The sequence below is a fragment of the Coregonus lavaretus genome (assembly GCF_964263955.1).
Source record: "Coregonus lavaretus genome assembly, chromosome: 3".
Lineage (NCBI taxonomy): Eukaryota > Metazoa > Chordata > Actinopteri > Salmoniformes > Salmonidae > Coregonus > Coregonus lavaretus.
Window position 1 is genome coordinate 33,665,631 of NC_139990.1, and position 144,179 is coordinate 33,809,809.

A 144,179-nucleotide genomic window follows, 5' to 3' on the forward strand; every position below is an offset into this window, starting at 1 on the left:
ACATTGCAGGAATCCCAAAAGAAACATTGATTGTAGTGTGGAAGAGACTGCAATAGGTATGTAACCAAACGGAAAGGGCCCAATCATAAACCGTTTGGCTGCAGGCAGACAAGATGTCGAGTGTGATTGGCTGGCGGACGTTGGTGCATTGGAGACCCTTGAGGAAAAGGGAGAGTTGCAGGTGAGAGGAGGAACATGGGGACCCAGTAAGCAACTTGAGAAAGAAGCCGATGCATCTGGAAGCATCTCCAGGACGTCCAGTAAGAAGGCTGGGTACTTGGTGCAACAGCTAATAGGATGCAGTGGTGTGACTGGGAGATGAGGAGAAGGAGTGGATAGTGGTTGGTAGGGGTTCTGCATATGGGGCCAAGCACCTGAATCTCTGAAATTGGAGACGGGACAAAGAATCTGAATCAGGTTAGTTCCAACTGGGGTTGGAGCAAAAACCTACAGGAGGGTAGCTCTCCAGGAACATCGTTGGAGAGCCCTGATATAGCACCTCACAATCATCACACGAAACATATTTCCCAAACATTAGGATACTGTTCTTGCTCTCCCTTCTCTTTATTTTGAACTCTCCGGGCTCTATTTTAGGAAGCGCAAGTGTCAAATGCACCAATTTCATTATGTAAAAATTGGTGCACTGGCATTTTCCAGCCCTAACGCCAGGTACGGCAATTTACCTGTCTAACATCAGCTCACTTGTGCTGAGATGGGAGGGGTGGCAATATTTGAGGTGTGTCCTTAAAAACATGCGCAAAAGTGATAGTTTCATGCAGCGCTAATGAGAAGTTTTAAGACCGACAAAAAGCTGGTCTTAACAGTAGTTGCAGTGGCATGTATTTATAGTTGCCAAGGGAAGCCAGGCTTCCCAAAATAATTGACCAATAAAAAAATGAACAAAATAATGTATCTTTCATCTGTCTGTGTTTCATAATTTTCCTTCAATTCGCAAGAGGCTGAATGTATCTCAACGGAGAAAGCATGTGAGCGAGCGAAACATTATGTGTAGCCCATCTATCTGATGCTGTCTGGTCAAAAAGAGTATTACATTGTTGCCGCTCGTAGCATTGAATGCAAGGGAAGCCAGCGAGTATTTGGCCTCCCTTGATTAAAAAAAAGTCAGAATAGCCAATCAGCGTTGAGCTAAACTGAGTGAGCTTAACTGTGAATGGTCCCGGCGCACCAAAAAAAAAGTGTCAAGGGAAGCCAGTTTGGATTTGGCTTCACACCAATCACATCACATCAAAAGCAAAACTTAATTGAAAGAAAAAACTTGAATTGTTGCATCTCGTTGTGTCATTGTCCTCTGGTGGCTAGCTAGCTAGCTAACATTGGCCCTTTCCTAAATTAGTCATGGATGGAGATAGGGATTTGGACTTGTGGTTTTACTTAATTCTCCATACTGGCCAATGATTATAACAGCGATTCCGATCCAACCATAAATTCATACATTGTGCCCCTGGCCTGAGAGGATGGAAGTTCAATATGTAGCTAGATGTAGTAGGCTAATGTTAACTAGCTGCCTCATCGTTGCCCATGAAAGGAAGTTAGGCTAGCGAGGAAGCATTTTAAAAGTGTGTACTGTATGACAGTCATAGACCATTTTGTCAACATGAAAGAGAGGAGGATGGCATTGGCATTTCTCTATAAGTAGGGTGAGTCAGTATGTTTTTTCTACTTCCACGAACACGCACGCACACACAAAGAGAGACAAATCTGAACCATGGACAGCCACATCATATTTAGCTTACGTTGATTGGACTAAATAGTTTTTGGTATCTTTCAGTTGTCACTGTATTATACTAAGCATAGGTGATTTTATGATGTTGAAATGGTGCTAGAATAGTGGAGGCAGCTCCTGTTTTCTTTGTGACTTGCGGTAACTCTCCTTGGTTCTAAATCAATAGTTGTTTAGTAGCCCAAAAATGTTGAAAACATTAACTTGCTTGACCATGCTGTAGGTCATGTAACTGTTTGTTACCTGCAATATGCTTTGTGGACTTCACCTGACAGAGGTTGCTCTCCGGTTTTGTGGTGAAACAATGGTCTGGTTGAATTTATTCTGCCACTGTTTCTTCTTATTGTCTCGGCCTTAGGCCTATATATCACGGTGGCAAGGCATATGAATTAACAGGTTATAGAGCAAACACATAGGTTGGAATAAGGCGTTTCTTCTGGCTTGACTTCCCAAGTCATTTTCCAACACACCGCTACTGCGTAGTTGATAATGGCATGGATTTTGAGAGCGGAAGTGCAGCCTATCCAGCCATGATGAGGGGTGCCCATGGAAGAGAGATGTGCATTTTGTGGCGTTGAATCTCGTATTTAGAAACATAAAAAACTATTAGTTTCCCCCCCCCCATTTTGTTTAATTTAATTAAAAACCAAGCATAGTCTACCCTCCACTTGATCAAGGCTGGTTTAGCAGCATCACATAGACGGGTTGGTTGTTTAGCAACAAAAACGACATGCACGCAACCCTGGGGCAAAACGGATGAGGTTGGCTTAGATTGTTGACAACATGTAAGCTATATTTAATCTCCAATGTTTATTGAAAACATACATTAATTTGCACAATGACCACTTGTCTCCCAAATACATAATTGTATGGTTAGCTAGCTAGAGAATTTTTGCCATATTAACATTGACATGAAATGAGTCAAAACACCACAAAAGAAGACATGGTATCAATAACAAGATGAAACAAGCTGAAACAAGCCACTTCCCCACATGGCAGTTTCTTGTCATTCTTACTAGCAATGTGGCCATCCAGAACCACAACAACAGGCTGACTTCTGCGTAGTGCATATTTTTTCCCCTACCATTAACCAACTAGCCTTTGAATGTTTGAAATGGTCTACTGAGAGGGCTTCGAAATAGTTTGAAGTTTTTTGCCCTCAACCTTTTACATTATTCACAAGTCAAATATAGTACCAGTCAAAAGTTTGGACACACCTACTAATTCAAGGGTTTTACTTTCTTTTTTACTATTTTCTACATTGTAGAATAATAGTGAAGACATCAAAACTATGAAATAACACATATGGAATCATGTAGTAACCAAAAATGTGTTAAACAAATCAAAATATATTTTATATTTGAGATTCTTCAAATAGCCACCCTTTGCCTTGATGACAGCTTTGCACACTCTTACAGTTAGTCATTTTATAATTTGATTATACTGTATTTAGAAAGCATATAAGTCATTTCAAGCCTTATTCATACAGTTTTGTTGAATAGGAAACACGTCATAAAATGTTTCATATTTTCATATTTTTATCATATTTGTACTGTGTACTTCAGCTTCTGTCCTCAAAAGTGAAAGGGGGAATGTCCTCAAAAGTGATAACAACTCAGCAATTGTTTTAACATTTTTACCAGAAAGGTGAGATTTGTTGGAGTATGCAGCATTACTAGTTATTGTTAATGGCCCGCTCATGATAAATAATTACTTTTGGGGATTACATAGATTAAGTTTTCAATTACATTTATATAGTTCAATTTAACTGGTTAAAACAAGTTGTTGTTTAATTTTTATTAAAATTTTGATTTGAATTATACACTGTCTTTTTAGGCCTTATCAATAGCCTAGTGGATTTAATCTTGTTTGTTAACTACGTTTGGCATGTCCATGTCCAGGCTGCAATTTACAGTAAGCCTCTATATCAGTGTGAATGCTATAGTTAAGCAATAAGGCCCAAGGGTGTGTGGTATATGGCCAATATACAACAGCTAAGGGCTGTTCTTATGCACGACGCAACGCCTGGACACAGCCCTTAGCCGTGGTATATTGGCCATATATTACAAACCCGAGGTGCCTTATTGCTATTATAAACTGATTACCAGTGTAATTAGAGCAGTAAAAAGAGCAGTAAAAATAAATGTTTTGTCATACCCGTGGTATATGGTCTGATACAGTGCATTCTGAAAGGATTCAGACCCCTTGACTTTTTCCACATTTTGTTACTTATTCTAAAATTGATTAAATTGTTTTTTTTCTTCATCAATCTACACACAATACCCCACAATGACAAAGCAAAAACAGGTTTAGAAATGTTTGCTAATTTATTAAATATATAAACGGAAATATCACATTTACATAAGTACTCAGACCCTTTACTCAGTACTTTGTTGAAGCACCTTTGGCAGCAATTACAGCCTTGAGTCTTTTGGGGTATAACGCTACAAGCTTGGCACACCTGTATTTGTGGAGTTGCTCCCATTCTTCTCTGCAGATCCTCTCAAGCTCTGTCAGGTTGGACGGGGAGCGTCGCTGCACAGCTATTTTCAGGTCTCTCCAGAGATGTTCGATCGGGTTCAAGTCCGGGCTCTGGTTGGGCCACTCAAGGACATTCAGCGACTTGTCCCGAAGCCACTCCTGCGTTGTCTTGGCTGTGTGCTTAGGGTCGATGTCCTGTTGGAAGGTGATCCATTGCCCCAGTCTGAGGTCCTGAGCACTCTGGAGCAGGTTTTCTACAAGGATCTCTCTGTACTTTGTTCCGTTCATCTTTCCCTCGATCCTGACTAGTCTCCCAGTCCCTGCTGCTGAAAAACATCCCCACAGCATGATGCTGCTACCACCATGCTTCACCGTAGGGATGGTGCCAGGTTTCATCCAGACGTGACGCTTGGCATTCAGGCCAAACAGTTCAATCTTGGTTTCATCAGACCAGATAATCTTGTTTCTCATGGTCTGAGAGTCTTTAGGTGCCTTTTGGAAAACTCCAAGTGGGCTGTCATGTGCCTTTTACTGAGGAGTGGCTTCCGTCTGGCCACTCAACCATAAAGACCTGATTGGTGGAGTGCTGCAGAGATGGTTGTCCACAGAGGAACTCTAGAGCTCTGTCAGAGTGACCATCGGGTTCTTGGTCACCTCCCTGACCAAGGCCCTTCCCCCCCTGATTGCTCAGTTTGGCCGGGCGGCCAGCTCTAGGAAGAGTGTTGGTGGTTCCAAACTTCTTCCATTTAAGAATGATTGAGGCCACTGTGTTCTTGGGGACCTTCAATGCTGCTGAAATGTTTTGGTACCCTTCCCCAGATCTGTGCCTCGACACAATCCTGTCTCAGAGCTCTACGGACATTTCCTTCAACCTTATGGCTTGGTTTTTGATCTGATATGCACTGTCAACTGTGGGACCTTATATAGACCCCCAGGTGGTAAGGGTAGGTAACAACACATCTACCACACTGATCCTCAACACGGGGGCCCCTCAGGGGTGCGTGCTCAGTCCCCTCCTGTACTCTCTGTTCACCCATGACTGCATGGCCAGGCACGACTCCAACACCATCATTAAGTTTGCCGACGACACAACAGTGGTAGGCCTGATCACCGACAACGATGAGACAGCCTATAGGGAGGATGTCAGAGACCTGGCCGTGTGGTGCCAGGATAACAACCTCTCCCTCAACGTGACCAAGACAAAGGAGATGATTGTGGACTACAGGAAAAAAAAGAGGACTGAGCACGCCCCCATTCTCATCGACGGGGCTGTAGTGGAACAGGTTGAGAGCTTCAAGTTCCTTGGTGTCCATATCACCAACGAACTATCATGGTCCAAACACACCAAGACAGTTGTGAAGAGGGCACGACAAAGCCTATTCCCCCTCAGGAGACTGAAAAGATTTGGCATGGGTCCTCAGATCCTCAAAAAATTATACAGCTGCACCATCGAGAGCATCCTGACTGGTTGCATCACCGCCTGGTATGGCAACTGCTTGGCCTCCGACCGCAAGGCACTACAGAGGGTAGTGCGTACGGCCCAGTACATCACTGGGGCCAAGCTTCCTGCCATCCAGGACCTCTACACCAGGCGGTGTCAGAGGAAGGCCCTCAAAATTGTCAAAGACTCCAGCCACCCTAGTCATAGACTGTTCTCTCTGCTACCGCACGGCAAGCGGTACCGGAGTGCCAAGTCTAGGTCCAAAAGACTTCTCAACAGCTTCTACCCCCAAGCCATAAGACTCCTGAACAGCTAATCATGGCTACCCGGACCATTTGCACTGCCCCACCACCCCATCTTTTTACGCTGCTGCTACTCTGTTAATTATTTATGCATAGTCACTTTAACTCTACCCACATGTACATATTACTTCAACTACCTCAACTAGCCGGTGCCCCCGCACATTGACTCTGCACCGGTACCCCCCTGTATATATAGCCTCCCTACTGTTATTTTATTTTACTTCTGCTCTTTTTTTCTCAACACTTTTTTGTTGTTGTTTTATTTTACTTTTTTATTAAAAATAAATGCACTGTTGGTTAAGGGCTGTAAGTAAGCATTCGGCGCATGTGGCCAATACAATTTGATTTGATTTGATTTGATTAGACAGGTGTATGCCAAATCATGTCCAATCAATTGAATTTACCACAGGTGGACTCCAATCAAGTTGAAGAAACATCTCAAGGATGATCAATGGAAACAGGTTGCACCTGAGCTCAATTTCGAGTCTCATAGCAAATGGTCTGAATACTTATGTAAATAAGGTATTTCTGTTTTGTTTTTTTGATACATTTGTGAAAATGTCTAAAAACCTGTTTTCACTTTGTCATGATGGGGTATTGTGTGTAGATTGATGAGGACTTTTTTTATTTAATCCATTTTAGAATAAGGCTGTAACGTAACAAAATTTGGAAAAAGGGAAGGGGTCTGAATACTTTCCGAGTGCACTGTATACCACGGCTATCAGCCAATCAGCATTCAGTGCTCGAACCACCCAGCACCGTAGATCAGCACAGCCGTGCTAAAATGTAGTTTTGCACAACCTTGAGTGTACAATTGCTTTTCTACAACGGCTTACCAATTAAATAAAAAACGTTATTTTGATAAATGTATTCATAGGCTAGTATTTAATCCCACAACGAAAATATAGGCCTAGTCCTGACACATCTATGGTTGCTAGGCTTGCCGTTCATTCTATCGGTTAGGTTGCCAGAGATTAAGTTGCCAGTCATGAAGTCTTTTTGTTATATATCTATGGACGCGACCCAGTCGTTCGTTCTAAATGTTCCGTTGCCATGCTGGCTGGAAACGCTCTTATCCCTTGCTTGCAAGCTAGCTAACTACTGCTAACACAGTCACATCAAACTGTGCAGCTAGAATAACAGCAAAGTAGCTGCATTTCATTTAGTTTGACTTGTTTTTCTATTGACATTTCTTTGTATATATCCATAACAATTATGCTGATTCATGACTTCGACTGGCTGAGAAAAGATGTCCGTCTCGTCCTGACACTTTAATTCTCAATAAGACCGTGGAGATCGAATTTCAACATACAATGTTGTAAATGTCGAGAGACAGACAGCAATGTTTATACCCCCGTTGTTGCAAACCAAATGTTAGTCTAGAAGCAAGGGGAGATAATGTCTAGATGCTTTATACAGTGGAGATCAAGTTAATGAATTGGCTGGCTGGGCTGATGGGACACTGGATGGGCAGGGATTTCTCAGATGGAACAGAAAACAAGACGCCCGTTTTTGGGTTATAGGCTTACCCATGCTAATCAGGTTTTTTTGTATGGCTTAGAACGCATCTCAACCAATCACTATGCTTGTTTTGACCAACCCGTTGTAGAACCTATGTTTAACAATGTATTTCCACATTGAAGCAAAGCAATTAGAACAATGTGGACTGCAAACATGTTCAACATACTGTAAATGGCACGTAGCATTATCTGGATATGTGTGGAACAAAAGTTGAACGTTCACCTTTTGCTACTATTTCTGTCATGTCATCTACGCATACAATTTCATGCATACAGTACCTTTAGAAAGTATTCACACCCCTTGACTTTTTCCACATTTTGTTGTGTTACAGCCTGAGATTTTGTGCCACTAGCCTACACACAATATCCCATAATGTCAAAGTGGAATTATGTTTTTAGAATTCTTTAGAAATGTATTAAAAATGAAAAGCTGAAATGTCTTGAGTTAATAAGTATTCAACCCCTTTGTTATGGCAAGACTAAATAAGTTCACAAGTAAAACAATGGCTTAACAAGTCACATAACAAGTTGCATTGACTCACTCTGTGTGCAACAACAGTATTTAACATAATTTTCTAAGGACTACCTCATCTCCCCCACACATACAATTATCTGTAATGTCCCTCAGTCGAGCAGTGAATTTCCAACACAGATTCAACCACAAAGACCAGGGAGGTTTTCCAATGCCTCGCAAAGAAGGGCATCTATTGGTAGATGGGTTAAAAAAAGAAAAAAACAGACATTGAATATCCCTTTGAGCATGGTGAAGTTATTAATTACTCTTTGGATGATGTATCAATACACACAGTCACTACAAAGATACAGGCATCCTTCCTAACTCAGTTGCCGGAGAGGAAGGAAACTGCTCAGGGATTTCACCATGAGGCCAATGGTGACTTTAAAACTGTTACAAAGTTTAATGGCTGTGATAGGAGAAAACTGAGGATTGATCAACTTTTTACATTTTAGTCATTTAGCAGACAGTCTTATCCAGAGCGACTTACAGTTAGTGAGCGCATAAAACATTTTTCATTATTTTTTTCATACTGGCCCCCCGTGGGAAACGAACCCACAACCCTGGCGTTGCAAACGCCATGCTCTACTAACTGAGATACACGGGGCCCCGTGTAGTTAATCCACAATACTAACCTAAATGTGTAAGGTTCTGTATTTATTTTCTTAATTCACCTTGTGTTCTTTAACGTAGCCCTGTTTCTTTGTGTTCTTGAACGTAGCCCTGTCTTTCATTTTTGTTAATTGATTTCACCTGTGTTAGTTACTCACCTGGTCTTATCAGCTCCTTATTTAGTTCAGTTCTTTCTGTTTGTGCCTTGTGAGGTATTGTTCGTTTTGACTCTACTAAGCCTTTTCCTAGCTCGTTTGTGAGAACCAGTTTTAGCCTTCAGTCCTAGTTTTGTTTCACCTGCCTTTTTGCCTACCTGTGTATGACCATTGGCTGCCTGTGACCACGAATCCTGCCTTCTGCGAAGGCGTAATGAACACCTGCCGCGCTCTGCGTGTGAATCTACAAATTTTTCTCCCTGAGTATACATTACAAAATGACAGAGTGAAAAGAAGGAAGCCTGTACAGAAAAACAATATACCAAAACATACTAAAGTGAAACTGCAAAAAATGTGTCAAAGAACTGAACTTTATGTCCTGAATACGTAGCGTTACGTTTGGGGCAAATCCAACACAGCACATTGCTGAGTACCACTCTTTTAATTTTAGCCTAAATCAAATACACACTGGAATTGCTTGTCAAGACTACATTGAATGTTCCTGAGTGGCCTAGTTACAGTTTTGACTTAAATCGGCTTTAAAACCTATGGCAAGACTTGAAAATGGCTGTCTGGCAATGATCAACAACCAACTTGACAGAGCTTGAATAATTAAAAAATATTATGTGCAAATATTGTACAATCCAGGTGTTCAAAGCTCTTAGAGACCCAGAAAGACTCACAACTGGCATCGCTGCCAAAGGTGAGTCTAATATGTATTGACTCAGGGGTGTGAATACTTATGTAAATTAGATATTTCTGTACTTCATTTTCAATACATTTGCAAACATTCCTAAAAATATGTTTTCACTTTGTCATTATGGGGCATTGTGTGTAGATGGGTGAGAAAAAAATATATTGAATCCATTTTGAATTCAGGCTGTAACACAACTAAATGTGGAATAAGTCAAGGGGTATGAATACTTTCTGAAGGCACTGTACGTTGGATAAATCCAACGTACGCACTACACAGAACGCAATGCTGCAAGGCAAATGCAGAGTTCCATTGGAAATTAATGTAGAGCTTCCTTCTGGTGTACCAAAACGCAATGGCGTTCTAGGTGTGACCGAGGCGAGTTTAGGCTTAGGTACTAACAACAGATAAAAATAATGAAAGAAAAACCTCTGTGTATGGGTGGTCCTCTGTAGCTCAGCTGGTAGAGCACGGCGCTTGTAACGCCAAGGTAGTGGGTTCGATCCCCAGGACCACCCATACACAAAAAATTTATGCACGCATGACTGTAAGTCGCTTTGGATAAAAGCGTCTGCTAAATGGCATATTATTATTATTATTATAAAAACCTCAATGTATAGATATGAATTGCACAAGAATTATACATTCATGGATTTTTAATGCATTGTTTTCTCTTTATTCAACCCGCCCGCCACCCACCCGTCCTTCATCCACACAATATTTCATGACCCTAAACCGGGCCCGCGCGGGTCATTATAGTGTGCATGTGTGCGTGCGTGTGGAGTGGGGATTCACGCAGAGTAAACTGCTCCAGCAACACATCCTGCCAACTATAAGTCCTACTCGAACAGATATACTGTAAGTTGACCCAGATGTTTGACTTGGACCTGCGGCGGATAAACTGCCTCAGAAGATTGTGTGTGTGTGTGAGATAATAAAAAGGTATAAACGTAGGTGTGCAAACTTCAGTGAACTATATTGTCTGGACATCTATAGTATAATTATATAATTGGCTAATGGATGCGTTCATACTATAGGCTACATCTAAACTACAATCAATGTCTCCCTCTATGCCTCATTGGCTTTCATAGCTGTCCGTAAATCTGATGTATGCGAAAGGAACGGTGTGCACTGAGCACAGGTTTTGATCACAGAGACACAGACCCTCCCCTTCCTGCTTGAGTATCTCAATCTCATTCCACTTGGTCACAGGAGTGTTCAGAGGTCTTTAGTGATTGGATGATTCAAATAGCCTCAAAGGTATGATATCACTATAGGTGAAGCGTAGCAGTACACTCAAATGCAGGCTCTGGAGAATGTAGCATCAAGTCATTGTCTGTTAGATGAGGATGGACACTTACATAACACAGAATTTACAGATTTACTTTGATCATAATATACCTTAGTCAACCACTTTGATGTCAGGAGACACTGTAATTGGGTATAGGACACATATTTCTTAATCTACAAGTGATAAGTTGAGTAATATCGTAAAACGTCAATTAAACGCTGAGTCTAAATAGCCGCCTGTCCCTTTTAATAGCTTGGCATCGGCACACAGTTTAACAAAGAAATGCTTGTTTCAAATAAACGCTGGGTCTAAATGAATTGTTTATGAGTGAACTTCAGGGAGTACGGTAAAGATTGCGCAAAAGAAGATACAGATCACTGGGCACAGACGTCAATTCAACGTCAATTTCACGTTGGTTCAACGTAATTTCATTGAGATGACGTGGAAACAACGTTGATTCAACCAGTGTGTGCCCAGTGAGAGGAGAGCAACATCATTGCCATGGATGAGACAGCAGTGTGGTTTGACATGGTCAACGCAACTACGGTGGATACAAGAAGCGCAACGAGTGAGAGAATGGTACTGAAGCGAGAAATCGGGGGTGTATGATAGGCATCTAGTCATTGCAAGTCTGATCTGTGATGGATGTTTATACTGGTCATCCTGGTCACAATAAACAGTGTGGTAGTCTTTTCACAATGTTATTGGGCAAAAGCTGTGTGCATTAAGGAAATGGAATCCTGGCTCAAATAGAAGCCTGTCTCTAATAAACGCCGGTTGTGTTCAGTGATTGAAGCAAATAAACACCTGGGCTATTAATTTAAGTTTTACGGTACATCTCTTGGACACACAGAGCGATTGCCTAGCTATTTACAAACCGAAACAACTGAACCAGCTCCTCATACAAAATACTTGTATCAAATACACATTTGACCTTGGCCAGGACCTTTCACTCAGCATTTATGAGACACCCATGGCTGGGCCAGCAAGGGTAAGGTAAGGAGAAGTGGGACACAGAGCCTGGTCGTGTCACTGGGGAAGCAGACAGCACAGGCAGATAAGGAGGACAGGGACACTTCGGTTACCCGCGGGCCAGGTCAAGCGACAACAAGATGACAAACTGGCCCGTCCATCAGAGTCACAGTCAGACGGTCCTGTCTGTCACGCAAGCCTGAGGAGCCGGAGGGGCTGAGATAGCATGAGGGAAAGACGGTATCAAACACAAAGAAAATAGATATTCTGTATCCTGTATATTCATCCAACTGTAGCCCAACAACCGCTCTAGACTAAGACCACGTCCTACTGTATATCTAGTGCTTATCTTATTGTATCACTCAAGTAGAGTTTAAAAAGGCATACCTTGATGACGTGTAAGTAGTCCATCTTGATAAAACACGATGATGTCTCTTAAGGCCTCTTGAGTTGTGCACTGTCATGGTTACCAAAGGACTCAATGACCACGACAATTTAGGACCATAACTGCTGTATTGATTTATTTTATTTTAAGTGCTTCGGTTGCCTTACCTTCTTTTTGAGGTTAACCTGAACTAGCTAGATGTATGATTTTCTAAGATGTGGTCCTCTGTAGTTCAGTTGGTAGAGCATGGCTCTTGCAACGCCAGGATAGTGGGTTCGATTCCTGGGACCACCCATATGTCAAAAATGTATGCACGCATAACTGTCAGTTGCTTTGGGTCAAAGTGTCTGCTAAATTGCATATATTATATTATTATTAGAATGCTGACAATTGAGGTAACAGACAACTGAGGTACAACTACTGTAAGTGTATAGAAAAACATTGTGCTTAGTCTGTGTTTCTTTCAGGAATAGTGCACCTAACCTCAGGTCCCAGGACTTGCATTCACAAGCAGACTTGAAACTCTAACCATCTCAATGTTCACGTTAACCTGACTCAGGACCAACACATATGGAATGTCCTCTCAATAAGACAAGGTGTTCCTGTTGATAGATTATCAGATATCACAGTGATTGAGTGATAAAGGTAAGGGAGAGGGGGAGTTAAGTATCTCTGATACCACTGGGTGTAAGGATGTCTACGCAAGTGGCCTGGGTGCCCCTGCTCTTAACGTCTACCTTAACTGTTTGCCCCAGGCCCAACCCTACACCAGATCCTCACTCTGCTGAGTCCATGCTACACCCAATCTATCCCCAGACTTTTTCCCTTTACACTCTGAACTACACATTTAAATATGGCAATAGAAGCTGCTTGAAAGCTGACCGATTTAATGCACTCTGCAGCCCACCTGATACTGACAAAGTTATACATTTTTCAACGACATAGACAGCAGCAGTGATTGGGCAAGGGTATACAAAGGCCTACAGAGAGTTGGTGTGGGAAATACAGTAAGTGGGCAACATCTAAATAGCTCTATTCATTAAATTATGCAGATTATATTACAATATGCCTATGATCTTTTAAACGTTTACAGACAAAACTTTAGACACTAATAAACTGTGTACATTTGGTTCGAAATGTCTAGAGTTGCCTGTACTGTCCTAGAGAATCCCGTAGCACGCCTCCTTGTGGCCGCATACATTACTACCACAACATCTTGATGCCATACAGCAGGGTTCTTCAATTCCGGTCCTGGAGGGCCGAAACACTTCTGTTTTTTATTTCTACCTGGTAGTTAATTGCACTCACCTGGTGTCCCAGGTCTGAATTAGCCCCTGATTAGAAGGAGAGGATGAAAAACAGAGGTGTTTCGGCCCTCCATGACCGGAATTGAAGAACCCTGCCATACAGCATGACTTTCTTCACATCTTATCTGCTTTTAAAGCAGTAAAATCCAAACGCAGACCACTTAATCCAAAAACATTCGTTACCTCAGGACACTTCAACGGGTGACTATCCAGGGAAATAAAGAAAAAGGAGCACTCTGTTTCTGCATAGATCTGATTGATTTATTAACGGGACAAACAAACAGGCATTTGTTTCGGCGTAGTTCACCTTCATCAGAGCCTTGAGTAGGAAAAGGTGGGCGGAACATATACAACCCCACAGGGGAATGTTTCACTAGCAATGTCAATTAAACATGTCAATCAGAGCTGTCAATAATAGCAACTAGACGTTGGCTATTTAACCAAGTGTATAATAATCATTTGAGATTCCTACATGTACGTTCCACGAATAATAACAAAAGAAAGAGAGACTACTAATGTCCTCAGTATATAGGTAAACAACCATGGACTATCTAAGGACATTTTATTTAAATCAGTAACATCAACTAATTCTTGCTTCAATAGCAGGTCTCTACATACACACCAAAAGAAAAAGTAGGATTGACAATGGTATCAGCATATCTTTTCATAACGAGTACACACAAGTCATTATCTAGGGTTACATAGTATCTAACCTCGTCCCCAGGCTCGAATTGCAGAGAGCCGGCTGGTGAGCGAGATAACGTTTTTATTTTTATTTGGTTGGTCCATTTGTTAGCACCAGGGGGTGCAATGTGACAAGTAAACCACAGATCAAACATCAGATTATTTTTCACCAAATATCTCACCAATTTACATTAGAAATTAACATGGGGTCTGTTGACACATTTTCAGTCATATTCCATAGCGCTGTGCATCTAAATCAAGTCTTTTGTTTCTTGGTTTGTTTCAGTCAGTAGTTTACACATAGAAAAACTCCATCAGCTTTCCAACAACATCTTAACTTGTTGTTGATGCTCAGTCCTACTGTCACTGACTGTAGGCAAATTGGCCATGGTCAGGGTTTTACAGTGACAGACCACAAAAATCTAACCAGTCATATCAGTGGTCAATCAACAATTATATTAATGATGCAGAGATCATATGAGGTGAAAACCAGCATACACGTGGGTACTTGAAGACCAGGATTGGGAGCCTGTGGTTTAATGTAATAATCAAGGGATATTGAATCCCATAGGGAGACGCTAGCCTAACCCATTGCACATTGCATTAGGGTGAATCACTCAATGGTTCACAGTGCAGGTGGTACACATAGTCACACAACTGTCACTGTTCACTGTACAGTAGATAAGACGAGGAAAATTGGGTTACGGGAGGATATCTCTTCTTTATATAAAAAAGAAGGCTAAGAGCATAACTTAAATGTTTGCTGTGAGCGTAGACGTGAAGTAGTCTTTGTACAGTGTTGTATAGCGTTGGGCCAGTAACCGAAAGGTTGCTGGATCGAATCCCCAAGATGACAAGGTAAAAATATGTCGTTCTGCCCCTGAGCAAGGCAGTTAACCCACTGCTCCCTGGGCACCGATGATGTGGATGTCGATTAAGGCAGCCCCCACCCACCGCATATCTCTGATTCAGAGGGGTTGGGTTAAATGAAGAAGACACATTTCAGTTGAATGCATTCAGTTGTAAAACTGACTAGGTATCCCCCTTTTCCTTATAATAGTCTTTGTCCTATACAGCAGTTGTGGTTCTCCACAGAGTTGTGTACAGTTGACTAGCTGTATCCCTTTGCAGCTTAAACCATTTAATGACAAATTATGATTAATGATACTGTATTCTGACTAGATTCTAACTGGCATGGCTCTGACTAATTTGATCATTCATTTCTGCCCCGTTTGTACAATCAAGGCATGGGTTGAGGTTCTCCCAAGTTCACATGCAAAACAGTAGCCTGGGCGTTTTGCATTAGCTGCATATGAAAGGTGAGGGAATGATTGTACAGCAAGAGCAATATCTCCTGGACCCAGGTCTCTCAGCATGTCTGTCTTTTGTTTATCCAGGAGAAAATAAGACTGAAAAAAAATCCTAATGATATCGACTAAAATAATATGAAAGAGAAAGGGACTGAAGAGTGAATGACGATAGATAAAGAGATATACGTATTGAGGCTGTTGGGGGCCGGCATTAGATTGGAGATATTCGTTGAGGATGATTTCATGCAGATGCAGAGGCATGGAGTTGTCGGGGTACACCTGAGTGTGGTGGGGGTGGAGTCAGTAAGGGCGTGGCACGGGGTGCAGTAGGGTCATGTGCTCGGCCCCGTTGAAAGGCAGCCGCTGAGTGCCGTAGTGGTGCACCACCTCTGGAATGCTGGGAAACACACAGCTACTCTGGTCCAGTGTGTAGCCATTCTCCTTAGTCTGGGCAACAATGATGTGAACACAGCCCTGGCTTGTCCTGAGAGAGAGGGAATAAACAAAGGTAGAGAGGTAAAAAGGATCGATTACTTTAATTGAAATCTCAAATTCAAACACTGGCTTGTTATTCCACACAATTCATATTATGTAGCCTTAAATTAGCATAAAAGGATCCAATGCATCAACGGCAAGGCAATGTACAATTTGTGATGATTTTTTGACTCATTAAGTATGGTATCAGCTCTGAAGAGAATGAACAGATGTACTAGTGACTAGTATACTCACTTGAGAGCAATGGAGTATTTGCTGGTTCCTGATTCGCTGTTCCTCACCAGGAAACTGGCCTCTTTGCAGGACTGGAGCTGAGACTCTGCCTCCTGGCGTGTTACACAGCCATGGTACCAGCTAGAGCAACCGAGGGACAGAGGGAAGGGAAGGCACAGGGGTCAGAAATGAGAGGAGCTGGAGGAAAGTCTCCTGAGCACATGGAGCTAACAAAGTACAAAGGCCTTACAAAATAGTAGATGAATCCTGTATTGAAGTGGTTCACTAATATCAACAATAGAATATCTGAACAACATAAGGTAACTCTGCAAGGTATTGGGGAGAGTGGGGTAGGTTGAGCTAAAGGGTTAGTTTACTGTATAAAGTGGTTATCCCACTGGCTATAAGGTGAATGCACCTATTTGTAAGTCGCTCTGGAGAAGAGCGTCTGCTAAATGACGTAAATGTAAATGTAGATGTAAATGTATATATGAATGGACAAAGCCATCACGTGACACCATTCATTCCTATGTGAAGACTCAATAGTGCATTGATGCCAAATGAATTTGGTTAAAATGGCGTCTCATGGAAAGATAACATGCACAGTTTGACCTACTCCAGGAAGTGCCGTTGCAGGCTAGCTCAGTGCTGCCTCTTCTAATTGAGTAACTCTAGTTGAAGGCCAACTGGGGTACTGCAGGCTGAAATTACCAACTAAACTTATTCTGTGTGCAATTTTAAAATAGTCGGTTCAATTACATACATCTGGTGTATTAGAATAAATTATTGGTACCATGATTGTCTTCAAAAACATTTTTTATTTACACGAAGATTGCCATTTTTCCATTCACTATGTCATCAAGACAAAGGAGGTGATTGTGGACTACAGGATAAAAAAGCGGACTGAGCAAACCCCCATTCTCATCGACGGGGCTGTAGTGGAACAGGTTGAGAGCTTCAAGTTCCTTGGTTTCCACATCACCAACAAACTATCATGATCCAAACACACCAAGACAGTCGTGAAGAGGGCACGACAAAGCCTATTCCCCCTCAGGAGACTGAAAAGATTTGGCATGGGTCCTCAGATCCTAAAAAATTAAACGGCTGCACAATCAAGAGCATCCTGACTGGTTGCATCACCGCCTGGTATGGCAACTGCTCAGCCTCCGACCGCAAGGCACTACAGAGGGTAGTGCGCACGGCCCAGTACATCACTGGGGCCTAGCTTCCTGCCATCCAGGACCTATAATAATAATAATAATATGCCATTTAGCAGACGCTTTTATCCAAAGCGACTTACAGTCATGCGTGCATACATTTTTGTGTATGGGTGGTCCCGGGGATCGAACCCACTACCTTGGCGTTACAAGCGCCGTGCTCTATCAGCTGAGCTACAGAGGACCACATGTAAGGAGGCTATATTACCTAGACCTCTATACCAGGCGGTGTCAGAGGAAAGCCCTAAAAATTGTCAAAGACTCCAGCCACCCTAGGCAAGTGGTACCGGAGCGCCAAGTCTAGGTCCAATAGGCTTCTTAATAGCTTCTACCCTCAAGCCATAAGACTCCTGAACAGCTAATCATGGCTACCCTGACTATTTGCATTGCAGCCCCCACCCCACCCCACCCCACCCCAACCCCCTCTTTTACGCTGCTGCTACTCTGTTTATTATTTATGCATAGTCACTTTAATTCTACCCACATGTACATATTACCTAGACTAACCGATTCCCCCACACATTGACTCTGTACCGGTACCCCCTGTATATAGCCTCCTTACTGTTATTTGTATTTTACTGCTGCTCTTTAATTATTTGCTATTTTTACTTATCTATTTTTTACTTAACATTATTAATTTTTTTACTTAAAAACTGCATTGTTGGTTAAGGGCTTGTAAGTAAGCATTTCACTGTAAGGTCTACACACCTGTTGTATTCGGCGCATGTGGCAAATAACATTTGATTTGATTTCTTTGAAGAATCTCAAATATAAAATATATTTAGATTTGTTTAACACTTTTTGGGTTACTACATGATTCCATATGTGTTATTTCATAGTTTTGATGTCTTCACTATTATTCTACAATGTAGAAAATAGTAAAAAAAAATAAGAAAAACCCTTGAATGAGTAGGTGTGTCCAAACTTTTGACTGGTACTGTATATGTAGATATCTTTGTTAGAAAGAACACTATATTTCTCTTGATATAGTGATGTTGAATGTAAAAATGACTCAACTTACCCCACTCTCCCCTACCAGTACATGGAGAGAGTGACAGGTACATATCTACATATTTAATATATTGTTATGTGCTGCAGAAAAAACTAAAGATAAGTGTTTTTTAAAGCAACAATCTATTGCATCTGTCCCTGCCGTTGACCTATAAACCCTGTCTCCCCCACCTCACCTCTGTTTCTCCAGGGGCACGGTGGGGTCCACCCGGCACACCTCAGCCTCAGGGCCGATGCTGGGCGGGGAGGAGAGGGAGGGCAAGAAGGTGGGAGAGGACTTCAGGATCTTCTGACTCCAGCTCTTTTGTCGCAGATGCTGCTGCTGCTGTTGGTGCTGCTGCTGGGGCTGCCGTGTGAGGGTGAGGGTGGGGGGGTCCTCTTTGGTTGGGGAGGGGCGCTCAGGGCTGTCGAACTGGGCTGGGGACGAGGAGGGGTCAGAGCAGAGGGAGAAAATATATGAAGGGGGTGGTCAACTTCTGTGTAGCAAATACTGTATATTGATATTGATTGATCTGTTGTGGCGTGTGTACTGGTTTAGAATGTCTAATTACGTTATAGACCTTAGAGCTTGAGGGGTCAGGCACTTAATCGATGCATCATTGCATCAGTAGATAGTTGTGATAGGGGTTGCATAGCTGTATAGCCAGTGGTAGTGTGCTAGAATTGTGTATGATTGTGCAGTAGGTCTTGTCTCTTCTCTAGACTATAGTACCGGGCAGAGCCTTGACAATCTGTTCCTTCTTCCGCTCCCAGGGCAGCTGGTACTCAGCTGGGGGCCGGGGGTCTAACTCTGGCCTGGTGACCGGGGTCTTCCCGCTCCCTCCATCGCCCTCCACACCACCCTCATAGGTCATGTCGTAGATCTGGGGGGGCACGGGTCGCCCCTCATCCACCTCCCCCTCAACCCCCTCCAGCAGGACACACATCTTCAGCAGGTCCTTGGAACCCCTCCGTCTGATCTCTGTTAAAAAAAGCAGTGACTCTTGTTAGAGAGGAAACACACCAGAGTGCCTCTGACAAGAATATTGGCCGCCATTTTTTGTTCATTTTCAGATGATTCTACATGTTGAATCAGTGCAAAGAGCCACCGTTCACCGGCACCCAGCTTTTAGCCATTCGTCATCACGGTGTGTCCGACCCAACATTTCAGGCAACAGCTATAGCTACCATTCCCAGACAACTGATCCTAGGCAAGTATTTTTGCCTCACACATCCATATCAGTATCTGATAAATGGCGGTTAACTGATCCTAGAACAGAACTACCAATTATGGTCAGTGCAACAATGAGGAATAGAGAAAACATGATGTGTTTATACAATGTAATAAATAATAATGTAATAAGTGTAAATGAGCTTTGAACTATGTTGAGCAATTGAGTTATGAGTGATGTCAGTTGTTGTATACTGTCAATGCCAAAACATTATGTGCTGAGCTTGGACTGTCCCAAAATACTTAAACACTGTATAATACTGTATGTCACAACGCACTGGTGACATCTGTTCCTGCACCACTTCAATATGAGAATGTACTTAAGTATGACACGCTACTAAAATTGAGTTATCTGCGGTCGGCCATATCCCCCAGGGCACTATAAACGGGCTTTCCCAACTTAGCCAGGTAGTAAGATATATATTAGTAAAGCCTTGATGATTAGTGTGTAACAGGTCATTTTCAGTGTCACAGCAGGGTATTGTACCATTATGGGTAAAACAATGAAGTGACGGAATCAAAGGTGGTCAAGAGAACAAGTGATTGGTTGACTGACCAGTTGTCTTCCTGGATGCTGGGAGGTTTTGAGAAATGGTCAGAGCCTGCCCATATAGGGGGCCATGCAGGGGCTCTGAGGGGAGGGCGGGGGGGGGGGGGAGTACCAGGAAAGTACCAGGAAACAGAGACAGGAAAAAGGAAGCAGAGACAGGAAACTGCACCCATTGTCCTAGCACAACACAGTTGCCGTAGCAACCTCCATGGGGTACAGTGCTAGGCGATTGAGTTCACGTACTTCAACATTTCTAATCGCTCTTTTCTGGCTAGACTGAAAATGGCAGTCCAAACACACATACATAGAATTCAGCCAATGAGGCCTGGCACATGCCTGCACAAACAAACACCAGACTAAGAAGTTTATCACACATAGGCCTAAGACAAAAAACATGCATACGAACAACAATAGAAAAAACAGGCACAAACTTTCCTGGCCACTGATATCAGATCAGATTACCACATCCTCAAAGCTGGGACCTGATCCAAAATCTATGCTTGTTATCCAAATTTGAGTAGGCTAAAATAATGAATAGTGTGTCTCACCAGTGATCATCTGCTGCGCGTCGTAAGGCTCCATGTATCCATCATTCTCCCCCTCTCTCTCCGCATCCCTCTCCTCCCGAGTCTTGTGGGCGTCAAAGGGATCTGCATAGTCCTCAAGAATGATCACCTGAAGCAAAGGAGCACAGCAAAATGAATACGCATGATAATTACTAAAGGACTCTGGGCTGGTTTCCCAGACACATATTAAGTCTAGTCCTAGATTTAAAAAACTATTTCAATGGAGATTATCCATTGAGCGTGCTTTTTAGTCCAAGACTAGTCTTAATCTGTGCCCACAAAGTAGAAGTATGATTCACTAGAGGGAAAGAAAAAGGTGAGATAACAACAAAGAGACGTCATGGGTTTTTTGTTTTTTTGCCCTGCTTCCCAAAGAGATCAAAAATAGATATATCATCAGTGATACAAAGCAGTACCCAATCAGGCCCATCTATTGTCAATGTTCAAAAAAAGTACAGCGGTATCATTGTTGCATGTTCTTTGTCCCAGATCCATTATCCTAACAACAACACCTACAGTATCTGTTAAATAGCACCATTGCAAAAGAAATTAATTCACACTTGACTGCTCTGCTCTGTCTTTTTATTAGGGTCAAGGCCTTTCAAGTTTATCTCACTGCCAGATACTAGATACCAGGTCAGTGTCTGTACAGGGGGTCGTTTTGGTGTAATAAATGTTATTGTTCAGTCATCTCTAACCTCACCCCCAGGCTCAATTGATACTGCATATAGTGGCTGGTGAACAAGATAAAGTAATCTCTAGTTATGTTCCCTTACAAGCAGGATGATGGTAAATGACAATGACTGGGTCTTAATTTGAGCCAGTTTTCTACAGCAGGAAAATAATCCTGTAGCAACAGGAAATGTGAATTATTATGTGGATTATAATTAATGGAAATCATTAGTAGGGAATGAAACATTTTATGTTAGGGCAAATCAAGTCTGAAATGTTAAAGTGGAAATAACAAACTTTAGAAGCCTTTTAAAAACTTGAATACACTACAAATTTGCATTTCCTCCTGTGCAAGGAAAATTCTCATCAACAAAAGAGTGATCAAATTAAGATCCTACATCTTTAGACCCCAATTCGTCCACTCATCCTTCTACCAGGATCTAATAGCACAGAGTATGCCAAATCTGATTCAACTGGTGATGGCTTTAGCACTTTTAGGGACAACTCCAACAAACAACACACGCAGACACAATCTCTGTCGCTCTCTCGCTCACACACGCACACGCTTTAGCACTTCCTGTGACCTGACCACAATATGGTGTGTAGGATAAGCAAAATTATATATAGGCTACAGCTGATCAGGCCCTGAGTTCCTCAGTCAGCCCCATGTCAGGTTAGGTCTTTTTGGGGCCATAGTAGATATTTTGGGGACCTCATAAGTGGAAACACAAAAGTCTGTCTTTATGCCAAACACTGGGATAAAGTCTTATAATGGAAATGCTGCAAAAATGTAGCTTCCTCTGAGGCCCCTGAGAGATATTCCCCTTTTCATAAGCCAAACAAAGACAGTCAGATTGACAACAGAATGACAACCCCAGCGACTGGGGCAAACAGGCGAGGGAAGGGATTTACCCCTCAAAACTCTCTATTTCTCCTCCCTCTTTTATCTCTTTTTTTCACACCATCTCGCTACATCGTTTTCTCTCGCTTTTATTTTTTCAAAGCCTAGCCAGAGGGGACCTGGATTAGCACACAATGCTTTTTACAACATGATAGCCTTCACCTGGGGCTTGAAAGAGAGAAAAGAGAAGGATGAGGTGGAGGCAGAGGGGTGAGAGAGGGGGAACACTGCGCCAGGAACAGAGGGGATGGGAGGGGTAACTTTCAATAGGGGTGAGAATATGACCTTTGAAATGTCTCTATTCCTTTAGAACTTTTGTGAGTGTAATGTTTACCGTTCATTTTGTATTGTTTATTTCACTTTGGTTTATTATCTATTTCACTTGTAAACATATGTTTCCCATGCCAATAAAGCCCTTTGAATTTAATTTAATTTAATTGAATTGAGAGGGAGATGGAAAGGAAGGGAAAGAGAGGCAGACAAGGAAGAGTGGATACAATGAGATTCAGAGACAAAGGGGAGGGAGGAAAACTGAAACAATGATATCAACTTTCACAGCTTCGACCGTTCCTTTGCTTTTCAGTGTCAACAGTATTATTTTTGAGTAGGATTCCTGTTGCAGCCTACTATTAAATCATGGCTTATAATAATCATGGCTTATAATAATCATGGCTGTTAATATAATATAATAGTTATGCTTCATTCATTGATTGATAGTCATTCAAATGAAGTTCAAGTTTATACTTTGAATTTGTAGTCATTATACACCCCGGCCCTCATACAATTACTGCTATATAGGCCTATACCCCCATAATAAAACGTATTGCAAGCTAAACAAACAAACAAATAAAGACTAATTATCAAATGTATTATTAGCATTTATCATTAGCATCATTCTGGGTCCGAGCTCCCTGCCATCCAGGACCTCTATACCAGGCGGTGTCAGAGGAAGGCCCTAAAAATTGTCAAAGACTCCAGCCACCCAAGTCGTAGACTGTTCTCTCTCCTACTGCACCAAGTCAGGAACCAACACGACCCTGAATAGCTTCTACCCCCAAGAAATGAGACTGCTAAATAGTTAGTTATAATAGCCACCCGGACTATCTGCATTGACCCTTTTTGCACTAACTATTTTGACTCATCACATACGCTGCTGTTTATTATCTATCCTGTTGCCTAGTCACTTTATCCCTACCTATATGTACATATCTACCTCAATTACCTCGTACCCCTGCACATCAACTCGGTAATAGTACCCTGTGTATATAGCCAAGTTATCGTTACTCATTGTGTATTTATTCATTGTGTTATTATTTTTCTATTATTTCTATTTTTTTCTCTCTGCATTGTTGGGAAGGGCCCCTTAAGTAAGCATTTCACTGTTAGTCTACACCTGTTGTTTATGAAGCATGTGACAAATAATATTTGATTTGATTTGATTACCTCTATAAATCCAGCCTGGCCTCATAGACTAGGCGTAACATAGTAAATGTAAATCCGGGACAGTCTAATTAGTATGATATGCTAAGTTTGGTATGGCTACATAAGACAGAAGGTTACTTAAGGCAAAAACGAAAGGAGGGTGGTTGGTAGGGGTGGATGGGTGACCATATAACACAAATGTCTAGCAACCCAAAGGTTGTATGTTCAAATCTCATCACGGACAACTTTAGCATTTTATCTACTTTATAACTACTTAGCATGTTAGCTAACCCTCCCTTAACCCTGACCTTAACCCATTAACCTAACTCCTAATCTTAACCGTAACTGTCACACCCTGGTTCTGGGACTCATTATTGTTGAGCCAGGGTGTGTGCAGTCTATGTGTTTATGTTCTATGTTGGGTGTCTAGGTTGTTGTTTTCTATGTTTGGTCAATGACTCCCAATCGGAGGTAACGAGTGTCAGCTGTCGGCTCGTTATCTCTGATTGGGAGCCATATTTATACTGTGTGTTTTCACCTTGGGGTTGTGGGTTTTTGTTCCGTTTCTGTCAGTTTAGCAGAGGACTTCACGAATCGTCATTTGTTGTTTTTCGTGGTTGCTTTATTAAATAAAAGTCATCATGTTCACTCCACGCGCTGCGTATTGGTCCGCTTCTTCAGACGATCGTGACAGAAAAACCCACCATCAAAGGACCAAGCAGCGTGTCAAGCGGCAACAGGACCCAGCTCCAAAGGCTTCCTGGACATGGGAGGAGATTTTGGACGGAAAGGGGTCCTGGACTTGGGAGGAGATCCTGGATGGGATGGATCGCCGTCCATGGAGCGAAACGGTGGAGAGACGACGGCGAGAGGAGCAACGGCGTCAGCAGGGCCATCATCGTTGGAAGGACGAGAGGCAACCCCAAAAAGTTTTTTGGGGGGGGCACATGGCTTGGACGACGGGGCTAACGGAGGCAGAGAAGGGGCGAATTCAAGAGGCAACCAGGTTACGGGGGTCACTGGCCAAAGTAGGGAAAGGAGATGTAGAGGCACGGCGTGAGAGACTGAGGTGTGTATCCAGTCCGGTCCGGCCCGTTCCAGTTCCCGGGGTAGAGCCAGTGGTGTGTGCCTCCAGTACGGTCCGGCCTGTTACGACCCCTCGCACCAAGGATACGGTGCGCTTCGCCAGCCCGGCCCGGCCTGTTCCGGCCACTCGCACCAGGGATACGGTGCGCTTCGCCAGCCCGGCCCGGCCTGTTCCGGCCACTCGCACCAGGGATACGGTGCGCTTCGCCAGCCCAGCCCGGCCTGTTCCGGCCACTCGCACCAGGGATACGGTGCGCTTCGCCAGCCCAGCCCGGCCTGTTCCGGCCACTCGCACCAGGGATACGGTGCGCTTCGCCAGCCCAGCCCGGCCTGTTCCGGCCACTCGCACCAGGGATACGGTGCGCTTCGCCAGCCCGGTCCGGCCTGTTCCTGCCACTCGCACCAGGGATACGGTGCGCGTCGCCAGCCCTTTCCCACCAGTGCCTACACCACGCCCCAAGCCTCCTGTGTGTCTCCCGAGTCCTGTGCGTCCTGTTGCTGCTCTCCGCACTAGGCTTAATGTGAGTCCCCAGGGTCCAGCAGGCCCTGTTCCGGCTCTCCGCACTAGCCCTTATGTGCGTTCCCAGGGTCCAGCATGCCCTGTTGCTTCTCCCCGCACTAGCCCTGAGATGCGTGTCCTCAGCCCGGTACCTCCAGTTCCGGCACCACGCATCAGGCCTACGGTGCGTCCCCAGGGTCCAGCATGCCCTGTTGCTTCTCCCCGCACTAGCCCTGAGATGCGTGTCCTCAGCCCGGTACCTCCTGTTCCGGCACCACGCACCAGGCCTACGATGCGCCTCAGACGGCCAGAGTCTGCCGTCTGCCCAACGGGGTCTGAACTGTCCGTCTGCCCAACGCCGTCTGAACTGCCCGTCTGCCCAACGGGGCCTGAACTGCCCGTCTGCCCAACGCCGTCTGAACTGCCCGTCTGCCCAACGCCGTCTGAACTGTCCGTCTGCCAAGCGCCGCAGGAACTGCCCGTCTGTACTGAGCCTGCAAAGCCGCCCGTCTGCCATGAGCCTTCAGAGCCGTCCGCCAGACCGGAGCCGCTAGAGCTCTCCGCCAGACAGGAGCAGCCAGAGCCTTCTGCCAGACAGGATCAGCCAGAGCCTTCCGCCAGACAGGAGCAGCCAGAGCCTTCCGCCAGACAGGATCAGCCAGAGCCTTCCGCCAGACAGGATCAGCCAGAGCCTTCCGCCAGACAGGATCAGCCAGAGCCTTCCGCCAGCCAGGATCCGCCAGAGCCGTCCAGCCAGGATCCGCCAGAGCCGTCCAGCCAGGATCCGCCAGAGCCAGCCAGCCAGGATCCGCCATTCAGTCCGGTGCTGCCCCTTAGTCAGGTACTGTCCCTTAGTCCGGTGCTGCCCCTTAGTCCGGTGCTGCCCCTTAGTCCGGTGCTGCCCCTTAGTCCGGTGCTGCCCCTTAGTCCGGTGCTGCCCCTTAGTCCGGTGCTGCCCCTTAATCTAGTGGGGCTAAGGTGGAGGGTGGTCATTTGGAGGAACCTACGTAAGCGGGTAGTGACTATGGTGGGGTGGTGGTCTAGGCCGGAGCCAGAACCGCCACCGAGGAGGTATGCCCGCCCAGCCCTCCCCTGTTTGGGGGTTTTGAGGCGCGGTCGCAGTCCGCGCCTTTAGGGGGGGGTACTGTCACACCCTGGTTCTGGGACTCATTATTGTTGAGCCAGGGTGTGTGCAGTCTATGTGTTTATGTTCTATGTTGGGTGTCTAGGTTGTTGTTTTCTATGTTTGGTCAATGACTCCCAATCGGAGGTAACGAGTGTCAGCTGTCGGCTCGTTATCTCTGATTGGGAGCCATATTTATACTGTGTGTTTTCACCTTGGGGTTGTGGGTTTTTGTTCCGTTTCTGTCAGTTTAGCAGAGGACTTCACGAATCGTCATTTGTTGTTTTTCGTGGTTGCTTTATTAAATAAAAGTCATCATGTTCACTCCACGCGCTGCGTATTGGTCCGCTTCTTCAGACGATCGTGACAGTAACCCTAACCTTAACCCCTAACCCTAACCACCTAGCTAACATTAGCCACAACAAATTGGAATTCGCAACATATCATATGTTTTGCCAATTCGTAACATATTGTACAAATTGCAATTAGTTATATGTCATGCAAAATGGATGATGGACATCCACAAATTAATACAGTGCCTTCAGAAAGTATTTATACCTCTTGACTTATTCCACATTTTGTTGTGTTACAGCCTGAATTCAAAATGGATTAAATATTTTTTTTCTCACCCATCTACACACAATACCCCACAATGACAAAGTCAAAACATGTTTTTAGAATTTTGGGCCAATTTATTGAAAATGAAATACAGAAATATCTAATTTACATAAGTATTCAAACCCCTGAGTCAATACTTTGTAGAAGCACCTTTGGCGGCGATTACAGCTGTGAGTCTTTTTGCGTAAGTCCCTAAGAGCTTTGCATTATGTATTGTACAATATTTGCCCATTATTCCTTTTAACCAGATTTTCCTCTTCCGTTTATTTTTATCCCAAAAAAAACTCCCTAGTCCTTGCCGATGACAAGCATACCCATAACATGATGCAGCCACAACCATGCTTGAAAATATGAAGAGTGGTACTCAGTGATGTGTTGGATTGGATTTTCCCCAAACATAAAGCTTGGTATTCAGGACAAAAAGTGATTTACCAATTTCTTTTTGCAGTATTACTTTAGTGCCTTATTGCAAACTTGATGCATGTTTTGGAATATTTGTATTCTGTACAGGGTTCCTTCTTTTCACTTTGTCATGTACAGTGCCTTGCAAAAGTATTCATCCCCCTTGGTGTTTTTCCTATTTTGTTGCATTACAACCTGTAATTTAAATGGATCTTTATTTGTATTTCATGTAAAATACTCCAAATTGGTGAAGAGAAATTTTTAAAAATAACTTGTTTCAACAAAAAAAAATCTATAAATAACGGAAAAGTGGTGCGTTCATATGTATTCACCCCCTTTGCTATGAAGCCCCTAAATAAGGTCTGGTGCAACCAATTACCTTCAGAAGTCACATAATTAGTTCAATAAAGTCCACCTGTGTGCAATCTAAGTGTCACATGATTTGTCACATGATCTCAGAATATATACACCTGTTCTGAAAGGCCCCAGAGTCTGCAACACCACTAAGCAAGGGGCACCACCAAGCAAGCGGCACCATGAAGACCAAGGAGCTCTTCAAACAGGTCAGGGACAAAGTTGTGGAGAAGTACAGATCAGGGTTGGGTTATAAAAAAATATCAGAAACTTTGAACATCCCATGGAGCACCATTAAATCCATTATTAAAAAATGGAAAGAATATGGCACCACAACAAACCTGCCAAGAGAGGGCCGCCCACCATAACTCACGGACCTGGCAAGGAGGGCATTAATCAGAGAGGCAACAAAGAAACCAAAGATAACCCTGAAGGAGCTACAAAGCTCCACAGCGGAGATTGGAGTATCTGTCCATAGGACCACTTTCAGCCATACACTCCACAGAGTGGGCTTTATGGAAGAGTGGCCAGAAAAAAGCCATTGCTTAAAGAAAAAAATAAGGAAACACGTTGAGCCTGGGACGGAGGTTCACCTTCCAGCAGGACAATGACCCTAAGCATACTGCTAAAGCAACACTCGAGTAGTTTAAGGGGAAACATTTAAATGTCTTGGAATGGCCTAGTCAAAGCCCAGACCTCAATCCAATTGAGAATCTGTGGTATGACTTAAAGATTGCTGTACACCAGCGGAACCCATCCAACTTGAAGGAGCTGGAGCAGTTTTGCCTTGAAGAATGGGCAAAATCCCAGTGGCTAGATGTGCCAAGCTTATAGAGACATACCGCAAGACTTACAGCTGTAATTGGTGCAAAAGGTGGCTCTACAGAGTATTGACTTTGGTGGGGGGTGAATAGTTATGCACGCTCAAGTTTTACCTGTTTTTTTGTCTTATTTCTTGTTTGTTTCACCCCAAAAAATATTTTGCATCTTCAAAGTGGTAGGCATGTTGTGTAAATCAAATGATACAACCCCCCAAAAAAATCTATTTTAATTCCAGGTTGTAAGGCAACAAAATAGGAAAAATGTCAAGGGGGGTGAATACTTTCGCAAGCCACTCTAGGTTAGTATTGTGGAGTATCTACAATGTTGTTGATCCATCCTCAGTTTTCTCATATCACAACCACTCATTAAACTTTGTAACTGTTTTAAAATCACCATTGGCCTTATGGTGAAATCCCTGAGCAGTTTCCTTCCTCTCCTGCAACTGAGTTAGGAAGGACGCCTGTATCTTAGTAGTGGCTGGGTGTATTAATACACCATCCAAATCCTAATTAATAACTTCACCATGCTCAAGGGGATATTCAGCATCTGCTTTTTTTTTTTACCAAGCGGTGCCCTTCTTTGCGAGGCATTAAAAAACCTCCCTGGTCTTTGTGATTGAATCTTTGCTTGAAATTGACTATACTACTCGATTGAGGGACCTTACAGATTATTATATGTGTGGAGTACAGAGATGGGGTAGTTATTCAAAAATCAAGTTAACCACTATTATTGAACACGGAATAAGTCCATGCAACTTATTATGCGATTTGTTAAGCACATTTTTACTCCCGAATTTAGTTAGGCTTGCCATAACAAATGGGTTGAATACTTATTGACTCAAGACATTTCAGCTTTTCATTTTTTTATTAATTTCTAAAATGTTCTACAAACTAAATTCCACTTTGACTCTATGGGGTATTGTGTGTAAATCGGTGACACAAAATCTCAATTTAATAAATTTTAAATTCAGGCTGTAACACAACAAAATGTGGAAAAGGTAAAGGGTGAATACTTTCTGAAGGCATTGTACACACCATACGAAACGCAACATATCATACTAAATGGAGGGAGACAGATTTACATTTACAATGTTAGGTCTACCCCTGAGTCCAGCATCACATCCTGTTTATAATAGAAATAGTCTACAATTTCTAAAGTGCTTCAACATTACTTACCGTCTCTGTTTTGCACAGTGGCTGTGATTTCTCTGTTTCGAGTACCACTTGGCTGCTGCTGAAGTTCTGGCTCTTGTCCTGCTTATCCACTTTGATCAGACGACTGATGTAGGCATTCGCAGAACTGGAACTTTTCAGTGGCCGGTGCTCATCAAACACTGGCGACTCTGCTTTGGAATTTTTGCGACTTTTACCTATAAGGCTGTCCCAAACTTTTCCATCCTTTATCGAACTTGTGCCATTCCTTCCCAATTCGATGGCAGAATTTTTCCTATTTCTTCCTGACAGTAGAGCACCAACGACTCCACCACCGCCACTACTATCCATTCCCGAGTTTTTGCGCGGACTCCCTTTGGAGCTGGTTGCTTTGGTGCCAATGCCAGCTACCAGTCCAATTTTACCCCTGGATTGGGAGCCTGATTCTGAAGCGGAGCGGATCCTATCAGTACCGTTCTTCAAATTGATGGGGAATTCTCTGAACCACTTTGCCATGGTCTCTGTATAAAGCCAATACTCTCTTTGGTCCAACACCTTTATGCGCCATGCACTGTGCCAGCCCCAAAGACGCACCTTTAGAAATCACAGTAGGCTATTCTGACACAAAATACTTCCGTTGCTTTAACACAAGGCTGTTTATTGAGATTTTCTGCATGTAGTCCAAAGCCTTCACTGGCTTATCTTTTACTTTTTAAATTCCAAATGAAATAGAATATGACTTTTCATTTGATAATCCGATAAAACATTGATTAGGCTAACGTAATAGGCATGTTAAATTTCGTTTTCTAATAAAGGCCACAAGGTAAAAACGAAATGAAATAAATAACAAATAGCCTACATGTGATAGCCTATAACAAAATAATGGCCTGCTGTAGCCTGTATTGGAAGATTTCTCCCTACTTTATCCCATTTGTGATTTTCTTTAAGTCATTCCTCTTCCATTCAGCTGCATGTTGAGTTATTCTCTTTGGATGAAGAGAAGTCTTTGGAGTGGGAAAACTCGAAAGAATCGAAAGTTTTTCTTGGTTCTTATTAGTGATCCCATTCCCAGAGTGTCCAATCTTGTGGCTGTCTATTCTTACAATGTAGCCCACTGACTGTGGCCAGAAGTTGAGAGGGGTGGGAAAGAGGGGTGGGGGAACACAGCAGGAACACAGACTAGCCTACAGTGGGAGGTGATTCTTTCTAGTGGGGTCTACTATCCTGGCTGCCTATGTCATGGATGCAAGATGGGAAAACTATTTTTATTTTTCTTGTCCATGATGTTTATAGCCTGGACCAAAGGATAGGCTACTTCATCCTCCACAACAAACTTGTTTTGCAATGTTATGTCTTCACTAGGGCAACCTGGACTCAGGGGTAGACGTAACATAGTAAATGTACTCCAGGACACTACAATGACATAGCATGGTATGTTTTAATTTGTGGATGTCCATCATCCATTTTGTATGATATGTTAGGAATTACAATTTGTATGATATGTTACAAATTGCAATTCATACAATATGTTACAAATTTGCTAAACATATGATATGTTACGAATTTCAAATTTGTTGTGGCTAGGTGGCTAACATTAACGTTAGCTAGGTGGCTAACGTTAGCTAGGCTAGGGGTTAGGGTTTGGGGTTAAGGTTGGAGTTATGTTAAATTGTTAAGGTTAGGGTTAGGGGAAGGGTTAGCTAACATGCTATGTAGTTGCAAAGTAGCTAAAAAGTAGTAAGTAGTTGCAAAGTTGCTATTTAGCTAAAATGCTAAAGTTGTCCGTGATGAGATCCGAACACAAAACCTTTAATTGCGTTGCTAGACGTTCGCGTGATAGCCTATAACAAAATAAAGGCCTGCTGTAGCCTATATTGGAAGATTTCTCCCTACTTTATCCCAACCTTCACCTGAACCCTAACCTTGACGTACAAAATATATACGCCCACCCATCAACCCTAAAGTAACCTTCTGACTTATGTAACCATACCAAATGTCACATTACATTTACATTTTTACATTTTAGTCATTTAGCAGACGCTCTTATCCAGAGCGACTTACAGTTAGTGAGTGCATACATTTTTCATACTGGCCCCCCTGTGGGAATCGAACCCACAACCCTGGCGTTGCAAGCGCCATGCTCTACCAACTGAGCTACTAATTTGAGTGTCCCAGATTGACCTTTACTATGTTACATCTAGTCTATGAGACCAGGCTAACTAGGGCCTATAATCCTCAGTGAAAAACAGACTCAGTCAGTTATCATGAATAGGCCTATATACAGTGAGGGAAAAAAGTATTTGATCCCCTGCTGATTTTGTACGTTTGCCCACTGACAAAGGCATGATCAGTCTATACATTTAATGGTCGGTTTATTTGAACAGTGAGAGACAGAATAACAACAACAAAATCCAGAAAAATTCATGTAAAAAATGTTAGAAATTGATTTGCATTTTAATGAGGGAAATAAGTATTTGACCCCTCTGCAAAACATGACTTAGTACTTGGTGCAAAACCCTTGTTGGCAATCACAGAGGTCAGACGTTTCTTGTAGTTGGCCACCAGGTTTGCACACATCTCAGGAGGGATTTTGTCCCACTCCTCTTTGCAGATCTTCTCCAAGTCATTAAGGTTTCGAGGCTGACGTTTGGCAACTCGAACCTTCAGCTCCCTCCACAGATTTTCTATGGGATTAAGGTCTGGAGACTGGCTAGGCCACTCCAGGACCTTAATGTGCTTCTTCTTGAGCCACTCCTTTGTTGCCTTGGCCGTGTGTTTTGGGTCATTGTCATGCTGGAATACCCATCCACGACCCATTTTCAATGCCCTGGCTGAGGGAAGGAGGTTCTCACCCAAGATTTGACGGTACATGGCCCCGTCCATTGTCCCTTTGATGCCGTGAAGTTGTCCTGTCCCCTTAGCAGAAAAACACCCCCAAAGCATAATGTTTCCACCTCCATGTTTGACGGTGGGGATGGTGTTCTTGGGGTCATAGGCAGCATTCCTCCTCCAAACACGGCGAGTTGAGTTGATGCCAAAGAGCTCGATTTTGGTCTCATCTGACCACAACACTTTCACCCAGTTCTCCTCTGAATCATTCAGATGTTCATTGGCAAACTTCAGACGGGCCTGTATATGTGCTTTCTTGAGCAAGGGGACCTTGCGGGCGATGCAGGATTTCAGTCCTTCACGGTGTGTTACCAATTGTTTTCTTGGTGACTATGGTCCCAGCTGCCTTGAAATCATTGACAAGATCCTCCCGTGTAGTTCTGGGCTGATTCCAACTCCACGAGGTGAGATCTTGCATGGAGCCCCAGGCCAAGGGAGATTGACAGTTATTTTGTGTTTCTTCCATTTGCGAATAATCGCACCAACTGCTGTCACCTTCTCACCAAGCTGCTTGGCGATGGTCTTGTAGCTCATTCCAGCCTTGTGTAGGTCTACAATCTTGTCCCTGACATCCTTGGAGAGCTCTTTGGTCTTGTCCATGGTGGAGAGTTTGGAATCTGATTAATTGATTGCTTCTGTGGACAGGTGTCTTTTATACAGGTAACAAACTGAGATTAGGAGCACTCCCTTTAAGAGTGTGCTCCTAATCTCAGCTCGTTACCTGTATAAAAGACACCTGGGAGCCAGAAATCTTTCTGATTGAGAGGGGGTCAAATACTTATTTCCCTCATTAAAATGCAAATCAATTTATAACATTTCTGACATGCATTTTTCTGGATTTTTTTGTTGTTATTCTGTCTCTCACTGTTCAAATAAACCTACCATTAAAATTATAGACTGATCATGTCTTTGTCAGTGGGCAAACGTACAAAATCAGCAGGGGATCAAATACTTTTTTCCCTCACTGTATGACATTCTTATGCAGTTTTATGATTTATACACAGTAGCTTATGAAAAAAGCTACATAGCAGCATTGCATGACATAGGTGCCAGGTGGCACAGCTTTTCTGCAAAATTCGAACCCAAATTTTAACCAAATTTTAACCACAAAAAAAGAGAATTTATCAAAACAGAGAAATAATTATGAACACTTAAAATGGTGTGAACAACATATATATATATATATATATATATATATATATATATATATATATATATGTGTGTGTGTGTTTAATTCAATGTATGGACAGTAGAGTAGACTAAGTTTAACCATTTGACATTTCAACTTCAATATCCAATTGGCTCCTGCAATTTAAGGTTACGGTAATAGTTACGGTTAAGGTTAAGGTTAGCGTTAGGGTTTAGGGTAGGGACGTCCGAAGGATTCTGGATAGCACTGTAAAACGTAATGTCTATGTGTGTCCATCCCTACTTCAGCGTTGAATGTGGTCCGTTCTAGACTGCTCCATAACCTAAAATTAAAGGGGTGCTAATCAAGAGATTAACAAATTCATTATATCATATGTGCTATTTATTACATAAAAGAAAGCAGTAAACCTACACCTAAAATTGGTAAGAAGTGTGATAACGTCTATTGTTAACCTAGATGCAGAAAGTGACTTTAATTAAGAAATCTCGTTTTAGGTCAACCCTACTTTCCCTCTGAGTTGTAATGTTCCCGGATGCGCGTCTCTCCTGCCTGGCACTCTTTGTCCGGCGGCGACAGTAGGCCGTGATTAATATGGCAAAATGTGCGTGTTTGTATGAATTATTATTTTAAACTGTACCACAACAGAAACCATATACCGTGCGAGGACTGGTATATCGGCAATGACACACTGGAGAGGTTCATATTAACGACTACAGAGCAAGCAACGGAGAAAGGGTATAGTTTGCGTCCCAATAATGCTAACAGGCTAGCTAGCTAACGTTAATCAACATTTTATTAACTAGAGACCAGTTATTTTGTGCCGCTTGCTATGACAGAAGCGACATTTGTAAATTAACCTAATTGAATGTAGATTATTCATTGTTATAAATCATAATCTACATGTAATCTATAAAAAACATAGCTAGCTAACGACTGTTACCCAAATGTGATAGCTAACTTTGCTATCCAGCTAGCTAGCTTAATTGCTAACGTTACACATCTGTAAGTGATCATTTTTAGAGGGAGGAGGGGGAGTGTTCAGTTTCATTCAGCCCGGCTCTTCATCTTGTGCAAGCTGGCTGCTGAAATTAACCCTGGCTAGCCACAGTTTTTGAGCAAGTGTGCTGGCCAGCAAACCCCGTGACAGTCAAAGCGTGGGGAACAAGATATCCAGCTGTAATTGCAAGGGAAGACACACATTACTTATCTATCGATAGAAACTGTCCTCAAGTCCAAAGACTGTTTATGACTCCACTTGCTATTATTGATCTGGTCCAAATTCTCAAGACTATTCTTCATTTTACATTTTTCTTACATGATATGAACGGTGACATTGCACTGCACGGACAGTCATATTAATGGCTGCCGAATCGGGGAGACTCCTGGCGGGACAAGGCCAAGGAAAGCGAGGCAAAGGTAGGCATATGATCATTTATCCATTCATCCATCCCGTCAGTCTCAGATCAGAACTAACCATTAGTTACCACCTCTACAAATGCAAGTGTCTACAGGACTGTAGTCAGTTGTTCTGTCACATAGTTTATGTCCTGTTACTCGCATGTCTTGCGTTCTGGTAAATGGCCTGGTGTTAACTTAATTTCTACGTTCTCATGATGTGTCCATTATTTTCCTCTCTGTGTCTCATAATCAACCAAACCTGCCATTGCCTCTCTCTCTCTGCTTGGTTATTCAACACTGAAATCAAATAAAAGTTTATTGGTCGCGGGTGACGCGAAATGCTTATGTTTCTAGCAATCTATACATATTTACACTGGATGGATTTACACAAGAGATACTAAGAATGGTATGTACAGCAGTATATACTGTATATTAGAATGAGCTATGTCAATAATCCAGTATATAAATAAATATGAGGTCGGTATAAACAGTGTAACTAAAATGCAATGTACAGTAGTAGAAGTATTAGAATGAACTATGTTGAGAATCCAGTATTTAAATACACAGTGTGAAACAGAAAGTGTCAAGTGGTTTTATTTATTTTTATTTTATTGAACCTTTAACTAGGCAAGTCAGTTAAGAACAAATTCTTATTAACAATGATGGCCTACCAAAATGCCGCCTGCGGGGACGGGGGCTGGGATTAAAAATATAGGACAAAACACACAACACCACAAGAGACACCACAACACTGCATAAAGAGAGACCTAAGACAACAACATAGCATGGCAGCAACACATGACAACACAGCATGGTAGCAACACCATATGACAACAACATGTCTCTATAACATGGGACAGCAGCGTTGGCTGTGTGTGTTTGTGAGTATGAGGTGTGAGTGTGCATCACCTGGTAGATGGCTAGTGATGGCTGTTCAACAGTCTGATGGCCTGGTAATAGAAGCTGTTTTTATTCTCTCTGTCTTTGCTCTGATGCACCTGTACTGACTCCGTCTGTCCGAAGGTAGCCGAGTGAACAGTCTGTGGCTTGGGTGACTGTGGTCAGGAATGTTGTCTCTGTCCACTCCTTGTTTCTGGACTTTGATTTGTAGATCTGGGTTCTGTCTTACAATGCAAGACTGTACATGTGTATCTATTGCAGTGTCAACATGGTTAATCTTCACACTACTTACTCCAAACCCACCCTCACAAAAAGCATTTCTTAGGGAATGAGGATTAGATGTTGGTAGAAAAATAGACAATGTGTATGTTCATCTGTAAACCGGAAAGATACTGCTAGAATGTCCCTCTTATCTCTCCTGTTCTCCTTCCACGCTTTAGGTGGACAGATGAAGAGCCCAGAGAAGAAGAAGAGGAAATCCAATGCTCAGGTAACGACTGCCTTGGCGATTCTGATCTGAAGACATTCCTCCATAATGTAAACATGTTCACCGTCTTTGACTGGTGGCCTCGTCTGGGAAGGTTTTACTCGTTGTGTTCATTTTTTCTTGTGCTGGTCTTGTTATGATGGTTACACATTTAAACATGATCCAAACTCATCAAGTTAACATTTTAGTGGTAACATAGTTGACGACTTGTTACATCGATCAGTGGTTTCACTAGTTTACTATTCAACCATTCTATACTACCTGTAGCTTCTCTGCTCTTACCAAACTCACCTCATTCAATCTCAATAATCCATTATCTCTTGCCTCTACTCATCGTGTGTTTCAGGGCCCTGGTGGCGCGTTCTCCCACCTCTCTGAGTTTGCACCCCCTCCCACCCCCATGGTGGACCACCTGGTTGCCTCCAACCCTTTTGACGATGACTTTGGCCCCCCATCACTGCCGTCCCGACCCGGTGGGGCTGGAGGTCCAGGAGGGGGTCCCTTCATCCCCAGCCCCGGGGCAGGTGGAGGAGGAGTGCCGTATGGGGGTGGAGGCAGGATGGGCCCCGGGGGCATGGGCTTCATGGGGGGTCCCGGAGGACCCGTTGGAGGTCCAGGACGGAGACCGCCCTTTGGCCCAGGACCACCCAACGCAGGTCCGCACCACCAGCTGGGCTTTGGGGGGATGCCTGGCTTTGGGGGTGGAGGTGGCGGAGGAGGTTTCCCGGGACCTGGAGGTCCGTCGCAATTTAACATGCCCCCCAATTTCAGTCCGCCCATGCACCCTGGACCGGCGTTCAACCCCATGCTGTCCCCTGGTGGTATGGGGGGTCCTGGAGGAGGGGGGCCACCGCACCCTCGGTTTGGGATACCCCCGCAGCAACAGCACGGACAGGGTGGGCACCCCTTCAACAGCCCCCCTTTGACCGGTGGCGGAGGCCCCAGGGGACCCCTCCATGGCCCCATGAACCCCATGGGGGGCATGCCTGGAGGGATGAACATGATGGGGGGCATGGGAGGTGGCCCAGGAGGAAACATGGGAGGGATGCCAGGTCTACCCCCTCAAGGACAGTTCCCTCCTTCACAAGATGGGCCCTACCCAGGCCCCAGCCCCCCGGGCCCAGGAAACGAGGAGGGGAAGAACTTTGGCGGCGGTGGGCCCCAGTCTGGGCCTCCTCAGCAGCAGCAGCAGCCTAACTTAAACTCCTCTGGTCCCCCGGGTCCCAACAACACTCCCCCCGGGCCTCCCAACTCTGGCCCTCCCCAGCCTGGAGGAGGCTTCCCTGGCCACCCTGACCAGCATCCCAACCCCAACACACCCGGACAGCCCCCCTCAGCACCGCCCCAGCCCAACCCTAACTCCTCCCCCACCGGCCCCCTCAACGGATCCCAGCCTCAGCAGCTGCTGCCCAATCAGCTGCAGGGGCCCAATTCTGCCAACACCCCCTCTTCCAATAACCCGTCCCAGCAGCAGTCTACTCTGCCCAATTCTGCCCCCGGCTCCACCCCTTACAACCAGCAGAACAACGCTCCTGGTGGAGGCCCCATGCCCAATGCTCCCTCCAATTCTGCCCAGAACAACATGACCAACAACAGTGGGGGCAACACACCCGGCAGCAACCCTAACCCCCCTTCCAACTCCACCCCCAACACCCAGTCTCCACTGCCCCCCGGCCCGGCCAACACCTCCACGGGCCCAGGCGCCGGTCCAGGAAAGCTGGGGGGCCCAGGCATGGTGTTCCCCTGCGGTTTCTGCCTGTCGGAGGTGCACGACGACCAGGATGCCATCTTGTGCGAGGCTTCGTGTCAGCGCTGGTTCCACCGTGACTGCACGGGTCTGACTGAGCCGGCCTACGGGCTGCTGACCCGGGAGAGCTCTGCCGTCTGGGCCTGCGACTTCTGCCTCAAAACCAAGGAGATCCAGGCTGTGTACGTCCGCCAGGGCCTGGGCCAGCTGGTGGCTGCCAACGAAGGCTGAGGAATGGGAGGCGGAGGAGGAGAGACTGGGAGGGGTGCAGGGGAAGAGACATTGACTGCTCTGATCTCTCTCACTCAAACTTATCTGATAAGCCGTTTACAATGCCCAAATCTCTCTTTTACATACATAAACACACTTACACTCACTGGCCAGTTTATTAGGTATTAGGCCCCTTTCACGAAAATGGATCGCTTCTACAGACAGTGAGTCACATGGCCGTGGCTTGCTATGTAAAGCAGTCAGACAGGCATCGAGGCATTCAGTTACTGTTCGATTGAACGTTAGAATAGGCAAGCGACTTTGAGCGCGGTATGATCGTCGGTGCCAGGCGCGCCGGATCCAGTATCTCAGAAACAGACGCCCTCCTGGGCTTTTCACGCACAACAGTGTGTAAGGTTTACAGAGAATGGTGCGACAAACAAAAAACCATCCAGAATTGTGCAAGCTATCAGGCGGGCCACAAACAGACAAATAACGGCGCAGTACAACAGTGAAGTGCAGAACGGCATCTCGGAACGCAAAACTCACCGAACCTTGTCAAGGATGGGCTATTGCAGCAGATGACCACACCAGGTTCCACTCCTATCAGCTAAAAACAAAAAGAAGCAGCTTCAGTGGGCACGCGATCACCAACACTGGACAATTGAGGAGTGGAAAAACATTGCATGGAACATTCAGGCTGTTCTGGAAGCAAAGTTGTGTCCGACCCGGTACTAGATGTGTGTACCTAATAAACTGGCCAGTGAGTACATGAAGCACTTTTAGTGACTCTTTTGGACTGAACAACTGATTTCTCCCTACATGACGAATGTCCACTCCACATTAACCCCCCAGACATCCGGCCTGCCGACAAGCAAAGCACTGACACCAACACACTACCTCATACTTTGTGACTGACCAACACAGACCCCTCACACTGACTGACTGACCCCTGGTGGGAGTGTGGTCACCTTACACACACACACACACATACCTGGTTCTGACCCAGAGCAGATGAATCCAAAGGAGACCCAGGCCACTCCTCCTCAATGTACTAGACTCTCCTCCCACCCACACCTCCAGAGTGAGAATGAATGGCGCCACAGAAAAATGTGTAGATATACAGCCTGAACATTTGCCCAAAACACGCCTCTGTCCATCTTGGAATGCAGGAGAATCAACCAATGAACAATTTTTTTTAATTATGTTATGTCAATGGACTTTTTGTTTTTATACATTGAATCAACCATTTTTATATTTCTTCTTCACTGGACACAGAAGTTGTGATATCAGTGGTGTTGGCATATCTACAAGTAGTGACATCATGGTCATATCCGATGTGTGTACTAGTCTTTTGGGATTGCATGTGAACAAATGCATTAACTTGTCCAATCTGTTTTTATTTGTAATTTGGTCTCTGCTAGAGGCCTCGAAGTAGACCAAAAAACAGAGCGAAAAATATCAATTTTCATATTATTGTCATGTCAGGTGTTTGTAATTTTCCTTCTTAAAAAAAACAAAAACATTCTGTCCAAGTTGCCTTTTTCTCACCCATTCACGTTTTTTGTACGGATATCTGTGCTGTGTAATAATGTGCTCTACTCAGGCGTCCTCTGGTGGGAACCTGAGGGACTGACCAGCAGCCCACAGAGTGGGGAAGGTACTGAACTCTGAAGAAGTAAAGAGAATTGTTTTTGTACTCGCCCTTGTCAAATCTTTTTATTTGTGGCTTTTGTTGTATTAAACATGGGGATACGCTAAACCTGCTAAAACAGATATGTTGCTACCCTAGTTACTTCAAATTGTCTAACGCCAGTACCATGGTTGAGTCATTTCCTTTTCAAATTAGTCAATTCAGGAAGTAAACTGAAATTCCAATTTTCCTTGATTTATCTGTGTGAGAGAAAGTTGGAATTTCAGTTTATTTCCTAAATTGAGTAGTCTCCCTTGGCCAGGGATCATCAACTAGATTCAGCTACAGCCTGAACATTTTTTATTGAGCGGATGGATGGTCAGGGGGCCGGAACATAATTACAAATAATTAGTAGACTGCAAATTGACCGAAAGAAGCCCAAACCGATGTAATATTTGACTAAAACATAATCATTTCAAACCTTACTTACATTTGTATACGATCAAATATCTCTCTCATATGCGTGGGAATACTTTGGAACAGATTTCCTAAATTAAAAAATTAATGTTTTCCTTACAGTCTTATGTCCAACAATAAAAAATTAAAAATGTTTTCTGCAAATAAAATGTCCAGGACGGGAACCCAGCCCTAGGCAGACGGGTTGCCTCCCACAATGTTCTGACATACAGTACACATAGTGCTGCTGCCCTCGGTCTGGGATTTCCGAGAGTGATTTGAGTGTTTTTTTTTTTTTTTTTACCCAAACCCTGAACGGTGCTGACCAACCCTCACATGACCATTGATAACCATTATGCTATTTCCATCCTTCAGTGTCTATCATGGGGATTATATCAATCTAAATGCACTCTTGATGTCTGAGAAACAGAATTTTGTTCTGCTCTGTGGAAATGTATTGTTGAGTTCATCAAGACTTTCCAGTGATACATAACAATCCAACAGAACTTGTTTTTGGTAATAGGCGAGCAGCGAGCTATGAAGAAATGTAATGTTAAAGATAAAAAGTAGTCTGTCTATGGGCCAGGAGAAACTGCACTCCATCCTACTATATGACCAAAAACTAAATGGATCCTTAGTTGCATTAATGAAAAAATCACCTCAATCCATTAGTCAAACAATATGATACATTTCCCAGGAAAGTAGGTCTGCAAATCCATATTTTATATGGTCACGGGAACTGCGACCTTATATAATTTTGTAGTGTAAACATGCATGTTAGGCTACTGCCAGATTTCTCCTGTAGTACTCAACTGTGATAATATTTAATTACAATATTCATTGTGCTCAATAAATGATCATTTATATCTAGACTATTTGAGAATAGCCTTAAACGGTACTTTAGTCTAATACAAATAAACCGGATTAATGTACTCATGTAGCCTATAGCAAATGGAGCCATGGAGCGCAAATAGGCTTTAAATAATCGTAATAGATAGACCCTTGATTGGCAGCACTGTCCCGCCAATATCAAAAAGACCGTACATTCAATAGGTGCCGCCTTCCCCGGTATACTGCGCCAATCGGATTGTTTCGAGGGCGGGACGATAGTTATCTGACGTAGCCTACTGGCAACAGGTTGCTTTAGTAGTGGTGGTAGTATTAGTACTAGCAGCAGAAATTTGTCTATGTCTATAGTGAAACATCATATACTAGGCTACAACACCGCGAGTGAGCACACGCGTCTCTCCATAATCAAAAGGGTACTTGAGACGGAGATTCTGATATCTCGCCTGGACCTTCCTCCATTCTAGCAGGTAGGGTATAACAACGCGACTGCATACAGCTAAGCTACTTATTTTCCCCAGTATCTGCGTTAGAGACGTCAACGATAGGCCACACGTCATAGCCATCTCTAACGCACAGATACTGGGGTAGCCTACTTATTATTTGCTTAGGCTGCTGTCTATTTGTTATTGGCGTCGGTCGGGGTCAGTAAAGGAACGCCAAAGGGAATTGTTGAATCGTTCGTATTAAATAGCATCTCTGCATTTCGCTGATCAGCGTTTTGGAGAGCGAGCGTTCATTTGGGATAAGCACTGATAGGGGACACCTGTGGCGTTGTGGTGCGTTGGCAGCAGTCTTGTCCTCCGCTGTAATTGTGTGGATATTGACATGAAGCCTATAAGCCGCATATAGGAGTCGATAGGCTAAAGCAGCCTACCCTGAGCATTTTGTAGATGGAATAGTGAACACAGAATATCTCATAGTGTAGGTTTATAGATAGAGTAGGTCGCGAGTGTTTTCATGCGTTACGTGATACAGGCTGATATATCTGGACATATTCGAGTCTCTTCCCGCTTCTCGTGGTCATCGTGCCACTGTGCCACACAAATATCCCTAGTTTCGTTCACACCGATACTGGCTGGCTGGGTGGGTGTGACGCCATTAATTCGATGAGGTCAGGTGACAGTTGCACTGTTTTTTTTAGGCCCTCAATACTGCTTATTTTATTTGTCATAGGCATATAATACAAACCTTCTTTTTTTTTTTTTAAATATCGAAAAACAACTGTCTGCTAAATAAAAGGCTACGCGTTGAAGTTGTCAGGAAATTTCAAAAATGATTTCCGTTTCCCTAGTTAGCGTATTTTGCATGTGGTTATTCCTGTCACCGTTATATGTTGTTTTCAATTACTCCTCTGAAGTTGACCTTTTGGTGTAGCCTACATTATGATAATATAGTTTCCCTGTAAACATTCACACCACTTCACTATCACCTGGGCATGATGATACCTGTGTCCTCTACGAATCTTCATGTCGAATATCTTCCAATCTGATAAGAGAATACGTGCCTAGGGTAAAGTATTGCTACCAGTAGGTTTAACAAATTCTAAACAAACTTGGTTAATACAACATAACTTGACCTAAAACCAGTGCTTAAGGGCTCACATATTCATAGCTCATTAGAAAGTGAATGGTTAAAAAGATACGTAGAGCTACAATGAAAAACTTTCACTGCAATGTTGTTTTACAAAAAACCCAGCCTGTCCATCCCACTTTGCCCAAACCCGTTCTCTCCCAATACTGAAGTAGCGTAAACAGTATTGATTGGCTGAGGATTGACAGTATGGTTGTCATGGTTGAAGAACACTGCTATATCAAAAGAGGCAAACGTTACTTTTTCGAAATGGTCAATCGCGCTAAAGTGGTCTGGAATCCCAAAGTAAAACCAAAAGGCATATTTGGAGGACATCTGAAAATAAGAAGTTTGGTCCCAAAGAGTGATGGGATTAGATCATTGCTTGTTGGGTCAAGTATAGATGTTTTAATGTCTTACAGAAACCTAGCTTCATAGTAACATTTTAATGAATATGATTGATGTTCCTGGATACAAATGTTTTAAAGAGGGAGAACCACTGGGAGAGGAGGGGGCGTTTTGATATACATCAAGGACTCCATTAAGTGCAAAGAAGTACATCTGGGAAGTGAGCCACCTATGGAATGTCTAGGTGTAAATGTGTTCTTGTCATCACAAATGCATTTTTATATTCTAGTTGTGCATAATCCCCCTGCATGTGATGTACAATATTATGCGAAATTAGAAGAACTACTTAAGTCTTTTAAATCCAAGTCTGAATGGCTGGTTTTTGGTGACTTCAATATCCACTGGATGGACAACCCTGGCAAAAAGAGGCTTAAAGCAGTCACCATGACAAAACAAGATTTCTGTCAAATGGTTCATGGGCCCACCAGAATAACCAGAAATAGCCAGGCAAAGATTGATCTGATATTCAAACAGAGAGGATGGAATTACAAAAACACAGGGGCACAACTTTCACTGGGGACGTTCTGAAATTGCATTTTTGTCCCCCCCCAGTTTTATAATTGGAATGTGATACATAACGTGGCTACGGTGTGCTTTAGGACCATGCGGACGCCTCCGAGCGGGCGGTAGGATGTTTCCCGTGTTTATCCGACTGGATTTAGGACTGCGCGGACACCACAGAGCGGGCTGACAGGCTGTGTGAAGGCAAAGATTCTGGAAGGATGGCTGGACCAGCACGGGAGAGTTGAGCATATTTTTTTTATTTTTTTATTTCACCTTTATTTAACCAGGTAAGCCAGTTGAGAACAAGTTCTCATTTACAACTGCTACCTGGCCAAGATAAAGCAAAGCATTGCAATTAAAAACAACAACAACACAGAGTTACATATGGAATAAACAAAACGTACAGTCAATAACACAATAGAAAATCTACATACAGTGTGTGCAAATGTAGTAAATTATGGAGGTAAGGCAATAAATAGGCCATAGTGCAAAATAATTACAATTTAGTATTAACACTGGAGTGATAGATGTGCAGAAGATGATGTACAAATAGAGATACTGGGGTGCCAATGAGCAAATTGAATAACAATGTAAATAACAATATGGGGATGAGGTAGTTGGGTGGGCTAATTGCAGATGGACTGTGTACAGGTGCAGTGATCGGTAAGCTGCTCTGACAACTGATGCTTAAAGTTAGTGAGGGAGATAAGTGTCTCCAGCTTCAGAGATTTTTGCAGTTCAATCCAGTCATTTGCAGCAGAGAACTGGAAGGAATGGCGACCAAAGGAGGTGTTGGCTTTGGGGATGACCAGTGAGATATACCTGCTGGAACGCATACTACGGGTGGGTGTTGCTATGGTGACTAATGATCTAAGATAAGGCGGGGATATGCCTAGAAGTGATTTATAGATGACCTGGAGCAAGTGGGTTTGGTGACGAATATGTAGTGAGGGCCAGCCAACGAGAGCATACAGGTCACAATGGTGGGTAGTATATGGGGCTTTGGTGACAAAACGGATGGCACTGTGATAGACTACATCCAATTTGCTGAGTAGAGTGTTGAAAGCTATTTTGTAAATGACATCGCCGAAGTCAAGGATCGGTAGGATAGTCAGTTTTACGAGGGCATGTTTAGCAGCATGAGTGAAGGAGGCTTTGTTGCGAAATAGGAAGCCGATTCTAGATTTAACTTTGGATTGGAGATGCTTAATGTGAGTCTGGAAGGAGAGTTTACGGTCTAACCAGGCACCTAGGTATTTGTAGTTGTCCACATATTCTAAGTCAGACCCGCCGAGAGTAGTGATTCTAGGCGGGCGGGCGGGTGCAAGCAGCGTTCGATTGAAGAGCATGCATTTAGTTTTACTAGCGTTTAAGAGCAGTTGGAGGCCACGGAAGGAGTGTTGTATGGCATTGAAGCTCGTTTGGAGGTTTGTTAACAGTGTCCAATGAAGGGCCAGATGTATACAAAATGGTGTCGTCTGCGTAGAGGTGGATCTGAGAGTCACCAGCAGCAAGAGCGACATCATTGATATACACAGAGAATAGAGTCGGCCCGAGAATTGAACCCTGTGGCACCCCCATAGAGACTGCCAGAGGTCCAGACAACAGGCCCTCCGATTTGACAATTTGAACTCGATCTGAGAAGTAGTTGGTGAACCAGGCGAGGCAGTCATTTGAGAAACCAAGGCAATTTAGTCTGCCAATAAAAATGCGGTGATTGACAGAGTCAAAAGTCTTTGCCAGGTCGATGAAGACTGCTGCACAGTACTGTCTTTTATCGAACGTGGTTATTATATCGTTTAGGACCTTGAGCATGGCTGAGGTGCACCCATGACCAGCTCGGAAATCAGATTGCATAGCGGAGAAGGTAGTTCAGTCAGTGTACGTGTTGCACTCTTTCACTAAGTTGTAAAAGGAAGCAGAACAGAAAATGGCTACTCTTTAGTTGACTGATGTAGCTGGCAAGGTAACTGCTGTTTAACTTAACATATTATTTTTTAAACTAGTGTTTAATAGCAGTGCTGAGCTAGTCTTGTAACTGACATGTAACGTCAGCTAATGTTTCATCCCCTCTCGACTGAGGTGAATGAATAAGCTATGCTAGTGAGTAGCTACCACAGCCAGGTCAGCTCTAGCCTCTAGTTATCTGTCAGATAGCGATTTGAGGTGGCTATTATTACTAACAGCAGTTAGTAGTTGTTTGTAAACTTTGTTTTGTCCCGTTTCAGAAGTAAATGAACTTGGCAAGCGAGAGAGAGCTGGCCAAAAGTTGGCTTACATTAGCTATTCTTTTTGCCTCAATCAAACTAGACCTGAATCAAACAATGAAACAAATTTGACAAACTATTGAAGATTGTTATTCTGATGTTTTCTCAGTGCAATGTGAGTTTTATTAGTCAGTATGGCAATGTAACGTTATTGATCTGTCAGTTTCCCTATCTAATTCCCAACTTTTCACACTGATACAGTAATAAACAGCTCTAACGTTACAGGCTTCACTGTCATGGTGCACAGTAGAGGTCTGCGCGGGACCGATTTCTTCATCCTGCTCCTGCCCACACCCGCTGGCTTTCTATCCGACTCCCACCTGCTACCGCAAGAACTGGTCCCAAACACAACCGCAGTCCTGCAATGTTATTTTAGGCGTATCTGACGCAGCTCACTTGCCAGTCATGGTCCCAGCAATTTTGCGCCCTATAGGCAATATCAAATGCGCAAAAATAACTTAAGAAATAGGTTAATTTACCAGAGATTTAGCCAATATGCTAGATGCAGTTTGAAGAGAGCAGAGTTGGAGAGACTTGCACTTTCTCTTGAGCTATTTTTATAGCCTACCTTTTAGGAGTGGGAAGATTTTCAGAGAAATATGGGTGATCAATATTTATGCCTATTTGTAGGCAATGTAGTAAACTATAGCCTAATCATAGGTCTATTTAGGAAGTACATTTCCTTGGAAAGATAACTGTCCCGTGCTTCTCCGCCCATGTATACATAGGCTATAGCCTACTCTATTTAACTGAGACCACATGCGCACCTGATCTCGCAGGTATGGCTACTGAACTGGAAGCAGCAAGAATTATGACAGTGACACTTGCTACGTTTTGCATGGTCTTATATGTCATGGTCTACCTTTTTTAGGACAACGATTTGCAGGCAGAGACAAATAAATGGGTAATCCGTACTTATTGAAAATTAAAAGGCGCAATGCTCGCTCACCATAGTAGCCTAACCTATGTATGTGTTGTGCCTTTTCCTTTTCAATTATGATTACATTTTTTGATTGCACTTCGACTCACGTTGGTTGAGCGCCCTCCACTTTTTTCATTATCAATATTTATTTACAGACACGTCTAATCATATTTAAGTTAATTTCATATTCAAGTTAACTGCCACGTGATTCTCCGCCCATGTAGGCAGCCTACTCTATTTCGATGAGACCACACATACTAGGCACACTTGAACTCTCACGCCTAACTAGGAGAGGTAGGCTGCTGAAGTTGAAGCAGCGAATTCTGAGTGTGTGAATAATGCAAAAAATATGTGCTTTTACAATAGGTAGGGTAGCTCATATAAAGCAGAAAAGAGGACCGTTTCAAAATAATCTGTGGGACAACAACAAATATTTTCATCCCAAAGTAACTGTCTGACCGCCCGCTCCCGCCTGCAGCATGAAAAATGCCGACTGCGCCATAGTGATTTCTGTCGGGACCCGGAGGTCCCACAGGCATCCCGCGGGAATGCAGCCCTCTAGTGCAGTCAGTACACAACACTATGATCATCATGTTTTAGCAGGATCAGATGGTGACAGGGGTCCCAGCAGGGTCAGACAGCCAGGGAAGACCAGTCTACGGAGCTCAGGGGAATTTTGCAGTATATTCAGTGAATAATACAAAGTTCCATCATAAATTGATGGGTAGACCTTCAGCAGCTTAAGCTTAAAGCTACTGTCTGGGATCTGGGAATAATGGTAATTTCAATTATTGAACCATTGATTCTGTTCTTGGATAATATAATGTATACCAAGGTAATTCTTTATAATGCCTCATTTTAGGAGGATCAGATGCTGACAGGGGTCTCAGCAGGGTCAGGCAGCCAGGGAAGACCAGTCTGTGACAGAGGTGAGGTGAATTTTTACAGATACAACACTTTATTCTCTCTGCCCAGCAAACACTGGACAAACCAGATGCTATTTTAAGGCAGTCTGACAAACCTCTAAAGTTGATTTCCAAACTGTATTAAGGGTTGATAGGCTTTGAGGCTTTTCCCGATGACACAAAACATGCAAAGCAAAAATGTGAGGAAGACCTGGGAGACGCTGTAGCTCAGCTGGTAGAGCACGGCGCTTGTAACGCCAGAGTAGTGGGTTCGATCCCCGGGACCACCCATACACAAAAATGTATGCACGCATGACTGTAAGTCGCTTTGGATAAAAGCGTCTGCTAAATGGGATATTATATTATTATTATTATGATGATGATGATGAATGGATACAGATATGTTAGAATGCCCTGTCATGTTCATATAATCTCAGACATAAATTACTGCAGTTTAAGACCATCCATAGAATGTACTATATGCCAGTGAAATTAAATATCATGCACTCTGAAATTGTATTATTCTGCTGAAGGTGTAAAGCACAAAAGGGGACATATGTTGTGGTCTTGTGAAGGCTGGCTGATTTTGGCAAAGAGTATGTTCTTTTATCTCAGCATGTCTGCAGATTCTCCCTTCTCCCTGTTTTTGTTTGCTTGGAAATGTTGATACTGGAGACTTATTAGAAGGGACTGTGTAACCTAGCATTTATATTGGCTAATAAATGCATTGCCATTAATTGGAAGGTTGGTTATCCTCCCACAATGTATGAAATAAATATAAAGTTATGTGTACAGTATCACTAGATTTGTTTTAAGATTAAGGGTATACTGTGCAACTTTCATAAGGTCTGGATGCCTTATATGGAATACTGTACGACAAAAGGAGTCTGTATTGAAAACATGCCCAGGTCAGTGGAGGTACCTATTTACGCAATCCCTAGCTGCTGGGCTGCTCAGTCCTGGCCCTGGGGGTCTGCTGTACTGTTATCACTCTGGCCTTGGCCTAACACACCTGAAACCAATAATGAATGCTTCACTAAGATCCTAAAGCTGAGTGGAGTTTGTTGGGTTGGGGCGCTACAGGGCCGTGGACCGCTATGGGCAGGACGGGGCGTCCCAGCTATAACCTGTGCAAGTAAAAAGAACTCTACAGTACTATTAGGCCTATGATATTAAGTATATGGAGGGTGTACTGTTTCTGTGTGTTAATGTGAATGTGTGTTTTCATTCAACTTTTGTTTTCCAAACCTTTACCATGAGACATAATTATAATTTTTTTAAATGGGAAGGAAGTTGTGTTGGGAAGAAAGTTGAGTTATTGACTAGATGACTGGTGGGGGTTGGGCGTGTAGGCGGCTTGGGTTGGCTGGGCGGTCTGGCTGAAATTTGATCTAGAGGATGTCTGAAAGACAATCAAAAGTTGTCTTTGTACTTTATTTGAAGAGTTGTTAATTTGTTAGGCTATTGGTTAAAGGTGCAACACAATATTGATTATTAAATTATCATGGATCTAGTTCAGTCTTATCGATCACGTAAACATATTTAATCATCTCTGACCTAGCTTCATGACTGTGGGCATTTTTGCTTACTTTTTGTTGTTCTAAATAGAGATGGCTAGAAGGGCCATGGGTCATATTACATTGTGTAGAAATGCAGGAAATGTGCTTTAGATGCCCCCAAAAATGGGAGGATCCCCTGCCAAGTTACAGTTGAAGTCGGAAGTTTACATACACTTAGGTTGGAGTCATTAAAACTTGTTTTTCAACCACTCCACACATTTCTTGGTAACATAGTTTTGGCAAGTCAGTTAGGACATCTACTTTGTGCATGACACAAGTCATTTTTCCAACAATTGTTTACAGACAGATTATTTCACTTAAAATTCACTGTATCACAATTCCAGTGGGTCAAATGTTTACATACACTAAGTTGACTGTGCCTTTAAACAGCTTGGAGAATTCCAGAAAATGATGTCATGGCATTAGACGCTTCTGATAGGCTAATTGACATCATTTGAGTCAATTGGAGGTGTACCTGTGGATGTATTTCAAGGCCTACCTTCAAACTCAGTGCCTCTTTGCTTGACATAATGGGACAAGACCTCAGAAAACAAATTGTAGACCTCCACAAATCTGGTTCATCCTTGGGAACAATTTCCAAATGCCTGAAGGTACCACGTTCATCTGTACAAACAATAGTACGCAAGTATAAACACCATGGGACCACACAGCCGTCATACCGCTCATGAAGGAGACGCGTTCGGTCTCCTAGAGATGAACGTACTTTGGTGCGAAAAGTGCAAATCAATCCCAGAACAACAGCAAAGGACCTTGTGAAGATGCTGGAGGAAACAGGTACAAAAGTATCTATATCCACAGTAAAACGAGTCCTATATCGACATAACCTGAAAGGCCGCTCAGCAAGGAAGAAGCCACTGCTCCAAAACCGCCATAAAAAAGCCAGACTACGGTTTGCAACTGAACATGGGGACAAAGATCGTACTTCTTGGAGAAATGTCCTCTGGTCTGATGAAACAATTATAGAACTGTTTGGCCATAATGACCATTGTTATGATTGGTGGAAAAAGGGGGATGCTTGCAAGCCGAAGAACACCATCCCAACCGTGAAGCATGGGGGTGGCAGCATCATGCTGTGGGGGTGCTTTGCTGCGGAGGGACTGGTGCACTTCACAAAATAGATGGCGTTATGTGGATATATTGAAGCAACATCTCAAGTCATCAGTCAGGAAGTTAAAGCTTGGTCGCAAATGGGTCTTCCAAATGGACAATGACCCCAAGCATACTTCCAAAGTTGTGGCAAAATGGCTTAAGGACAACAAAGTCAAGGTATTGGAGTGGCCATCACAAATTCCTGACCTCTATCCTATAGAACATTTGTGGGCAGAACTGAAAAAGTGTGTGCGAGCAAGGAGGCCTACAAACCTGACTCAGTTACACCAGCTCTGTCAGGAGGAATGGGCCAAAATTCACCCAACTTATTGTGGGAAGCTTGTGGAAGGCTACCCGACGGGTTTGACCCAAGTTAAACAATTTAAAGGCAATGCTACCAAATACTAATTGAGTGTATGTAAACTTCTGACCCACTGGGAATGTGATGAAAGAAATAAAAGCTGAAAGAAATAATTCTCTACTATTATTCTGACATTTCACATTTTAAAATAAAGTGGTGATCCTAACTGACCTAAAACAGGGAATTTTTACTAGGATTAAATGTCAGGAATTGGGAAAAACTGAGTTTAAATGTATTTGGCTAAGGTTTATGGAAACTTCCGAATTCAACTGTATGTCCCCCTCTGCAAATAGCACTGTTGGGTGATTTTAAAAAGTCATAGTCAATCGATCAATAATATAATAATACTCTTAGCATAAATGTTTATTTTTAATATACAATATTTAGAATCTATGAGAATAGAAAGGTTCAGAACTTTTGTGAAACATCACAGCACAGTTGTGTCCGTAAAATTGATATAGTATGTATAAGATGGAAGTAGAAGCCGAAATGTTGTTGTCCATTAGTTTACTCCAATTAGGGGAGGGATGGTAGGGTTAGGGGAAAATATATTAAATATATTTACAAAAAAATATATGGGGGATTGGAAATGATGCAGACAATTACATTGATGGAAGCCACAATATATCTGCAATATTAAAGCAAATGTACCCCCTAAAAATATATATTTAAAAAAAATATATTCAATTGTGTGTCCCCCACTTCTAAAACCAAAGTTGCGCCCCTGCAAAAACATACAATCTAGTGACAGGACTATCTGATCATAATATTAACTTAGTTTATGTGCAATTATCTAAGAAACGACTTCCTGGTTATTCTTGTGGAAATCAAAAGAAAATTAAGTGTTATATTCCAAAGAAAGATTTGCCACAGTTTGAGAGGGAATTTAAAACTGCCAATTGGGATATTGTACCATTTTAAATGAACATATCAATTCATGTTGTAATGAAATTATGACTTCTATAGGACAAATTATCAAGTATCAAAAAAGTGGCATTCTTAAGTTTGCTAATCTTGCCAATGAAAAAGTCATTAAAGTAGTTGGCATCATCAGTTGGTTTTGTGATGAATGAGCCATCTGATTCAATGAATGATGGAGCTGAGTTTGCCTTTTTTCCCAACATTCCATTTAAGGCGCTTCAACGCTTTCTACTGTCATTCTATATGTCATTTATCTTTGTTTCATAGTGTAGTTTCTTCTTTTTACTCAGTTGAGTCACATGATTTCTCAATCTGCAGGACATTTGCCAATTGGTTGTGCAGCCAGACTTATTTGCCATTCATTCCCTCTCAACCATACAGTTTTTCAATTCCTCATCAATCCACAGGGATTTAACAGTTTTTAGTCATTTTCTTAATGGGTGCATGCTTATTAGTAACTGGGATAAGCAATTTTAAGTGTCAATTGCAACGTCTGTTTGCTCCTCATTTCACACCACGGACCAACACATTTCTTTACATCAACAACATAGGAATCACTACAAAACTTATTGTATGACCTCTTATACACTATTAGGCCCAGCCTTTGGAACTTTGGTTTTCCTAGATATGGCTACTATACAGTATATTCTGAAAGTATTCAGTCCCCTTGACTTTTCCACATTTTGTTACGTTACAGCCTTATTCTAAAATTGATTAAATTGTTTTTCCCCACCTCATCAATCTACACACAATACCCTATAATGACAAAGCAAAAAAAGGTTGTTAGAAATGTTGGCAAACTTATTAGAATAAATAAACTGAAATATCACATTTACATAAGTATTCAGACCCTTCACTCAGTACTTTGTCGAAGCACCTTTGGCAGTGATTACAGCCTCGAGTCTTCTTGGGTGTGACGCTACAAGCTTGGCACACCTGTATTTGGGGAGTTTTATTGAGGAGTGGCTTCCGTCTGGCCCCTCTACCATAAAGGCCTGATTGGTGGAATGCTGCAGAGATGGTTGTTCTTCTGGAAGATTCTCCCATCTCCACAGAGGAACTCTGGAGCTCTGTCAGAGTGACCATCGGGTTCTTGGTCACCTCCCTGACCAACACCCTTCTCCCCCGATTGCTCAGATTGGCCGGGCGGCCAGCTCAAGGAAGAGTCTTCGTGGTTCCACACTTCTTTTTTTAAGAATGATTGAGGCCACTGTGTTCTTGGTGGCCTTCATGCTGCAGAGATGTTTTGATACCCTTCCCCAGATCTGTGCATTGACACAATCCTGTCTCTGAGCTCTACGGACAATTCCTTCGACCTTATGGCTTGGTTTTTGCTCTGACATGCACTGTCAACTGTGGGATCTTTATATAGACGTGTGTGTGTGTGTGCCAAATCATGTCCAATCAATTGAGTTGACCACAGGTGGACTCCAATCAAGTTGTAGAAACATCTCAAGGATGATAAATGGAAACAGGATGCACTTGAGCTCAATTACGAGTCATAGGAAAGGGTCTGAGTACTTATGTAAATAAGGTATTTCAGATTTTTTGCTAATTTATATAGTTATCGTTCATAAAGTTTTGAAATAATTGTAAGTTAGCCTGAATATGTGAAAGTTGGTTTGGTGTATCTAGTTTTAACGGTTCAAGAGTTACTGTTCGTGAGTTATTTAGATAATTTATGAAAATGTATATAGTTACAGTCGATAAAAGTTAGTAAGAATTTGAAGTTAGGATAGCCTGAACATGTGAAAGTTGCTTTGGTCTCACTAGTGTAAATAGTTAAAGAATGACTGTTGGTGAGTTATTTTATGCAAATGTGTACAGTTGAAGTCGGAAGTTTACATATTTACATCATTTAGCAGACGCTCTTAACCAGAGCGACTTACAAATTGGTGCATTCACCTTATAGCCAGTGGGATAACCACTTTACAAAGTTTTTTTTTTTTGGGGGGGGGGTTAAGGGTGGGTAGAAGGATTACTTTATCCTATCCCAGGTATTCCTTAAAGAGGTGGGGTTTCAAATGTCTCCGGAAGGTGGTGAGTGACTCCGCTGTCCTGGCGTCGTGAGGGAGCTTGTTCAACCATTGGGGTGCCAGAGCAGCGAACCGTTTTGACTGGGCTGAGCGGGAACTGTGCTTCCGCAGAGGTAGGGGAGCTAGCAGGCCAGAGGTGGATGAACGCAATGCCCTCGTTTGGGTGTAGGGACTGATCAGAGCCTGAAGGTACGGAGGTGCCGTTCCCCTCACAGCTCCGTAGGCAAGCACCATGGTCTTGTATCAGATGCGAGCTTCAACTGGAAGCCAGTGGAGTGTGCGGAGGAGCGGGGTGACGTGAGAGAACTTGGGAAGGTTGAACACCAGACGGGCCGCGGCATTCTGGATGAGTTGTAGGGGTTTAATGGCACATGCAGGGAGCCCAGCCAACAGCGAGTTGCAGTAATCCAGACGGGAGATGACAAGTGCCTGGATTAGGACCTGTGCCGCTTCCTGTGTAAGGCAGGGTCGTACTCTCCGAATGTTGTAGAGCATGAACCTACAGGATCGGGTCACCGCCTTGATGTTAGCGGAGAACGACAGGGTGTTGTCCAGGGTCACGCCAAGGCTCTTCGCACTCTGGGAGGAAGACACAACGGAGTTGTCAACCGTGATGGCGAGATCATGGAACTGGCAGTCCTTCCCCGGGAGGAAGAGCAGCTCCGTCTTGCCAAGGTTCAGCTTGAGGTGGTGATCCGTCATCCACACTGATATGTCTGCCAGACATGCAGAGATGCGATTCGCCACCTATTTATCAGAAGGGGGAAAGGAGAAGATTAGTTGTGTGTCGTCTGCGTAGCAATGATAGGAGAGGCCATGTGAGGAAATGACAGAGCCAAGTGACTTGGTGTATAGCGAGAATAGGAGAGGGCCTAGAACTGAGCCCTGGGGGACACCAGTGGTGAGAGCACGTGGTGCGGAGACAGATTCTCGCCACGCCACTTGGTAGGAGCGACCGGTCAGGTAGGACGCAATCCAAGAGTGAGCTGCGCCGGAGATGCCCAGCTCGGAGAGGGTGGAGAGGAGGATCTGATGGTTCACAGTATCAAAGGCAGCAGACAGGTCTAGAAGGACAAGAGCAGAGGAGAGAGAGTTTTGCTTTAGCAGTGCGGAGAGCCTCCGTGACACAGAAGAGCAGTTTCAGTTGAATGACCAGTCTTGAAACCTGACTGGTTTGGATCAAGAAGGTCATTCTGAGAGAGATGGCAAGAGTTGGCTAAAGACGGCACGCTCAATAGTTTTGGAGAGAAAAGAAAGAAGGGATACTGGTCTGTAGTTGTTGACATCAGAGGGATCGAGTGTTGGTTTTTTGAGAAGGGGTGCAACTCTCGCTCTCTTGAAGACGGATGGGACATAGCCAGCGGTCAAGGATGAGTTGATCAGCGAGGTGAGGTAAGGGAGAAGGTCACCGGAGATGGTCTGGAGAAGAGAGGAGGGGATAGGGTCAAGCGGGCAGGTTGTTGGGCGGCCGGCCGTCACAAGTCGCAAGATTTAATCTGGAGAGAGAGGGGAGAAAGAAGTCAAGGATTCAGCAGGGAGGAGAAGGTGGCAAAGAGCTTCCTAGGGTTAGAGGCAGATGCTTGGAATTTAGAGTGGTAGAAAGTGGCCTTAGCAGCAGAAACAGATGAAGAAAATGTAGAGAGGAGGGATTGAAAAGATGCCAGGTCCGCAGGGAGTCTAGTTTTCCTCCATTTCCGCTCGGCTGCCCGGAGCCCTGTTCTGTGAGCTCGCAATGAGTCATCAAGCCACGGAGCTGGAGGGGAGGACCGAGCCGGCCGGGAGGATAGGGGACATAGAGAGTCAAAGGATGCAGAAAGGGAGGAGAGGAGGGTTGAGGAGGCAGAATCAGGAGATTGGAGGGAGAAGGATTGAGCAGAGGGAAGAGATGATACGATGGAAGAGGAGAGAGTAGCGGGAGAGAGAGAGCGAAGGTTGCGACGGCGCATTACCATCTGAGTAGTGGCAGAGTGAGTAGTGTTGGAGGAGAGCGAGAGAGAAAAGGATACAAAGTAGTGGTCGGAGACATGGAGGGGAGTTGCAGTGAGATTAGTAGAAGAACAGCATCTAGTAAAGATGAGGTCAAGCGTATTGCCTGCCTTGTGAGTAGGGGGGGAGGGTGAGGTCAAAAGAGGAGAGGAGTGGAAAGAAGGAGGCAGAGAGAAATGAGTCAAAGGTAGCCGTAGGGAGGTTTAAGTCCCCCAGAACTGTGAGGGGTGAGCCATCCTCAAGAAAGGAACTTGTCAAGCTCATTGATGAACTCTCCAAGGGAACCTGGAGGGCGATAAATGACAAGGATGTTAAGCTTAAATGGGCTAGTGACTGTGACAGCATGGAATTCAAATGAGGAGATAGACAGATGGGTCAGGAGAAAAATAGAGAATGTCCACTTGGGAGAGATGAGGATTCCTGTGCCACCACCCCGCTGACCAGATGCTCTTGGGGTATGCGAGAACACATGGTCAGACGAGGAGAGAGCAGTAGGAGTAGCAGTGTTTTCAGTGGTAATCCATGTTTCCGTCAGCGCCAAGAAGTTGAGGGACTGGAGGGTAGCATACATACACCTTAGCCAAATACATTTAAACTCAGTTTTTCCACAATTCCTGACATTTAATCCTAGTAAAAATTCCCTGTCTTAGGTCAGTTAGGATCACCACTTTATTTTAAGAATGTGAAATGTCAGAATAATAGTAGAGAGAATGATTTATTTCATCACATTCCCAGTGGGTCAGAAGTTTACATACACTCAATTAGTATTTGGTAGCATTGCCTTTAAATTGTTTAACTTGGGTCAAACGTTTCGGGTAGCCTTCCACAAGCTTCCCACAATAAGTTGGGTGAATTTTGGCCCATTCCTCCTGACAGAGCTGGTGTAACTGAGTCTGGTTTGTAGGCCTCCTTGCTCGCAACATGCTTTTTCACTTCTGCCCACAAATTTTCTATAGGATAGAGGTCAGGGCTTTGTGATGGCCACTCCAATACCTTGACTTTGTTGTCCTTAAGCCATTTTGCCACAACTTTGGAAGTATGTTTGGGGTCATTGTCCAATTGGAAGACCCATTTGCGACCAAGCTTTAACTTCCTGACTGATGACTTGAGATGTTGCTTCAATATATCCACATAACTTTCCTTCCTCATGATGCCATCTATTTTGTGAAGTGCACCAGTCCCTCCTGCAGCAAAGCACACCCCCAGCATGATGCTGCCACCCCCGTGCTTCACGGTTGGGATGGTGTTCTTCGGCTTGCAAGCATCCACCTTTTTCCTCCAAACATAACAATGGTCATTATGACCAAACAGTTCTATTTTTCTTTCATCAGACCAGAGGACATTTCTCCAAAAAGTAAAATCTTTGTCCCCATGTGCAGTTGCAAATCGTAGTCTGGCTTTTTTATGGCGGTTTTGGAGCAGTGGCTTCTTCCTTGCTGAGCAGCCTTTCAGGTTATGTCGATATAGGACTCGTTTTACTGTGGATATAGATACTTTTGTACCTGTTTCCTCCAGCATCTTCACAAGGTCCTTTGCTGTTTTTCTGGGATTGATTTGCACTTTTCGCACCAAAGTACGTTCATCTCTAGGAGACAGAACGCTTCTCCTTCCTGGGCGGTATGACAGCTGCGTGGTCCCATGGTGTCTATACTTGCGTACTATTGTTTGTACAGATGAACGTGGTACCTTCAGGCATTTGGAAATTGCTCCCAAGGATGAACCAGACTTGTGGAGGTCTACATAATTTTTTCTGAGGTCTTTGCTGATTTCTTTAGATTTTCCCATGATGTCAAGCAAAGAGGCACTTAGTTTGAAGGTAGGCCTTGAAATACATCCACAGATACACCTCCAGTTAACTCAAATGATGTTGGTCCCTTGTTTCATGAGCTGAAATAAAAATCCCAGAAATTTTCCAGACGCACAAAAAGCTTATTTATCTCCAGATGTTGTGCACAAATTTGTTTACATCCCCGTTAGTGAGCATTTCTCCATTGCCAAGATAATCCATCCACCTGACAGATGTGGCATATCAAGAAGCTGATTCAACATGATCATTACACAGGTGCACCTTGTGCTAGGGACAGTAAAAGGCCACTCTAAAATGTGCAGTTTTGTCACACAACACAATGCCACAGATGTCTCAAGTTTTGAGGGAGCGTGCAATTGGCATGCTGACTGCAGGAATGTCCACTAGAGCTATTGCCAGATAATTGAATGATAATTTCTCTACCATAAGCCACCTCTAACATCGTTTTAGACAATTTGGCAGTACATCCAACCGGCCTCACAACCCAGACCACGTGTATGGCGTTGTGTGGGCGAGCAGTTTGCTGATGTCAACATTGTGAGCAGAGTGCCCCATGGTGGCGGTGGGGTTATGGTATGGACAGGCATAAGCTACGGACAACAAACCCAATTGCATTTTATCGATGGCAATTTGAATGCACAGAGAGACCGTGAGGAGATCCTGAGGCCCATTGTCGTGTCATTCATCCGCCTCTATCACCTCATGTTTCAGCATGATAATGCACGGACCCATGTTGCAAAGATCTGTACACAATTCCTGGAAGCTGAAACTGTCCCAGTTCTTCCATGACCTGCATACTCACCAGACATGTCACCCATTGAGCATGTTTGGGATGCTCTGGATCAACGTGTACAACGGAGTGTTCCAGTTCCCGCCAATATCCAGCAACTTCACACAGCCATTGAAGAGGAGTGGGACAACATTCCACAGGCCACAATCAACAGCTTGATCAACTCTATGCAACGGAGAGGTGTCGCGCTGCATGAGGCATATGGTGGTCATCCAGATATACTTTTTTTTTTACCATGGCCATACCTTTAATTTTTTTCGTATCTGTGACCAAACGATGCATATCTGTATTCCCAGTCATGTGAAATCCATAGATTAGGGCCTAATGCATTTATTTAAATTGACTGATTTCCTTATATGAACTGTAACTCCGTAAAATATTTGAAATTGTTGCACGTTGCGTTTATATTTTTTGTTCAGTATAGTTGATAAAGATTCTAAAGAATTTGAAGTTAGGATAACCTGGATGTTTTAAAGTTGGTCTTATAGCTTAATTTGCCAATGACCATTTTGAATAGCTATGTCTGTTTAATTTATGTATGTTAATTTATGCAAATTTCATAGCGGTTATAGTTCTTTTTTTGCCATTGAAATGCATTGGTGTCCATAGCAATGGTTCTGTTTGGGCGTCTCAATGACGAGAAATTAGAGAGCCGTTAGCTGGCGTTAGCTAGCTACTTTTCATCACTCTAAACTCTGACTAACAGCTGTGGCTTTTGATTGGTAGCAGATCATTCTGTTCCGATTTCAGATTTGAATAGCAGAGAAGTAGACGAAGATGTCATACCCTATAACTTTTTGTCTAACTTTTTGGGAAAGTGGTCAATTTCAGTTTATGAAAAGTTAGCTACCATTTTTTGGATGCGGATACTAAAACAGCTGTACCGTTAGATTGGTAGAATATATTTTTGAACTGACCAGATTTGAATAGCATAGAAGAAGTAGAGGAAGATTTCATACGCTCTAACTTGTTGGGAAAGCGGTCAAAGTAGCTTATTTGTGTCAAAAGTTGCATTGTTGCATTCACAGTGAATGGAATGTTGGAAGTCATGTCACAATAGAAGCTTTAGAATGTTGAAAAAATACCATGAAAGTGGATGACATTTTAATAGTTTCAAAAGCATTAAAATAGTATTAAAAATATGTATACAAACACACTATTCCAGACCAGTCTGCACGTTTTAAAATGTAAATGGTGTAAGAGAAGTAGCGTTTGTAAAGAATAATATCTATAAGTAATTCATTTTGGAATATTTATTATTTATTCATTTGTAGCATTATTTTCACAACATCCTAAAATAAAACGATGTATGCACTACAAGCATACACACACTAAGAATGATCCTGGCTACATTTTCTGATAAGCTAGGTTTCCATCCAATTGGTGACAGATTTTCAACATTCTAAAATCTGCATAAAGACAATATGCGCATTTTCCCACCAGATGTCAAATTCACCAGTTGCAGATTAAAGGCTGTGCGTGATGACGTAGTGCACAATTTGCTGTTTCCATTAGACCTGTCGTGACATGTATTTTATTTTTTTTCCCAACATGTACTTTACTCACATAAAAAGGTTGGCTATAGACTTGTTTTCTTTTTGTCAGCTTCTTACCGAGAGTGCAGAGAGAACACTGAGATACAGGGAGAGACAAAATGCTGATCCTGAGAGGAGAGCGGAAGTCCTGATATCAAGAGCAGAAATCCAGGGGGGAAATTTAAAGAAGTCTTTGCGACCATCACAAAGAGAGAAGCTTCGGGAGAAATGGAGAAACTCAAAGAAGAGGTGTAGTGAAAAGAGAAGAAACCTACATGCACTAATTAGGAAATCCAGGGAGACCCAGCCCTTATACGATGCAGCACACCAGAGCATTCACCTATCCTACCAAGGAACAGACTAAGATCAACGCTAAGCCCTGGTAGAGCGAGTGAAACTCAAAGGGGAGATGGAAAAGAAATAAGATGCTGATGAGACAAATGGCTGAGATACTATCTAACAAAAACGGAACTAACGTCAATGGTCAGTGAGAAATACCATTGCTCATCATGCAAAAAAAAGAATCTACCAGTGAAAAGCAAAAAACAAGTCACATCCTTCTTGTTGTTTTGAAAACAGCCTTCTGCTCCCAGGCAAGAAAGATGCTGTTGGCAGGAAATAAAAAAGACGGGAGAATACTGCACAAGGACTACACTCAAAAGTATGAGGCAACACCGCTTGTCCTACAGGCAGTTCACAAGATACAGGCCATTCTATGTTCGAGACTAAGCCTAGTGACCACAATACATGTGCATGCCATCAACATGAGTACCTGAATCTTCTCATTGACAGTTTGGCAAACAGAGGCATGGTTCCTCCTAAAAGTATTTCCACACTCCTGTCAAGTATAACATGTAATAAAGAGGACGAAAGATTAATGCACCGTGAATGCACTGAATGTTGCTTTGATGAAGTCCAGTTTGCTGATCACAACCCTAATGAAAAGGCCACATGGGAGCACTGGCAGAGAGAAGATGTCGCAGTTGGTGATAAGAACTGTAAAAACTGTACAAATGAGCCAAAATAGGAATCAAAGGGGAGTTGATTAAAGAGTTCAACAGAGAGCTGGAGGAGAATGGCATTCACCACTAGAACTGGATTCACCAGGTTGGTCAGTTCAGATACTTCAAAGAGAATCTTTAGCAAAATTAGATGGTCCTCCACATTAACTTCTCAGAGAATGATGCGTACAAGTTGAGCAATGAGACTCAGGCTTTCCACTTAGGTGGAAACAGTCAACAAGCGACAATCTCATAAAGGGGTGGCATATTCAAGTAATGACTCCCAGTGCTATGCCACAACTTCTTATTCATTGTGACATGATGAATGGTGCACATCAAGCTAGTCATAGAGGACTTTAAAAAATAAAACACAGAACCAAGACATCAACACCCTACACATATTAAGTAATGGACCTGCAACTCAATATCACAACCATACCAACTAAATGACGTAAATGTAAAAAACGGATTGCTCATGAGTACTATTCCCTACATATGGGGATTTAAGAGGGTGACCTGGAACTTCTGAGGTCTCATGGGAAGGGCACTCCTGATGGAGTTGGAGGAGCGCTGAAGAGAATGGCTGACATGCATGTCCTTGGTGGTCATGATATCTAAACTCTCTAAGGGATCTATATGAATATTTACAACATAGGAACTCTGAAAGCATTAAACTCCAATGGATCGAAGAAACCAACTTCAGTCTCTTGGATTAAATGCTCCCCCCCCATCAGTGCGCCCAGTCGCTGGATTAAGCTAAACTCATCAGGTGCTGTCTTTCTGCGTGATAAATATTTTAGAGATCTGTTGTTTTTGTAATTATCCAGAGATGTGCCACTGTCACAAACCAAGCAAACTTAAGTTTAGCAATGCCTCCAACATACAGGAACCCCCCATCCAATCAAATGGAGATTCCACCCACTCTCAGGACCCTTACCTCCAATCAAGTGCTGATGAGGAGGAGAGATGTACAGAGGGGTAAACCATATGTGGGCCAAGTCACAAAGATTCATGGGCAAGAGGTTGAAGTGAACTGCATGCTTTCACCTGGCAGCAGAAAGTGGACTTCATCTTTTACAGTCGGAAACCGATAGTAGGCATAATTTCACAGCCAGAGCCTTTCCATCGATGTGCTTCTGTACAATCAGGTGTGAATAGCTCCGAGTGTATCACATGCCAGCTGGCCGGCCGAATGCAAACATGCACACACAGAGGGAGACTTCAGCTAACTCAGCTGGGCAGATGACATTTTTCAGCATTGTTAACGGATGATTGCATAAACACCAGAATGTTCTTCACTAGTGCTGTTTCCTTGATACCTAATGTGCTTTAACATTTTGAATCAAATACAATTTTATTTGTCACATGCTTCGTAAACAACAGGTGTAGACATTGAATATCCCTTTTGAGCATGGTGAAATTATTAATTAAACTTTGGATATTGTATCAATACACCCAGTCACTACAAAGATACAGGGGTCCTTCCTAACTGTCGCCGGAGAGGAATGCAATTGCTCAGGGATTTCACCATGAGGCCAATAGTGACTTTAAAACTGTTAGAGTTTAATGGCTGTGATATGAGAAAACAGAGGATGGATCGACAACATTGTAGTTACTTCACAATACAGAGTGAAAAGAATTAAGCTTGTACAGAATTTGTTTTATTCCAAAACATGCATCCTGTTGCACTAAAGTAAAACTGTAAAAAATGTGGCAAAGAAATTAACTTTATGTCCTGAATATAAAGTGTAATGTTTGAGGCAAATCCAACACATCACTGAGTACCACATTTTTCATATTTTCAAGCATGGTGGTGGCTACATCATATTATGGGTATGCTTGTCATCGGCAAGGACTAGGGAGTTTTTTTTTTTATGATAAAAAGAAACGGAATACAACTAAACACAGGCAAAATCCTAGAGGAAAGCCTGGTTCAGTCTGTTTTCCAATAGACAATGGGTGATAAATTCCCCTTTTCAGCAGGACAATAACCTAAAACACAAGGCCAACTATACACTGGAGTCGCTTACCAAGACGATGTTGAATGTTCCTGAGTGGCTTAGTTACAGTTTTGACTTAAATTGGCTTTAAAATCTATGTCAAGACTTGAAAATGGCTGTCTAGCAATGATCAAAAACCAACTTGAGAGCTTGTGCAAATATTGTACAATCCAGGTGTCCTTTGAATAAACAAACTAATTCTCACATTTCCCTTCAGGCTTTAGGGTTGTGTAGATTTGAAATAGTTTTGAGTACTCCCTCCTTGTGTTGCAAGGGTGGCTTTAGTTGTTTTTTATGACATGTATTTCTGTCAATCCAAACACCCATATGGATGTTTAAAAAAAAATATATATATATATATATACCTGAGGTGTTTATTTTACCTCAAGTGGGGCTTCTTTTTCACCCTTGTGTGTCACACATGTAGGGCAAAAGGCATGGGTGAGAAAGAGGGGCAGAGAGTGGGAGGGGCGTGGAGAGAGGGAAGGACAATGGCTGGCAAACAGTCCTGTTCGGTGACATTCCTCTCTCTGTTTACATAATAATGTGTTGTGACGAGGCCTTGTCTGAGAGAGTGGGATAGAGTGAGACCAATGGAGCAAAACCCTGGCCTGCAACTGGGTTGTAATGGCGTAGCCTTCCAATACATTCACCAAACATTGCCATCCGGGCTTATGTCTACCATTGAAAATCCTGTAGTTTCTCTAATGGCAAAGTACCACCACACAGTTGATTCATCTGTGTTTTGACAAGGAGTCTCCCTTGTAATAACATTTGCCAGTTATCTATATTACGTTACATGTTTACTTTCTCTGTGTCCTATAGTACACAATATATACAAAAGTATGTGAACACCCCTTCAAATTAGTGGATTTGGCTATTTCAGCCACACCCATTGCTGACAGGTGTATAAAATCGAGCACAAAGCCATGCAATCGCCATAGACAAACATTGGCAGTAGAATGGCCTTACTGAAGAGCTCAGTGACTTTCAACATGGCACCGTCAAAGGATGCCACCTATCCAACAAGTCAGTTCGTCAAATGTCTGCCCTGCTAGAGCTGCCCCAGTCAACTGTAAGTGCTGTTTATTGTGATGTGGAAATTTCTAGGAGCAACAACAGCTCAGCTTCGAAGTGGCAGGCCACACAAGCTCACAGAACGGGACCGGCGAGTGCTGAAGCGCGTAGTGCGTAAAAATCGTCTGTCCTCGGTTGCAACACTCACTACTGAGGCTGTTTTATAGAAGCAAAGGGGGGACCAGCTCCATATTAATACCCATGATTTTGGCATAAGATGGCAGTTAGCCTTACTAACCCCTTCCAATCAACTATCAGCTTAAACCCTCAGACTAAAACCTCCCTATTCATACATTAGATGCCCCAGTTCTCCAATTGTACAGCTTCCTCATAATCCACTTCTTAAACCAATGGAAACTCACTCGGAACATTTAGTATATAGAGAATGTCTGGAATCCTGAGAATGTTTGGAAGACAAAGGCTGACTTTGACTTGTTAATCTAACCTAATGCCTAATGGTCAAGGCATGGGCTGTTACAGTGTAACCCAATAGCTAATTACCTCTGGTTATTGATTCATTGCCCCCAGGTTACCAATTAATCAGAGAACGAGAGAACGGCCCTCCGTCAAATGCTGTGGGATAAACTCAAGCAGTTTGGCAACATCTGTAACCCAAAACTAGCAAGAAAATGTAAGGAAAGAGAGCAAAAAAGGAGTGAGGCAGCTACTGTGTTGAGATGGATGGGTGGGGGGGGTGCACTGTGCAGGTGTGCCCATTGCAAACACACTATGGCTGAGTGTGTCTATGAAGTCTGTGGAGCCAAGGGGAGATGGCTCTGTGGTAGATGATAGGAGAGGGGCCCATTCCTAGCATAGCCGCTGGTGGAACATGCTCCAAGGAGTTGGGACAATAAAAGGAGTATATCCACCGTTCCCCCCCTGCTCTCACGGTAAGCCCGTTTTGGGGGGAGAGGTTGATGTTTAACCCCTCTATTGATAGGCTATATGTAACTGAAAGCTGTGTCGTAAAGATTCTACAACTGCATTATAACCATAGCATGATACCTGTCGTAAGCAATAAGCATTCACAACAGTTTATACTCCAGTCCAATGTGCTATCTACTATTAATCCAAATCATTGCATGATTGACATACAATAACCCCTAATGACAATTATTTTAAGTGTGCATTGTGTGTATTATATACACTGAACAAAAATATAAACACAACACGATTTTACTGCGTTACAGTTCATATAAGGAAATCAGTCAATTGAAATAAATTCATTAGGCCCTAATCTATGGATTTCACATGATTGGGAATAAAGATATGCATCTGTTGGTCAAGGATACTTTTTTAAAAGGTAGGGGCGTCGATCAGAAAACCAGTCAGTATCTGATGTGACCATCATTTGCCTCATGCAGTGCGACATATCTCCTTCGAATGGAGTTGATCAGGCTGTTGATTGTGGCCTGTGGAATGTTGTCCCACTCCTATTCAATGGCTGTGCGAAGTTGCTGGATATTGGCGGGAACTAGAACACGCTGTTGTACACGTCAATCCAGAGCATCCCAAACATGCTCAATGGGTGATATGTCTGAGTGTGCAGGCCATGGAAGAACTAGGACATTTTCAGCTTCCAGGAATTGTGTACAGATCCTTGCGACATGGGGCTATGCATTATCATGCTGAAACATGAGGTGATGGCAGTGGATAAATGGCACGACAATGGGCCTCAGGATCTCGTCACGGTATCTCTGGGCATTCAAATTGCCATCGATAAAATGCAATTGTGTTTGTTTTCCATAGCTTATGCCTGTCCATACCATAACCCCACCGCCCAAATGCGGCACTATGTTCACAACGTTGACATCAGCAACCTGCTCGCCTACACAACGCCATACACGTCATCTCCCCGGTACAGTTGAAACTGGGATTCTCCAGTGCGCCAGTGTTTATCGAAGGTGAGCATTTGCCAACTGAAGTCAGTTACGATGCTGAACTGCAGTCAGGTCAAGACCCTGGTGAGGATGACGAGCACAGAGATGAGCTTCCCTGAGACGGTTTCTGACAGTTTGTGCGGAAATTCTTTGGTTGTGTAAGCACAGTTTCATCAGCTGTCCAGGTGGCTTATCTCAGACGATCCCGCAGATGAAGAAGCTGGATGTGGAGGTCCTGGGCTGGCGTGGTTACAAGTGGTCTGCGGTTGTGAGGCCAGTTGGACATACTGCCAAATTCTCTAAAACAACGTTGGAGGCGGCTTCTGGTAGAGAAATGAACATTAAATTATCTGGCAACAGCTCTGGTGGACATTCCTGCAGTCAGCATGCCAATTGCACGCTCCCTCTCAACTTGAGACATCTGTGGCATTGTTGTGTGACAAAACTGCACATTTTAGAGAGGTATTTTATTGTCCCCAGCACAAGGTGCACCTGTGTAATGATCATGCTGTTTAATCAGCTTGTTTATATGCCACACTTGTGAGGTGGATGGGTTTTCTTTGCAAAGAGAAATGCTCACTAACAGGGATGTAAACAAATTTGTGCACAAAATTTGGGAGAAATATATTTTATTTCAGCTCATAAAACATGGGACCAACACTTTACATGTTGCGTTTTATATTTTTGTTCAGCATAACATATTGTTCATTTTGAGTGCTACTGATATAAATGAAAGCACTTTCCAGGTTAGGTGGCACAATGGTATGTTTACCCAATTTCTGCTGTCCGATTCCCACCCGCTCCCGCAAGAACTGTTCCCAAAACCAACCGCAGTCCTGCAATGTTATTTTAGGCGTATGTGATGCAGCTCACTTGCCAGCCACAGTCCCAGCAATTTTGCACCCTATAGGCAATATCAGAATGCGCAAAAATAACCTAAAATAGTTTAAATTACCAGATATTCTCACGTGGCCGATTTTATATTAGGCTATTGGTATTACTGTGCTGCTATATCAGCCAATATAGAAGTAGTTTGAAGAGAACAGAGTTTTGCGGTTCCCAACTAGGGGTCCTGATATGAATTTGGGGTCGCGGGAGAATTAGAAATATCCTGAAGGAAAAATTATCGCTTAAAAAAAATCTATTGTCTTTGTATCTCAATCATTGTAATGTGGTTAACCTTAAAAATCTAAATGAAAATTATTCAAATCTAAAAAATTAAATGTAACGAAAGAGCACCCTTAGATCATGGGGAAAAGGCTGCACTTGACCGTTGTACTTGAATAATTCCCACGGTGAATGGCTAGGCCTGATACGCTATAAAACCACTCACTATTGCAGAAACTGTAATATTACCGGCTGCAATTGATATGGTGAAAACAATGTGTGCAGAGGCACAAATTCACATCAATACCTTTGCAGGTCTCTGCACTCGTTATGAACGTCTCCCTCTGCTATATGGACGCATTGTATGATACACAGAGAGCAACTGGGGGCAAAAGAGCTGAGAGCAGAACTCGGAGATATACTGCAGCAGGTAACTTCGATTGTAAACTACATCAAACCACATCCACTGTGCGCACACCTGTTTGCAAAACAATGTGGAGATATGGGATCAGAGCATGACAATGTTTAATTTCACACGAGGCTTGGTGGTTATCGAGGGGGAGTGTTAAAGATTTTTCGCATTGAGAGAGGAACTGTTGTCATTCACAATGGATGTAAAAATATATATAAAATAAAAAAATTCTGTGTACTGAAAAGAAAATGACAGAAAACGGCATCAGTAAGTGTCCCAGACGAGTGATGACTGCTCACCTCCAACGCTTGGAAGAGCACTTTGGGACCTACTCCCCAATCCTTCCTTGCTCCGTTGACATGCCGGTAAGTGAAATCGAACAGCTGATCGAGCTGTCATGTGACCGAATGCTGCAGACAACTCATTCACGTGTCACTACGGAGGTGGTACCTGACTCAAAGGGAATACCCTGCCGTCTCCCTCTGAGCATTAATGCCACGTTCAAAACAACTGGAAACTCGGAACTGGGAACTCGGAAATCTCAGACTTCAGTGCGTGCGTTCAAGACAACTGGGAACTCTGAAAGAAACAAAATTGTTTTCAACTGAATTCCAACTCGGGAACTCTGGCTTCTTTCTAGAGCTCTGACTTTCTGACCTAAAGTTCACTGACTTCATGATTTGACGTTGTCTTTTTCTGAGTTCCCAGCTGTCTTCAAAGCACCATATAACTCATGGTAGGCTACCCTTTGCCAGCTCATATACAGTTGAAGTCGGAAGTTTACGTACACCTTAGCCAAATACATTTAAACTCAGTTTTTCACAATTCCTGACATTTAATCCTAGTAAAAATTCCCTGTCTTAGGTCAGTTAGGATCACCACTTTATTTTAAGAATGTGAAATGTCAGAATAATAGTAGAGTGATTTATTTCAGCTTTTATTTATTTCATCACATTCCCAGTGGGTCAGAAGTTTACATACACTCAATTAGTATTTGGTAGCATTGCCTTTAAATTGTTTAACTTGGGTCAAACGTTTCGGGTAGCCTTCCACAAGCTTCCCACGATAAGTTGGGTGAATTTTGGCCCCTTCCTCCTGACAGAGCTGGTGTAACTGAGTCAGGTTTGTAGGCCTCCTTGCTCGCACACACCTTTTCAGTTCTGACCACTAATTTTCTATAGGATTGAGGTCAGGGCTTTGTGATGGCCACTCCAATACCTTGACTTTGTTGTCCTTAAGCCATTTTGGCACAACTTTGGAAGTATGCTTGGGGTCATTGTCCATTTGGAAGACCCATTTGCGACCAAGCTTTAACTTCCTGACTGATGTCTTGAGATGTTGCTTCAATATATCCACATAATTTTCCTTCCTCATGATGCCATCTATTTTGTGAAGTGCACCAGTCCCTCCTGCAGCAAAGCACACCCACAGCATGATGCTGCCACCCACGTGCTTCACGGTTGGGATGGTGTTCTTCGGCTTGCAAGCATACCCCTTTTTCCTCCAAACATGGCGATGTTTATTATGGGCAAACAGTTCTATTTTTGTTTCATCAGACCAGAGGACGTTTCTCCAAAAAGTACGATCTTTGTCGCCATGTGCAATTGCAAACCGTAGTCTGGCTTTTTTATGGCAGTTATACTTCTTCCTTGCTGAGCGGCCTTTCAGGTTATGTCGATATAGGACTTGTTTTACTGTGGATAAAGATACTTTTGTACCTGTTTCCTCCTGCATCTTCACAAGGTCCTTTGCTGTTGTTCTGGGATTGATTTGCACTTTTCACACCAAAGTACGTTAATCTCTAGGAGACAGAACGCGTCTCCTTCCTGAGCGGTATGATGGCTGCGTGGTCCCATGGTGTTTATACTTGCGTACTATTGTTTGTACAGATGAACGTGGTACCTTCAGGCGTTTGGAAATTGCTCCCAAGGATGAACCAGACTTGTGGAGGTCTACAATTATTTTTCTGAGGTCTTGGCTGATTTCTTTTGATTTTCCCATGATGTCAAGCAAAGAGGCACTTAGTTTGAAGGTAGGCCTTGCAATACATTCTCAGGTACACCTACAATTGACTCAAATTATGTCAATTAGCCTATCAGAAGCTTCTAAAGCCATAACATCATTTTCTGGAATTTTCCAAGCTGTTTAAAGGCACTGTCAACTTAGTGTATGTAAACTTCTGACCCACTGGAATTGTGATACAGTGAATTATAAGTGAAATAATCTGTCTGTAAACAATTGTTGGAAAAATGACTTGTGTCAAACCTAAGTGTATGTTATCTTCCGACTTCAACTGTATGTGTGAAGTTGTATTCGGTGCTCTCATCTCCATTAAAACCACATCGATCCAGGTTGGATGTGACAGCAGAGATGAGGTGCGCACTGTCGACCACGCCCCCTGACTTTGAGAATCTCCAACGCGACATGCATCAAACACCCATCTCATTAGTGGTGGTGAGATAAGAGACATTATGTCAGACTAATTTGCAATTGATTGTCATAGCCCCACATTAAAAGAATGTGATGGTGAGTGGAGAAGACAATCAGAAATAATTGAAAAACATTCTAACAGTGACTGCCATAGACTCAAATAAAAAAGGTTTATATTGGCTGTTAAATTCTGGAATTTTCACATGGTTGGGGTCATGAGAAATTTCAGATATCAAAATGGGGTCGTGGACCAAAACAGTTTGGGAACCCCTGGCAGAGTTGGAGAGAGAGCGGACACTTTCTCTTGAGCTACTTTTGCATATAGCCTACCTTTTTTAGGAGCGGGATGATTTTCAGTTGGAGACAAATATGGGTGATCAATATTTAGATAGCAAGCAAGTGATACTGCAACTCGCTGTTGGCTGGGCTCCCTGCCTGTGCCATTAAACCCCTACAACTCATCCAGAACGCTGCAGCCCGTCTGGTGTTCAACCTTCCCAAGTTCTCTCACGTCAACCCGCTCCTCCGTACACTCCACTGGCTTCCAGTTGAAGCTCGCATCTGCTACAAGACCATGGTGCTTGCCTACGGAACTGTGAGGGGAACGGCACCTCCTTACCTTCAGGCTCTGATCAGTCCCTACACCCAAACGAAGGCATTGCGTTCTTCCACCTCTGGCCTGCTGGTCCCCCTACCTCTGCGGAAGCACAGTTCCCACTCAGCCCAGTCAAAACTGTTCCCTAACGACACCAGGACAGCGGAGTCACTGACCACCTTCCGGAGACACTTGAAACCCTACCTCTTCAAGGAATACCTGGGATAGTATAAAAGTAATCCTTCAACCCCCCCCCCCCCCCCCCCCCCAAAAAAAATATATATATAAAACAAATTAAAAATATACTCTAAAAATTAAAAAATACATTATAAAGTGGTTGTCCCACTGGCTATCATAAGGTGAATGCACCAATTTGTAAATCGCTCTGGATTAGAAATGACGTAAATGTAAAATTTAAATTTATTTCTAAGCAATGTAGTAAACTATAGCCAAAACCTATTTAGAAAGTACATTTACTTAGAAAGATAACTGTGCATGCTTCTCCGCCCATGCATAGGCTGTAGCCGATTTATTCTATTTAATTGAGACCACATGCACATCTGATCTCGCACGCCCAACTAGGAGAGCAGAGGTATGGCTACTGAACTTGAAGCACCAAGAATGATGAGAGCGAACACTTGCGCTTTCTCTTGAGCTATGTTTTGCATATAGGAGATATCCTATCTTTTTATGAGCGGGCAGCATGAAAAATTCAGACCGCGCTGCAATGATCACTGTCGGACCCGCAGGCCCTCTAAACCCACTCTCTTCATACAGTCACTCTCTTTCTCCCTCTCTCACACATCACGCCTACACCAGCACAAAGAAATGCTCATTGGCCCAGTGGCATAATTGTCTCAATGAATACAGTACGTCCTGTGAGAAAAGCTATTGTACAGAATACGGCATATGATAGGGTATCATGAAGATATGCCATATCTCATACTATACCAGCTGCATCATACTTTTCCTCCTCCTTAAGCAACAGTGGGTCATACAGTGCATGTGAGGATAGGAATCAAGTAAAAGGAAAGGTCTGGGAAATGAAGTCGGAGAAAGACCGTAATGTAATGAAGGTCATATGCAAACCCCATCAATGACCGTCCTGTGGTGGCAGGCAGCAGTGACTAAGAGGAAACTAAACAGGCCCAGGCAAATTATAGACTAGACTATGAGAATGAAATTCATAGATTATAGAGAATGAAAGAGGTGCACTTAGTGGATGATTAACCGCGTGGTGTGAGTCAGTTTCAGTGTATGCATTGTGCCAGTAACCTTCTCATTGTCAGGTGTAGAACCTGAAACACAATAGCTTGAATAGAAATGGAGAAACTTGTTAGGATAAAGAGAATAAATATTATTTTGACTTCTGTACAACTGTTCTTTACAAAATTACTTGTGAAGCTGACTGTCGACTGCAACACGTGATTTATGTGAAGGTGTGTGTGTGTGGACTGTATGAACTCATTAGAATTTCACTCTCTGCCCAAGTCTCCTCTAGCCCAACCAGGAAGTCAAAATGGCTGCCCTCTCCACAGACGGGAAGCCTCCGCTGGACTACGGCGTCCAGATCCGCTTCATCAAGGACCTCCATGACACTGGCGGGGGCTACCCCGAGAAGACCAGAAGGGGCAGCGGCTCCAAGCCCCCCTCCAACAAGTACGGGGTGGCCGTGCGGGTACAGGGCATCTCCGGCCAGCCCTACGTGGTGCTGAAGGACGGGGAGAAGGGAGACTCGTATGGGGTGCAGCTGAAGACCCAGCAGGCCCAGTCACAGAACCCCAACTCCTCGCCCTACAACAGCCTGCCCCAGAGGAAGGAAGGGGGGGACGTCCAGAACCCTTACGCCCCTACTGGACAGACACTCAGCTCTCCGGTCTCTCCAAAGTCCACACCAGAGGACGAGGGCAGGGAGGACTTTGGGAGTCCTTTCAAGAGACCTCCTGGGGACGGGCAGGCTGGGAGCCAGAGAGAGGGTGACGGTGGGACACGAAGTGAAGGACCGGTGGAGAAGGTAAGGGTAAAGGTCAAGGAAGAACCCGGGCCCACAGCAGCAGAATCCTACAGAGTGGATATGAAGGAGAGAGATTGGATCAACGTGGAGGAATTTAATGAGGCAGGACTCAAACCTGTTAGTCCCAGAGGGGCCAGGCAGAATGGGGTGGGGCTCGGTGGGTTGATGGGCAGAAATGGTCTTGATTCGTCCTTCCCAGAACCCCCTCCTCCAGTGTCGTTCAATGAGGAGCCTGTTCCTGCCATCGACAAGACCTCTCTGGCGCCTATCAACAAGTTGATCAGTAAGTTCAACATTGGCACTCCTACTGGACAGACTAGGGGGCGCTCCGGAACAAGGCTGCGGCTCAAGTTCGACGAACGCAGACGCTCCAGAAGTCTGGATGCTTGCGAAGAAGTTCGTCCTAAGGTCTCCCCTCCTTCACCAACTCCCAACACGGCCTCCTCTCTCATCTCCTCCACCACCTCCTCCTCCATGTCATCCACACCTCTGTACAGTAGCCTAGGAATGAGCCCTGCCTCAGTTGCGAAGGTGACAGCCCTCCCTGGCCCCAAGCCAAGCTTCATCAAGTCACCTGGGAAGTTAGTTGTCAAGGATACCCCTCCTGCCATCCCACCAAAGACGGTAAGTAACAAAGTTTATTTTTGTGTGTGTGAGCATTATAATGCATCTGTTCTGACCCTCTGTCTTTTACCATTGAAGGGGATGCCGGCCCCTCTAAGGGGTCAGAGTGTAGAGGTCATCAGTGAAGAGGAACCACAAACCAAACAAGCTATCTACACCATCCTGAAAGAGGGGTAAAGAAAGTTAAACATATGACCTAGAAGGCTGTTGCTTCCGAGTCCCTGCTGTTACATTGTTATAGACGTTATCGTGGTAGTGGTAAAAACCAAGAGAAATCCTACACTCAAACTTGAATTGGGCAATGTTTCACCGTAATAAATAAGAAAATGTTTTACTCCTGTACCAAAATGTCCTGTACACTTAGAAAAAGATGACACTCTTATATCAGTAATTATAACCACTGGAGACCACTTGCATTCATAGATATCCTACTGTATCCTTATCTTACTAAAGCACAACTTCATTTAATTTGCTACACTCTGCATTAGGACCAGTGAGAGTGATGTATCCATCAAACGTAAAGGCAACCTTGTCTACGAGACGACCAGTGGTGCTAAGGTAAGAATTAAAGTTATAAGGAAATGATAGCCTCCCTAGTGGCGCAACGGTCTAAGGCACTGCATTGCAGTGCTTGAGCCACTACAGCCCTGGGTTCGATCCCAGGCTGTGTCACAGCCGGCCGTGACCGGAAGACCCATACGGTGGCGCACAATTGGCCCAGCGTCACCTGGGTTAGGGGAGGGTTTGGCCTGCTGGAATTTTCTTGTCCCATCGCGCTCTAGCGACTCCTTGTGGCGGGCCGGGTGCCTGCAAGCTGACTTCGGTCACCAGTTGGATGGTGTTTCCTCTGACACATTGGTGCGGCTGGCTTCCGGGTTAAGCAAGCAGTGTGTCAAGAAGCAGTGCGGCTTGGCAGGGTCGTGTTTAGGAGGACGCATGGCTCTCGACCTTCGCCTCTCCCGAGTCTGTAGGGGTTGGGACAAGACTGTAGCTACCAATTGGATATCACGAAAAACCTTTTAAGGACATGTTTGTACTACCTTGTGCTCTTTCAGCTGAGATTGACCCATTTTAGTGAAAGCTGTGTGTGTGCACATATCAAAAGTGTTTTTGTCTATAAATGTGTGTGCGTTTGAGCTTTGCATGTAGGAGTAACAGCTTGAGGATGTGTGTGTTCTCTGTACATACAGTTGAAGTCTGAAGTTTACATACACTTAGGTTGGAGTCATTAACTCGTTTTTCAACACTCCACTAATTTCTTGTTAACAAGCTATAGTTTTGGCAAGTCGGTTAGGACTTGTGCATGACACAAGTAATTTTTCCAACAGACAGATTATTTCACTTATAATTCACTGTATCACAATTCCAGTGGGTCAGAAGTTTACATACACTAAGTTGACTGTGCCTTTAAACAGCTTGGAAAATTCCAGAAAATGATGTCATAGCTTTAGAAGCTTCTGATAGGCTAATTGACATAATTTGAGTCGTTTGGAGGTGTACCTGTGGATGTATTTCAAGGCCTACCTTCAAACTCAGTGCCTCTTTGCTTGACATCATGGGAAAATCAAAAGAAATCAGCCAAGTCCTCCACTGGTGCACTTCACAAAATAGATGGCATCATGACTAAGGAAAATTATGTGGATATATTGAAGCAACATCTCAAGACATCAGTCAGGAAGTTAAAGCTTGGTTGCAAATGGGTCTTCCAAATGGACAATGACCCCAAGCATACTTCCAAAGTTGTGGCAAAATGGCTTAAGGACAACAAAGTCAATGTATTGGAGTGGCCATCACAAAGCCCTGACCTCAATCCTATAGAACATTTGTGGGCAGAACTGAAAAAGCGTGTGCGAGCAAGGAGGCCTACAAACCTGACTCAGTTACACCAGCTCTGTCAGGAGGAATGGGCCAAAATTCACCCAACTTATCGTGAGAAGCTTGTGGAAGGCTACCCAAAACGTTTGACCCAAGTTAAACAATTTTAAAGGCAATGCTACCAAATACTAATTGAGTGTATGTAAACTTCTGACCCACTGGGAATGTGATGAAATAAATAAAAGCTGAAATAAATAATTCTCTCTACTATTATTCTGACATTTCACATTCTTAAAATAAAGTGGTGATCCTAACAATTTTTACTAGGATTAAATGTCAGGAATTGTGAAAAACTGAGTTGAAATGTATTTGGCTAAGGTGTTTGTAAACTTCCGACTTCAACTGTATAAGAGGGAGTTTGTATAACCTTTAGAGTAATCATTTGTGTCTCCAAGAGCTCCGTTTTGACACCCCAAAAATGTGGAGATTAGATCAAGCGGCTTGCAGGGTATTTGAAATGATGCGGTCAGTTTTGGCAACAGTCAGTATTTTTGCACGGTCAAAATTGTATTCTCCTCTGTACAGTCGTGGACAAAAGTTTTGAGAATGACACAAATACTAATTTTCACAAAGTCTGCTGCCTCAGTTTTGATGATGGCAATTTGCATGAACTCCAGAATGTCATGAAGAGTGATCAGATGAATTGCAATTAATTGCAAAGTCCCTCTTTGCCATGAAAATGAACTTAATCCCAAAAAACATTTCCACTGCATTCAACCCTGCCACAAAAGGACCAGCTGCCATCATGTCGGTGATTCTCTCGTTAACACAGGTGAGTGTTGACGAGGACAAGGCTGGAGATCACTCTCTCATGCTGATTGAGTTAGAATAACAGACTGGAAGCTTTTAAAAGGAGGGTGGTGCTTGAAATCATTGTTCTTCCTCTGTTAACCATGGTTACTTGCAAGGAAATACGTGCCGTCATCATTGCTTTGCACAAAAAGGGCTTCACAGGCAAGGATATTGCTGCTAGTAAGATTGCACCTAAATCAACCATTTATCGGATCATCAAGAACTTCAAGGAGAGATGTTCAATTGTTGTGAAGAAGGCGTCAGGGCACCCAAGAAAGTCCAGCAAGCGCCAGGACCGTCTCCTAAAGTTGATTCAGCTGCGGGATCGGGGCACCACCAGTGCAGAGCTTGCTCAGGAATGGCAGCAGGCAGGTGTGAATGCATCTGCACGCACAGTGAGGCAAAGACTTTTGGAGGATGGCCTGGTGTCAAGAAGGGCAGCAAAGAAGCCACTTCTCTCTGATATTCTGCAAAAGGTACAGGGATTGGACTGCTGAGGACTGTGGTAAAGTCATTTTCTCTGATGAATCCCCTTTCCGGTTGTCTGGGGCATCCGGAAAACACCTTGTCCGGAGAAGACAAGGTGAGCGCTACCATCAGTCCTGTGTCATGCCAACAGTAAAGCATCCTGAGACCATTCATGTGTGGGGTTGCTTCTCAGCCAAGGGAGTGGGCTCACTCACAATTTTGCCTAAGAACACAGCCATGAATAAAGAATGGTACCAACACATCCTCCGAGAGCAACTTCTCCCAACCATCCAAGAACAGTTTGGTGACAAACAATGCCTTTTCCAGCATGATGGAGCACCTTGCCATAAGGCAAAAGTGATAACTAAGTGGCTCGGGGAACAACACATCGACATTTTGGGTCCATGGCCAGGAAACTCCCCAGACCTTAATCCCATTGAGAACTTGTGGTCGATCCTCAAGAGGCGGGTGGACAAACAAAAACCCACAAATTCGGACAAACTCCAAGCATTGATTATGCAAGAATGGGCTGCCATCAGTCAGGATGTGGCCCAGAAGTTAATTGACAGCATGCCAGGGCGGATTGCAGAGGTCTTGAAAAAGAAGGGTCAACACTGCAAATATTGAGTCTTTGCATAAACTTAATGTAATTGTCAATAAAAGCCTTTGACACTTATGGAATGCTTGTAATTATACTTCAGTATACCATAGTAACATCTGACAAAAATATCTCATAACACTGAAGCAGCAAACTTTGTGAAGACCAATACTTGTCATTCTCAAAACCTTTCACCACGACTGTACAGTTTGTTCCTGCGAGCAGTAGCCTATATTTGTGTACAGCAGTCTTTGAGTAGGCCTATATTCTTAATCTGCATATAGTATTTAGAGTGGCTGCGGATCCGCATTTTCTGGACCCCTCTTCCCGACAGCTAAAAGTCCCGACGCATCTGTATTTTCTTCTTTATGCAGTCTCTGTTCTAATTGTAGAGAACAGGCTAGTCTGGCAAATGGTGCTTGTTTAATAAAGTTAGATCAAAGCTGAATCAATGTCTGCAAGATCACATAAAGATAGTATTCTACAAACCAAGTATAATAGCATAGTATAACGTTACTGTAAGACAGAAAACATCACCTCATTTCTAATGGGATTTTAGGATGATTGTGCAAATGGAAAAATGTCTCATGTTGCCAAAACTCTACAGCGCGCCACTAGAAAAAATATACTGAACCAAAATATAAATGCAACAATTTCAACGAGTTACAGTTCATATAAGGAAATCAGTCAATTTAAATAAATTAATTAGGCCCTAGTCAATGGATTTCACATGACTGGGAATACAGATATACAACCGAATGGCTACTTGCTATTAGCCACCGTTAGCGTCTTCACCATTGTCCGTGGCCTGCACTACCCACCAGCCAGCTCTAGCTCTAGCCTGGACAATTTGTCGGCCAGTCTGCACAGCATGCTATCGACCCAGAGCATATCGGATTTTCTGCCGGAATCACTGGACCCTAGCGCCGGATCATCACAACCAGCTAGCTGCAACCAAATGGCTGTTGTCGTTGGCTAATTACCATTGCCCCTTAGCAAGCATTAGTTAGCCTTGAGCTAGCCTCGAGCCAGGCCCATCTCCCGGCTATCTACCTCTGTCAACCGAACGGGACCTCCTAGTGTTGACACGGAGCCCCGCCGATCCAACACGACTGGTTTGCAGACGAAATCGTCTGATGTGGTTTCAACAGGCTTCCCGTTACAACGTTGACCACGAAGATCCATCTGCTAGCCCCGGCCCGCTAGCACACACAAGCCGGGCCTCTTGCTCGCCAGTGCTGTAGCAGCTCCCAAACTACCTCCGAACTCTCCTATTGCTGTTCACCGGAACTTATGATAACTCAGCTATACAGCTGATGCCTGCTGGACTGTTCCTTTATACGGTACCGCATCCTGTTTATGTTTAGCCTCAGCCCAAACTTTGTCACCATTACCAGCTGTTGTCTTAGCTCTCTCGAATAACACCTGTGATTGCTTTATGCCTCTCTACCATGTCAATATGCCTTGCTTATTGCTGTTTTGGTTATTTCTTATTGTACTATTTCACTGTAGAGCCCCCAGCCCAGCTCAACCTGCCTTAGACAGCTCCTTTGTCCCACTCCCCATGCACACGGAGACCGACTCAATCGGTGTCTCCAGTGATGCTATCTCTTTCATCGTTACCCAACGCTTAGGTTTACCTCCACTGTACTCATATCCTTCCATATCCTTGTCTGTACATAATGCCCTGAATCTATTCTACAATGCCCTACAAATCAGCTGGGCTAGACAATCTGGACCCTTTCTTTCTAAAATTAGCTGCCGAAATTGTCGCAACCCCTAATACTAGCCTGTTCAACCTCTCTTTCGTAACGTCTGAGATCCCCAGAGATTTGAAATCTGCCGCGGTCATCCCCCTCTTCTAAGGGGGTGACATTCTAGATCCAACCTGTTACAGACCTATATCCATCCTGCCCTGCCTTTCGAAAGTTTTTGAAAGCCAAGTTAACAAACAGATCACCGACCATTTCGAATCCCACTGTACCTTCTCCGCTATGCAATCTGGTTTCCGAGCTGGTCATGGGTGCACCTCAGCCACGCTCAAGGTCCTAAACGATATTATAACCGCAATCGATAAGACAGTACTGCGCAGCCGTCTTCATCGACCTGGCCAAGGCTTTCGACTCTGTCAACCACTGCATTCTTATTGGCAGACTAAATAGCCTTGGTTTCTCAAATGACTGCCTCGCCTGGTTCACCAACTACTTCTCAGTTAGAGTTCAATGTGTCAAATCGGAGGGCCTGTTGTTTGGACCTCTGGCAGTCTCTATGGGGGTGCCACAGGGTTCAATTCTCGGGCCGACTCTATTCTCTGTGTATATCAATGATGTTGCTCTTGCTGCTGTTGACGCTCGGATCCACCTCTATGCGGACGACACCATTTTGTACACATCTGGCCCTTCATTGGACACTGTGTTAACAAACCTCCAAATGAGCTTCAATGCCATACAACACTCCTTCCGTAGCCTCCAACTGCTCTTAAACACTAGTAAAACGAAATGCATGCTCTTCAACCGAACGCTGCTTGCACCCGCCCACCCGACTAGAATCACTACTCTCGGCGGGTCTGACCTAGAGTATGTGGACAACTACAAATACCTAGGTGTCTGGTTAGACCGTAAACTCTCCATCCAGACTCACATTAAGCAACTCCAATCAAAAGTTAGATCTAGAATCGGCTTCCTATTTCACAACAAAGCCTCCTTCACTCATGCTGCCAAACATGCCCTCGTAAAACTGACTATCCAACCGATCCTTGACTTCAGCGATGTCATTTACAAAATAGCCTCCAACACTCTACTCAGCAAATTGGATGTAGACTATCACAGTGCCATCCGTTTTGTCACCAAAGCCCCATATACTACCCACCATAGTGACCTGTACGCTCTTGTTGGCTGGCCCTCGCTACATATTCGTCGCCAAACCCACTGGCTCCAGGTCATCTATAAATCACTGCTAGGCAAATCCCCGCCTTATCTTAGCTCATTGGTCACCATAGCAACACCCACCCGTAGTCTGCGCTCCAGCAGGTATATCTCACTGGTCATCCCCAAAGCCAACACCTCCTTTGGCCGCCATTCCTTCCAGTTCTCTGCTGCCAATGACTGGAACGAACTGCAAAAATCTCTGAAGCTGGAGACTCTTATCTCCCTCACTAACTTTAGGCGTCAGTTGTCAGAGCAGCTTACCGATCACTGCACCTGTATACAACCCATCTGCATCGCAGTGCTAGCTTTGCCACTAGAGATCCTGGTTCGAATCCAGGCTCTGTCGTAGCCGGCCGCGACCGGGAGACCCATGGGGCGGCGCACAATTGGACCAGCGTCGTCCAGGGTAGGGGAGGGAATGGCCGGCAGGGATGTAGCTCAGTTGGTAGAGCATGGCGTTTGCAACGCCAGGGTTGTGGGTTCGATTCCCACGGGGGGCCAGTATGAAAAATTATTATTTTTTTTTTTTTTTTTATAACTCACTAACTGTAAGTCGCTCTGGATAAGAGCGTCTGCTAAATGACTTAAATGTAAAATGTAATGTAAATGCGCACTAACAGGGATGTAAACAAATATGTGCACAAAATCTGGACATTTTAGTGAAATATGCTTTTTGTTCATATGGAACATTTCTGCGATTTTTATATTTATTTTTAATTTTTTTAAATTTCAGCTCATGAAACATGGGACCAACACTATACATGTTGTGTTTATATTTTTGTTCAGTCTATGTTCTTTGATTTAAACTCAACACAGGTATTTCTACAGTTTAAGGTCCAATGCAGCCGTTTTGATCTCAATTTCAAATCATTTCCAGGGAACAATTAAGTACCTTACTGTAATTGTTTTCAATTCAAATGGTCAACAAAATAAAAAATATAGTTTCTTAGCAAAGAGCTAGGACTGTCTGGGAGTGGTCTGAGTGGGAAGGGGGAAACTGAAAACGATCTGTTGTTGGAAGAGAGGTTTGGAACTCTCTCTTATTGGTCTATTAATGAATTGACCTCCTGGTGATGTCACCAGGCAGGCCAAACTCCATCCCACAGGCTGACATTTCCCAACAGCTCTCATACTAAAATAGTATTATCATAGTTTTCACAATTTCACAGTATTATTCCAACCTTGTAGTGTGGAAATGTATATAAAACACAGGAGAAAAAAACGTTTTTGACTGCACTGGGCCTTTAACACTATCTTCTCTAAAATCTGCTCACTGTACATAATTCAAAACAACACTACTTTGAAACAACACTGTATGACTCAAGAAGGTCTAAATGCGTATCCCCATGAAACTGATTGAGATCAAGTGGCTGGTATGCAGATGCTGCATGGACATTTGACCTGTAAAACTTGAAGAATTATCATTCATGATTGAGAAATGTGAAGGTAGGGTGACCACAAACATTTTTGCATAAAGTAGAGGTAAAGAAATACATGCACAGAATGTGATTCGGAATTTAGCTGTAGGGAAAAGGGATACAGGCAGGCAGGACAGGGCAGTTACCTACGGATCCGCAGCCTTGGCCTAGTATTAATTCTATGCAGACGTTCATTTTATGTGTGCACATGGCAACCTCCATGTATGACCACTTGTGTATGTATATGAGCTGTCATTATATCTCATTATATAACCCTCAGTGTGATTGTAGCTACTAACCATGTAAATCATCTGTGGGGTATCTTGACAGCGGAGCACCTGCAGAGAAAAGCTGATTAGGATGGGGCCAGTCAGTGTTTAAGAGCTCAGTCATTGAGATCTATCAATAATTGAGTTTGAGTGGAACCTGGCACCAGCAGGCGATTGGTTGGTTCCCCCCCCCCCCCCCCCCCCCCCCCCCCGTGTTACAGTGGTATCCATGGTGTTGCTGTGAAGGGTGGCCATATTAACTCATCACCACAAGTGGTGGCTCTTGAGTAGACATTTTTGCCTGTGAATGTTGAGGGTTGGTAAATGGACTGGTACAGTTATAGGACTGCTCTAATAATATGAGATGCCATTTCCTAACACCACTGTTACCCAAGGCTTGTTCATGTTCTGGTTCAAGACTAGAGCTGTGTTCGAATACCCATACTAACATACTGTATAACACTTAATGAATATATACTACATGCTATTAGTTCATTTTAGTATACTGTAAACCAGGGTTCTTCAATTCCGATCCTGGAGGGTCGAAACACCTCTGTTTTTCATCCTCTCCTTCTAATCAGGGGCTAATTCAGACCTGGGACACCAGGTGAGTGCAATTAACTACCAGGTAGAAATAAAAAAACAGAAGTGTTTCGGCCCTCCAGGACCGGAATTGAAGAACCCTGCTGTAAACGAACGCTATCCTTTCGGTTGAGTGTACTAGCGCTTCGCCTGTACCGGAAGTTGATGTTGTTGCTATGCAACTTCTTGCTAGCTTGTTAGCATAACAAATACTAGCTAGACATCTTACGACTTCATTAACAATGTCCATTGAGAACGCACAACGACTATACCACTTAGGCAAGTTAAATGTATTAGTAGCCAACTAACGTTAGGTAGCTAGCTAATATACGGGTACATACAAGAAACTTCTGTAATGATATGCTATGCGGTTCGTAAGGCTAGCGTAGCTAACAAATTGTCAGCCAATTTATTTATTTATTTTTTATTTTTTGTCATTTAGCAGACGCTCTTATCCAGAGCGACTTACAGGAGCAATTAGGGTTAAGTGCCTTGCTCAAGGGCACAACGACAGATTTTTCACCTAGTCGGCTCGGGGATTAGAACCAGCGACCTTTCGGTTACTGGCACAACGCTCTTACCCACTAAGCTACCTGCCGCCGCCTACAGCCAACATAACGTGTAACGTAACTTCTTTGAAAAGTAATTCCTTTATTACATTGCTCAACATTTTCTTAACAGTTGTCATAATTAGTTAAAGCAATGAATTTGTAGCCGGTCTCGTTGGACTTCGGCTGCATATTTTCCGAAATTCTCTTCAAATCTGAAAATGATGTGAAGCTACGCCCATTTTCTGAAGAATTGCATTATGTGCCCTAAAAGCACAGACATGGTGTCTACTGCTTGTATACTTCGTATTTTGGTGGATGTAGAACGACATCCGGGAACTTTTGCCCTGGCGGGTTAACCCACTGTTCCCTGGACGCCGATGACGTGGATTTCGATTAAGGCAGCCACCCGCACCTCTCTGATTCAGATGGGTTGGGTTAAATGCAGAAGACCCATTTCATGTGAATGCATTCTCTTGTACAACTGACTTGATATCCCCCTTTCCTTTTATATCCATACTATGACCAATAAGCATACTAATTACTCAATTTGCGTCACAAATAGTGTGGTTAGTATGAGTATTCGAACACAGCTTAGGTCTAAATATTACACTTCAAATTAGTGGATTTGGCTATTTCAGCCACACCCCTTGCTGACAGGTGTATGAAATCGAGCACACAGCCATGCAATCTCCATACACAAACATTGGCAGTAGAATGGCCTTTCTGAAGAGCTCAGTGACTTTCAACGTGGTACCTTCATAGAATGCCACCTTTCCAACAAGTCAGTTCGTCAGATTTCTGCCCTGTTAGAGCTGCCCCGGTCAACTAAGTCCTGTTATTGTGAAGTGGAAACTTCTAGGAGCAACAACGGCTCAGCCGCGAAGTGGTAGGCCACACAAGCTCACAGAACGGGACCACCGAGTGCTGAAGCGCGTAAAAATCGTCTGTCCTCGGTTGCAACACTCACTACCGAGTTCCAAACTGCCTCTGGAAGCAACTTCAGCACTAGAACTGTTCGTCGGGAGCTTCATGAAATAAGTTTCCATGGCCGAGCAGCCGCACACCAGCCTAAGATCAACATCTGAATGCCAAGCATCAGCTGGAGTGGTGTAAAGCTCGGCGCCATTGGACTCTGGAGCAGTGGAAACGCGTTCTCTGGAGTGATGAATCACGTTTCACCATCTGGCAGTCCGACGGACGAATTTGTGTTTGGCGGATGCCAAGAGAACGCTACCTGCCCCAATGCATAGTGCCAACTGTAAAGTTTGGTGGAGGAGGAATAATGGTTTAGGGCTGTTTTTTCATGGTTAGGCTAGGCCCCTTAGTTCCAGTGAAGGGAAATCTTAACGCTACAGCATACAATGACATTCTAAACAATTCTGTGCTTCCAACTTTGTGGCAATAGTTTGGGGAAGGCCCTTTCCTGTTTCAGCATGACAATGCCCCATGCACAAAGCAAGGTCCATACAGAAATTGTTTGTCGAGATCAGTGTAGAAGAACTTAACTGGCCTGCACCGAGCCCTGACCTCAACCCCATCGAACACCTTTGGGATGATTTGGAACTCTGACTGTGATGAATTGGAACGCACGACCTCACTAATGCTCTTGTGGCTGAATGGAAGCAAGTCCCCGCAGCAATGTTCCAACATCTAGTGGAAAGCCTTCCCAGAACAGTGGAGGCTGTTATAGCAGCAAAGGGGGGACCAACTCCATAGTAATGCCCATGATTTTGGAATGAGATGTTCGACGAGCAGGTGTCCACATACTTTTGGTCATGTAGTGTATCAACATTACTTAATAGCTTGGATACAATTAGTAATAGTTTAATTCTGCTTAAGCATACAGTATAAGCAGCCGGAGATTTGACTATCCTAGTACAAATATAGTATAACGTGTTCTCTTGACTCCACTAGATTTGATTCCGTTGGTTCAACTCAATGTTAAGTGCACTCTGAACACCAGTAGACTGTTTTGGCTGGCTCTAGTGCAGTGTTAAATGGAATACTGGTATCAGTGTGAAATAGCAGACATATAGAGTTTCTCTGCTGCCTGTGTGGTGAAACACAAGCTGGTGTGTTTGGTTACCTGAAGCAGGTGGTGTGCGTGCCTGCCTGCCTGCCTCCTATGGCCAGAGGGGAACACCTGTTATGTCACCTGTTAATTAAGAATATCGGATAAGGCTATTGAAGACTGCTACCAGAGCGTTCAGTATTGCATATATTATTCATTTATACAGCTGGCTATTCGGATTTCCCTCAAGGACATAACTAGCAGCTAACTGGCCTTTCCATTGGCTAAATTATATTATTTCCACTGTCCAGTTCATAATCAATTCAACTCTTCATTACCCCTCTTTACAAACAGATAAAAACCAGTTGCACTGAGGAGAGCAGAATCTCTGCAGCACAGACTCTATCTATCACTGATAATACTTGAAGAGGAATGTTAGTTCCGCAGGGCAAAACTTTACCCTCCATCCGTAATGTCACTGAGCTACATCCAGGCTATGTCCCAAATGCCACCCTATTCCCTACATAGTGCACTACAGTGGGCACTGGTCAAAAGTAGTGCACTATATAGGTTATAGGGTGCTATTTGGGACGCAGACCCAGTATACACATAGTGACTGTACTCCGATGATTTATTCAAGGATTTAAAAACCTCTCCTGACAAACAAACAGTGGGCTGGTGTGGGTGTTGGATAAGACATGCTGGTGCTTTTGACCCTTTCACATAGTTGGACACGCTGATGGATGATGTTTACTATACTGAGCAATGCGAGAAATATTGTCATTTCTTCAAATAAGTTGATTGACACCAGTGGAGGCTGCTGAGGGGAGGACGGCTCATAATGTCTGGAACCGCGCTAATGAAATGGCATCAAACACATAGAAACCATGTTTGATTCCATTCCACTTATTCCGCTCTAGCCATTACCACAAGCATGGGCTCTCCAATTAAGGTGCCACCAACCTCCTGTGAATGACACCCCCTAGCACTATTTGATGGTGTATATTGCAGATACTGCACTTTGGCGATAGCCTCGATGCCAATCTGTAACAATTTATTTGTTGCCAACAATGTAGTGTTGAATGCAGGTTCCTAGGCATTTCTGATCGCACAGTGAATTGTAGATTGTTAGAGTACACTGCTGAATGCTGTACAATATATAGTAGGAACAGTTGTATGTATATTGACTTGTCTCCTCTGTCAGGGTCCTCCTAAACCAGGGTCTCATGGGAATCTGAAGAAGGAGTTGGAGCAGCGTCTGAATGAGAACCTCCAGCTTCAGGAACAACTGGACCGCAACAAAACCGAACTACAGCTGGCCCAAGAAGAGTAAGCTAGGCCTCACACACCTTGGGCAAGTTTCCCAGTCACAGATAAGTCCTAGTACTGGACTAAAAAGCACTTTAAATAGACTAGGCTTAATCTGTGTATGGGAAACTTCATCTGTGTCTGGAATCTGTGTGCATGTGCAGTGTATGTACAGTTGAAGTCGGAAGTTTACATACACTTAGGTTGGAATCATTAAAACTAGTTTTTCAACCACTCCACACATTTCTTGTTAACAAACTATAGTTTTGGCAAGTCTGTTAGGACATCTACTTTGTGCATGACAGAAGTAATTTTTCCAACAAACGTTTACAGACCGATTATTTCACTTATAATTCACTGTATCACAATTCCAGTGGGTCAGAAGTTTACATACACTAAGTTGACTGTGCCTTTAAACAGCTTGGAAAATTCCAGAAAATGATGTCTTGGCTTTAGAAGCTTCTGATAGGCTAATTGACATCATTTGAGTCAATTGTAGGTGTACCTGAGGATGTATTTGAAGGCCTACCTTCAAACTCAGTGCCTCTTTGCTTGACATCATGGGAAAATCAAAAGAAATCTGCCAAGACCTCACTTTTTTTTTTTTTTTTGACCTCCGCAAGTCTGGTTCATCCTTGGGAGCAATTTCCCAACGCCTGAAGGTACGACGTTCATCTGTACAAACAATAGTATGCAAGTATAAACACCATGGGACCACGCAGCTGTCATACCGCTCAGGAAGGAGACGCGTTCTGTCTCCTAGAGATGAACGTACTTTGGTGCGAAAAGTGCAAATCAATCCCAGAACAACAGTAAAGGACCTTGTGAAGATGCTGGAGGAAACAGGTACAAAAGTATATATATTCACAGTAAAACGAGTCCTATATCGACATAACCTGAAAGGCCGCTCAGCAAGGAAGAAGCCACTGCTCCAAAACCGCCATAAAAAAGCCAGACTACGGTTTGCAATTGCACATGGGGACAAAAATCATACTTTTTGGAGAATTGTCCTCTGGTCTGATGAAACAAAAATAGAACTATTTGGCCATAATGACCATCGTTATGTTTGGAGGAAAAAGGGGGATGCTTGCAAGCCGAAGAACACCATCCCAACCGTGAAGCACGGGGGTGGCAGCATCATGCTGTGGGGGTGCCTTGCTGCAGGAGGGACTGGTGCACTTCACAAAATAGATGGCATTATGAGGAAGGAAAATTATGTGGATATATTGAAGCAACATCTCAAGACATCAGTCAGGAAGTTAAAGCTTGGTCGCAAATGGGTCTTCCAAATGGACAATGACCCCAAGCATACTTCCGAAGTTGTGGCAAAATGGCTTAAGGACAAAAGTCAAGGTATTGGAGTGGCCATCACAAAGCCCTGACCTCAATCCTATAGAAAATGTGTGGGCAGAACTGAAAAAGTGTGTGCGAGCAATGAGGCCTACAAACCTGACTCCGTTACACCAGCTCTGTCAGGAGGAATGGGCCAAAATTCACCCAACTTATTGTGGGAAGCTTGTGGAAGGCTACCTGAAACGTTTGACCCAAGTTAAACAATTTAAAGGCAATGTTACCAAATACTAATTCAGTTTACTTCTGACCCACTGGGAATGTAATGAAAGAAATAAAAGCTGAAATAAATCATTCTCTCTACTATTATTCTGACATTTCACATTCTTAAAATAAGACGGGGAATTTTTACTAGGATTAAATGTCAGGAATTGTGAAAAACTGAGTTTAAATGTATTTGGCTATGGTGTATGTAAACTTCCGACTTCAACTGTATGTGTTTAAGACCCCCCCCCAAAAGTGATGCCCCGGATGTATTTATTCTACGTTTTGTTGTCAGAATATAGAGAATCTATGGATTGCACCTTTAAGCATCCCATTAAAGGGTCCTTAACCTCCTGCCTCTTTAATTGTTAGGTTGATGGATTGATTGTCTAATTGACTGACACGTTAATGAGTTGATTGATTGGGGTATTGATTGGTGTCTTCCCTATCAGGTTGACCCAGCTGCGAATGGCCAGAGAGTGGGCAGAGTCTCGGGTGCGTCAACAGGAAGACCAGCTGGCTGAGCTTCAGGAGGAGCTGAGGGGAATGCCAGAGAAGATGCCACAGACAGACTCGATGTCACTGCAGACGGTACGACAAGGATGATGATGATGATGATGATGGCTTGCATTTATGTAGCACTCTTCAAAGTGCTTTACATTGTATGGGGGCATCTTATGAAATCCCAGGTGATGAATGGCAGCCATTCAGCACTATTTACACAAACTCCTCTCTCCCCCTCTCCATCTTCCCCTCTCTCTCCCTCGCAGGATGTGATGTCGTTGCAGGCGGACCTGGCGGAGGCGACAATGTTGAGCCAGCGTCAGGAGGAGGTGCTGCGTCAGAGGGAGAGGGAGCTGACGGCCCTGAAGGGGGCGCTGAAGGAGGAGGTGGGGAGCCACGACCAGGAGATGGAGGCCCTCAGAGAGCAGTACAGCCAGGACATGGAGACCCTGAGGAGCACCATGGAACAGGTGTCACAGGTAGATACGTCGGTGGGTGGGTGTGTATATGCACTTGTGTAAATGAAGAGTTTAATTCCAAAATGCTATATATCCATTTTCAGAAATGTTGGTAAATTAGCTTTTATTGTTTAAAGAAATTATGAAAGAGATTGGTCTGTTTTTTTCACTATCTAATCATGGCATGTTCAATGACAGGCATGTATTTGTTTAAAATCTATCACTTGATATATCCGCCTCACTCTTAGAGAAATAAGTAGTACGCTAGGTTTTACACGATCAATTATAACAAATAACGACATTTTAAATGAAGAACTGTACAAAGTATACATTTGTGACATCACTATTTAAAAAATGTTTTAAATATTATTCAATACAGTAATATGAGATCTGTATGTAAAACATTTACGTTATACATTTTTGTCATTAGCAGATGCTCTTATCCAGAGCAACTTACATTAAGTGCATTATCTTAAGATGGCTAGGTGAGACAACCACATATCACAGTGAAATATACAGGATACCAACATTACATTCCAGCTAAACAATGGATATATAGCGTTTTGCAAAGTAATTAAAAATGTATACACATCTGAAATCTATGGATAAAAAAACGGAGGACAGTAATATTTTACATACATGAAGGTACCCATAAGCAATCATTTCTGATGGAAAAACACAAATGTGAAACATTGGTGGATATAGCGTTTTGGAAATAAACTCTTCATATGTCAAATGTTCATACAGTGTTTCGCTATCCATTCCCAATCCACCCCTTGATTAGTTAAATCCGGTATGCTGGTGCTGAAATGGAACAACACAGTATATGCGTTGGTTGGGGGTCCCTGAGAAACTGTCTGTCTGTACGTATCAGTGGAGGCTGCTGAGGGGAGGATGGCTCATAATAATGTCTGGAACGGAGCACCTGGAATGGCATCAAATGCATGAAAACCATGTTTGATGTATTTGATACCATTCCACTGATTCCGCTCCAGCCATTACCACGAGCCCATCCTCCCCAATAAAGGTGCCACCAACCTCCTGTGGTATGTACAGTGCATTCGGAAAGTATTCAGACCCCTTGACTTTTTCCATATTTTGTTACGTTACAGCCTTATTTTAAAATTGAATTAATTATTTTTTTCCTCATCAATCTGCAATGACGAAGCAAAAAAATAAAAAACGTATTTACATATAGTACCAGTCAAAAGTTTGGAAACACCTACTCATTCCAGGGTTTTTCTTTATTTTTACTATTTTCTACATTGTAGAATAATCGTGAAGACATCAAAACTATGAAATAACACATATGGAATCATGTAGTAACCAAAAAAGTGTTAAACAAATCAAAATATATTTTGTATTTGAGATTCTTCAAAGTAGCCAACCTTTGCCTTTATGACAGCTTTGCACACTCTTGGCATTCTCTCAACCAGCTTCATGAGGTAGTCACCTGGAATGCATTTCAATGAACAGCTGTGCCTTCTTAAAAGTTCATTTGTGGAATTTCTTTCCTTTTTAATGTGTTTGTGCCAATCAGTTATGTTTTGACAAGGTAAGGGGGGTATACAGAAGATAGCCCTATTTGGTAAAATACCAAGTCCATATTATGGCAAGAACAGCTCAAATAAACAAAAAAAGAAACGACAGTCCATCATTAATTTAAGACATGAAGGTCAGTCAATACGGAAAATTTCAAGAACTTTTAAAGTTTCTTCAAGTGCAGTCGCAAAAACCATCGAGCTATGATGAAACTGCCGCTCATGAGGACCGCGACAGGAATGGAAGACCCAGAGTTAACTCTGCCGCAGAGGATAAGTTCATTAGAGTTACCAGCCTCAGAAACTGCAGCCCAAATAAATGCTTCACAGTTCAAGTAACAGACACATCTCAACATCAACTGTTCAGAGGAGACTGTGTGAATCAGGCCTTCATGGTCGAATTGCTGCAAAGAAACCACTACTAAAGGACACCAATAAGAAGAAGAGACCTGCTTGTGCCAAGAAACACGAGCAATGGACATTAGACCTGTGGAAATTTGTCCTTTGGTCTGGAGTCCAAAGTGGAGATTTTTGGTTCCAACCACCGTTTCTTTGTGAGATGCGGTATGGGTGAACGGATGATCTCTGCATGTGTATTTCACCGTAAAGCATGGAGGTGTTATGGTGTGGGGGTGCTTTGCTGGTGACACTGTCAGTGATTTATTTAGAATTCAAGGCACACTTAACAAGCATGGCTACCACAGCATTCTACAGCGATACGCCATCCCAGCTGGTTTGTGCTTAGTGGGACTATCATTTGTTTTTCAACAGGACAATGACCCAACACACCTCCAGGCTGTGTAAGGGCTATTTTACCAAGAAGGAGAGTGATGGAGTGCTGCATCAGATGACCTGGCCTCCACAATCCCCCAACCCAATTGAGATGGTTTGGGATGAGTAGGACGGCAGAGTAAAGGAAAAGCAGCCAACAAGTGCTCAGCATATGTGGGAACTCCTTCAAGACGGTTGGAAAAGCATTCCAGGTGAAGCTGGTTGAGAGAATGCCAAGAATGTGCAAAGCTGTCATCAAGGCAAAGGGTGGCTATTTGAAGATTCTCAAATATGAAATATACTTTGATTTGTTTAACACTTTTTTGTTTACTACATGATTCCATATGTGTTATTTCATAGTGTTGATCTCTTCACTATTATTCAACAATGTAAAAAATAGTAAAAATAAAGAAAAACCCTTGAATGAGTAGGTGTGTCCAAACTCAGGTGCATCCTGTTTCATTGATCATCCTTGAGGTGTTTCTACAACTTGATTTGAGTCCACCTGTGATAAATTCAATTGATTGGACATGATTTGGAAAGGCACAAACCTGTTAGAGCAAAAACGAAGCCATGAGGTCAAAGGAATTGTTCGTAGAGCTCAGAGACAGGATTATGTCGAGGAATAGATCAGGGGAAGAGTACCAACATATGTCTGCAGCATTGAAGGTCCCCAAGGACACAGTGTTCTCCATCATTCTTAAATGGAAGAAGTTTGGAACCACCAAGACTCTTTCTAGAGCTGGCCGCCCAGCCAAACTGAGCAATCTGGGGAGAAGGGCCTTGGTCAGGGAAGTGACCAAGAACCCGGTGGTCACTCTGACAGAGCTCCAGAGTTCCTCTGTGGAGATGGGAGTACCTTCCAGAAGGACGACCATCTCTGCAGCCCTCCACCAATCAGGCCTTTATTGTAGAGTGGCCAGAGGGAAGCCACTCCTCAGTAAAAGGCACATGACAGCCCGTTGGGAGACTAGTCAGGATCAAGGGATAGATGAACGGAGCAAAGTACAGAGATACTTGATGAAAACCTGCTCCAGAGTGCTCAGGACCTCAGACTGGGGCGACGGTTCACCTTCCAACAGGACAAGGACCCTAAGCACACAGCCAAGCCAACGCAGGAGTGGCTTCGGGACAAGCCTCAATGTCCTGGAGTGACCCAGCCAGAGCCCGGACTTGAACCCGATCGAACATCTCTGGAGAGACCTGAAAATAGCTGTGCAGCAATGTTCCCCATCCAACCTGACAGAGCTTGAGAGGATCTGTAGAGAAGAATGAGAGAAACTCCCCAAATACAGGTGTGCCAAGCTTGTAGCATTATACCCAAGAAGACTCGAGGCTGTAATCGCTGCCAAAGGTGCTTCAACAAAGTACTGTGTAAATGGTCTGAATACTTATATAAATGTGATATTTCAGTTTATAAATTTCAGCAAATTTATAAAAACCTGTTTTTGCTATGTCATTATGGGGTATTATTGAGTGTAGATTGAGGGGGGGGGGCAATGAAATCCATTTTAGAATAAGGCTGTAACGAAACAAAATGTGTAAAAAGTCAAGGGGTCTGAATACTTTCCGAATGCACTGTATGCATGTATGTACCATATGTCTGATCTCTCCCTGCTGTGTGTTAGTCCCAGCAGCAGATTGAGGAGGAGAGGCAGCGGGTGAATGATTCCATGCTCTGCCTGGAGCATGACCTAGAGAGCTGCAGGGACCAGGGTGGCCAGTGGAGGGAGCAGCTGGAAACCACCACAGAGGAGCTTCATAGCACCAAGCATGAGTGAGTGCCTTAATATAATTATTATTTAATTGGCTGTAGTATATCAATGGTGCATCATACACATGTCTACACATCTGTAAAGTCGTCTTCATTTTAGCTTTAAACTAGTAGTCTATGTAAGGCCAGTTTCTATTGTCTTGACCTATGATCCAAAATACCAGAGATATTGCGGCCCCTTATCAGTGGCAGCCCCTTATCTGGTCTTCAAAGGCAAACTTACACTTTATGATTGCTAAAGGGTAGTGATGGGGGGGGGGGGGGGAATCGATACAGTTATGTATCGCGATATTATTTTGGACTTTTTTTGTTGTTGCTAGGTACCGTTAGCTAGCACTAGTCTGCTGTACCTGCTCCAAAACGCCGGTAATTTCCATCCTGAAGCTTGTTCTCCATCTTTTTTTAAAGTAGTGAGCCCACATGTTTTCAGCACTTTTGTTTCCAGGACTGATCAAAACAAATTTGTTCATGCTCTCTCTTGTCTCTCTGCAGCAGACATATAGTAAGCAATATGTTTGTAACATAAAATTGCAACAAAATCAGAGTATCGAATTGCAGTACATATAGAATTGTGAGAATCATGAGAATCGCAATACATATCGTATCGGCACCTAAGCACCCTGGCAATTCCCAGCTCTACCAAAGGGAGACCGTTTTACCCCAGAGTATTTTAATTTTGATAGGAGTCTCAGTTTCGGAACACCTGAGAGAGTTTGCATTGTCACACTTTCCTAAGATGTTTGCCGATGTTCACACCTTTTTATTTATTTTGGATTGCATTTGAATACCTACGTTTTTTGTTGTGACTAATGTTTCCAGTGGCTTGGGTCCAGACCTGAAATGTTAAACATTATTCTACTGCCTCCCTTTAATGCATGCACCTTTTCCTTTTTATCCCTGACATTTTTACTGGGCAGGAATGGGCAGCAGAGCAACACTCCAACGTGAGTGAGAAACTCAAACTCACTCTTTTTGGTCTGAGTAGAATAGTTTAGTCTCATGGGGCCAAATCTTTAACTTGAGTTCTGATCCTCAAATAACACGTCACTCAAATAACATGCTCGTATCTCAAGTTTTGATGCAGCCCAATGTGACTAATGATCTGATCATTAGAACGATAAATACTAACTACAACCTACTGAGCAAATGATCAATCAAGATTTATTTACCAATTTCTATAACTTCTCAAATGAATCTCAGAAGCTATTTTAATTAATCAAGCTATCATGACAAATGATGAATCTAAGTAATCATATCAACTGTTATAAACGGACATATGATCTAAACTATTGAAATGAACAATGATTACATATTCGCTGTATCAAGATTTGTTCAGATAGTCCAGATTCCTTGCAATATGTGTTTTGTCTTAGATAGCAACAGGTTTGTGATGGTGTGTAGATTCAAAGAGTGTTCATTGTTTGTTTGTGTTGTGCATTAGCTGTAGTGTTCACATGATTATCGTACATGCGGTGTGTTTAATAACTATTGGCTGTGTTTGTGTAGGCTTATGAGAGCACGTTTGGAGAAGGAAGAGTTTGAGGGGGAGCTGAAGGAGCTTCAGGATTCACTGATGTCCATGAAGAAGCAGATGCCGGGCTTTGACGAGGCAGACTCTTATGCGGAGGTAAGCTTCTTCATGGTCACAATGTCACAAAGATAAAGCATACACACATTCTTACACATAGTGCCTTCAGAAAGTATTCACACCCCTAGACTTTTTCCACATTTTGTTGTGTTACAGCTGGAATTTAAAATGGATTAAATTGAGATTTTTTTTGTCACTGGCCTACACACAATACCCCATAATGTCAAAGTGGAATTATGTTTTGGGGGATTTTTAAAAAAGTAATTAAAAATGAAAAGCTGAAATGTCTTGAGTCAATAAGTATTCAACCCCATTGTTATGGCGAGCCTAAATAAGTTCAGGAGTAACATTTTGCTTAACAAGTCACATAATAGCTTGCATGTGCAATAATAGTGTTTAACATGAATTTTGAATGACTACCTAATCTCCACACCCTACACATACAATTATCTGTAAGGTCCCTCAGTCGAGCAGCGAATTTTAAACACAGATTCAACCACAAAGACCAGGGAGGTTTACCTCGCAAAGAACGGCACCTATTGGTAGATGAAAAAATGAAAAAAGCAGACATTGAATATACCTTTGAGCATGGTAAAGTTATTAATTACACTTTGAATGGTGTAGCAATACACCCAGTCACTACAAAGATACAGGCATCCTTCCTAACTCCGTTGCCATAGAGGAAGGAAACCGCTCAGGGATTTCACCATGAGGCCAATGGTGACTTTAAAACAGTTACAGAGTTTAATGGCTGTGATAGGAGAGAACTGAAGATGGATCAACAACATTGTAGTTACTCCACAGTACTAACCTAATTGACAGAGTGAAAAGAAGGAAGCCTGTACAGAATAAAATATTCCAAAACATGCATCCTGTTTGCAACAGGGCACTAAAGTAATACTGCAAAGCAATTCACTTTTTGTCCTAAATACAAAGTGTTATGTTTGGGGCAAATCCAAGACAACACATTACTGAGTACCACTCTCCATATTTTCAAGCATAGTGGTGGCTGCATCATGTTATGGATATGCTTGTAATCATTATGGACTGGGGAGTTTTTCAGGATAAAAAAGAAACGGAATGGAGCTAAGCACAGGCATTCTTTTATTGGCAGACTAAATAGCCTTGGTTTCTCAAATGACTGCCTCGCCTGGTTCACCAACTACTTCTCAGAGTTCAATGTGTCAAATCGGAGGGCCTGTTGTCTGGACCTCTGTCAGTCTCTATGGGGGTGCCACATGGTTGAATTCTCGGGCCGACTCTATTCTCTGTGTATATCAATGTTGTCGCGCTTGCTGCTGGTGACTCTCAGATCGACCTCTACGCAGACAACGCCATTTTGTATACATCTGGCCCTTCATTGGACACTGTGTTAACAAACCTCCAAATGAGCTTCAATGCCATACAACACTCCTTCCGTGGCCTCCAACTGCTCTTAAACGCTAGTAAAACTAAATGCATGCTCTTCAATCGAACGCTGCTTGCACCCGCCCGCCCGACTAGAATCACTACTCTCGGCGGGTCTGACTTAGAATATGTGGACAACTACAAATACCTAGGTGTCTGGTTAGACCGTAAACTCTCCTTCCAGACTCACATTAAGTATCTCCAATCCAAAATTAAATCTAGAATCGGCTTCCTATTTCGCAACAAAGCCTCCTTCACTCATGCTGCCAAACATGCCCTCGTAAAACTGACTATCCTACTGATCCTTGACTTCAGTGATGTCATTTACAAAATAGACTCCAACACTCTACTCAGCAAATTGGATGTAGTCTATCACAGTGCCATCCGTTTTGTCACCAAAGCCCCATATACTACCCACCATTGTGACCTGTACGCTCTTGTTGGCTGGCCTTCACTACATTTTCGTCGCCAAACCCACTGGCTCCAGGTCATCTATAAATCACTGCTAGGCAAATCCCCGCCTTATCTTAGCTCATTGGTCACCATAGCAACACCCACCCGTAGTCTGCGCTCCAGCAGGTATATCTCACTGGTCATCCCCAAAGCCAACACCTCCTTTGGCCGCCATTCCTTCCAGTTCTCTGCTGCCAATGACTGGAACGAACTGCAAAAGTCTCTGAAGCTGGAGACTCTTATCTCCCTCACTAACTTTAAGCATCAGTTGTCAGAGCAGCTTACCGATCACTGCACCTGTACACAGCCCATCTGTAATTAGGCCACCCAACTACCTCATCCCCATATTGTTATTTATTTTGCTCATTTGCACCCCAGTATCTGTATTTGCACATCATCTTCTGCACATCTATCACTCCAGTGTTAATACTAAATTATAATTATTTTGCACTATGGCCTATTTATTACCTTACCTCCATAACTTACTACATTTGCACATACTGTATATAGATTTTCTATTTTTCTATTGTGTTATTGACTGTACGTTTTTGTTTATCCCATATGTAACTCTGTGTTGTTGTTGTTTTTATCGCATTGCTTTGCTTTATCTTGGCCAGGTCGCAGTTGTAAATGAGAACTTGTTCTCAACTGGCCTACCTGGTTAAATAAAAAATAAAAATAAAAGGCTAAATCCTAGAGGAAAACCTGGTTCAGTCTGCTTTCCAACAGACACCGGGAGATTAATTCACCTTTCAGCAGGACAATAACCTGAAACACAAGGACAAATCTACACTGGAGTTGCTTACCAAGAACACAGTGAATGTTCCTGAGTGGCCAAGTTACAATTTTGACTTAAATCTACAAGACCTGAAAATGGTTGTCTAGCAATGATCAACAACAACATTTGACAGAGCTTGAAGACTTTTGAAAGGAATAATGGGCAAATGTTACACAATCCAGGTGTGGAAAGCTCTTCGAGACTTACCCAGAAATCGCTACCAAAGGTGCTTCTATAAAGTATTGACTCTGGGGTGTGAATACGTATGTAAATGAGACATTTCTGTATTTCATTTTCTATACATTTGCTGACATTTCTAACGTGTTTTCACTTTGACAGCTCCTGAGTGGCGCAGTGGTCTAAGGCACTGCATCGCAGTGCTAGCTGTGCCACTAGAGATCCTGATTCGAATCCAGACTCTGTCGTAGCCGGCCACGACCGGGAGACCCATGGGGCGGCGCACAATTGGCCCAGCGTCGTCCAGGGTAGGGGAGGGAATGGCCGGCAGGGATGTAGCTCAGTTGGTAGAGCATGGCGTTTGCAACGTCAGGGTTGTGGGTTCGATTCACACGGGGGACCAGTATGAAAAATAAAAAAGTAATGTATACACTCACTAACTGTAAGTCGCTCTGGATAAGAGCGTCTGCTAAATGACTAAAATGTAAATGTCATTATGGGGTATTGTGTGTAGATGGGTGAGACATATATTTAATCAATTTTGAATTCAGGCTGTAACACAACAAAATGTGGAATAAGTCAAGGGGTATGAATACTTTGTGAAGGCACTGTACACAATTAAATACACCCACAATCTCACTAATTCTGTCCTACACACACACACACACACACACACACACACGCGCAAAAGGCAGTTGCACACATTCTGTTCCTCATCCTCTTTATTCATCTTGGTCACGATTTGCTTTTTTCCAAGGATCTTCAGCGTTGTCTTGGCGATATCAAGCAGGCTCGCACAGAGCTCGACAGACAAAAGGTTGAGCTAAACAAGAAGGAGGAGGAGCTTCAAGCCCTAAGGAGGGCTAGCCAAGTGCGGGAGTCTGAACTGAGGTCAGAGATTGACAGGCTGAAGGACCAATCACGGCAGGAGAAAGATGAGCTCGAGATGGCACTTGAGAAGGCAAAGCAGGTGAGGTGTCATCAACTTGAAACAACTAAACTTTGACTGAGTGTGGGATGGATCATGGATGTGAAGTTTATCTCTTTTACCTCTCTCGCGTGCTCTCTAGTTGTCAGGTGGGTCCTCACCATTGGATCAGGGGAGTCTGGAGCTTCAGGAAGCCAACACAAGGCTAAGAGAGAGACTGACTCGCATGGTAAAATACACATACCAAAGCCGCAACATGCATGCATAGCTATCGAAAAACACACAGGAGTAACACAGCAAACATACGCTACACCTCTAGGCACATATGCAATTGAGAGACTTTTATATTTTTAGAAAAGGACACATAATTACTACACAGTAATGCATGGAGTCACATAAACTCTCTGATCTGTTATTACGTATCTGTTATTAATATCACATACTATATAAGGTATACCTAAATACACATACTCCTAAATAAAAATATGGTATTTTTCTGTTCCACAGACGAGGCTTCACTCCAGCGTGCCCCAGAGCTCGGAGGCTGAGCAGGCCCTGGAAGATGAGAACCGCTCCCTGAGGTGCCAGCTGGAGGAAGCCAGGCGAGGAGCCTCCCGTCTGGGCAAGGACAGGGACGAGCTGGGCCAACGGCTGGAGGAGAGAGATCTGGAGAGAGACGCGCTGCGCAGGGGCAAGAGTGACCTGGAGGAGCAGAAGAGACTGCTAGACCGGGCCCTGGAGAAGATTAGCAAGGAGGTGTGTGTGGTGCGTGCGGCTGCGGCTTTGCGTATGTGCGTGCATCTGCTTTTTTATGTATTTTATTCTACTGCCCTGGTATGGATTTTGGATTGCTTTAAAGCTGAATTAACAAAGATCACCCCATCCTTCTCATCCATCCCCTTTCCACCCACCCCTTCTCCTCTACCCGTCAGATGGAGGTGATGCTGGGGGACTCCCGTCAGTCGGTGCAGGCCCTGCAGAGCCAGATGGATGAGTACAGGGAGCGCTCCAGGAGAGACCTACAGGATGCCCAGCGGCAGGGCAAAGACCGACTGGCTGAACTGCAGAGGGCCCAGGCCAACCTGAAGACACTGCAGGAAGAGGTGAGTGAGTGTGTGGACTGGCTGAACTGTAGAGGGCCCAGGCCAACCTGAAGAAACTGCAGGAAAAGGTGAGGGAGGGAAAGGAAAGGACAGAAAGATGGTGTTCAGGTACAGAGAAAGAAGGGAGGAGTGAGATCAGTGGAGAGAAAGATAGTTTACAGGTGTACTGTAGAGCGAGAAAGGAGTAAAAGGATTGAGGGAAGAGAAGGAAGAAAATAAAAAGATACGGTATGAAGTGAGACACAGTTAATGAGACAAACTTGAGGCGATCCTTGCATGACTTTCAATATATTGGGGATATTATGTCCCCTTTCCAAATATCAAACCACTGACTCCATCCCCCTGTTCCGTGGTCCAGGTGTCTCGTTTGAAGAAAGAGCTGCTGGTGTGTGGTGAGGAGAGGGACAGCGCCCAGCTGGAGAGAGACCTGCTCAGCAGCCGCCTCAAACATCTGGAGAGCGAACTGGACTCCGAGAGGAGCGCTCAGACGGACCGCAACAGAGAGCTCAGAGGCCTGGAGGTGAGTGGTCAAAGGTCATGACCTTTAAATGTCAAAGATTTTGGGGTGAATTATAGGTGTGGAAATACTGTGTGTGAGAACTTGAGGTTAGAGGTCAAGGGTTCTTCTGAGATCTTTGGGAATTGTATATGAAAGACTTCTTGCATTGGGATATCAGGATGGAGTATATGATATTGGGAGGAGAGGATAGGTTGAAAAGACATGGTCAAACTCATTTGTTTACAACATGGATGGATGTGTGTTTGTGTGTCAGGACAAAGTGAAGACGATGGAAATTGAATTGGATGAGGAGAAGAGCAGCGTGGAGCTTCTCAATGATCGTGTTGCACGCAGTCGAGAACAGGTATTGTACTTCAATAGACACACACACACACACACACACTTGAATACGCACAAGCAGGGACTGATTTCCATACAGACTAAGTCTCTCAGAATGTTTGCGTATTCTCTCCTCCTCCTCCTCCTTTCTCTCTCAGATTGACCAGCTGCGTGGAGACCTGATGAAGGAGCGCTCAACCGTACACGACCTAGAAATGGACAAGAGTGTCCTGGAGAGACAGGTACAGACTTCACTTTTCATATCCTAACATTTATTTAACAGAAAATGCCTAATTCTAAGAGTATGTCATCACCCTCAAAATAGTTTTTGCTCAAACACATCTTGATATGCCAACTCTCTCTCCTCAGGTGAAGGAGTTGAGGTCCCGTGTGGCAGACATGGAGACACAGTCTCGTCCCTCCGCTGGAATCACTTTGTTAGAGGTCAAAATACAGGAGCTGGAGGAGAGGCTACACAGTGAAGAGAGGTGTGTACATGCACACAATAGCTAAGTATAGTAACTGCTCAAGTACTCTGGACACTACATCAAGTACTAACATGCCAAGCACCATAATATTGACTAGCAGTAGTCCTGGCTTTGTGGATACTATGGTTAATCTGAATAGTATGAATATTGTGTGTAATGATATGTCTCCATGTTCAGAGAGAAGCTGAGTATCCAGGCCTCCCAGAGGAGAGTAGAGAGGAAGCTGAAGGACATAATCGTCACTCTGGACCAGGAGAGGAACCAGCACGCTGAGCAACGAGACCAGGTAGATGTTAATAGATACTGGTGGTCCTCTGTAGCTCAGTTGGTAGAGAATGGCATTTGCAACGCCAGGATTGTGGTTTCGATTCCCGGGACCACCAGTACGTAAAGTGTATACACGCATAACTTTAAGTTGCTTTGGATAAAAGAGTTCTGATTGGCTTGAAGGGCATTCTAAAGCGTGCATTTGTTCCCTATAACACACAGTAAAATTCAATGGCTATAGTTCTTACATGTTCTATGTTTGAGCTGCTTTTGAAAGCAAAAGTCGAATTGAAAACATTATTATCGTTGTTGAATTCGATTTTCAGCACCTTTACACTGATGACTATTTTGGTGGGATATTAACACAGCAGAAATGGTGTTTTCAATGCAGTACATAGTTTGAATTATTGGCAAGCTTCTTCACATGCACATACGTGTTCACACACACGCACTCTACCTTCTGATACATGCTACTCTCAAACCAAAAAGTGGCAAACGTATTGGTCACGTATGTTTAACGGTTGAGTTATTTTCTGTACAATGTTGTTGTATCTACTTGGGCATGTTAAGCTGTACTTTATCATACTGTGGCTTCAAGTGGTAGCTGCAGGTGCTCACATCCACCTTACTTTGGTTTTGGTATTCTTTGTGGTTATTTTTACTTTGTACTGTGACAAAGGGCTGTATACTTTTCTGGGGCTTACACTTTCCTACTCTTCCTGCTGTATACATCAGATATTTATGACAATCAGCTTCATGTACAATGGTTTGAGAGGAACCAGCACGCTGAGCAACTAGACCAGGTACTTGTTAATGGATACTGGTGGTCCTCTGTAGCTCAGTTGGTAGAGCATGGCGCTTGCAACGCCAGGATAGTGGGTTTGATTCCTTGGACACCATTACGTAAAATGTATACACCTGTGACTAAGTTGCTTTGGATAAAAGTGTCTGCTAAATGGCATTTATTATTATTAATTTATACCATGGCATTGTTGAATACTTGTTTCTGATTGGCTTGAAGGGCATTCTTGAGCGTGCATTATTTCCCTATAACGCACAGTATATTTGCACGGTAGAATTCAATGGCTATAGTTCTTACATGTTCTACTATATGTTTGAGCTGCTTTTGAAAGCTAGCGCGTCATGGAGCACACCTTCCACGTCGTTCATTATTTTCCAGAGTACGCATAACCCCTCATTGATTATCTCTTACATATGAATGTACTGTGTACAGTATGCATACTATAACATGAAAATGAATGTAATGACAGAGAATTAGGTGGTTTTTGGTGGAAATTCCTATTGTTTCCTCACACTGTACAACTACACACTTCACTACCATAAATACTTCAAGTCAAGCAAGCACACATTTTCCTCAGGACATTGCCTTTTCTATGCATTTAATAGCTGACTTGCTGTGTCCTGCTGACCTTTTACCTTTCCTTGCTCCCTTGTGCTCCTGTGTGACAGTATCCTGACATCTAGGTGCTACAGTATCCTAACCCCCTGTCCCCCTCTTTGTCCCCAGCTGTCCCTGCGTGTGAAGGCCCTGAAGCGTCAGCTGGACGAGAGCGAGGGCGAGGTGGAACGACTGGAGGGGGTCCGCAGGAAGTCTCTTAGGGACCTGGAGGAGCAGCAGGAGCTGCAGGAGGCACTGCAAGCCAAAGTCACAGCACTGGAGTCTGAGAAGTGAGTTCCCTGATATACAGTACCTGTCAATCAAAAGTTTGGACACACCTACTACTCATTCAAGGGTTTTTCTTTATTTTTACTATTTTCTACATTGTAGAATAATAGTGAAGAGATCAAAACTTTGAAATAGCACATATGGAATCATGTAGTAACCAAAAAAGTGTTAAACAAATATATTTTAGATTCTTCAAAGTAGCCACCCTTTGCCTTGATGACAGATTTGCACACTCTTGGCATTCTCTCAACCAGCTTCATGAGGAATGCTTTTCCAACAGTCTTGAAGGAGTTCCCACATATGCTGAGCACTTGTTGGCTGCTTTTCCTTCACGCTGCAGAATGCTGTGGTAGCCATGCTGGTTAAGTGTGCCTTGAATTCTAAATAAATCACAGACAGTGTTACCAGCAAAGCACCGCCACACCATCACACCTCCTCCTCCATGCTTCATGGTGGGAACCACACATGCAGAGATCATCCGTTCACCTACTCTGTGTCTCACAAAGACACGGCGGTTGGAACTAAAGATCTCAAATTTGGACTCATCAGACCAAAGGACAGATTTCCACCGATCTAATGTCCATTGCTTGTGTTTCTTGGCCCAAGCAAGTCTCTTTTTCTTATTGGTGTCCTTTAGTAGTGGTTTCTTTGCAGCAATTCGACCATGAAGACCTGATTCACGCAGTCTCCTCTGAACAGTTGATGTTGAGATGTATCTGTGACTTTAACTCTGTGAAGCATTTATTTGGGCTGCAATTTCTGAGGCTGATAACTCTAATGAACTTATCCTCTGCAGCAGAGGTAACTCTGGGTCTTCCTTTCCTGTGGCGGTCCTCATGAGAGCCAGTTTCATCATAGCTCTTGATGGTTTTTGCGACTACACTTGAAGAAACTTTAAGTCATTGAAATTGTCCGTATTGACTGACCTTGTCTTAAAGTAATGATGGACTGTCGTTTCTCTTTGCTTATTTGAGCTGTTCTTGCATTAATATGGTCTTTTACCAAATAGGGCTATCTTCTGTATACCACCCCTACCTTGTCACAACACAACTGATTGGCTCAAAAGCATTAAGAAGGAAATAAATTCCTGTTAATTGATATCCATTACAGGTGACTACCTCCATGAAGCTGATTGAGAGAATGCCAAGAGTGTGCAAAGCTGTCAAGGCAAAGGGTGGCTACATTGAAGAATCTCAAATATAAAATATATTTTGATTTGTTTAACACTTTTTTGGTAACTACATGATTCCATATGTGTTATTTCATAGTTTTGATGTCTTCACTATTATTCTACAATGAAGAAAATAGTGAAAATAAAGAAAAACCCTGGAATGAGTAGGTGTGTCCAAACTTTGGACTGGTAATGTTATATATATAACACACGCGCACACAAACATAACATATTCCCTAGTATCTGCAGGCAAAAGTCAGAGCACTGGAGATTGAACTAAAGTGAGTTCCCCCTCTGACAAATATATATCTACAGTACATACTAGCAGTATACACCAAATATATTCTCTAGTATCCCACGCCCTCTATATGACTGTTCTGTACAGAGTTGCATCTTGTCATACCAGTTATACCAGATATGGTTATGTATTATAAACCACACTCCTGTAAACAGACACCTTCACCAGTGTTGTCAAACCCCTCAGTACCAGCAGGTGGTGCTTCAATATCACTCAGCACACTGCTCAAACCTGCTAAAATGTAGAAATACCTATTTCTTGTTTTAGTCCTCTATTGAAATGCATTAGCAGACATTGGAATGGTTCAGGGAACAACAACAAAACACTGAAATACCAGTACGTTCAGTAGGAACTGTGTGTGCCTTTTAGTAACAACTACAGTCAATGAGGTGATGACAACCATGTCTTGTTTCCTCTCTCAGGCGGAAGGTGTATCAGACGCGTCGACCCGTCCTGGGCTCCTCCAACCTCAGCTCCGAGGACGAGGACGGTTTTTACGACAACAACATCACCTCCATCCTCACTGAGGGACAATTACATACCACCAACTGCTAGGGAGAGATATTATTTCATATAGTAAATGAATAGATTGAGATATAGCTGGTTAGAGGGACGTACTCAGGACTCGACATGAAGTAGCTAACATGCCAAGCACTATGAAATTGACTTGCAGTTATTTTTCTGGTTTTATGAGAACTACATTGCTGTGTCAAAGGAGGTTGGTTGCCAGTACAATCAACTGTCATCCTGGCACCATCATTTCTTATTTTATTTTGTCGGTTAAAATATGAAATATGAGATCTTTTGTAGATTGACTAAGCCAAGGGCCCAAAGAACTCTGTTCAAATGTAGTGCACTGTATAGGGAATAGGGTGCCATTTGGGATACACTCATACGCTTGGAATCACAGGGTTTTGCTGTGCCTCAACTTGACTTTGATGTTTTATAAGAATACTTGCTTGAGTGTTTTACAGCACCTTTACACTGATGACTATTGTGGTGGGATATTAACACAGCAGAAATAGAGTTTCAATGCAGTACATAGTTGAAATTCTTGGCAAGCATTTTCACATGCACATACGTGTTCACACACACGCACTCTCCCTTCTGATACATGCTACTCTCAAACCAAAAGGTGGCAAACATATTAGTCACTTACGTTTAACGGTTGAGTTATTTTCTGTACAATATTGTTGTATTTACTTGGGCATGTTAAGCTGTACTTTATTGTACAGTGACTTCAAGTGGTAGATGCAGGTGCTCACATTCACCTTACTTTGGTTTTGGTATTCTTTGTGGTTATTTTTACTTTGGACTGTACTGTGACAAAGGGCTGTATACTTTTCTGGGGCTTACACTTTCCTACTTTTCCTGCTGTATACATAAAAAATGTATGACAATCAGCTAGCTACATGGACAATGGTTTGTATCGTGGGTGAATCCCACTTCATCTGTTCTTTCTATTACCTCCCACCATTCTTAATAGCCTTTCTCTATCCTGTTCCTTATTGTATTTTTAAAGTATTTATCTTGCTGGTCTGTGCAAATGTTTTCGCTCGAATGCCTTAATTATTACTGTAATTGTTGTGGTTATTTATTTCTACTGATGCTGTAGTTGCTACTATTGTCGTTTCCTTCAGATGCAGCTGCAAATTATTTCAAGAGTAACTTGTCAGTGCTTGAATCTGCTTTCCTATCAACAGAGGAATAATATGACAGGAAGTGCAATGGTACATTTCTTCTCATTACGCCTGCCTGCCTTTTTAGTGAATGTACAATTAACTTCTCACTTAAGTACATTTGCTGAGATTTTAACTTTGAATGTGGTCGTTTTCAGATGTCTTTCTGGGGCAACTTTGCCCAGGTTATGATGTTTATTGTAATATTTGATAAGTGGTAGAAATCTGCTCGAGGTTTACCAGCATTTTGACACTTTGGTATTTCAAATAAATGTTGGACCTTGTATAAATATGAAGTGTGGATGTGACCATAAGTTATTTTTCCATAAAGTATAACCAATTTAATAGAGATGGCTCCAGTGAATCAGAGTTCCTAAACTATCCGTGACCATGAAAAACTCTCACCAGTTTGCCTTTAAGTGATAATGCCCTCGAAGCCGGTGTTTGGAGGATATTGGCATGGGTGGTGTTAGGCCCGAGACGAAAGATGTGTTCGTAAATTCAATCTGGAGTGCCAGAGTGCGCTCTGGGCGTTCGTAAATTCAGAGCGTTTTGCTCTCGGAGCGTTCAGAGGGCACACTGGACGCTCTGGCCGAGGAGTAGGGTTGATCTGAGCGTTCTGACCTCACAACCGCAGTCATGCACCCAAGCTAACTGGGTTGGCTAGCTTGCTAGAAACTCCCAGACACAAATGAGAGCACACCTCACTCTTACCATTTTACTCGCCCAGCAGCGCTGGTTAGGCAGTTTTTATGTTATCCAGAGCGTTGGTGACAGTGCTGCTAGCAACAATTGAATTACGCGTTTTTGCTGATGTTTACTGACACCGGCCATATTCAACGGGTGTTGAGCGTTCGTAAATTAAATTATTCTGCGCTCTGGCACACAGACGAGAGTGATCTGAAATCGGAGTAGATAGCCAGAGTGAATTTACGAACGCACACGAAGTCGAGGGCCGACAAACCGTGCCAATATATCCTCCAAACACCGGCTTCGAGGGCATTACCACTTTTATACAACGGGTTACCAACATATTCAAATAATGATTGACATTTTCACTAACGTTATTTTAATTAATATATTCATACTATTTCATTCTATAGTCCGGACACATATCTAGGGTTGCTACCGAAGCCAGCTGGTTCAATCGGTTTGGTTGCTAGAGACGCGATCCAGTCGTTCGTTCTAAATGTTCCATGGCAACGTTCTTACCCCTTGCTTGCTAACTTGGTCAAGTCAAAAAGTAGCTGCATTTGTTGAAGCTGTTTTCTAGAGACATTTCTTTGGATACAACCATAACAATAATGCTAATGGGGCGTGATTTCGCCTGGCATAGAAAATGTGCTCACTCGTCAGGACACTGTTGTTCAGAGGAGCTAGCCAACAACACAGCAAACACAACTTCAAACTGAAGCAGGAAAGACTGCAAACTAGCTGTACTTAGTTTCGTTTTACCTTTTTTCAATTTACATTTCTTTGTATTGTAATGACCTGACTAGATCATAAAAGAACAACTGTCCAGACAGAGGATTGAATTTACGAATGGACGGTTTATTAAACCAACTTTACACAGGCTACTGTTTGGCCGTAGCCCACGCCAAATAAATGAAAGATAACCCACAAGCCAATCGTGACCTTCTCTTGTGAAGCCCAGACGTAAAAAAGAGAGAACAAAAGCTAAACCTGGTCTTAACTTCCAATGCTCCATCCCCCTGCCCAACCCCCCTCCACGCCACTCCGCCAACCGCCAGGATGCCCGGCATCAGAACACTCCAGGCATTCCCGTGATTGGCAGATAGCAGGTTGATTGACATGTCGGACCCCGCGAACACTGGGTACTGGTAGGTACAACACAACCATCTACTAGCCTAACACATAACACACAGCTGTCTGTGCGGGTCGCTACACAGCCCCCCCACCACAAAGTCCCTCGTCCCCGAGGGAACAAACAAAGTCTCTGAAGCGACCCGGAGGTCTCCTTTGCCTGCGTGGCTGTGATGGCCGCAGAGTGCCCCTCTGGGAACCAGGGGATGAAGGCAAGGACATGGGGGACAAGGAAGCGGGAATGGGTAATACAGTCCGTGGCTCTGGGGAACCACGCGGTGACACAGGGGGAGTGGGCTGTCTGGAGCCTTGTCTGCGGCACCTGGGGGTGGGTGCCTGGAGAATGTCATTGCCAGAGAGGGGAATTGTGGGGGTTCCTGGGGTTTGGGGAGAAGAGGCCCCTCTATATGGGGCTAACCTGTCCCGGTGCAGTGTCACCTTTCTCCCCCTGGGAGGAAGCTGCACCCGGTAAACAGCCTCCCCTACCCTCTCCAGGACACTGCAGGGTCCCACCCAGTGACTGTCCAACTTGGGGCATCTGCCTTTTTTCCTTAGCGGGCTGTAGACCCAGACCAGCTCCCCAGCCACAAAGTGCCTTCCCCGGGTGTGCACGTCATAGTTCCTCTTCTGCCTCACACCTGCATTCAGCAGCTGCTCTCTGGCGAAGGTGTGGGCTGTCTCCAGGCGGTCCTGGAGTCTCCGGGCATACTCCGGCCCCGGGGAAACATGAGGGCTATCCAGGGGCCGACCAAACGCCATCTCCGCAGGGGTACGGATCTCTCTCCCCAGCATGAGGAGGGCAGGCGTGCAGGAGGTGGAGTCTTGGACAGCGGAGCGGCATGGCATGAGGACCATAGGCAGGTGCTTGTCCCAGTCATGCTGGTGTTTGGAAGAGACGATGGCCAGCTGCTGTCCAAGCGTTTTGTTGAAGCGCTCCACAAGGCCATCACTTTGAGGATGGAGAGGAGTAGTGCGGGTCTTGTGCATACCCAGCCTCTCACACATGGTGGCGAACACACGGGACTCAAAGTTTCTGCCTTGGTCGCTGTGGATGGACTCTGCAGCTCCAAACCTGCTGAACATCCCCGCTGTCAGGGCGTCGACGATGGTCTCTGCCTCCTGGTCAGGCAGAGCATAGGCCTCGGGCCACTTTGTGAAATAGTCCATGGCCGTGAGCACCCAGCGGTTTCCACTGTCTGTGGTGGGGAACGGCCCAACTACATCCACTCCCACCCTCTCCATGGGAGCCCCCACTGGGAACTGTTGGAGCTGAGCATGAGAGCGGCCTGGGGGGCCCTTTCTCGCTGTGCAGTTGTCACAGCGGCGGCAAAAGTCTTCCACATCCCTCTTGTGCTGCCCCCAGTAAAAGCCCTGACGGAGGCGGCGCAGTGTTTTTGTGACCCCAAAGTGTCCAGTCCCCACCCCCCCATGAGTACTCTGGAGCACAGCCTCCCGCAATGCTTTTGGGACCACCACCTGCCACCTCTCCTCCCCCGTAGCTGACTCCTTCCATGCCCGCTGTAACACGCCATCAGCCAGCCGCAGTCGCTCAAACTTTGACCACAACCCTTTGGTCGCGAGTGAGAGCGCTGTCACCTCTTCCCATGGTGGCCTCACCTGCGCCTCTACCCACTGTAGCACTGGCTGTAGGTCTGTGTCCCGTCCCTGCTGCTGCCCCCATTCAGCCACGTCGACAGTCTGCAGCTCACAGCAGACAGGCCCGCTCGCCCGACACACTGTGGCACAGACCCCCTCCTCTGCACACAGCTCTCTCTCCCGTCCCTCTCTCCGTTCACAGTGGCGGCAGCCGTCTGCAGTACAGGGCCGACGGGACATGGCGTCGGCGTTGGAGTGGCGTGCCCCTGCCCTGTGCACCACCGTGAAGTCATACGGCTGAAGCTCCTCCAACCAGCGTGCCACCTGCCCCTCTGGCTCTCTGAAAGACATGAGCCACTGGAGAGCAGAGTGGTCAGTCCTTACAGTAAAGGGCAGACCACCCAGGTAGTACTTGAAGTGTTTGACGGAAGCCACAACAGCCAAGAGCTCCCGCCGGGTGACACAGTAGCGGCGCTCATGTTTGTCAAATGTTTTGCTGAAGTACGCCACCGCTCTCTCCCCCTCTGGCCCCACCTGGGCCAGCACCCCACCCATGCCCACATTGCTCGCGTCTGTGTCCAGGATAAAGGGCAATGTGAGGTCAGGGGGGGCGAGCACGGGGGCCTCGATCAGTGCACGTTTGAGGGTGTTGAACGCCTCCTCACACTCCACTGTCCAAGTGAAAGCCTTGTCCTTCGGCAGCAGGCGGTTCAGTGGAGCAGCAACGCTTGAGAAGCCCCGTACAAACCTCCTGTAGTACGAGGCCAGGCCCAGGAAGCTCTTCAGCTGACGCTGGTCGGTGGGGGTGGGCCAGTCTCTGACAGCCGCTACCTTGTCCTCCATGGTGCTGATCCCCTCCTTCCCCACTCGGTGGCCCAAGAAGGACCCCCCCTTGGTTTGTGCTGTGGTGGAGACCTCTGTGGGCTATACTCGGCCCTGTCTCAGGATTGTAAGTTGGTGGTTGGGGATATCCCTCTAGTGGTGCGGGGGCTGTGCTTTGGCGGAGTGGGTGGGGTTATATCCTTCCTGTTTGGCCCTGTCCGGGGGTTTCTTCGGATGGGGCCACAGTGTCTCCGGACCGCTCCTGTCTCAGCCTCCAGTATTTATGCTGCAGTAGTTTATGTGTCGGGGGGCTGGGGTTAGTTGGTTATACCTGGAGTACTTCTCCTGTCTTATCCAGTGTCCTGTGTGAATTTAAGTATGCTCTCTCTAATTCTCTCGTTCTCTCTTTCTCTCTGAGAACCTGAGCCCTAGGACCATACGTCAGGACTACCGGGCATGATGACACCTTGCTGTCCCCAGTCCGCCTGGCCTTGCTGCTATTCCAGTTTCAACTGTTCTGCCTGCGGCTACGAAACCCCTACCTGTCCCAGACCTGCTGTTTTCAACTCTTAATGATCGGCTATGAAAAGCCAACTGAGAGACCTGAGCCCTAGGACCATACGTCGGGACTACCGGCCGTGGTGACTCCTTGCTGTCCCCAGTCCGCCTGGCCTTGCTGCTATTCCAGTTTCAACTGTTCTGCCTGCGGTTATGGAACCCCTACCTGTCCCAGACCTGCTGTTTTAAACTCTTAATGATCGGCTATGAAAAGCCAACTGAGATTTATTCCTGATTATTATTTGACCATGCTTGTCACTTATGAACATTTTTGAACATCTTGGCATGGTTCTGTTATAATCTCCACCCGGCACAGCCAGAAGAGGACTGGCCACCCCTCATAGCCTGGTTCCTCTCTAGGTTTCTTCCTAGGTTTTCGCCTTTCTAGGGAGTTTTTCCTAGCCACCGTGCTTCTACACCTGCATTACTAGCTGTTTGGGGTTTTAGGCTGGGTTTCTGTACAGCACTTCGAGATATTAGCTGATGTAAGAAGGGCTATATAAAATAAAATTGATTGATTGACCTCTCTCCTCATGAAGTGGCACTTCTCGGGGTGGAACTTCAGACCTGCGGCAGCCACCCTCTCCAGCACACACCGTAGCGCCCCCAGGGCTGACTGGAAGGAGCTGCCATGGGCCAGGATGTCATCGAGGTATACCAGACACTGCTGTCGGGGGATGCCATCCAGCACCCTGTCCATCAATCGCTCAAAAGTAGCTGGAGCGTTGCACAGGCCAAAGCACAGGACCTTGAACTGCCAGTGTCCTCTGTTAGTGGAGAACGCAGTTTTGGCTCTGGCCTCTGGGGAGAGGGGCACCTGCCAGTAGCCACTGCGGAGGTCTAGTGAGGAGAACCAGGAGGACCCCCTAACCAGGTCCAGCGACTCATCGATACGTGGTATGGGGTATGAGTCCTTCCTGGTTACCTCATTCAGCCGCCTGTAGTCCGCACAGAACCTCAGCTTGCCCCCCTTCTTCGGAACCATGACGACTGGCGCCGCCCAGGGGCTGTCTGAGGGCTCAATGAAGTCTGCCCGCTGCATCTCCAACACAGCCTTGTCTGCCGCCTCCTGGCGTGCCAGCGGGATACGGCGGGGACGCATCTTGATAGGTCGAGCATCACCTGTGTCGATCTCATGCTGCACCAGATGAGTCTGACCCACCTCTTCCTCACTCAGCGCAAAGCTGTCTCTGAATTCAAATAGCAACTGCCTCAACCGTTCCTGCTGCTCGGGGTCAAGACCAACACAGTTCCTCCCCCATATCTCCCTCACTGCAGACAGTGTCCTCTCCCCTCCCATCTGGGGTAGCTGGGCTGGGGGGGCGCGGCCCGGGCTCACAGAGGACTGTGTCGTGGAGGTAGCTGGGGGAATGTAACGCAACGCCGTAGGTGACAGGGGGGCTGGGGAAAAGTCACACCCAGATGTGGGGGAGGGGGGGCAGCCATGAGTCTCTGCTGCTTTAACTGTTGGAGTAAAGGGTTTGTTGGGTTGAGTGAATGTGACATTAGGGGCCATGGTGACCTCCGGCCCTCCCTGGAAGCTCAGTGTGCCCCTATTTAGGTCTAACTGGCAGCCTGTGCTCCTAAGAAAGTCCAACCCCAGGATACAAGGGTCCTGCACAGCCGCCACCCACACAGGATGACGCACAGTCCTGCCCCCTACTGTCAGAGTCATTATTCCCTTCCCTTTCATGGGTGCCAGCTCACCTGTGACTGTGCGGCGCTGCACAGTTGTAGGCTCACACTGAGTCCAACCTGGCACAATATCTGGCCTCACCAGGGTTACTGTGGACCCAGTGTCCACCAGGGCGGAGCAGGGCACCCCCTCCACAGTGACAGGGACATGACAAAAGTCCCCAACACAGGTCCGGCCCACCACAACAACAGGCTCCATCCGCTTGCCCTCGTCTGCTTCTGGGGGAAGTGGAGCCTTGCTTCCCCGTCTGTGCCGGTGGGCTCCTCCTGAAGAAGATGGTGGTTGGGATAGAAAGCCAGGGGTCCGCACTACCCGGTCTATGCGGACCCCGAGCCGTTTCCCTGAGCTCTGGGGGACATGGGGCAATCTCGGCGCAGATGGCCTGGCTGGCCACAACCCCAGCAGACCCTGGGACCAGGGCGTGTGTTTCGTGCCGCCTGTAGCGACACAGCACGAATGAGTTCTGTCATTTCAGCCACCCATGCAGGCTTTTCCGGCTCCGGGCTGCTCTGCCCCCCAGCTCGCACAGAGGGTCTGTCTCCCTGCACCCCCACCAAAGCCCCAGCTGAAGCCCCAGCCCACACCAGCTCCCTCTCCAAAGCCATCTCCAAGGCTACCTGCAATGACTCAGGATGAGCCAGCTGGGTCTGTATGCGCAGCTCCGTAGGAGAGAGCGCCTGTATGAACTGGTCCCGTGCTAGCTCGCTCTGCACGGAGGGGGGCATGTGAGCATATGCCCGCCGAGAGAGGCTCTCAATGTCATTAGCTAGCACCCGTAGAGGCTCTCCAGGCTGCCTGCGTCTATTACTCAGTTCGGAGCGCAGTAGCCCGGGCTGTACACACTGTCCATAGCGCCTCCTCAGTGCTCCCACTAAAGCACCATAATCACGTCTGTCCTCGGGGCTAATCAATATCAAACAGGCCAGAGCTTCATCCGTGAGGCATAAAGCCAACTGCAGTGCCCTATCTTCATCCGACCACCCCCTAAAATGAGCTAACAGTTCAAACTGAGCATGAAAAGCTTCCCAATCCGCCTTACCGGAATACTTCGGGGTCTTAACGGATACGGACGCAGCCGGGAACTGGGCGCCGCCATGTTTGTTTACATCCTGAGCCCCAGATTCCTCGTCCCGCCGCGTCGACGTCACCCCTTCGGTCCGCCCACCAGAATCTGCGCGGAACACAGTCGACGAAGCACTCATGCCCGCTTCAGCCGCCATCACTCTAACGTCCTCCCTCAAGCGGCCTCTGGGCTCCGATGCCCTGGCGATCTCCTCAGCCAGAACCCCCGACGTCCATGCACACGCACCTCCTTGGCCATAATCGTCCCCTACCTCCACCTTCACTTTCGGATTCCCTCGAAGCATCTTCAACCCCCGTTCTCACCTACGGTAGCTAGCCACAGAAGTCAGCTAGCTAGCTGGCTAACTTTTATCAACGTTTTTACTTCTGACACCAATGTAATGACCTGACTAGATCATAAAAGAACAACTGTCCAGACAGAGGATTGAATTTACGAATGGACGGTTTATTAAACCAACTTTACACAGGCTACTGTTTGGCCGTAGCCCACGCCAAATAAATGAAAGATAACCCACAAGCCAATCGTGACCTTCTCTTGTGAAGCCCAGACGTAAAAAAGAGAGAACAAAAGCTAAACCTGGTCTTAACTTCCAATGCTCCATCCCCCTGCCCAACCCCCCTCCACGCCACTCCGCCAACCGCCAGGATGCCCGGCATCAGAACACTCCAGGCATTCCCGTGATTGGCAGATAGCAGGTTGATTGACATGTCGGACCCCGCGAACACTGGGTACTGGTAGGTACAACACAACCATCTACTAGCCTAACACATAACACACAGCTGTCTGTGCGGGTCGCTACAGTATGTATCCATAAAAACGATGCCAGCTGATTCATGATTTCGACTGGCTGAGAAACCCTGCCTGTCTGTCTCGTCCCGACTCTCGACACGTAGCAAGGTTTATACAAATCTCCGTAAATGACACCCTATTCCCTACATAGTATACCCATAGGGTTCTGGTCAAAAGTAGTGCACTATGTAGGAAATAGGGTGCCATTTGCAACACAACCAGATTGAGTTGTTCCTGGCTCCTGTCTCAGGTAAACTTTCCAGAGGGATACATTATTAAGACAGAACTACCTAATCATGATGAAAGTGAAGAATTTGGCTCTGGGCAAGAGTGCTGTTCTGAGGCTGTTTGTGTTTTCTGCATGTGATCTCTTCCTCCCTGTTCTCCCAGGTAGATAGATTCATCCCACAGTCAGCATTACTTCATGGGCTATACCTGCTTGTAGAGATACTTGTAATGTGTGTAATAACAAAGATCTACTTTATCCATTGTGGATGTAGACCCCCCCATGTTGTGCCTAAAGGTGTGTGTGTACAGATAACTATTGTAGTATTTACAAGTGCAATATGTATTACAGCAAGCATCAAACTTTAGCTTGACTCCTAGTCTTTATTGTTTTATGAAAGTTGTGTATTTGAGTTTCACATTGACTTTTCTGTTGATCCTTTTTTGTGCATAAGCATTTTGTAGACAAGCCACTAACACCCCACCTTGACACTTTTTTCCTTGGCACTTTATTATTTAAGCAGCCTCTAGAAGGGCCTCCGGTAGCTCAGTTGGTAGAGCATGGTGCTTGCAACGCCAGTGTTGTGGGTTCGATTCCCACAGGGGGCCAGTATGAAACATGTATGCACTCACTAACTGTAAGTCGCTCTGGATAAGAGCGTCTGCTAAATATGTAAAATGTAGAACCATGTGTACAGCTCACACCAGCAGAGAGAAAATCAAATAGATAAACATCCAAACACATACATGAAAGTGTAGCTGACTAAACTCCACCACATACAATGGAGTTGAGCGGCGATGAGTGTGGGCGGACTGCACCTCCGACTACATTGAGTCGCTGTCGATTCTTTCCTTGTACCTATGTTTGTCCTGTGTAAGTTTTTCGTTGGGTGCTGAAATCCTTCATTTTTGATAATAGTAGCGTTTTATGTGACATCTATCAAACTGCGCCCGTAGTCCAATGTTTCCCAATGGTGTATGATGTTACGACTTCAAGCGTGCACTACCACTCGATGTCAGTTTGATTTGGAATCCATAGTTCTTGATTTAAAAAATAATAATTCTATGAGTTCCCTCCCTTACAAAAAACATGTCACATTTGCAGTTTCACATTTGAAATCGCACTTTCACATGTGAAATAGCTGTTTTCACATGCTGAGCTTAAATTTTACATGTGAAACCATATTTTCACATGTATTACTTTTAGAGGTTACATTTTAACAGCACCTTTTCACATATGAGAAGAATAACATGTTTTTATCTCACATGTGAATTGCAGTTGTGAAAAAGTTGCGGTTACACATGTTAAATTCAACTCCACGGGTGATGTTACAGGTTTTGGTTTGACCATTTATGTTTTGAGGTTGGACTTATAGCACGTAGCGCGCACCGAATGGTGTCGCCTCGTTAGTCAGAAGGTGTTTCACCTGTGCTGGTCCAGGCGATATTTAAGAGTGGCTGGTCCAGTGCTCCAGTTGTCTTTAGAGATGTGGAAGGTCAACACCTTTAGTTAGCTCTCCCTATTTGATTTCTAGAAAAAAGTTTTTTGTTTTGCTCAACTTTTTGGTTTGCTTCCTGTCTTTAAATTTGGTGTGGGTTTGCCTCTTAGTGGGAAAACTTAGTGGGCGCTAATGGTGGGTGTCTTTTAGGTCCCAGTTGTTGTTGCATGAGTGTCTTTTAGGACCCCTCCTAAAACCCCACTTGTTTTGTTTTGGTTGTTGACAGTGACTCGTTGTTAGGTTTTTCTCTTCAGGTGAAATAATGGTGTTAACATGTTGCAGTAGCAATGTTTCCACCGGTGGAATTAGGGTGTTCACATGTTAAAAGCCCAAATGTGGGACAAGGGAACAATTTTGCTGGACATTCGCGGAACAGTGGACAGAATACATTTTATTCGGGCAGGTTAATGGATCATATTCACATGGCAACATAGTTCTGCTGCATGAAGGTCACTGCCTGTTAAAGGGGCATAGTTGCTACATCTATTTTTGGACTTATAAATTCATGATATGTACCCATTAATTCTTTAAGAATATCATGTATTTTGGTTAGTTCAACTGTCGTACCCCATCATAACTCAAAATATAAACAAATGTTTGTAAACAAAGTAAATGTAGCAACCACTTTTTATCCTAAAAATTTTCATTTTTATATAATGGATGGTCAGTCCTTGCATCCATAGTGTAGTCTATGGATTTGAGTGGTTGCATTTCTCCAGCCCCATCCCTCAGATTTTTCCTGAATCTGTGGTAGGGAGAACACTTTGTTAATGTTTCAATTAAGGGTTGCAGCTGTAGCCCTTTCTAGCAGTCAATGACCAAAAGCACCCTCTTTGGACTCATTGGTGGAATGATATTCAATTATTATTTATTTTTATTTTGTTACTGACAAATCCAGTGTTTCTATGTCAAACAGTTTTGTTATATTTCAGTCTCCTGTGATGTATATCAAGTGTAATATTGGGATGCAAACTCAAAATGGAATACATTTCAACTCTATATTATTTGTTTTGCACATAACCATGAGGTGTATACTTTGTTTCAAAGTAGATTTGTTTAAGACTCCCAAGAATCACTCTGTGTGGCTCTGATTCGGCCCACTACAGTAAAGGTTAAACACCTTTTAATAGAGTAATAGACAAAGGAGATTATTGTGGACTACAGGAAAAAGAGGATTGAGCATGCCCGCATTCTCATCGACAGGGCTGTAGTGGAGCAGGTTGAGAGCTTCAAGTTCCTTGGTGTCCGCCCACACTCGTCGATGCTCAACTCCATCGTATGCATTTACATTACATTTACGTCATTTAGCAGACGCTCTTATCCAGAGCGACTTACAAATTACACCTTATAGCCAGTGGGATAACCACTTTACAATGTTTATTTTTTGTTTATTTTTTGTTTTTTTTGGGGGGGGGGTAAGGGGGGGGTAGAAGGATTACTTTATCCTATCCCAGGTATTCCTTAAAGAGGTGGGGTTTCAAATGTCTCCGGAAGGTGGTGAGTGACTCCGCTGTCCTGGCGTCGTGAGGGAGCTTGTTCCACCATTGGGGTACCAGAGCAGCGAACAGTTTTGACTGGGCTGAGCGGGAACTGTGCTTCCGCAGAGGTAGGGGAGTCAGCAGGCCAGAGGTGGATGAACGCAATGCCCTCGTTTGGGTGTAGGGACTGATCAGAGCCTGAAGGTACGGAGGTGCCGTTCCCCTCACAGCTCCGTAGGCAAGCACCATGGTCTTGTAGCAGATGCGAGCTTCAACTGGAAGCCAGTGGAGTGTGCGGAGGAGCGGGGTGACGTGAGAGAACTTGGGAAGGTTGAACACCAGACGGGTGTGGCATCCTGGATGAGTTGTAGGGGTTTAATGGCACAGGCAGGGAGCCTGTTGAGTTTAGTCAGCTAAGATGTTAACAAGTGATAAAATGCTCAAACACACACAAAGTTCATAACACAGACTCAAAGACAGAAAGGAAAACTCATATGCACAAGCATAGACAGACTAATTTCACTCACATACTGGTACATGTGACTCTTCCTTTACCAGGTATAAAAACTGAAAACACAGCCTAACGACCCAATTTACAACTTGTTTCAAGGGATGGCTCTGATGTTTTAAGAGACACACACACACGGAGACACTCTCAAACAAATGGCACCTACGCACTCCTTCACACCAATAAAGTCTGATAGTAGAATCTGAAACCAAGTATGAAAGCTCCTCTTGAATTATTAAAACATAGGACACTTAGAAACACCATGGACTCAAATAATTTGACACGTGCCTTTGGTCCCTCTGGCACTCAACTCCGCTGACAACGTGACAGTAAAAGAATGAAGAAAAGCTTTGCCATTCCAGTGTCCTTCCAAACCTGACCTTTATCTTCACCAGGTCTATCTGAATATGGCCAGTCTATAACCAAGTTAACCACTGGCTAGTTCTTCTCCTATCTACTGTGTTCACCAGTGCACTGTCATCCTTCTCCCTGTAGGGGGAGCTAGGCCTGTCTGGGGTTGTAGGTGGGAGCTGCATAGTCTGGTGGAACAGGGCTGGGCTGGTGACTGAGCCTCACCCTGCCATGTAAGGCAAGGTTTCCATACTGAGTCACACACACTCACAGACACACAGTCACAACACTCAGATTATCGTCAGGAAGGGCCACGGACAACTGCTCTGATACAGGTACATTGAAAATGGGTGGTATGTGGGCTTGTGAGACTGGTTGATGTAAAGCTTTTAGCTACTCTAGACTAGTGTGCTGACACATAGTTTAAAGTAGAGCATTGGTGTGTTTCTATATAAAGCTTTGTTTGGTTTCTGTTTGTATTACATTAATAGTGTTAACCTGTGATTTAGATGTAAAGGTACTTATTATTGTAGTAGTGGTGAGAAAGCTTTTAAACTACAGTTATTCTCAGGTGTGTTTGTATGTAAAGCTATGTTTGATTGCTGTTTGTTAGACAAGGAGACAAAGGTTTTTGATATTGACTTCATATATCAGTAATAGAATAGTGTTAACCTGTGACTGTATGAGGGCAGATTTTAATGCTGAGTTTTCATATGGGAAGTTACTCTAATGTAAGCAGCCATGCTAACATTTTGGGATGGTTGAATATAGTGTATGATGATGAGGGTTTTTCTTTATTCTTAATATTTTCTACATTGTAGAATAATAGTGAAGACATCAAAACTACCACTGTTTCAAATGCTAACTTTTTCAAATATCAATTTGAATATATTAATATATAATCAAATATTTTCAAAAGTTAATGGTACCTATATTAGCATTTTCACGCTTCATATCCAAATCATCTGTAAGTAACATCATTGAGTTACACAATTAGATACTTTAAGAGGATTTGGACATATAGGTACCTTTAACATATACGCTGGGAGTCAGGAAGCAGGTGCAGAAGGTGAGTTTAATGATAAGAATAAGGCAGATTAACAAAACTGGAGAAGTGTACTGAACGTGACCAAAACCAATACTGACTGAGGCTACTGAGGGCTAAATAAAAGGAGAGTAATCAAGGGGATGATGAGGTCCAGGTGTGCGTAATGATGAGGAGCAGGTGTGAGTAATGATGGTTGCCAATACCGGTGGTTAGTAGACTGGCGAGGACGAGCGCTGGAGTGGGAGTAGGCGAAAAGTGGGCAGGTCCGGACGTCGGAGATGGAAATCCCTGACGATGTTGGGGTCCAGGATGTCGGCCGCCAGGACCCAACAGCGCTCCTCTGGGCCGTACCCCTCCCAGTCCACCAGGTACTGGAGCCGACCCCCACAACGTTGGGAGTCCAGGAGGGACTTGACGGCATAGGCGGGGGTCCCATTGTTCTTCACGTGAGGAACGGTACCAGCCAGGGGACCAGGAACCACCTGCCTGAGGAGGGAAACATGACAAGAGGGTGAGATCCGGTAGTTTGTGGGGAGTTCTAATCCATATGTTACCTCGTTGACCCTCCAGAGGACCTTGAAGGGCCCCACAAACTGGGGGCTCAGCTTCCAGCAGGGCAGGTGGAGCAGGAGGTTCCTGGTGGAGAGCCAGACGCGATCACCAGGATGGAACACGGGAGCCTCACTGCGGTGGCGGACCGCCTGATCCTTCTGGCGGCGGACGGAACCACTCGTCCACCGCAGGGGCTTCGGTCTGACTCGGGGTCCATTGGGCCAGGGCAGGCTGATATCCCAGGACACACTGGAAGGGAGTCAGCCCGGTGGAGGAGTGACGAAGTGAGTTCTGGGCATACTCCTCCCATGGAAGGAACCGGGCCCACACCCCCTGCCGGTCCTGGCAGTGACTCCTAAGGAACCTCCCCAGCTCCTGGTTGATCATCCCCACCTGCCCGTTGGACTGAGGACGGTACCGGAATGTAAGGCTGGCCGTACCCCCCAGCTTCTCCATGAAGGCTCTCCATACCCACAACGTGAATTGGGGGCCACGGTCGGAGACGATGTCTTCCGGAAGGACATAGTGCCGGAAGACCTCCTGGAACAGTGCCTCAGCAACCTGGAGAGCGGTAGGGAGACCAGAGAGAGGGATCTGTCCACAAATCTGTCCACAACAACCATAATAGTGGTGAAACCATCAGACGGGTGATCAGTAACGAAATCTCTGGACAGATGGGACCAAGGCCGCTGAGGCATGGGAAGGGGAAGGAGTTTCCCTGCTGAAACGTGCCGGGGAGATTTGGTTTGGGCACATACAGAGCAGGAGTTGACATAGCGGGCGACGTCCTGCGCCAAGGTGGGCCACCAGTACTTTGTGGAGATGGATTGAATGGTACGGGTGATACCTGGGTGTCCAGAGGCGAGGGATGTGTGCTCCCAGATCAACAGCCGATACCTTACACCCGTGGGGACGTAGGTGCGCTCCGGAGGGCAGGTAGCAGGCGCAGGTTCCCTCTCCAGAGCCTGCCGGATGTCCATGTCTACGTCCCAAAGCACGGGGGCAACTATTTGGGAGGGCGGAATGATGGGCGCACTCAGGACAGGAACCTCGGGACAGGGCATCGGCTTTGATGTTCTTTGAAACTGAACGATATGACAGGGTGAAGTTGAATCTAGTGAAGAAAAGGGCCCCCCTTGCTTGGTGTGGGTTCAGCCGCCTCGCTGTCCGTATGTACTCCAGGATCTGATGATCAGTGAGGATGAGAAATGTGTCCTTGGCGCCCTCCAGCCAGTATCTCCACTCCTCTAATGCCAACTTCACCGCCAGGAGCTCCCGGTCGCCGACATCATAGTTCCTTTCTGCAATAGACAGGTCGGCCCCCACGCCCACTTCTGAGGTGTCCACCTCCACCACGAAGGGCAGCGTAGGATCTGGGTGTTTCAGCCTCATCGGCTGCAGGACTCCACACCAAGTTACAGGGACTGCCCTTGAGGAGAGAGGTGAGAGAAGAGGCGATGGAGTTGAAGTTTTTTTTACGGTGGTTGGGACTGGCCATGATCTGACAGCCTCGACCTCCCTTTCTTCCATCATCACTCCCTGTGGGCTGATCCGGTATCCCAAGAAGGAGACAGCGACCTGATGGAACTGGCACGTCTCTTCTTTCACATCAGGCGGTTCTCCAGGAGGTGTCCCAGGACTACTTGGACGTGGGCGATGTGATCCTCCAAGGTGGCCGAGTAGTCCAGGAGGCCGAGGAGCGGTAGTAGGCGTGACAGTACCATTGACTTACATTGGATTTGTGACACAAATGCTAAAAAGTTAGCATTTGAACCAGTGGCCAGGTAAACAAAACCAAAGCATGGGTTGCTATCATAACAGAGGAATATCCTACGAAGCAAGCTAGATCTACTCAGGGTTTTCTCAAACTAACCAGCTTCAGTTAGCTTCACATTCCAGCTCAGGCTTCATCCGTACTTCGACTGTGGATATCTCTCGGATGCCTGCCGCTAACTCTAGCAGGCTTGTAACTGCGAGTGCATGTTGCACATGGCAAGTTGAACGCCAAACTTTTCATTGTTTTCAATGCTGAAACATCAATCCATGGGTAAGTCAGTCAGTGCCACATTTTCATTTGTGCCAAAATCTAAATGAAATAAAAAAGTTACCTTGCAAATTCAGCAGGCTATGGTGTGAAATAGGCTTTTAGAAGTGCTTTTATCGTTAATGCCAACTTTGGTGTGCTTATCAATGCACAACTACAAGCACCTTTTTTCCCACTCCTATCGATAAAATGATTATACTGTCATACAAAAGTTTTAAATGTATTCTGCCATTGGTCATTTCCATGTAAAAGGACACATGACCACCAACATGTTATGTTCATAAAAGCAATTGGGTGTCAAATTAAAGCTAAGAGTCTATATTTTTCAGAAATTAAAGGTATCAAAAGCATTCCACAGGGATGCTGGCCGATGTTCTCTTCAATGCTTCCCACAGTTGTGTCAAGTTGGCTGGATGTCCTTTGGGTGGTGGACCATTCATGATACACACGGGAAACTGTTGAGCGTGAAAAACCCAGCAGCGTTGTAGTTCTTGACACAAACCGTTACGCCTGGCACCTACTACCATACCCCGTTCAAAGGCTCTTAAATCTTTAGTCTTGCCCATTCACCCTCTGAATGGCACACATACACAATCCATGTCTCAATTTTCTCACGGCTTAAACATCCTTCTTTAACCTGTCTCCTCCCCGTTCATCTAAAGTGCCTTGCAAAAGTATTCATCCCCCTTGGCGTTTTTCCTATTTTGTTGCATTACAACCTGTAAATTAAATAGAATTGTATTTGAATTTCATGTAATGGACATACACAAAATTGTCCAAATTGGTGAAGTGAAATGAAAAAAATAACTTAATAATAAAGTGGTGCGTGCATATGTATTCACCCTCTTTGCTATGAAGCCCCTAAATAAGATCTGGTGCAACCAATTACCTTCAGAAGTCACATAATTTGTTCAATAAAGTCCACCTGTGTGCAATCTAAGTGTCACATGATCTCAGTATATATACACCTGTTCTGAAAGGCCCCAGAGTCTGCAACACCACTAAGCAAGGGGCACCACCAAGCAAGCAGCACCATGAAGCCCAAGGAGCTCTCCAAACAGGTCAGGGACAAAGTTGTGGAGAAGTACAGATCAGGGTTGGGTTATAAAAAAATATCAGAAACTTTGAACATCCCACGGAGCACCATTAAATCCATTATAAAAAAATTGAAAGAATATGGCACCAAAACAAATCTGCCAAGAGAGGTCCGCCCACCAAAACTCATGGACCAGGCAAGGAGGGCATTAATCAGAGGCAACAAAGAGCAAAGATAACCCTGAAGGAGCTGCAAAGCTCCACAGCGGAGATTGGCATATCTGTCCATAGGACCATTTTAAGCCGTACACTCCACAGAGCTGGGCTTTACGGAAGAGTGGCCAGAAAAAAACCATTGCTTAAAGAAAAAAATAAGCAAACTCATTTGGTGTTCGCCAAAAGGCATGTGGGAGACTCCCCAAACATCTTGGAAGAAGGTACTCTGGTCAGATGAGACTAAAATTGAAACAAACCCAACACCTTTCATCACCCCGAGAACACCATCCCCACAGTGAAGCATGGTGGTGGCAGCATCATGCTGTGGGGATGTTTTTCATCGGCAGGGACTGGGAAACTAGTCAGAATTGAAGGAATGATGGATAGCGCTAAATACAGGGAAATTGTTGAGGGAAACCTGTTTCAGTCTTCCAGAGATTTGAGACTGGGACGGAGGTTCACCTTCCAGCAGGACAATGACCCTAAGCATACTGCTAAAGCAACACTCGAGTGGTTTAAGGGGAAACATTTAAATGTCTTGGAATGGCCTAGTCGTCCTGGTCCCCTGGCTGGTACCGTTCCTCACGTGAAGTAGTTATGCACGCTCAAGTTTTCAGTTTTTTTGTCTTATTTCTTGTTTGTTTCACAAGAAAAAATGGTAGGCATGTTGTGTAAATCAAATGATACAAACCCCCAAAAAATCCATTTTAATTCCAGGTTGTAAGGCAACAAAATAGGAAAAATCCCAAGGGGGGTGAATACTTTTGCAAGTCACTGTATGTGCTTATTATTCCATATTGAATGCAGCCTTAGAGCAGGAACTCCATATGTGGGCTCACACCTTCATATTGGAATGCGGCCAGAGCAGAAACTCCATACATGGGCACTGACATTAATATTGGAATGGGGCCCTGGAGCAGGAACTCCATATATGTATCCAATCTTCATTGCCACAAGCCCGCCTCACTTACCTGAATCCAATTGCTTCATCAACTACCTTCATAGTATTTGAACAGCATCCTTCATCAGCCCTTTGTAATGCTGCCTAACAAATGGGCCGTACTACAGGTCATGCGGAGCCTTTGACCCACAGCGGCATCATCGGGGGGGTGTCACCCTATAGGCTTCCTGCACAATGGCAGGCCAGCTCAACCCCGGTCCGTGACCTGGGGCTGGCAGGGGTCCAGCACAACTTCAGTATATGGCCGGGGTCCCGCCAGCAGGCTCAGCACAACCTCTGTCAACGACTGAGGGCTGATCGTGCACGAGGCCAGCTACCAACCCTGGTCCACGACCAGGGGCTGGCCTACCCATCGACTCACCCTCCAGGCTTTCTGCACAATGGCGGCTCAGCGCAACCTCGGTTTACGACTGGGGGCTGGCCCCGCCAGCAGGGGGGCCAACACAACCTCTGCTTGTGGCAGGGGGTTGATCCCGCCAGCCGGCTCAGCGCAAACTCGGTTTACAACTGGAGGCCGGCCTACCCTCCAGGCTTCCTGCACCATGGCGGGCCTCCCGGCCTCCAGCCGGGAGGCCAGCTAACAACTCCAAACGGGCTGTCATGTGCTTTTTACTGAGGAGTGGCTTCCGTCTGGCCACTCTACCATAAAGGCCTAATTGGTGGAGTGCTGCAGAGATGGTTGGGGGAGGGGAATGGACAGGGTCTATGCAAATTAAATACTGTAGTATTTACTGCAGTTAAAGTGTAGTGTTTTTGTGTACATTATTGTAGTATTTACTATAGTATTCTACAGTATACTACAACATTATATAGGAAGCACTACACATGATCAAGGGATACTACAGTGTGTAGTATAGTATTCTACAGTATACTACACAATTCTGTTGTAAGTACTGTAGTATTCTATAGTAAACTGTAGTATTTTGTTAATGTGGGTGGTACAGGCCCCAGGCATCTGTGCCTCTAAACTTATAGGTGCCTCTCTTTTAACTTACAGCTCAGGACAGGTGGGTACATACAGTGGGGAGAACAAGTATTTGATACACTGCCGATTTTGCAGGTTTTCCTACTTACAAAGCATGTAGAGGTCTGTAATTTGTATCATAGGTACACTTCAACTGTGAGAGACGGAATCTAAAACTAAAATCCAGAAAATCACATTGTATGATTTTTAAGTAATTAATTTGCATTTTATTGCATGACATAAGTATTTGATACATCAGAAAAGCAGAACTTAATATTTGGTACAGAAACCTTTGTTTGCAATTACAGAGATCATACGTTTCCTGTAGGTCTTGACCAGGTTTGCACACACTGCAGCAGGGATTTTGGCCCACTCCTCCATACAGACCTTCTCCAGATCCTTCAGGTTTTGGGGCTGTCGCTGGGCAATACGGACTTTCAGCTCCCTCCAAAGATTTTCTATTGGGTTCAGGTCTGGAGACTGGCTAGGCCACTCTAGGACCTTGAGATGCTTCTTACGGAGCCACTCCTTAGTTGCCCTGGCTGTGTGTTTCGGGTTGTTGTCATGCTGGAAGACCCAGCCACGACCCATCTTCAATACTCTTACTGAGGGAAGGAGGTTGTTGGCCAAGATCTCGCGATACATGGCCCCATCCATCCTCCCCTCAATACGGTGCAGTCGTCCTGTCCCCTTTGCAGAAAAGCATCCCCAAAGAATGATGTTTCCACCTCCATGCTTCACGGTTGGGATGGTGTTCTTGGGGTTGTACTCATCCTTCTTCTTCCTCCAAACACGGCGAGTGGAGTTTAGACCAAAAAGCTTTATTTTTGTCTCATCAGACCACATGACCTTCTCCCATTCCTCCTCTGGATCATCCAGATGGTCATTGGCAAACTTCAGATGGGCCTGGACATGCGCTGGCTTGAGCAGGGGGACCTTGCGTGCGCTGCAGGATTTTAATCCATGACGGCGTAGTGTGTTACTAATGGTTTTCTTTGAGACTGTGGTCCCAGCTCTCTTCAGGTCATTGACCAGGTCCTGCCGTGTAGTTCTGGGCTGATCCCTCACCTTCCTCATGATCATTGATGCCCCACGAGGTGAGATCTTGCATGGAGCCCCAGACTGAGGGTGATTGACCGTCATCTTGAACTTCTTCAATTTTCTAATAATTGCGCCAACAGTTGTTGCCTTGTCACCAAGCTGCTTGCCTATTGTCCTGTAGCCCATCCCAGCCTTGTGCAGGTCTACAATTTTATCCCTGATGTCCTTACACAGCTCTCTGGTCTTGGCCATTGTGGAGAGGTTGGAGTCTGTTTGATTGAGTGTGTGGACAGGTGTATTTTATACAGGTAACGTGTTCAAACAGGTGCAGTTAATACAGGTAATGAGTGGAGAACAGGAGGGCTTCTTAAAGAAAAACTAACAGGTCTGTGAGAGCCGGAATTCTTACTGGTTGGTAGGTGATCAAATACTTATGTCATGCAATAAAATGCAAATTAATTTCTTAAAAATCATACAATGTGATTTTCTGGATTTTAGATTCCGTCTCTCACAGTTGAAGTGTACCTATGATAAAAATTACAGACCTCTACATGCTTTGTAAGTAGGAAAACCTGCAAAATCGGCAGTGTATCAAATACTTGTTCTCCCCACTGTATATCAGGCTGTAAATAGAAAGTTACATAAAAGGACTTCTCACATTTACAAGTATAAGTGTATACATGTTCATATATTTCCCAACAGATATTTATTAAAACAAAGCTTGCCTATTATATTTTGAAGCCTGAGGTTTATGTGTTTTAAAGCTACATTTCAGTGTGTCTTGAAGCCAGATTGTGCAATTTCTAAGGGATTCTGAACAAACTTGGTTGGATGGGACTTGGTATTGTATGTGTATGTATTTGGGATGTTCTTCCGTATCACATGCTTTTCGTGTTTGCCTGTGTGCAATGTGCATGTATGTGTGAGTTAATCACCATAATCAAACTAAAAGTGCTTCATTATTAACAATAAAAGCTGTAATAACCAAGCACAAACTACTGTTTACTCTGTCAGACAGCCAAGTCATACACACAAAACCCCCCTCATGGAATTTGGAACGCTAAAACGAACTTCTGCCATGCAATGATTGTGAGAGAGCCAGATAAGGAGTGTGTGGTGAAGGAAGAGAACATTGTGTCTGTGTTAGGGGCCTGTGAGCACTGGGTGTGGTGTGGCTATTCTCTCTCTCTCTCTCTCTCTCTCTCTCTCTCTCTCTCTCTCTCTCTCTCTCTCTCGCTCTCTTTCTCTCTAGTTCTCTCTCTCTCCATCTGTCTGTGTGTCTCTGACTGATAGAAGCCCTGGGGGTGTCGCTCCCTGTGATCTCAGACTCTCATAGTACAGCTAGCTGGCTGTCACAACCACAACATTGATGGTTTGGTTGCTTTTACAAGCCCTGCCATTACACACAATATATTCTTAGAGGGAGAAAACCATTAAGGCACACGCTGTACAACTTAATCTAGCTTGCCAACTTCAATCTAGGACTCTTATTCAACCACCACACAAATACTGTACATACAGTACACTCAAAATGGTGCACAACCTGATACAAACATATGACTATGCAAATACACATTACATCCATGCATGTACTGTACACACAGTACATAGTCTCTCACATGTACTCTATCCTCACACATACGTGTAAATGGGCACATTCCTATGTACATCTTCTCAGTCGTCGTCACACTGTATCTTGATAGCTAATATCCTTATCCTTGGGCGGCGCTACATGCAGTGCTCCACCCTTATCAGGCATCTCCTATTACAGCTGAATCTCCTATTACAGCTGAATCTTCTATTACGGCTCACATGGTGAGTCAGATGGACTAATCTCCTGTCTTCAGTCTTATTCATCACTTCTTCCACCCTCTATGGATGGATGATGCCCCAGCCTATTACACTTAAGGCAGAATGCTCCTGTGCAGACACGCCACTGCTTGGCTGGCTCCCCTACCACACTCAGAGCATCTGCAGTTATGGCGCCTTTAATTTGCAGGATGTGGTTTGAGAGGGACTGAGGGAGTGCAATGGCTCACTTGATTGGAGCATAGTCCTTGTAACATCAAAATGGGGGGTTTGATTCCTGTATGCCTATGAGTGTTAACTGTAAATGCCTGCTATATGACTAGGCTATATTATTACATAGGCAGGGTATTTTAGGGTGAGTAACTCAGCGTGATCCCACTCTCTCCCTTTTTTAACATAAACATGTCTGTTCTTTCCCATAATTACATTATTGTAACGGTATGATTTGCACTAAGACCTAGACTATTACAGTACTTAGTATCACTGCAATACATCCTCGTGCTGTGTGTGTTGCAGTCAGTGTTTTGTTGTTGGTGTGTTGTTTGCTGGTGTGGCCTCCTCACTCCTAACTGTCAACAGATTGTGGTATGCTGGGAAGGTGTTGTCAGAGCCTGACACTCTATCATTATCATTACTGTGCTATAATCACTGATGTGGCACTCACGCTAAACAATTAGGGATGTGTATGGGTGTATGTACAGTAAGTATTTTTTTGGGGGATGACATTTCATAATGATGTTGATAATGATAGCTATCTCTATGTTGTCTCGTGATTTTACAATTCGAAATGTGATGACTGTCACATGAAAATGAATCATACTTAAAGTGATAATACAGCTGAAAAGTATAAAAGGATGGAAAGGATGAAGTCATTTATTTGAGGCTATAGGAATTCAAAGCTAAGTGCCTTTGGACGTGGTAGGAGAGTCACGCCTGTCCTAAGACACTTATGAAAATGCTTTGTTGTGAGTAAAAGAAGCCTATTGAAAAATACCTTTCAATGGAAATGAGGGTAACCAAGACACATTTAGCTTGGCTGGATACAGATATCAAACGTATAATAGGGTCAATCCATTTGAATTCAATCAATTTTTCACAGCATCCCTTTTGATTTGAATGAAACTTCTATACATATTTGCCCATTGTAGTAGTGCCCAGAAAGTGACTTTTTGGACTTGAATGCCAAAACATTCAAGAGATAAACTGTATGTGGTAAGCTTTCTGGTGCCCAGAGTTGCTGAGGCATCACCCAAGTGGGTGGCATACTCTGTGAAGGAGGAGAAGTCCAGTAGCTACATGACTCAGGCTGGTTCCCAGAGTAGCCCTTCACATGATCGTCACCAGACTCTTCATCAACCATCTCCCTGACCACCTTCCTCGAATCAAGTCATGAACTGTCCCTCTCTATCTTTGGAGGATGCATGCACTCAAAAGACTTGGCCTCTATTGGTTGACCTAACTATAGTTAGGCTACTCATGATGATGTATTGCTTGTTTGTTTTTTGCTTTTGAAGTGCTTTGAGATTGTTATGAAAAGCACTATAGATATGTAAGAAAGTATTATTATTATTTTTATAAAGGTGCTCAAAGTTTACCCATTTTGCATCGCCCAGCATACCATGAGACATCCATGTCTTTATCACTGGAAAATATAAATGGTTGAGCTTGATATCATTTAAAAGCTTACAAATAGGGATTTCAAACTATTATATAATTTATAATTATAAAACAAATATTTCATTTTTTTACCTTTAACATAAATTATCTAAAAACGCGTAAACTCAATTTTTTTTCACAATCACATATGTTGTAGCTTACACCCTATTTACATAATCTAAGGTTTTTGTGTTGTGCCCGCTATCAGATGAGACACATGCTCTTGAATACAGGATGGGTTTTGGATGATAAATGTACTAAAATTTGAATAAAATAGAAATGTAAACTTTCAAATGGTACCACAAAGATGGTTGGAGGTCCACACATCAGAGAATGTTGACTTGAATGGGAATATCTGTTGTTTTCAATTATACTGTCAATCATCCATTAGTAAACCTATTGAAATCATAGAAATATAGATAATAGACTCAGCAAAAAAAGAAACGTCCTCTCACTGTCAACTGTGTTTATTTTGTGGTCCTCTGTAGCTCAGCTGGTAGAGCACGGCGCTTGTAACGCTAGGGTAGTGGGTTCGATCCCCGGGACCACCCATACACAAAAATGTATGCACGCATGACTGTAAGTCGCTTTGGATAAAAGCGTCTGCTAAATGGCATATTATTATTATTTTCAGCAAACTTAACGTGTAAATATTTGTATGAACATAACAACATTCAACAACTGAGACATAAACTGAACAAGTTCCACAGACATGTGACTAACAGAAATTGAATAATGTGTCCCTGAACAAAGCGGTAACAGTCAGTATCTGGTGTGGCCACCAGCTGCATTAAGTACTGCAGTGCATCTCCTCCTCATGGACTGCACCAGATTTGCCAGTTCTTGCTGTGAGATGTTACCCCACTCTTCCACCAAGGCACCTGCAAGTTCCCGGACATTTCTGGGGGCCATGGCAGAACACTGACATTCCTGTCTTGCAGGAAATCATGCACAGAACGAGCAGTATGGCTGGTGGCATTGTCATGCTGGAGGGTCATGTCAGGATGAGCCTGCAGGAAGGGCACCACATGAGGAAGGAGGATGTCTTCCCTGTAACGCACAGCGTTGAGATTGCCTGCAATGACAACAAGCTCAGTCCGATGATGCTGTGACACACCGCCCCAGACCATGACGGACCCTCCACCTCCAAATCGATCCCGCTCCAGAGTACAGGCCTCGGTGTAACGCTCATTCCTTCGACGATAAACGCGAATCCGACCATCACCCCTGGTGAGACAAAACCGCGACTCATCAGTGAAGAGCACTTTTTGCCGGTCCAGCGACGATGGGTTTGTGCCCATAGGCGACGTTGTTGCCGGTGATGTCTGGTGAGGACCTGCCTTACAACAGGCCTACAAGCCCTCAGTCCAGCCTCTCTCAGCCTATTGCGGAGAGTCTGAGCACTGATGGAGGGATTGTGCGTTCCTGGTGTAACTCTGGCAGTTGTTGTTGCCATCCTGTACCTGTCCCGCAGGTGTGATGTTCGGATGTACCGATCCTGTGCAGGTGTTGTTACACGTGGTCTGCCACTGCGAGGACGATCAGCTGTCCGTCCTGTCTCCCTTTAGCGCTGTCTTAGGTGTCTCACAGTACGGACATTGCAATTTATTGCCCTGGCCACATCTGCAGTCCTCATGCCTCCTTGCAGCATGCCTAAGGCACATTCACGCAGATGAGCAGGGACCCTGGGCATCTTTCTTTTGGTGTTTTATAGAGTCAGTAGAAAGGCCTCTTTAGTGTCCTAAGTTTTCATAACTGTGACCTTAATTGCCTACTGTCTGTAAGCTGTTAGTGTCTTAATGACCATTCCACAGGTGCATGTTCATAAATGTTTTATGGTTCATTGAACAAGCATGGGAAACAGTGTTTAAACCCTTTACAATGAAGATCTGTGAAGTTATTTGGGTTTTTACTAAATATCTTTGAAAGACAGGGTCCTGAAAAAGCGACGTTTCTTTTTTTGCCTAGTTTAGAATAGACATGACCATTTAAGTTGACATTCGACAGTGGGTGGACCGGCGGTGATCTTTGTGGTAGTAATTATAAATTACAATTTCAATTCAATTAACATTTCAATAGTGTACCAGCTAAATTGCAGTGGTCTGAAGGGATAAGTCCATTCTACTAATTATATTAATATGATTGAAATGACACCCACCCTGTATTCAAGAGCATGTTGTGTCTCAAACGATGGGCACAACACAAAAACCTCAGATAAAATAGGGTCTAAGCTACAACATATGCGAATATAAAAAAAATCGGAGTTTAAGATAATTAACGTTAAAGGTTTACAAATTACATCATAAAAAAAATATTCAAGCGATAATACAATTGTTTTGATTTTAAATTATATCAAATTCAACCATGTATCTTTTCCAGTGATGAATACATTGATGTCTCATGGTATGGCAGGGTATGCAAAATGGGTCAACTTTGAGCATCACAATCTCCTGAATGTTTTGGCATTCAGGTCCAAAAAGTAACTTTCTGACCACGTCTTCCTTGGGCAAACATATGAAAAGTTTTCTACACACAATATCCCATAATGACAAAGCAAAAACAGGTTTTTATAAATTTTTGCTAATTTATAAAAAACTAAAAACAGAAATATGACATTTACATAAGTATTCAGACCCTTTATTCAGTACTTTGTTGAAGCACCTTTTGCAGTGATTACAGCCTCGAGTCTTCTTGGGTATGATGCTACAAGCTTGGCACACCTGTATCTCATCAATAAGTGCATCGATGATGTCGTCCCCACAGTGACCGTACGTACATACCCCAATCAGAAGCCATGGATTACAGCAAACATCCACACTGAGCTAAAGGGTAGAGCTGCCGCTTTCAAGGAGCGGGACTCTAACCCGGACGCTTATAAGAAATCCCGCTATGCCCTCCGACGAACCATCAAACAGGCAAAGAGTCAATACAGGACTAAGATTGAATCGTACTACACCGGCTCTGACGCTCGTCGGATGTGGCAGGGCTTGAAAACTATTACAGACTACAAAGGGAAGCACAGCCGCGAGCTTCCCAGTGACACAAGCCTACCAGACGAGCTAAACCACTTCTATGCTCGCTTCGAGGCAAGCAACACTGAAGCATGCATGAGAGCACCAGCTGTTCCGGATGACTATGTGATCACGCTCTCCGTAGCCGATGTGAGTAAGACTTTTAAGCAGGTCAACATTCACAAGGCCGCAGGGCCAGACGGATTACCAGGACGTGTACTCCGAGCATGTGCTGACCAACTGGCAAGTGTCTTCACTGACATTTTCAACATGTCCCTGACTGAGTCTGTAATACCAACATGTTTCAAGCAGACCACCCTAGTCCCTGTGCCCAAGGACACTAAGATAACCTGCCTAAATGACTACCGACCCGTAGCACTGACGTCTGTAAATGCACTGTTGGTTAAGGGCTGTAAGTAAGCATTTCACTGTAATGTCTGCACCTGTTGTATTCGGCGCATGTGGCCAATAACATTTGATTTGATTTGATTTTGATTTGGGTAGTTTCTCCCATTCTTCTCTGCAGATCCTCTCAAGCTCTGTCAGGTTGGATGGGGAGCGTCGCTGCACAGCTATTTTCAGGTCTCTCCAGAGATGTTCGATCGGGTTCAAGTCTGGGCTCTGCTCTGGCTGGATCACTCAAGGACATTCAGAGACTTGTCCCGAAGCCATTCCTGCGTTGTCCTGCTGGAAGGTGAACCTCGCCCCAGTCTGAGGTCCTGAGCGCTCTGGAGCAGGTTTTCATCGAGGATCTCTCTGTACTTTGCTCCGTTCATCTTTCCCTTGATCCTGACTAGTCTCCCAGTCCCTGCTGCTGAAAAACATCCCCACATCATGATGCTGCCAACACCATGCTTCACCGTAGGAATTGTGCCAGGTTTCCTCCAGACGTGACGCTTGGCATTCAGGCCAAAGAGTTCAATCTTGGTTTCATCAGACCAGAGAATCTTGTTTCTCATGTTCTGAGAGTCCTTTAGGTGGCTTTTGGCAAACTCCAAGTGGGCTGTCATGTGCCTTTTACTGAGGAGTGGCTTATGTCAGGCCATTCTACCATAAAGGCCTGATTGGTAAAGTGCTGCAGTGATGGTTGTCCTTCTGGAAGGTTCTCCCATCTCCACAGAGGAACTCTGGAGCTCTGTCAGAGTGACTATCGGGTTCTTGGTCACCTCCCTGACCAAGGCCCTTCTCCCCAGATTGCTCAGTTTGGCCGGGCGGCCAGCTCTAGGTGAGTCTTGGTGGTTCCAAACTTCTTCCATTTAAGAATGATGGAGGCCACTGTGTTCTTGGGGACCTTAATGCTGCAGGTATTTCTGTTTTTTATTTTCTATAAATTTGCAAACATTTCTAAAAACCTGTTTTCGCTTTGTCATTCTGGGTTATTGTGTGTAGATTGATGAGGATTTTTATGTATTTAATCAATGTTAGAATAAGGCTGTAACGTAACAAAATGTGGAAAAAGGGAAGGGGTCTGAATACTTTCCGAAAGCACTGTATATCAGTCATGGGAAAGCAGGATGGAGACAGGTGTATAGATTTAGAAGTATTATGAGACATCTCCTTCGCATAGAGTTGATCAGGCTGTTGATTGTGGCCTGTGGAATGTTGTCCCACTCCTCTTCAATGGCTGTGCGAAGTTGCTGGATATTGGCGGGAACTGGAACACACTGTTGTACAAGCAGGCCATCTGGGACATTTTCAGCTTCCAGGAATTGTGTACAGATCTTTGCGACATGGGGCAATGCATTATTATGCTGAACCATGAGGTGATGGCGGCAGATGAATGGCACGACAATGGGCCTCAGGATCTCGTCATGGTATCTCTGGGCATTCAAATTGCCATCGATAAAATCAATTGTGTTTGTTGTCCGTAGCCTGCCCATACCATAACCTCACCGCCACCATGGGGCACTCTGTTCACAATGTTGACATCAGCAAACTGCTCGACCACATGATGCCATACACGCTGTCTGCCATCTGCCCGGTACAGTTGAAACCAGGATTCATCTGTGAATAGCATACTTCTCCAGTATGCCAGTGGCCATCGAAGATGAGCATTTGCCCACTGAAGTCAGTTACAACGCCAAACTGCAGTCAGGTCAAGACCCTGGTGAGGACGATGAGCTTCCCTGAGACGGTTTCTGACAGTTTGTGCAGAAATTATTGGGTTGTGCAGACCCACAGTTTCATCAGCTGTCCGGGTGACTGGTCTCAGACGATCCCGCAGGTGAAGAAGCTGGATGTGGAGGTCCTGGGCTGGCATGATTACACAGGGTCTGCAGTTGTGAGGTCAGTTACACGTACTGCCAAATTCTCTAAAACGACGTTGAAGGCGGCTTATGGTAGAGAAAAGAGCATTCAATTGTCTGGCAACAGCTCTGGTGGACATTCCTGCAGTCAGCATGCCAATTGGACGCTCCCTCCAAACTTGAGACATCTGTGGCATTGTGTTGTGTGACAAAACTGCAATTGTTTGAGTGGCCTTTTATTGTCCCCAGCACATGGTGCACCTGTGTAATGATCATGCTGTTTAATCAGCTTCTTGATATGCCACACCTGTCAGGTGGATGGATTATCTTGGCAAAGGAGAAATGCTCACAAACAGGGATGTAAACAAATGTGTGCACATTTTAGAGAAATAAGCTTTTTGTGCGTATGGAAAAGTTCTGGGATCTTTTATTTCAGCTCATGAAACAAGGGACCACTTTAAATGTTGCGTTTATATTTTTGTTCAGTGTACATAGAAGGCCTTGAGGCCAATACGTAAATCTTATTAAAGAGGAGTGATACTATCAAGAGCGGGTTTCTTCTTTCTTTTTTTCTCATCTTATTCATCTGTTACCATGCACCTGCTAAAAGAGATAGCTCAGCTGTGCGAGTGCCTTTTGAATTTTGTTCAGTGTACATAGAACAAATGGGTTCTATATTAGTGGCGGTCATTTAAGATGAGGAAGGACAAAAAATATGTTTTCATGAGCATGGCCTTATTTCTATTACAGCATATTGGATGACTCTCATTCATATTCCATTCACCCAGTTCAATGTAACAGCAAAAGGTTTAGGCTACTACATGATACTCACATTTTCCCTATAGCCATCATGAGGTTGCTACAACCTAGCCTATGAATGAAAGTTTACAACGTAGGTGCACACGGACAGACAGTGACATTCAGTACCGCCTTGCACACTCTTGCCTGCATCTAGCTGATATAGCGTGTAATCATTAGTCCAACAGTTGCAAACGAGAGTTTCTATTGGACAAATAGAGGTATGTTTATCACCGTTTTGTTCCATTTGCTTCCGTTTAAGAATCTTTTTCAACAGAATCGGCGGAATGAATACACCCCTCATCACGCTTAATCACAGTTCACTTTCATAGCAGCCACGTTGTATTCCTTCTCGCATTCATGTGCTCTCCTCCTCTCACCTCTTCCCTTCGCTTGTGGACTTCAATGCACAACACATCAACTGTATGTGACCATGTGAAATAACCATTCCAAACCAAACCGCTACACACAGCCTACATCGTTGTCACCATATTAGCTAAAGTAACGTCATAGTCAGCATAGCTAATAGAACTAACGCGTTAGTAAACCCGCTACAATCATGCAGTAACATTAGTGTACAGTCAGTAAGCAGTTATACCGGCGGGCCCCAGTGGCAATAAATGAGTAATACCAAAAGCTTACCTTGACTTGGAAGAGTTCCAGTGTTGTGTTGGAAAGTCATAGCCAGCTAGCTAACATAGCATACCTCTGTTTGAGCAGGGTATTTCAGAAGGCTAAACTAGCTAGCTGCATTTGCTAGCTAAGTAAGTGAAACTGAAAGTGAAAAAAATGAGGAAATCTCTCTCTCTATTTCTCACTTGCTTCTCCTTCATTTTGGAAGAAATTAATTTGTTCAAAACTGTTCAACTATTGTCTTTCTCTCGCTTTGAGTGAACTACTCACCACATTTTATACACTGCAGTGCTAGCTAGCTGTAGCTTATGCTTTCAGTACAAGATTAATGATCTGATCCTTTGATTGGGTGAACAATCAACACCATGGTGCTACCCTACAGAGTGCTGTTGAGGCTACTGTCGACCTTTGCCAAATGTGTATTGTAATCAGTTATTTAGTGACATGATTATATTTAGTATAGTTGTATCTAAAAAGAATAACCTTCTAAATGTTTTACCATTTTTATTTTTTTGAAATTAATTGATGAGGAGGGTCCTCCCCTTCCTCCTCTGAGGAGCCTCCACTGCTCTATATTGAGCTGGATGAAGGGAGAGGGGGGTATAGAGGCAGTCGGACAAAAACATTCAGGCTTGTAAGGGAACACATGCAGGCACACACACACACACACAAACACATCTCTTCACCTCTCTGTACACACACTGTACACACAAGCTCAGGAAGGTTCAGTATAATGAAAATAAAGATGGATTAACTGCATAGAAATACTCTATAGAGGCAGGATCAGATAAGACAGTGAGATCTAGAGAAGCTGCCATTACAGTAATGTTACGTAATGCCTAAACCACCTCTCCAAAGACTATTCACTCTCTTAATCCCTAATTTAATTGGTTTTATTCATGTGGAACTGCCGTTATAGCGTGTTTTATTTTCCCATTCAGACTGATGCTATAGTGTCATAGTGTAGTGGGAACAAAGTTAAATCTGTTAGATAGGTAACTCTTGGTGCCAAATGGTGCCACAGAGTCTGAATGCCAAGGATTCCATTATGTCGAGGGAGCTTACTAGGGTTTATCTTAGAATTATTGATAGATGGAATATACTGACTGGGGTACAGGGTGATAACATCAGAGTGGGGGGTGCCCACTGATGGTTACCAGATGTTGTTGAAGAAATGTGTAACATGACGTATATAAACTGAGAGATTTCCTTTGTCCAGAGTTCGGATGACAGGAGTGTCATGCGTCAGTGTGTAGCGGTAGGACGGAGTCAGGCGCAGGACACAGAACTTAGTCAACAACGTACTTTACTTGTCACAAGTAAATAAACATATCTTCCATGCAGGGAAGAAAATACAGACTCACATGTCAATGACAACAAAATAACGAACAATCACGCACAACACCATGAGGGAACCAGAGGGTAAAATAGGGAAACAAATTATCGTAATTGGAACCAGGTGTGTGCAATATAGACAAAACAAGTAGAACACAGAAACATAGATCGGTGGCAGCTAGTACTCCGGTGACGACGAACGCTGAAGCCTGCCCGAGCAAGGAGGAGGAGCAGCCAGTACCCCACCCTTGACGCGCGGCTCCAGCCGTGCGCCGACACCGGCCTCGGGGACGGCCAGGAGGACGCGGAGCAGGGTGAGTCGGATGACGACGGTGGAAATCCCTCAACAGGGAGGGATCGAGGATGTCCCTCCTAGGAACCCAGCACTGTTCCTCCTGACCGTACCCTCCCACTCCACGAGATACTGCAGGCCCCCCACCTGACGCCTCGAATCCAGGATGGAACGGACCGAGTACGCCGGTGCCCCCTCGATGTCCAGTGGGGGCGGAGGGACCTCCCGCACCTCAGACTCCTGGAGCGGACCAGCTACCACCGGCCTGAGGAGAGACACATGGAACGAGGGGTTAATACGGTAATCAGGAGGGAGCTGTAACCCATAACAAACCTCGTTCAATCTCCTCAGGACTTTAAATGGCCCCACAAACCGCCGACCCAGCTTCCGGCAGGGCAGGCGAAGGGGCAGGTTTCGGGTCGAGAGCCAGACCCGGTCCCCCAGGGCATACACCGGGGCCTCACTGCGGTGGCGGTCGGCGCTACCCATGCACGCCTGTTGCAGGCGTACATGGGCAGCGTTCCAGGTCTCCTCCGAGCGCCAAAACTATTCATCCACCGCAGGTGCCTCGATCTGGCTCTGATGCCATGGTGCCAGGACCGGCTGATAACCTAGTACACACTGAAATTGAGACAGGTTAGTGGAGGAGTGGCAGAGGGAGTTTTGGGCCATCTCTGCCCAGGGGATGTAAACTGACCAATCCCCCGGCCGGTTCTGGCAATAGGACCTCAGAAACCTACCCACATCCTGGTTTACTCTCTCCACCTGCCCATTACTCTCAGGGTGAAACCCAGAGGTCAGGCTGATCGAGACCCCCAGATGGTCCATGAACGCCCTCCAGACCCTTGATGTGAACTGGGGACCCCGATCAGACACTATATCCTCAGGTACCCCGTAGTGCCGGAAGACATGAGTAAACAGGGCCTCCGCAGTCTGTAGGGCCGTAGGGAGACCGGGCAAAGGAATGAGACGGCAGGACTTAGAAAACCGATCCACAACGACTAAGATCGTGGTATTCCCTTGTGACGGGGGGAGGTCCGTAACGAAATCCACCGATAGGTGTGACCACGGCTGTTGTTGAACGGGTAGGGGTTGTAATTTCCCTCTGGGAAGGTGTCTAGGTGCCTTGCACTGGGCGCACACCGAGCAGGAGGAAACATAAACCCTCACGTCCTTAGTTAAAGTAGGCTACCAGTACTTCCCACTAAGACAGCACACTGTCCGACCGATGCCAGGATGACCAGAAGAGGGTGACGTATGAACCCAATAGATCAATCGATCGCGAACATCAGACGGAACGTACACACGACCCACTGGACACTGGGGGAGAGTGGGCTCCGTGCGTAACGCCCGCTCGATGTTCGCGTCAACCTCCCATACCACCGGTGCCACCAGACAAGAAGCCGGAAGTATGGGAATGGGCTCCCTGGACCGCTCCTCTGTGTCATACAGCCGGGACAGAGCGTCTGCCTTAGCATTCTGGGAACCTGGTCAGTATGAGAGTACCTTGCCTGGCGAGGGTTCAGTCTCCTCGCCGCCCAGATGTACTCCAGATTGTGGTGGTCAGTCCAAATGAGGAAATGGTGTTTTGCCCCCTCAAGCCAATATCTCCACGCCTTCAGAGCCTTAACAACAGCTAACAGCTCCCGGTCCCCCACATCATAGTTACGCTCCGCCGGACTGAGCTTCTTCGAAAAGAAAGCACAGGGGCGGAGCTTTGGTGGCGTACCCGAGTGTCCACCTTGACTATGAATGCCAAGGAGGGATCCGGATGAGCCAGCACGGGAGCCGAGGTGAACAGAGCCTTCAGGTGACCAAAAGCCCTGTCCGCCTCAGCTGACCACTGCAGGCGCACCGGCCTTTTCCAGCACCGACCAGCAGTGTGTCCTCTGCGGCCACAGTTGGTGCAGGAAACAACCCCCCTTCCGGTCACCCTTAGATCTGCACCTCCGAGCTCCATCGGTGTAGGGTCGGAAGTGCTGGGGAATGGACTGGACGGACCCTGATCCGGACGTCAGTGGGTCGTATCGATAAATCCACCAGCTGGTCCAGATTAAGGGTTGTGTCCCTGCAGGCCAGCTCCCGACGAACTTCCGTAGGCTGCATCGGTAATGGTCGATCAGGGCCCTCTCATTCCATCCTGTGCTGGCTGCCAAGGTCCTGAAGTCCAGTGCGAAGTCCTGTGCGCTCCTCTTCTCCTGTCTGAGGTGGAACAACCATTCCCCCGCCGCTCTCCCCTCCGGTGGATGATCAAATACCGCCCGGAAACGGCGGGTGAAATCTTCATAGCGCACCGATGCCGCGTCTATTCCTCCCCACTCAGCATTGGCCCACTCGAGCGCTTTCCCCGACAGACAGGAGATGAGGGCGGACACGCTCTCGTATCCCGAGGGAGCCGGGTGGATGGTTGCCAGGTAGAGCTCCACCTGGAGCAGAAACCCCTGGCACCCGGCAGCTGTTCCATCATATGCCCTCGGGAGCGAAAGCCGAATCCCACTGGATCCAGGTGGTGAAGCGGTGGACATCGGTGTGGAGTGAATAGTAGTGGAAGGAGGTGTAGAAAACCCCACCCTCTCCCATCGCTCCATAGTCTGTACCACTCGATCCATGGCTGTGCCAAGAGTCTGTAGCATGGTCGAGAACTGCTGGATGCGTTCCTCCACTGATCCTGGAGGAATAGATGTACCTGCTGACTCCATAATGGTGCGTGATTCTGTCATGCGTCAGTGTGTAGCGGTAGGACGGAGTCAGGCGCAGGACACAGAACTTAGTCAACGACGTACTTTACTTGTCACAAGTAAATAAACATATCTTCCACGCAGGGAAGAAAATACCGACTCACATGTCAATGACAACAAAACAATGAACAATCACGCACAACACCATGAGGGAACCAGAGGGTAAAATAAGGAAACAAATTATCGTAATTGGAACCAGGTGTGTGCAATATAGACAAAACAAGTAGAACACAGAAACATAGATCGGTGGCAGCTAGTACTCCGGTGACGACGAACGCCGAAGCCTGCCCGAGCAAGGAGGAGGAGCAGCCTTGGCTGAATTCGTGACAAGGAGGCAACGCCTGTGCCGTTTTTTATGCGAACCCGGTACCGTATCAATTAAACAGCCTCCCGAGTGGCGCAGTGGTCTAAGGCACTACATCGCAGTGCTAGCTGTGCCACTAGAGATCCTGGTTCGAATCCAGGCTCTGTCGCGACCGGGAGACCCATGGGGCGGCGCACAATTGGCTCAGCGTCGTCCAGGGTAGGGGAGGGAATGGCCGGCAGGGATGTAGCTCAGTTGGTGGAGCATGGCGTTTGCAACGCCAGGGTTGTGGGTTCGATTCCCACGAGGGGCCAAATTATAATAATAATAATGTATGCACTCACTAACTGTAAGTTGCTCTGGATAAGAGCGTCTGCTAAATGACTCAAATGTAAATACTCTGCATCAACTCTCCATCTAAGTGTTAAATACCTTTTTGCATCATTAATTACTTGATACCAGAGAAACTCGTCATAACGCTCCCTTATTAAAAAGGGGTTTTCCCCAAAGAGAATATTTGTTTATTTTCGAGGAAAGACTCAAATTATGTAACCTTATGACAGTTTCAAACATCAAAAGTTTGAAGTTAAGTGTTTAAAACTCATTTGATAAGGCTCCTTTTACAATGATCCCACTGGGCACAGACATCAGTTCAACATCTAGTTTTGGTTGAGTTTTCAACTAACGTGAATTCAACGAGAAATCAACAAAAAATGTCAAAATGTCATTGGATTTAGGTTAAAACTTTTTTGGGAAAATACAAAATCCCCTTAAATTGATGACTTTTTGCAAATCCAATCAGTTTTCCACGTTGATTCAACGTCATCACATTGATTTTCTTGGTTGAAATGACATGGAAACAACGTTGATTCAACCAATCTGTGGCCAGTGGGATGATTCCAGAATATACCATTGTTACTCAACCATTATTTTTCAATAACTTAAGCATTGTCCATGTAATTGTAAATGATATAAGGAGGATCACCTGAGTTAATTCACATATGTCATAAATTAAGATTTACTAGCATAACAGGTATTTTGACCCCATTGAAATCAATGCCTTATTTATGATAAAGACTTCCATAAAAGTACACTTTTTCATATTCGGTCCATACAGTAGAGAACAAATAGTCTATTAACAGTATATATTGCTATGTTGTCAACATTTTGCATGTATTGCCAAGGGGACGGGACACAATTGTGAAGTGACAGCCATCCCTAATGTGGAATGTGTTGTTATTTTAGGACCTACAGTACTCCGTTGGCCTGGCTTGACTTTTCCAGTTAGTTACTGTAATTTTAGGTCAGATCCAGAGTTGGATTAGAAAAGCGGCGCGGTGGAAACATCAGGCAGTCAGTGTCTGCGTCCCAAATGGAACCAGCACCATTTCAACTTAATCAAATCACCTATGCTTAGTCCAATACAGTGACAAACAAAAGATACCAAAAACAATTTAGTCCAATCAACGTAAGGTAAATATGATGTGGCTTGCTACGAGCGGTAACAATGTCATAATCTTTTTGACCAGACAGCATCACATAGATAACCTACACATACAGAGACAGGGGGGTGCTGTTTTGCTCGCTGGGATGCTTTCTCCGGTGAGATACATTCAGCCTCTTGCGAATTGAAGGAAAATGATAAAACACAGAGAGACAAGTTTTTTTAAACTTTTTTTTAGGAAGCCTGGCTTCCATGAATACATGCCACTGGAAACAGTCAGTGATTTATCTGGACAGTCTGGAAAGTGTAAAGGGATAGATGGGTAGATAGCAGCACTGTTTGCCCATTAGCACTTTCTCTATGGACAGTTTTATAGGCCACTGCTCCTGCCTCTGTACCATGTCACTCTCACTTACCGGTTGCCCTGTTCTCTCTCTACACCCCTCCTTTGTCTTCCCATCCCCTTTTCCTTCTCATCTTAGTCCTCGTCTCTGGTTTCAGATCAGGTGCAGGCTGCTCAGACTCACTTTACAAGAACAGAACCAGTTGACACAGTCATTAGAACAGTTCAGTGACAAGGTACATTGATCTTTCTTTTTACAACTTCTTATTTTCACTATTACAAAATATTAATCAGGATGATATGGTATTGTATTCTTACTCTATTTCTCACAGTCACAGCCACAGTCAAACAGTGAATACCAGACCAGCCAGAGGCTAAATCTGATCCCAGTTTCGGAAAACAGAAAGTAGAGGTCATTAAGGTGTGTATGAGCAAGTTTAAGCCTGTGTGCATTGGTGTGTGTGTGCGTGATAACAGAGCTGCCCTTGACTAACATAATACCCCTGCTGTGTTGTACAGGTGTACCTCGAGTCCCACAAACAGAGAAGGAGAACACCAGCAGTGTCAAGATGCTGACAGACGAGGTGTCTCAGATACAGGAGGTCAGTGAGTGTGGCCATCTTGATTTAGTTCTCTGCACCAGCAATAGGGGAGAATGACTCAACATTACCCAGTGGGTGGTGTTCTGTTGAAGGACAGGGAAATTAATGGGTGGGTTGGGTGTACAGAGGAAGGGTGTGTGTTATTGATGTGAAGTCCTTCTAGTGTGTGTGTATGCTGGTGTAGCGGGGGGAAAAAACAGTGAGTTATGTGTTGTCTCTCTCTTTAGGTTCGGTACTGTCTGAAGACCTTGAGGGAACAGATGGCCACCAGACAGAATAATAACAATGTACAGTGCCTTCATAAGGTATTCATACCCCTTGATTATTCCACATTCAGTTGTGTTACAGCCTGAATTCCAAATGAATTAAATATATATTTTTTTGTCACCCATCTACACATAAGACCTCATAATGGCAAAGTGAAAACGTGTTTTTATAAAATGTTTGCAAATTTATTGAAAATGAGATACAGAATTCTCTGTTATGAACCCTGTGGCTTTAAAAGTCTAGGGTGGATGGAAGAGACCCGTAACATAACTCATGCGAATTAGAATATTGCCAAGGAACAGTGAGAACAAAAAAATACACCGACAACCAAAAAACTACTGTCAAACACAAACGTTTATTATAAACACACAGTAAAGGTTTGGGGAAAAGGGACTGAGCAGGACCCAAGGAATGAAACAATGTCAAAAACCCCTAAACTGATCTTGCCTGCCTCAAGAACCGCTAAGCTTACAACTAACGACACAAAAATACAGTTGGTGGTCCGCGCAGGTCTAACTCTTGTTTTTAGACAACGTTTTCCTACGGGTAGTGTATGTCCAAGGGTGACTTGCTAAAAATTCCCTTTTCCCAGGAACAAACAAACAACATAGTTACCATATGGAGTAAACAGCAAATGCGTGCGTACACAAAAAACAAGACACCACAGTATCCATACTCACAAACAAAAAGAGTCTCTGTGAGAACACACAGCTGACTGGCTTTTAAAGCAAGGGGATGTGTGATGTGATTAGGTATGAAAACCAGAAACAGGTGGTGCAATCAGGAGAAGTGGTCACTGCTTGGTCCACCTCAGCAATCAGCAGATGAACTGATGACTGACAGGTGAGACACACCAACGACCTCCAATCAGGAACACAAAGGACACC

The 144,179-nt window shown here is 44.4% G+C and overlaps 3 protein-coding genes and 1 pseudogene across 5 annotated transcripts in view; 3 read left to right on the top strand and 1 right to left on the bottom strand.

Annotated features, from left to right (window-relative positions):
* Positions 1-13,660: 13,660 nt before the first annotated feature.
* she (Src homology 2 domain containing E) lies at positions 13,661-30,801 on the bottom strand. The gene is made up of 6 exons (XM_084157326.1): positions 29,746-30,801; positions 20,654-20,780; positions 19,058-19,306; positions 18,522-18,762; positions 16,139-16,258; positions 13,661-15,893 (listed from the first exon to the last, which is right to left on the bottom strand). Exons 1-6 carry the CDS (start codon positions 30,235-30,237, stop codon positions 15,710-15,712), a joined length of 1,413 nt encoding a protein of 470 aa, XP_084013452.1. The 5' UTR covers positions 30,238-30,801; the 3' UTR covers positions 13,661-15,709.
* Positions 30,802-34,314: 3,513 nt separating this feature from the next.
* Positions 34,315-40,201, top strand: LOC311110908 (pygopus homolog 2-like). Its single transcript, XM_084153537.1, has 4 exons — positions 34,315-34,495; positions 35,111-35,176; positions 36,499-36,548; positions 36,892-40,201. The coding sequence occupies exons 2-4, from the start codon at positions 35,119-35,121 to the stop codon at positions 38,521-38,523; spliced, it is 1,740 nt and encodes a 579-aa protein (XP_084009663.1). The 5' UTR covers positions 34,315-34,495; positions 35,111-35,118; the 3' UTR covers positions 38,524-40,201.
* A 1,537-nt stretch (positions 40,202-41,738) lies between these two features.
* On the top strand, positions 41,739-105,819 carry cgnb (cingulin b). 2 transcript variants are annotated; one of them, XM_084158713.1, is made up of 21 exons: positions 41,739-41,907; positions 72,114-73,260; positions 73,339-73,433; positions 73,749-73,818; positions 85,956-86,080; positions 88,066-88,204; positions 88,384-88,596; positions 92,516-92,664; positions 93,579-93,605; positions 94,168-94,288; positions 97,822-98,034; positions 98,135-98,221; positions 98,500-98,748; positions 98,925-99,095; positions 99,454-99,615; positions 99,869-99,958; positions 100,092-100,175; positions 100,303-100,421; positions 100,599-100,707; positions 102,217-102,377; positions 104,267-105,819. In XM_084158713.1, exons 2-21 carry the CDS (start codon positions 72,142-72,144, stop codon positions 104,397-104,399), a joined length of 3,636 nt encoding a protein of 1,211 aa, XP_084014839.1. In that variant the 5' UTR covers positions 41,739-41,907; positions 72,114-72,141; the 3' UTR covers positions 104,400-105,819. The 2 variants fall into 2 exon arrangements, with proteins under 2 accessions (XP_084014839.1, XP_084014840.1); XM_084158714.1 differs by lacking the exon at positions 93,579-93,605.
* Positions 105,820-142,850: 37,031 nt separating this feature from the next.
* LOC311122894 (myocardial zonula adherens protein-like) overlaps positions 142,851-144,179 on the top strand; it is a 5,847-nt pseudogene continuing 4,518 nt past the window's right edge. Inside the window, exons 1-2 of the transcript XR_014615262.1 lie at positions 142,851-143,025; positions 143,253-143,330. The product of XR_014615262.1 is annotated as a myocardial zonula adherens protein-like (transcript). The remainder of the gene's footprint in view (positions 143,026-143,252; positions 143,331-144,179) is intronic.

Excerpts from the sequence above, each read along its gene's own strand:
- cgnb (XM_084158713.1), top strand. The coding sequence starts at position 72,142 with ATGGCTGCCCTCTCCACAGACGGGAAGCCTCCGCTGGACTACGGCGTC. Across the intron at positions 88,205-88,383 it reads ACTCGATGTCACTGCAGACG|GATGTGATGTCGTTGCAGGC; the intron begins GTACGACAAGGA and ends TCTCCCTCGCAG. Across the intron at positions 100,176-100,302 it reads AGAGTGTCCTGGAGAGACAG|GTGAAGGAGTTGAGGTCCCG; the intron begins GTACAGACTTCA and ends CTCTCTCCTCAG.
- she (XM_084157326.1), bottom strand. The coding sequence starts at position 30,237 with ATGGCAAAGTGGTTCAGAGAATTCCCCATCAATTTGAAGAACGGTACT. Across the intron at positions 20,781-29,745 it reads CACTGTGCAAAACAGAGACG|GTGATCATTCTTGAGGACTA; the intron begins GTAAGTAATGTT and ends CCTTTGCTTCAG. Across the intron at positions 15,894-16,138 it reads AAATACTCCATTGCTCTCAA|GACAAGCCAGGGCTGTGTTC; the intron begins GTGAGTATACTA and ends CCTCTCTCTCAG.
- LOC311110908 (XM_084153537.1), top strand. The coding sequence starts at position 35,119 with ATGGCTGCCGAATCGGGGAGACTCCTGGCGGGACAAGGCCAAGGAAAG. Across the intron at positions 35,177-36,498 it reads CCAAGGAAAGCGAGGCAAAG|GTGGACAGATGAAGAGCCCA; the intron begins GTAGGCATATGA and ends TCCACGCTTTAG. Across the intron at positions 36,549-36,891 it reads AGAGGAAATCCAATGCTCAG|GGCCCTGGTGGCGCGTTCTC; the intron begins GTAACGACTGCC and ends CGTGTGTTTCAG.